General features: G+C 41.4%; 1 long non-coding RNA gene and 1 pseudogene across 3 annotated transcripts; both read right to left on the minus strand.

Moving 5' to 3' along the window:
- Window positions 1-41,100: 41,100 nt before the first annotated feature.
- Window positions 41,101-99,464, minus strand: LOC311589821. 2 transcript variants are annotated; one of them, XR_014776651.1, is made up of 6 exons: window positions 99,199-99,464; window positions 98,793-98,923; window positions 96,923-97,018; window positions 96,668-96,751; window positions 73,769-73,863; window positions 41,101-41,293 (listed from the first exon to the last, which is right to left on the minus strand). It is a non-coding gene; the product is annotated as an uncharacterized lncRNA (long non-coding RNA). The 2 variants fall into 2 exon arrangements; XR_014776652.1 differs by having other exon boundaries at window positions 99,081-99,464.
- Window positions 99,465-105,691: 6,227 nt separating this feature from the next.
- LOC311590221 (macrophage migration inhibitory factor-like) lies at window positions 105,692-106,804 on the minus strand (annotated as a pseudogene). The gene has a single exon. The product of its transcript is annotated as a macrophage migration inhibitory factor-like (transcript).
- Between the last annotated feature and the right edge of the window lie 4,735 nt (window positions 106,805-111,539).

Below are 111,539 nucleotides of genomic sequence, written 5' to 3' on the forward strand. Positions count from 1 at the left end.
TGTGTGTGTGTGTGTGTGTGTGTGTGTGTTATTAAACATAGAAGAAGCAGGAAGGGGGACAGTAACCAACTGCCTCTGTGGCTGGGTCCAGGTCCACCCCACAGTTGAGAGATTAAGACTTTCACCTACACTTCTCTATTGGTTCCAAGAAAAGTTAAAACATGGAAGCATGTGTATGACAGAAATCAATACCTTTTTATTTCTTCTTTGTTATCTATTTATTTTTCTGAGACAGGGTCTCACTAGCTTTGGTTTACCTGGAGCTCACTAAGTAGAGCCAATCTGGCCTCGAACTCCCAGAGATCTGCCTGCCTCAAGGATGCTGGGATTAAGGCATGAGCTACCACACTTAGCCCCATATTTTTCATTGAGGAAAAAAATCCAAATTACATTAATATACCTTTAAGTTCTAAAGAACTCAGTCAGGACACTTTGTACTAAAGTAGCAAACTTAGTCTCATGGGTATGTATACTTGACATACATTAACAAAGGAGTCTAGGATGGCATAGGCCATGAAAAGTGGGTTGAATCCACCAGACTCAACTTCAGCTACTGCCTCATTGGTTCACAAATCTTCCATGGTCTTGGGGTTTGGGAGAGCTGACTCTAAGAAAGAGTTCCAAATCACCAATATAAGGTAAGGACTAGGGCCATCTCAAACAAAGAACTCTCATCGTAGGTTGTTCAGTGGAACACAAACCCCAAGCACTAGGTACTTTAAAAGCAGGACTGAAAGAAATGAATGTTACCCTGTGATGGGATTCCATTTACACAAAGCTGTAGTCAACGCAGTTAAGACACACTGTGAGGCACAGGGTGCTTACATACTAGAGTACAATGACTGTTTTGGCTACTGTGGTGCTACCTGAGGTATAACGTCTGATACAGGGAGGAGTTTTGTCATTTTTGGACTGGGCCATGGTAAGCAACAAAAAGCCCAGCAATGTGTGGTCCTGGGGAGTGCTGCATCATGGAGCTACTGAAGAGGCAAGGTTTTCCTGTGTGGGGTGGGGGGTGGGGGGTGGGGTTGGGAGAGGAAACCCTTCACTTTCTCCTCAGCCTGTAAAGCCAGGGTGGAGTTTAGTGGTTATCCTTTCATTTCCACTGTTTGGTCTTGAATTCAATAACTTGGGTGGTCCTGAGACTATTTTGCTAAAATTTTTGTTTATGCTTGCATCTCTAATAGATTTTGGAAGTTTCTTGTTTTCTTTCTCCCTCTCCCCCCCTCCTTTCTTATTTTTGGTTAGGAAAGAATAGGGCATTCACAGAAAGACGGATAGAAGGTATTCATGCAACCCCCCCTTTTTTTAAGAAGAAATGCTTACCTCCATAAATTGTCTAGATTTATAAATTATGTGATTCTGTTTTTACAAAACCAATTTCAAAATTCCTTATGCCATGTGGGTATCTGACACTGTTGTCTTCCAAGGCCAATTTAGAGCCTTGGTCTATAAGAACTTGCTAAGACTATATAACATCTGTAAAGGACTCTCACACCAACAGCCTCCCTGCTACATACTTGGTGATAACACTTCAATCCAGAAAAGGTCAAGAAATCTTCTCACGGTCAGGACAGCCAGTCAGGGAGCTAAGAGTGGGTCTCAGGTTTTGTAAGTTAGCCCCATGCTGTCCTTCATGTTTTTGATAAAATCTCCAAAGCTTCATTGTACAAATTACCCACAGCTGCTGTCTCCTGTTGGGTTCTGGAGGCTACAGCAGTACTATCTTCTACTGAGAACCAATGACATCTGTGCTTAAGTGGAAACTGAGTGGCTGGGTGATGGGAAGGGCGGAAGTGGGACTAGATATGCTGACTCTCCCAGAACATGAGTGTTGTGGAGGAATAGAAAATGCTTCCCATTGGCTCATGCATTTGAACATTTGATCCCCAGTTAGTCATGCTGTCCTTTTAAAAGAGAATCATACCGGAGGAAGTATGTCACTAGTGAATTTAGAGGCTGTTTTAAACCACCCCACTTGCTGTTCCCTGTCTCCTCCCTGAGTGGGGAGGTAATGTGACAAGCCAGCATCTGTTCCTGCTGCCTTCCCTGCCTATGGCTGCATCTTCCTGGCCATGATGGACTCTACCCCTGGAACTGTAAGCCAAAACAAGCCCTTTCCCCCTTAAGCTGTTTCTGTCAGATATTTTATCATAGCACAGGGAGAGAAATGGACAAAACACAGAACTGTCTGTCTGCTTCTGCTATTGGATGTGTTCACACATGTGTTTTCCTTCTTTCCTCCCTGCCCTCATCGTCTGTCTTGCTTGCGGGCCTGCCCTTCATCTGTGCTGAGTGTGGGAGTTCCTCCAGGCTTGGCTTTGCCTTCTTTCCTATAACTTTCTGGAAACAGCCTCCTCCAAACACCACCAACTCACAAATCATTACCTCCAGACCGTCTCTGACCCTTCACTCTTCCTGGGCACATGGCATCTCAAATTCCCATTAGCCTACAGAACAAGCAATCTTCCCTCCTCCCCTAAACTCATCTTCCTCCAGGACTTCCAAGTCGGAATCTGTAAATCACCCCAGAGCCTGCCTTCCCACTGCCATCCCCCGAGTCCCTCATCCCTCCTATCCCCCACCTTCCCACACCCCCCCTTGCTCCCATACTCTACAGCCTGCACACCTCTGAGTACTCATCCGGTGATTTGGTCAGCTTCTGACCCTTCGTCCCAGCCCACAATCCACACTACTATCACTTCTCATCCAGAGGGATAGCAGCTTCTAGCCTGCTCCTGGATCTGCTTCATGCCCCCCCATTTCTCTCTCTCTCTCTCTCTCTCTCTCTCTCTCTCTCTCTCTCTCTCTCTCTCTCTCTCTCTCTTTCTCATTTTACCCCAGTATCTCTCAATACACTCATCTGACTATAGTTAGAATCACAGAAAAAAAAACACTTGCTTCTCTGGGCTGCAGTTGCTCTGCCTACTCTTGGGTCCCTGAAACAAGCCATGTTCCCAGGCCTGTGCACCCACCCAAGCTATCACAGAGTCTTCTTTCCTGGTCTTTTTGTGCCTGCAGACCTCCTGCCAAGTACACAAGTGTACACGAGCTCGTTACCATCCACTTATCCTGCATAGCTTGTCTCAAATATCTCCCCCTCAAGCCCATTTGCTGTCCCTGGGCTAAGCTCTCACTTAGATCATATTCTGGATATATGTAGCTCAAGTTTAGAATCATAGACAACCTTCTGCATCCACAGGGTTACCTGATCCGCAGAATGAACCACCCACAGGTCAAAACATTTTGGAATTTGTTCCAGATATACTGAACATGTGTGGATTTTTATCTTTTCATTGCTACTTACAGTACAGATGCTTCCATAAATCATTAGGTGTGAACAGTAGTCTGGAGATGGTTGAAAGTACACAGTATAGTCTATGCCAGCTACATGCAAATGTGCATCTATAGATTGTGGACTCTTTAGGAAGTCATGAAACATCAATCCCCTATGTTCCCAGGGGCACCTGTGTGCACTATCTTTTAGTTAGTGGACTTAGTAAGTTACCTGCTTTTTGCCAGGCCTTGTTCTGCACACTTGAGAATTACTCAACCAGTAGAAAAGTAAACTTAAGTATGTTTTTACCTCATTGTTTGGATTTACTTGTTTTTGTTTTATGCGTGTGAGTGTTTTGCCTGCACTTGTGAATATGCACCATGTGCATGCCTGGTAGGAGAGGGTGTCAGATACCCTGGAATACAGTGGTTGTAAGCCGCTGTGTAGTGAGTGCCAGGTCCTCTAGAAAAGCAGCCAGTGTTCTTAACCACTGAGCAATCTCTCCAGACTGGATTGTAAGTAGTCTATAAACAGAATAAAAAATTAAATTATATATAGTAATTATATCCCATTAATTACTGTAAGTTACTTTTGATGTGTTCCATTTCAAGTTCATCCCCTCACTGGGCTCTATGCTTAATGTGAGCTAGGACTGTGTCTGTCAGCCCTCAGCTCTAGGGTCTATCAGGGACTCAACACCTGGGAAATTAATGAACATTCAAACCTGTAAGCCAGCAAATGAATGAATGATTTTAATACTTGGACCAATTTACATGGAATTATGGCATTTTTTCTTTTATTTTTTTATTAATTTATTCAGATTACAACTCAATTGTTCTCCCATCACTCGTATCCTTACGTTCCTCTCACCCTCCCACCTCCAACCCTATTACCCTCCCTTAGGGCCATGTCCAAGGGGGATCTCCTCTCCCACTTTCTGTCCACAGGCTAACAAGTCTCATCTTGGTAGTGTGCCTATTCTTTCTTTTTAAAAATATTTTATTAATTTAGTCATATTACATCTCAATTGTTAGCCCTTCCCTTGTATCCTCCCATTCCTCCCTCCCTCCCTCTTTCCCCCTACTCCCCTCCCCTATGTCTGTGACTGAGGGGGATTTCCTCCCCCTGTATATGCTCATAGGGTATCAAGTCTCTTCTTGGTAGCCTGCTCTCCTTCCTCTGAGTGCCACCAGGCCTCTCCATCAAGGAGACGTGGTCAAAAATGGGACACCAGAGTTCGTGTGAAAGTCAGTCCCCACTCTCCACTCAACGGTCGAGAATGTCCTGTCCATCGGCTAGATCTGAGTAAGGGTTCGAAAGTTACTGCATGTATTGTCCTTGGCTGGTGTGTTAGTTTGAGCAGGACCCCTGGGCCCAGATCTGCCTATAATGTTCTTCTTGTAGGTTTCTAGGACCATCTGGATACTTCTATTTTCCCCCATTTTCCCATGCTTCTCTTACCTAAGGTCCCAATACGATGTCCTCCCCTCTGACCTACTTTCATGGTAAGTGAAGATTTTCATGGGACATGCCCCTTGGGCTAGTGTCTAGATATAAGTGAGTATATACCATTTGACTCTTTCTGCTTCTGGTTGAACTCACGCATGATGATCATTTCTAGTTCACTCCATTTGTCCACAAATTTTGGGAATTCCTTGTTTTTAATAGCTGAATAGTATAGTACCACCAGGGCTCCCCTCCAAGGGGAGGTCATCAAATATGGAGCACCAGAACTCATGTCAGAGTTAGAGCCCACTCTCCATATAACTGTGGAGGGAATTGTGGCACTTTCAATACACCCAGTATGTATCAGCACGGACAGCGTATGTGTAATCCACGAGGTTGCTCTTCCCCTTCTCCACTAACCTTATATGTCAGCAGCTCTTCCTGCTGCCCTGGATAAAAGGAGATCTGAAGACGCTCTTGAACAATGCTGCCATCTTGTGACCAAAGACAGAACCACAGCTGGACTAGCAAGTTCTCATCACTGCCTCTGAGTATCTATGAAAATCTTGCCACTGAGGTTGATCTTTGCCTAGAAACCCAAGAACATGCTGCCAGCTAGGAGGAAAAACAATGTCCATGCTAGTGTCTGTCTCTGCTGTGTCTACTTGTTGGCCCCCTGGACCATAGTCCTTGCCCTCTGCCTCTGCATCCTAGCACCATGGTACAAAGCCTTCAATGTTTGAACAACTGTTTTCTATCAGAATTGCTGGGGTTCAGTCACTCAGTGGACACTGGATGCCTTTACAGCTCCCTTCTCCAAAAAGCGTGGGTGCTAAAGACTAGGCCTGCTCAGTTGGCAGTTTAGGGAATCCATGCTACACTCAGTGCAAGATGTGCACCCCTGCCCTCCCCCTACTCACACCCTCCCCTCTTTCTCTTGTCCAGCTTCCTCCTTGGCCTCCTTTCTTATTCACAGCCCCATTCTCTTCCTTCTTTCCTCCTTCTCTCCCCTTCCCAGGAAAGTCTATCTAAAATACTTGGATCAATAACAATTATAAATCTCTGGTTACAAAAGAATCATAATCAAAACTTAAGATCTCCCACCACACTCAATAAATGTGTGTGGGTTGTAGTAAAGGCCCTTCTAAAATAAAAGAATAAAACATTAGGAGAAACACTTTCTTTATAGCCTATGTGACCCTGTAAGGAAAATTATGGCAGGTTCTCTGAGGGCTAGAAAAGTTCTTAAAAACATTAATCTGGGGTGAGATGGCTGAGTGGGTAAAGACACTGTTGCCAAGTGGGAAGACCCAGATTAAATCTTGGGACCTACATGGTAGGAGTTGAGAACTGAATTCCTGCAAGTTGTCCTCTTATCTCTATACACACGGCATGTGTGTACATTTGCATTCGCTACCACACAGACACAGAGATGCATATACATAATAAATGTTGGAAATGCTTATTTTTAAATAAATATGTAAAAATTGTGTTCCTTTAGAAAACCTGCAAATTTGAAAATCTGGCTGTGATGCCAGGGAGCCTTTGTATAGTTCAGGTTGCACAAGTGTAGCATCTTAGCATCCCAGCATCATCCCACCATCCCAGCATCCCAGCATCCTAGTATCCCAGCATCATCCCAGCATCATCCCGGCATCCCCCTAGAAAATCTTCCAACAAATCCAGAGAGATGAGACACCTTGAAATGGTCTCATAAGAATAGTCCATGTCTGGGAGATTGCATGGGCAGGTGAGTGACATACAGACCCATTAAAACATAGTTAATCCTCAGCTTCTTCTGGGGAAGTTTCTAGCAGAGTCTTAATTCAGAGAAGTGAAAGTGTTGAATAAGAAAACAAAACTGTAGGGCTAAGAGGTTTGTCATTCTTTGAGGATTAACCCTCTGGTCAAGACAGGAAACCCACGGTAGCCAGATGACCATCTTTTCCTCTGTGTGGGCCTTGCGTGTTGACAAGGATCTCCTCACTTGAAGGAGGATTTTTGGTTACCCAAGTTCTCACTTCTCTTTACTATTCACTACAGTTCCTGACACAGATTGAATGATTCTAACTCTCCAGATTTAAAGTTCACCTTTGAACTCCTGCTTCTGAATAGTCATGTCAAAAAAAAAAAAGGAAAAAATAATGCTTTAAGTAGCAAACTTCCAGTTACAATTGAGAAAACTAAACAAAGCAGCAATTTTTCTGATTTTATGTCTAGAAGCTATGCCAATGTACTTCCCTGGCCAGCATGGAAGCTTTCAGAGAACCTGGCCTTTGCACCCACATGTGGGTGGCCTAGTTCACCAGAGATGGGCAACTTTGTGCAAAGGTTTCAGTCCCAGCCAAACAGTGTTGCAAGCACTGAGCAGTACAGCCTCTGTATGACTCCTGCCCCTTTCATGAAGTAAGATACCTGCCAGCAATTTCCTGTACTGACAGTCTGGGGACAAAGGCCCTGAACAGAGGAGGAATGGAAACCTGGCTGGCTTAGGCTGGTCATTTGGGAAGACTAATGCTGGGTGTGAAGAACTTGCCTGACATCCATCACCTGGCTATTTCAAATTGTCCTGGGAGTCTGTGGAGAAGACACTGAGCCATTCTTTCCTCTCAAGCCCAGCTTTCCAGAAGTAGCATTAAAACAGGAGGCCTTTCTCTCTGGAGAGCACTAAGCCCTCATGGTGACTTGGGTGAGAGAGACGAGAAACCACTGATAAAGACATGTATGTCTCAGATGGAGAGGAGTGATTCTTGGACAGGAGTGCCAGGGGAACTGCTCATGTCCCTTTACTCTGAATGAACACCTGTCATACAAGTTCCACCTGCTGATGAAATCAAACTCCCTAAAGCCCACTGAAGGAGAAGCTGATGAAGTCTAGGTCCCACAGCCAGAGATGCTGATGTAATTTCTTGGATTTGGCTTCTAAGTCACGATTGTTAAACCTTCTTGGGTAATTTTCACTATGCAACCAAGATGAAGAACCCACTGTGTCCCCATAAGGAGCCATTAATGGATTGAGGAATGTGATTTATTGATGCAAAATATTAAAATACGTTGAAGAGCTATGGATGGTCTATTGAATTTTTCTATCAGATGCTTGAACCACTTGAAACAACTTTACATTTTACAAATTGTTCACTTTTTATTGAATTACTGATGGAAGCAGAGAGACCCACTACTGAAGAGGGAGAAGAAGGATTGCAGAAGCAAGCATAGTCAAGGACAGCGCAAGAAAATCCACAGAATCAACTAACCTGAGCTAATAGGAACCCACAGAGACTGAATTGGCAACCAGGGAGTGTGCATGAGTCTGACATACACCCTCTGCATACAGTTGTGTACCTTGGTCTTCTTGTAGGATTCCTAAAAGTGGGAGTAGGAGCTGTTTCTGACTCTTCTGCCTGCTTTGGGGACCCTTTTCCTCCTACTGGGTTGACTCATCCAGCCTTAATACAAGCAGGGTGCCTACCTAGTTTTACTACAATTTGGTATGCTATGCTTGGTTGATATACGTGAGAGGCCTGCCCTTTTCTGAAGAGAAAGAGGAGGAGTGGATGGGGGTACAGAAGGGAGGTATGGGGAAGGACTGGATGGAGAGGTGTGAGGGGAAACTGTGGTGAGGATATAAAAAAATATATGAAAAAATTTTAAACAAATAAAAAATGGAGAGATGCTTCAGTAGTTAAGAGCACTGGCTGCCCTTCTAAGGACCTGGATTTGATTTTCAGCACCCACTGGCAGCTTACAACCATCTGTAACTCCAATTCCATGAGTTCTACTCTAATACCCTCTTCTGACTTCTGTGAGACCAAACATTTATGTGATACACATGCATACATTCAGGCAAATCACTCATATACATAAAATAAAACCAAAAAACACTTAAGAAAATCAGGTGTGAACATTTGGTGTTTCGTTATTTTTCCTATGACTTTTCTTACTTTGCGGCAAGTTCATATTGTTGAATTTTCTCATGTTCACTACTGAGTACACCTGACTGGATAGATAAGTGTGGTCCCTCAGATGAGAATGGCCACCATAGGCTCATATGTTTCAATATTTGGTCCTCGGTTGGTGGAACTGTTTGGGAAGGATTTGGAGGTGTGGCCTTGTTGGAGGAAGTGTGTGAATGGAGTTGGGATTTAAGGTTTCCAAAGCCCATGCAAATCCTAGTTAGTTCTCTCTGTGTGCTACTCTTGGTTAAAGACAAGCCACTGGGCAAAATGTCCTCATTTCTACCACAGACAGAATTCTGCCTTAAAAAAGGACAAGCTTGGATGCAGGCAGAGTGGACAACTGAACTCTGTCAAGACAGGGTAAGCAAGTCCTCAATAGTTCCTGCCTCACAAATATGTCTGTCAGATATATAGGCCCAAAAGCTGAGAAAGATGCTCCAACATTATAGAGAGTTTTGGGTGACTATTCAGGTAGCAAACTGTCTCTGTCATGTTCTCATTTGGAAAGTTACTAACTTGCACTGCTGGCATACTCGGGTAGTCAAGTTTATTCCTTCTCAACTCTCTGATGGAGTCAAAGACCAGGTAGCTTAGTTTTACAATGAAGCTTAGTTGTTTAGGGGTTAAGATGTTTTTAGGTCTAGATAGATGTTTTAAGTTGATAATGACAAGATGTGATGGAGCTTGATTTACATTCAGAATTTTAGATGCACCAAGATAAGAAAGATGTTTTCTTCAAAGGTGTCAAATACAAATAGCTAAAACACTAAAAATGTAACATATAATTCCTGATTCTGTCATGGTTCTTCTTGCTATAGGTAGTTTATTATATATGTGTGTGATAATATAAGTGTATATGTAAAAAATATGAAAAAATAAAATTAAAATAAACTAGCTTTAAAAAGATATAAGATATTAGCCACTACTCCAGCTCCATGCCTGTCTGCTTCCATGCTCCACAATATAATGGTCATAGGCTCTAATGCTCTAGAACTGTAAGCCCCAGTAAACGTTCTACAAGTTGCTTTGGTCGTGGTATCTCTTTATAGCAATAATAAAATAATTTAGACACTGGCAGAGAATCTTAGGCTAGAAAGAAGCAAGTTCACTTACAATTGCAGAAATAAGATTCCAAAAAGAATATTGTCTTTGTCCACTTGAGTTACTATAATAAAATAACTTAAACTGGTAATGTATAAAGAATAGAAATTCAAGCCGGGCGTGGTGGCGCACGCCTTTAATCCCAGCACTCGGGAGGCAGAGGCAGGCGGATCGCTGTGAGTTCGAGGCCAGCCTGGTCTACAAAGCGAGTCCAGGACAGTCAAGGCTACACAGAGAAACCCTGTCTCAAAAAAAAAAAAAACAAAAAATAAAAATAAAAAAATAAATAAATAAAAAAAGAAATTCATTACTCACAGTTCTGGGGACAAAGGCATCTGCGATTGAGGTTTCAGAAAGTCCAGCTTTTTCTGAACACTCAAGCTTTACTTTCAAGGTAGTACCTGGTTGCTATGTCTTCACACAGTGGAAGGGATTGATGGGGAAACACTCACTCTCTCAAGCCCTTCACAAGGGTGCTGATCCTACCCATGAGGGTATCACCCACATGGCTGAAACATCACTCAAAGCCATCACCAATTTAGAAAATTATATTTTGTTAATTCTTTAAGATTTTCAAACACCCTAATTTGATAATATTCACCCACCCCTTCTCTCCTCTTCACTCTGAACCTACGCCCATTTTGTCTGACAGTAGATGTTCTCTTCCTCTGGCTCTTGAACTCTTTCCATTTCTTCTTCTGAGATGCTTCTTGAGTTTAGGTCTAGGGCTTGTGCTGTAGATGTAATCTTTAGGGCTGTCCACCCCACAGAGCTGTTCTCTGTGTTCTGACCAGTGAGTTTCTGTAACGGTCTCTGTCTGCTGCAAAGAGAAGCTTCTTTGATGAGGAGTGAGATACACTATCTGTGGGTATAAGGATAAGTATTTAGATTGCAGTTCAACCGTGGCAGTAGTGGGTTCTCTTCCGGGTTCTATGGCCTTACCAGCTGTAGGTAGTTGGCTGGGTTTACAGTACCAGTATGATTTCTCTCATATTGAGCCTTACGTCTAAATAGCTATTGGTTACCTCCAGGGTATAAGCATCACTACTGTGCCTTCAAAAAATGCCTTGTCACAGTGGTGCACACCTCTAATCCCAGCACTCAGAAAGGCAGAGGCAGGAAGATCTCTGTGAGTTTGAGTCCAGCCTGGTCTACCAAGTGAGTCCAAGATAGCCAAGGCTACACAAAGAAACTTAAAATATATATTTTTTCATTCTGATCATTGTTGAATAAGACTATTGATTGCTGAAGTCATCATATTTTTAAACCATTACTTTGAGGAGTATATTCTAGCATAATTTTTGGGGGCTACCAACATTGAGAACTGACCAGTTATCATGACCAGATTCCTTTTGAATTACTGTCATAAATATGTTTTAATAGCTCTGGGATAGTATAGTAAAGCTGTACTGCATTCTGGTGGCCCACTATTTTAGGAATAGCAAAGGAATTATAGTCAAGGCAGTATCAAGTTCAATAACCACTTTCCATTCTTCTCCTGCTGGTTGAGCTTTCTTTACCATAATTATGGAACTCAGCCCAAGGCCCATTAAAAGGCGACAGCTAACATTTTCATGGCTGCACTGAGCTAATGCACACAAAGTGATAACAGTTAATACACGCATGTTTGCTGGCTCTTTAATTGTGAGAGCCCCATTCTACTGCTTCCTGAGAAGCTACTATTGTAAATTTAGCATGCCTTTCAGCACTGGTAAATGCGATAATTGTGTGAGTCCAAAGATTCCCATTTAGCGTAGTCAAGTGAAAACAGAGGAAAGGGTAGGTCCCACCCCTAGTCACCTGAATGAATGCTATGGGACACACATGTTCCCTCATTCATAATAGCTACCTTAATAAAAATATTTAGACTCTAATGTAATAGCCACAAGACAACAGAGCTTTCTTTTGTCTTTAGACAAAAAGGGGCTCACTAAGATGCCCAGGATAACCTTGGATTTGATCCCGAGCCCAAGTTAACCTCAAACTTGGCAATCCTTCTGCCTCAGCCTGCAGAGTGACTAGGATTGCTGTCACTGTGCCACTAGGCCTGTCAGACTTCTTAGTTGACAGTTACCCTAAGACCTTCCCATCTTTCCTAACGTATCTCCAAAGTCGCTGGGCTAATCTTTAAACTTCTGCAAGTACTTCTTTGCTGGCTGTGTATCCAGAATTCCCATTTGTGCTACTTTAGTGCCCTCTATTGGCTCAGCTATTTTCACCAGCACAGTAACAGTAAATAAAGGCAGACAGATTGTTTGGGCAGTCCTTAAAAAAACAACACATTATTTTAAGTGAGTTGTTATGACCTCTGGAAAGTTCTTCACAACCATTCCTTCCTAGTGTACAGATAGCTCTTCTTACTATAAACCACAGATGGTCACTCCAATGCCATGACATTGTTCTCGACCTGTAGTACTAATTGTACTTCTGCCTCCCGCATGCAAGAGTCTATATGGGCAAATGTCAATGGCCAATTTGGACTGATTCAAAAATACTGCCCAAACATCATCTAGACAAACAAAAGTGATGGAACTATCTAGGGAAGAGTTAAATTTAATCCCTCAGCTCGCATCTCCTCACGAAAGGGAATTATAGTTGGACTAAAAATTCCCTTGTCTGTGATCATGCCGGGGCAGTGGGAACCTGCTCCATTTGCAGGGTTTGAAGAGTTCTGCATAGCCACTAGTCTGCATAGACACTAGTGACACATATTGATGTACCGCTAACAGGCTCTGGGCTTAGGCAATAAACAGTAAGACTGCAGGGTGCACACAGCACCGCATGGCATACCCAGGCATGAACTTAGTTCTTGGTCTCACAAGGCTAACAGTATGTAATTTCACTTGCAAACTACAGACTACATCCAGTCAGCCTGAGTCCCTCTGAGCCATTATCAGACCCTGATGTTAGCCACAGGACCTGTTTCAAAATCTTGCAATTTATGCTTTCCATAGATCTCTTTTCATAAAAATGCCTAAACTTCACTGGCTTCCTGGGCCCATTTTTGATAACCTAAAATGAGTTTATTTGGCTCTCCAGTGTCACCTGAGAGCCCTTGCCATGGCTGAGGTTTCCACTGTCTCCTAGAGGAAGGTCTTCCCAATGCAGCAGTACCCTCAGACTTTCCCATTTCATGGAGACCCTCTGCTGGCTCCCATTTCCCTGTCCTTTTTTCTTCTGCTTTGTCTTAGTATCATGGCAGATTAGATACAGTTTTACATGTACACGTTGCTCATGTACATATAAATGTATATATAGCAAGAGCACATGTTGTGTCACTGTTAAATGTCTTACACCAGCAAGTGTGACATGACTGCATGGGATGCTCTTTGAGGAGCACTGCATGAGGAGCACTGCATTATGAGTACTGAGTGTCTTGCATAATTTCTATGAACCCTTTCTAAAGGGTTCATAGCCCCAGCTATAGTGTAACGGTGTATGACATTTAGCAGTGATACAACATTTGCTCCAGCTATGGTCCTGGTTCCTGTACCCTCAGCGCTGCAAATGCAGTGGAGTACAGGCTGTGCACTAGTAGCCTAGAGAGTGAAACCAAAGAAAGGTGGACTTTACAGAAAGACCGAAAGGCCTGTGCCCACATCTTTGCTGTCACTAAATGGCCTTGGGCAAATCACTTGCCCTATTAGTTCCCTAAAATGGGGCCAGTAGCAGAACACAAGGTTGCCTGTAAGCATGGAGTAAGAAGCTTTGAGATGTTCTTTGCACCCACATGTCTACATAGGATGAAGACATTTTCTTTAAAAGAAGTTGCCCAAATCATCTTCATTGTCCTCTTCATACTTTCCAAATGTCAGCATAATTTACACGGATTCCAGAGCTTTGCATTCTGGCTTTGCCAGGGCCCAATTGTAGGACCTTTGGTTCCTTAGAACTTTAGGAATTTGGGGGTCTGGGGACTGAAAAATAGAAATTTACATGTTCTTCACAAAAGGGCTCATAGAAACGATGCAAGTAATGTAGTGTTCCTCATGCAGTGCTCTTCATGCAATGCTCCTCAGGCAACATTCCTCATGCATTGCTCCTCATGCAGTACTCCTCATATAGTGCTCCTAAAGCAGTGCTCCTACAGCAATGCTCCTCATGCAGTGTTCCTCATGCAACACTCCTTATGCAGCCTTCTTAATGCAGCACTCCTCATGCAGGGCTCCTCATGCAGTGTTCCTCATGCAGTGTTCCTCATGCAGCGCTCCTCATACAGTGTTCCTCATACAGTGCTCCTCATGCAGCACTCCTCATGCAGCGCTCCTTATGCAGCACTCCTCATGCAGTGCTCCTCATACAGCCCTCCTCATGTAGTGTTCCTCATACAGTTCTACTTGTGCAATGCTCCTCATGCAACATTCCTCATGCAGTGCTCCTCATGCACTGCTCTTCATGCAGTGTTCCTCATGCAGTGCTCCTCATACATCCCTCCTCATGCAGTCTTCCTTATGCAATGCTCCTCATGCAGCCTTCCTCATGCACCGATCCTCATGCAGTGCTCCTCATGCAGTGTTCTTCATGCAGCACTTCTCATGCAGTGCTCCTTCTACAGTCCTTCTCATGCAGCACTCCTCATGTGACGCTCCTCATACAGTGTTCCTCATGCAGCTCTCCTCATGCAGCACTCCTCATGCAGCCCTCCTCATGCAACACTCCTCATGCATTGCTCTTCATGTAGCGCTCCCTATGCAGCGCTCCTCATGCAGTGCTCTTCATTTAGCCCTCCTCACACAGTGCTCCTCATGTAGTGCCCTTCATACAGCCCTCCTCACGCAGTGCATTTCATACAGCACTCTTCTTGCAGTGCTCCTCATACATCCCTCCTCGTGCAGTGTTCCTCATGCAATGCTCCTCACGCAGCCTTCCTCATGCAGCGCTCCTCATGCAGTGCTCCTCATGCAGTGTTCTTTATGCAGCATTCTCATGCAGTGCTCCTCCTACAGTCCTTCTCATGCAACACTCCTCATGTGATGCTCCTCATACAGTGCTCCTCATGTGATGCTCCTCATACAGTGCTCCTCATGTGATGCTCCTCATACAGTGCTCCTCATGTGATGCTCCACATACAGTGCTCCTCATGCAGCCCTCCTCAAAGAGCATCCCATGCAGTAGTGTCACATCTGCTAGTGTAGCTCTGCTTTCTGCAGTCTGAGGCTTCCCCCAGTTTGCTCATGAAAGAAAGGGGTTAAGCCATTTTTTTTTCTCCAAGGACTTTAACACTAATGTCCTATGACACTTTGTAATATATTATGCCAGTCCCCACAAGACAGAATTGGAAGAAGAGCAATTTAAAGGTGGGTCCAAAGCCCTGGCTTCATAGAAACTAACTTCTTGTTCCTGGCTGGCCTTCTCATGTGGACCTGGACCCTCTTCTTCCTAATTTCCTGTGGTGAGTTTTATGACTGCCTTTTCTCTCTCAGAACAAGAATATTTCTCTTTATTATATCATTGTCACTGTATAACATATTCTTTTAAAAGTTGTTCTGTATTTTGTGACCTGACCTGCTTCCCAAACCCACTTGCCATCCACCTCAGCCAGTCTTCTCCATTTCCTTCCTTTCAGTTACTCAATTAAAATTTTTTATTAAGGGCTAGAGAGATGGCTTCTATCTTCTGTGCTTCCCAGCACCCACCTGGTGGCTCATAACCACCTGTAACCCTGGTTCCAGAAGATCTGATGCCCTCTTCTAGCCTCCTTGAGCACCAGACATACACATGTAGTATGCATATATACATGCATACACTCACACACACACACAAATAAATATAAATAAGTCTTTTGAATCTTGGGCATTATTCTTGAGTCCTTCTTTCAGCACATCTAAGCATTCAACAAATCTTTTCATTCTGCCTCCAAAATTCAGCCACATGCATCAACTTTCTCCATTTCCACCAGTGCTGCACTTAATCAACCTGCCACCATCTTCAGCAGAGAATTGCTATAATATATCAACCTCCCATCCTTTCTCTTATGGTAACCAGACTGAGCTTTCAAAGAATGTCGATCAGTCTGTGTGTTTTCCTTGCCTGAATTTGTCCAAACCATTGTCCTTTGATTTTCTGAGGCTCCATATAAAAGCACCATTCCCTGCCTCCCCACCCTCACTGTAGAGCCCCAGCCTCTCTGAACTTCATGCTAATCATATACCCACAACTCATGTCTGTTGGACATTCCTGCTCAGGCTCCTTCCTTTCCCTGATACGTTAGCTTTCAGTCCTCAGGATCAATGTCACCTGCTCAGGGACACCAGTCCACACAGCACAACACGGAGTGTCATCTCCCTCCTCTACCACAGTGTTCTACATCGACAGCTGCTCTCTGAGATCTTTCTTATGTGATTTTCAGGTCATTCTACTGACATCAGGACCCTACCTTATCTTCTTTGCTGGTGCCATTTCAGAGCCTAGAACTACATATGGATAAGCTGTTCAGTAAATAATTGTAGGAACACAATCAAATCAACCCATGTTGGCCTTGCAGCACTATTATCATTTCACACCACTAGAGGGCAGTCATTTAATTAGAATGAAGAAATCGGTGTCCTTGCATACATCCTAATTTGTCCATAATTGACTTTAATCATTAATGGCACAGTTATATTTAAGAAAAAAATATTTTTCTATCAAAAAAAAAAAAAGAAAGGCCCTAGATTTTTAAAACAGCCACCGGGCTTAAGTCCAGGCAACAGTTTATTCCAGAATAACAAATGGTGATATTTTAAGCAGGTTTTCTGCTTAATGCTGTTATTCAAATTTGTTTGTTTGGAAATTTTCATTATATAGAGTGATATGTTTAATTTGGTGATGTGAATTGTCTAGGAACTCAGATGCAAGCCTATGCACACAGACTGAGAAAGGCTGTGGATGAATGAGTTCTGGAGATGAGGCGGAAGCTGCTGATCTGCATCTGGTGGAAGTGTTCTGTGCCATAAAGCAATGCTTGCAGGACAGCTTCAAATGAGGATCACTTTGTTGTATGATGGGTGGATTTTGTGTCTATGACAAATGTTCTGTGGTGCCCCAAGGGCACAGGCCATTTCTATCTTTTCTGTCCCTTGTTCTTAGCAGAATGGCTTTTAGTGTTTCACTTTTTGTTTTATGGTATGTCTTCAGGAATCATGTTCAAGGTCAAGAGGCAGGAGAAAACCTTTCTGTTAAAGACTAGTGGCCAGCACAACCTTTAAGGGAATCTGGGAGAGTCAGGATCTGTTTAGCAGCAAGAGAATCATCTCGATGGGTAGGTCAGCCATGATTTACTGCCAATTACAGGCTATGTGCTACCATAAGTGGAACCAGTTTCCCTTAGCATCAAAGGAAGGGCCTCTTACACACTCAACAGTATCTGCGTCAACCCTCTGCTGTCGCTCAGGTGTCCCTGAACATGTGATTTTTCAGATGGCTTAAAAAGGAAATGACACAAGCTCCAGAAATCTGCAGATGTGACCTCTGCTTCGGATGCCTGCTTCTAGCTTCCTTCCTCTTCTGAGCCAACTTCTCCTACACATTCATGGTGGTTGGGAGGAGGTCCCAGTAGATTCCTGCTTATCCTTAAACTTTGCCTAAAATGATCTTCACTAGTCCTTTCTTGGCCCTAGCTCAAAGCTTTAGGCATGTTGGGTCATCCTTGCTCTCACAGACAAGTCCACTCTGGCACACAGCACACTGATCGGTAGCTATTTGGGTTTTCTCTTTGTTCACCACAAGAGTGAGCATGGAGCCTGGTACATAATGTAGCTTAATAGCTATGAACTAAACAGATGAGAATTGCAGAGCTGTGCTGTGCAGTGTACATGGAGCTGGGTAAAACTCACAGAGAGACTTGCATCATTATCATAAAAGAGTATAGCTTTCAGAGGAGACGTCCTTGTTTTGTAATCACCTTTTTATATAGAGTGGACAATACATCTTTATTAGATAGATAACTTGAAAATATGCTCTCCTATTGTCTCAGGGAAGTGCTTTTTGTATGAACCACAAGGATCTATTCTCTCTTCTGTGGCTGGTACTTTCAGCATCCTATGAAAGGAACCACTGCTTAACCCAAGGCGACAGACATCTACCCTTTTGTTTTCCTTTAAGACTGTCTAGTTATATAGCCTTTACATTTATGTCTTCAACCCATTTGAGAGCTAATTTCTCTACATTGGTATGAGGTAGAGGTACAGTTCCATTCTTAGGCACGTTTATGTCATGTTGAAAACATTCTTTCTGCATATAGTTGTCCTCATGCATTTGTCAGAAATCAACTGGAATCACACATGTAAAAATATGAAGATTTGCTCATGAGCCCTATTCTCAGCCATATTTTGTTAGTCCTTACTAAGTCAGGGAAACAGACACAAGAGAAAATCACATGCACACACAGCGAGAGAGGGAGAGAGGGAAGGAGAGGGAGGGGAGGAGGAAGGGTCAGAGAGAGGAGGGAGAGAGAGAGAGAGAGAAAGTGTGTGTGTAAACATATAAAAGTGACTGATTTGCACAATTGCAACAAGGTCAGCACTGTCAGGAAGACCAGACCACAACCCTGACACAGGTATAAAGCTTCAGTTGACAGGAAGAATTTCTTCCTCAAGGGAGCTTTGATCCCCCTTCATGTGGTTCAAGCTCTAGATGGCCTACGATGCTCTTCTTTACTTGAACTTAACTGATTATACACTTTAGTGACATCTACAAAATAAATCCATAACAACATTTAGATTAGCATCTGACTGAATAATATAATAAAGTCTCACCAGGCTGACTCATAAAACTGACCGTCACAATCCGTAAGTCTTTGCTCATTCCAGTACCACAGTCTTCTTTACTATAGCTTGGTGGTAAATTTGCAGCTGGGAAGTACACATTCTCTGTGTTCTTATTTTTTTATTTTTATTTGTAGTGGGGGGAGTCACTTGCAGAGACCACAAGAGGACACTGCATCCCCTGGATCTGGAATTACAGGTCATTGTGAGCTACCCAGTGTGGACACTGGGAAATCATTTTAGGTCCGCTGCAAGAGCACTTGAGTTCTTAACCCCTGAGCCATATCTCCAGGCCACAGTCTTCTTTTTAAAGTGTTTGTTTTTGGGGGGGGTTGGGGTTTTTGTTTGTTTGTTTTTGTTCTGTTTTGGGGATTGTTTTGTTTTTGTTTTGTTTTGTTTTGTTTTGGCTATTCTAGGTGTCTGTGTCTGTAAGCCAGATGTCTGTGAGGCAGGGTAGAAAAGAAGCAGGACATATTTATCTGATGTAAGCTTTGTGCAACATGATGACTTCATAACTGAAAACCCAAAGAAACAAAGAAAAGGGTGTTTTTAAAGGCAGCCATGCAATGGTGTGACCAGAAGGCCACAAGACATGAACTAGGGAGAAGTTAGCACAATTCACTTGGCAGGATGCTGTGTCTCTGTCTCTACCCATGGACCTGAGGTCCAGAGCAAGCCCCTCTCTAACAGGACCTGTTTGAGGCAACACAGACAAGAGGAGGTGAGGATGACACTGATGTGTCTGCTGCTTTGTCCTGTGCTTAAGACTCACACCGGGGACAACATGTCCTGAACCCTGTTGTCCCTCAAGACCACTCGCTACATTTCCTACCTGCCTGTGTGAGGGGCTGAGACCAGACGGCATCATGAGAATAAGTCAATTGCTGTGGCACCCAATAAGCTGTTTTAAGTGTCAAACACTATAGCCAATAGTACCTTCCTCTCTGCTCATGAAAAAGTGGCAAGTTACATATGTGTGACCTAGTGTGGCTCTCCTGATACTATGGATGATAGTTCAGCCTTCTTGTGTGAGGAAATCCTGTTTGAGACTTTAAGAAGTCACCTGCCTTGGGGAGTGGCTTGTGATGAATGCGGTGCCAAGAATGAAGGGACGTGCTTGCTTTCTGTGGAAAGTTTGCGTGCCTGTGAGAACAAATGCCATTGACATGTGTCATTAATGTGATGACACATTAATTTTTGATTTTTTTGTATAGTGTATACATGTGCACACATGTGAGTATGGTTACATGTACATGTGTACATATGGACGGGTGTCAGCATCTGTCACTTTCCACATTTTTTTTGAGACACAGTCTCTCAGTGAACTGAAACTTCCCAGTTGGCTAGACTGGCTGATTGATAGCTTCAGTCAATCATCTACCACCACCACCACTACCACCACCACCATCACCATTACCACTATCATCACCACCACCACCATCACCATCTCCACCACCACCACCACCACCATAGCCATCACCACCACCATAACCATCACCACCACCACCACCACCATCACCATAACCATCACCACCACCACTACCACCACCACCACCATCACCATCACCACCACCACCACCACCACTACACTACCACCACCACCACCACCACCATCACCACTATCACCACCACCACCACCATCACCATCACCACCACCACCACCATCACCATAACCATCACCACCACCACCACTACCACCACTACCATCACCACCACCAACAACAACAATACCCTTGGTAGGGTGTCAGATGCACACTACCATGCCCTGTTTCTTATGTGGATCCTGGGAGTATGGATGGATCCTTATGCTTTCTCAGCAAGCACTTTACCAATGGATGATGCCCTTTTAAGAAATTCAAGTTGCAGATATCAGCACCTCCACTGTCACATGGTTGTTGTCTCTGTTTCATTAGGACAAGAGGGTGACTGCTTGCAGGGATGTGCTTCAGCCTATTCCTTCCTGCTTGGCCTTGTTTTCTGGGAAGTCTGCTCAGCAGTCCACCGAACTGAAAAGATTTGAGAAACAATGGGTATTGTTAAAAATCAGTAAACAGATACCAGTCTGCAAAGATGCCTAGTGAGCAGGTAGAGGGGGGAGCTGTAAGCTCTGTGCTGGAGGACAGCATTGCAAAGCCCTGGGTTCAGGACTTAGGGAATGGCTGGGGCTTGTTTTAACAGAGCCCTGTGCACTCTAGTAAGGAATAGAGTCAAGCGCTCTCTCCCAGATTGAAGAAGTGGATTATATTTTATGAACAGACTTTCTTTGATTTTCTTGTTCAGGAAGACAAGTGCTGGTGAAGTAGAAGGCACTGAGATCAAGAGTGAGAAGCTAAGTGTCTCTACTGCTGGAAAAGTGTGTACTTATCCCTGAAACAGGAAGTGGTCCTTGATGTGCCTGGGGTGGGGGAAGTATATGTGCTTATGTGCTGCTGTTTCCCGGTTTGTGTGTGCCTGCAGGGGGGTGGAGGTGAGGGACAATGTGTTTACATGATGGTGTATCCAAGTGTGTGCCTGATCTTGTGGAGGTCAGAGATTGACTGTGGTTGTCCATGTAGTAAATCTTAAGAATAATCTACATCTTTATTGACCACTTTTACTCTGGGAAGCAAGCTGTCCACTTCACTTCACTGTGTAGTCAGAACTAGTCCAATTGTATTGGACTCTCAATGAGTCCAGGCTGTCTGGCAGGTAAGATGGAGGGGCTACCTCCATCTCCCCAGCACTGAGATTGCCAAGTGGGCAGCACCACACCGGATGTTTTCCACAGGTGATGGAAGGAACCCAAACCCAGGGCTTTACACTTACAACTGTCTCCTCAGCCTGACCCTTGACTGTTAGTTGAAGACTTTGTGAACTATTGATGAGCATCGGCCCCTCACTCCACCATGAGTATGTGAGTAAGGGTTGGTTATAGAAGATCATTCAAAATATAATTTCAATGACATTCACCAAAATCCGGGTAACAATGCTAACAATGATGACACAGGGAGGCAAAGCGGCCAGTTTGCTTCTCAGAGAAAAGGAAGTCAACAGAGATGTTGATTATTCTAAAGGTTTGCTGCCCAGTATTTAGAACTTGACCTGCTCCCTGCCCCCAGACCAGTTTAAAATCAGCATGAATGTTGTGTAATCTAATGAGTTTGATCCAGGTCAGTTATTAAGGGCTAAAATGGATTAAACAAAAGACATTCCCTCATAACTAGAAAGAATACTTCAAAGGTGGGATTTGCTCTTGTTATGACAAAGGAAGTGGATTTGCAGACTGCCTCTGGGGCACACCCCTCAGTGACTTTTGGTTTCTCAGTAAGGAGAGTCTTTTTTTCTCTGTCTTTCTGATTCTTCCCTCCCCACAACCCAGGCTCTGGTCCAGAGTCTCCCTCAGGTTAGAGATGCAAGTTAAGAGGATCTGACTGTCAACATCTTTTCTTGTTTTTTAAAGACCAGGCAGCAGGCATCACCACCATCAAATGAGCAAATGACATGCCTGGGCTCCTAGCAAGGAGTAATGTAGCAGGGGACCTGCAGCAGGTAAAACAGGCCACACTGTACAGACTCAGGGCTTGAGATGCTGACATCAGGACACATGGAACACTCTATCCTGGTACCTCCATTCTGTGTGGAAATCCTAAAGAGAGAATCCAAACAGGAGCCAGGAGATCTAATAGATTTTTTTTAAATCACTCCATCAACATTTCCCACTGCATAAACTTACAGGGTCAGGACTGGGCTCTGGGGTTCATCTTCAATACACTGACCTTTTATAGTACCGATGTAACCCAACAAAATGGGTTGGTGGTGAGTTGGTGAGTGCAAAGGCCAAACACAAGGTTACAGCATGAATGAGTGGAGAAAAGTAGATTGCCTGTGGCAGGTAAGAGGCCTCTCAGAAGTTCCCTGGGGAGGTGGTGGTGGGGATTGAGGATTTTATTTGGGAAGCATACACATATTTGTACTAAGAGAACTTCGAGGGTGAGCACATTACTATGCATGCTCAGTTTAAGGTAGGAATTTAAGAAGGAAAAGGCTGGGGCTATAATACAGTGAAGAGTGCTTGCTTTGTTTATTTGAAGCCCTAGGTTCTAGGCCAGTCCTGGGAGTCGATAGGAGAAGGGGTTCCATTGTGCTGCTTGTCCTAGGGCCTTGGCAGAGGCACAACAGTCAAGCCACCAGTTGTAAGATCCCTTTGGCTACATCACACATAGCCACTCCACCTGCACTGGCACCTTCCCCAAGCGGCCATGCACATACACACATGGCTGCCTTTGGCCCCACCCTGCCTCCCTGCCTGCCACAGCACTTTGCCCAAGCAAAATGTTGCTGGCGGTAAGACCCCTTTGCCATGCCACACCACGCCATTCCATGTCATGCCATTTGGTGCTTCCAGGACAGGAATAACTGATTTATTGGCTCCATGAAAAGACAAATCACATAAAGGCTTTACTCGCTCTCTGAAAACAAAAAAACAAAAATTAAGAGCTGGATGGAGAGGTGGATCAGAGGTTAAGAGCACTGACTGCGCCTCCAGAGGTCCTGAGTTGCGTCCCAGTGAGCACACGGCACCTCACGGCCATCTATAATTTGATCTAACGTCCTCCTCTGGCGTGCAGGCATACACGCAGGCAGATGGAGCACTGTACACATAATAATGAATAAATATTTTTAATTGAAAATAAACTTTTAAATTAACCATAATGACAGTGGGGGAAAACTAGTTCAGAATCTTCCAGTAGCAAGGCGGTGGTGGCACATGCCTTTCTTTAATCCCAGCACTTGGGAGGCAGAGACAGGTAGATTGTTGTGGTATTGAGGCCAGCCTCATCTACACAGCCGGTCCAGGACAGCCAAGGTTCCATAAAGAAACGCAGTCTTCAGAAACCAAAACCAAAACCAAACCAAAGGAAACAAAAAAATTTAGACCGGGGAGCTATACCAGACCTCTGAGACAGTTCCTTTCATTTTATTTGCCTTTATTTCATTTTATTTTTTTTCTATATCTTTTTTGGGGGGGTGGCAAGGGATTCGTTTTTCACGTTAGGGTTTCTCTGTGTAGCCTTGACTGTCCTGGACTTACTTGCTTTTGTAGCCCAGGCTGTCCTAAAATTTACGGCAATCCGATTGCCTCTGCCTCCCGAGTGCTGGGATTATTGGCGTGCGCCACCACCGCCTGGCCTTATTTTAATTTTTTTCTGTGCATCAGTCGGTATGAATGTATCAGATCCCTTGCTAGTGCCGTTACAGACAGTTGTGAGCTGCCGTGTGGGTGTTGGGAATCCAACCCAGGTCCTTTGGAAGAGCCGACAGTGCTCCTCACCACCGATCCATCTCTCTAGTCCCATGTGCTTTGTCTTCATGCTCTCTTTCGTTTGAATTCTGAGGCACCGCCACACAGGGGGAAAAAAATCTTTCGAAGTGATCTTCTCTGTTCTCTGTGTTTACCATCCCTCTAGATGGCAGGGACTTAAATCCAATTCACACGGGGTGGGGGCCAGGGGGGCGGAGCGGAGGGGCGGGGGCGGGGGGCGGAGGGGGGGCGCTTTCAGGCGCGCGGGGGGCGGGAGGGGGATTATGAGGAGCCTCTCACCCCAGACCTTGTAAGTACTCTTTAAATTAAAAGTGTAAAAAAACAACATTACTACTAACACACATTTGTTTTGGAATATAATTTATGGTAGAAAGAAATGTGTGGGTTCGCATACAAGCCCAAACATACACAAGAGACTGGAGAGACCAAAAGGCAGAGCTGCCGATGCCTATTCTTTTCGTTCAGGGTACTATTTATGTGAAATGGGTTGGAGTCCTTCCTAGTCCCCTCTACCATGACCTAGAAGTGTGACTGTCTTAAGCTGAAATGAGGAAGCAGTCCATTTCTGGAAGAGGAAAGAAAGGGGTGCTATGAGTTCAAGGGCCAGCCTGGTCTACAAAGTGAGTCCAGGATGGCCAAGGCTACACAGAGAAACCCTGTCTCGAAAAACAAAAAAATACAAACGAACAAACAAAAAAAATCTTAAAAGAATCCCAGACACATCTGCCAGGTATGGTATGGTGGTGCACGCGTTTAATCCCAGCACTCGGGAGGCAGAGGCACGTGGATCGCTGTAAAATTTCAGGGCCAGCCAGACTGGTCTACAAAGCGAGTCCAGGACATCCAAGGCTAACACAGAGAGACCCTGTTTTGAAAAGCCAAAAAAAAAAAAAAAGAAAGAAAAAAAAAAAAAGAAAAAAAGAAAAAAAAAAGAATCTGACATCTAAACTTTAACCAACCATTACCTAGTTTACATCCTACAGATGCCCATCTACCCACTGAACACACCACATTTCCACTGAGTCCTATCTCGCTGTCGTAAAAATGAGACCACAGGAGCAACACCAGAACTCCCCCTCAGCTGGGTCGTTTCATTTTGTTTTTCTCTCTTTTTGTTCTCTTTGAGTTCTGCATTAAGTGTGCAGTGTTCTGCCTGCATCTCCACCTGCGGGCCAGGAGAGGGCGCCAGGTCTCCTCATAAATGGTTGTGAGCCACCACGTGGCTGCTGGGAACTGAAGGCTATACCTTCCCAAGAGCAGCCAGTGCTCTTCAACCCTGACGCATTTTTATTTTTGTTATTTTTATTTTTTATGTTTGTGGTTTTTCGAGACAGGGTTTCTCTGTGCAACAGCTCTGGCTGTCCTGGAACTCACGGAGATCCACCGGCCTCTGCCTCCCAAGCGCCGGGGGTAAAGGCGTGAGCCGCCATTTTATGTTTCTTAATGCTCTCTTTGGTTTAAATGCTGAGGTGCTGTCACACAGAAAGGAGTATAACTTATCAGAAAAATGCACCATCATCCAGACGCTGTGCTACTCGCTTTTAGATAAAAATAATGACATGGATGGGAAAAAACAGGAAAAATAAAACAACAACCCAAAAATGCACATAAAATTTACTGAATCATTAGTAAAGAATAAGCAATGAAACGTGGACTTACAAACAGGCAAAAAGATAAAGAAAGAGACATATGGTTAGAGAGACCCTAAGGCAGAGTAGCCATGAATTGAGAAACTGATCATTTTATTTTCAGTAATTACAACAGAAAACACAGATAGAATTGACTGGTCTGGAACTTTTCCTGTGTCTCAGGCAGACTTATTTAGTGAGTTTTGGCTTCTTTGAGAGCTAGTTTCTTTGTGTAGCCTTCACACACACACACACACACACACACACACACACACACACACACACGGGTGGGGGAGCATGAAGGGGTAAGGAGAGAGAGAGAGAGAGAAAAAAACCCTGTGTAAAATAACGTGTGTCTGTCTGGAGTTCAGGGTGTAAAAAAGGTGAGATATCCATAGGGCCTTATGAATGTCCATTGGGAGTCAGAGGGAGACAGATAGACTGTGAATTCAGGTTGCTAGTCTGGCCTAAATAGTGAATTCAGAGAAAATAAAGGCTACATAAAGAGACTGACCCTGTCTGTGAAAAACCAAACAAACAGCAAACAAATGAGAGTTTTCCTGTGAAACCTGAAAATGCCCAACTTTCACATAGCAAGCCATGAAGGCTGCTCGACCTCCACCTCCAAGAAGAAGTAGGGTGTAACTGGAAGATAATTAAGAGATAAGCAGTCAAGCAGCAGCCTCACCCACCCTTTCTGACACAAGGTCAAAAGGTAACCTTCAACCTTTGGTTTTTTTTCTTTGAAAGGAATAGGCATTGTTCTGGCCTGTAAGTATGTGTGTGTGTGTGTGTGTGTTTGTGTGTGTGTGTGTATGTGTGTGTGTGTGTGTGTGTGTGTGTGTGTGTGTCTTTTTTTTTCCCAAAACAGGGTTTCTCTGTGTAGCCTTGGCTGTCCTGTCCTGGAATCACTCTGTAGACTGGGCCCACCTCAAACTTATAAAGATCCGCCTGCCTGCCTCTGCTTCCTGAATCCTGGGATTAAAGACCTGCACCACCACGCCCAGCTTTGTTTCTGTTTTTTTGGTTTTTTGTTTTTTGTTTTTTTTCCCTCCAGTGTTCACATACACTTCCATCCATATGAGTCTGATGTCTGAGAGTGGTCAGTGAGTGGCCACTCTTGAACACATAACAAAACCAAAACAAAACCAAATTATCAAACGGGAAAGGCAAAAGCAGGCCAATCTCTGTTTCCAGGCCAGACTGGCCTACGGGGAAAGTTCAAAGACAGCCATGCCCATCACAAAAAAGCCTGTCTGGTTTGGTTGGTTGGTTGGGTTTTTTTGTTTTTGTTTTTGAGGCAGGTTTTCTCTGTGTAGCCTTGGCTGTCTTGGACTGACTTTGTAAACCAGGCTGGGCTCGAAGTAACAGAGATCTACCTGCATCTGCTTCCAGAGTGCTGGGATTGAAAGCCTGTGTGTTTTTAATTCCCTGTTACTTTATTGTCCATTCAATTTGATTTTATAAGGTAGCTGTCTCTCTCTCTCTCTCTCTCTCTCTCTCTCTCTCTCTCCTCTCTCTCTCTCTCTCTCTCTCTCTCTCTCTGTGTGTGTGTGTGTGTGTGTAAATGACCATGTGTGGTCTGATACCCTCATCCTTTATGATTGCTCATACAAACTATGATTGAACCTTAGTCTCTGATGAGTAGCTAACCCAAACCCTAACCGGGCCAACCCCTCAGGCCATACAAAGTGAAAGTAGAATAAACAGAGAGCTGTGAAAACAGGGGAAACCTTCTTTCTCTAACAGGCAGGCCCAAGAGAAAGAGAGCGAAAGAGACCTGCCTGACAAATCAGTTAGTAGCAAATCAGTTAGGGAAGGCAGCGTTGGGGAGGGAGGCTCCTTTTGAAAACACTTCACCTCTTGCGGTCCCTCCTTTGTTGTGTCTGCTGTTGCCGCCAACGCTGTTCCTGCCCTGCCCCAACTTCTGGTCTCAGACTAAATATAGAGTTAGAGCAAATTAAAGCACCAGTCCAATGGTGCTAGAGATGATCTTCTCTTTCCAGCTGCTGGGTGCTGACATGACAGGCATGCATGGATTAAGTGCATGCAGTACTAAGAGGATGGAGCCCACGGCTTTGGAAGCATGCTAGTCCGTGGCTTCACCTTCCCCTTCCCCTTCCCCCCTCCCCTGCCAACATAGTTAAAGGCAGTGGAACAACCATCCATGAGGCTTGCCCCCACAGGGCAGTTCCAGAGAAATCAGACAGCCTCACGCAGACATACTGGCATGCAAAATCAAAAGAGAAAGGACAGAAAAACAAACCAAAAACAACAACAACAACAACAACAACAACAACAACAAACCGATGCGCATAAAAACAATAAGAAGAAAATAAGGAGAAATGAAATATGGATTTACAGAGAAAGAAAAAAGAAAAAAAAAGCAAAAGTAAAAATACAAAAACCATATGGTTAGGGATCAGAGCAGCAATGAATTGATCATTTTAATTTTCATGTTATTAGTTGTAATTAACCCCAGCACTCAGGAGGCAGAGGCAAAAGAGGCAAGCAGATCTTTGTCTACAACAGAGACGCCCTGTCTCAAACAAAAGGAAACAAAAAACACTAAACAACAACAACAATAGACACACAGATAAAGAAATCATTTAAAAGGGAAGACATGAAATATGGATTTACAGAGAGAGAGAGAGAGAGAGAGAGAGAGAGAGAGAGAGGTAAAAGTAAAAAAACAAAACAGCAACAATAACAACAACAACAACAACAACAACAAAAGCCAAAACCTTCGGGTCAGGGAGACCCTAAGGCAGAGCAGCAAGGAACTGATCACTTTATTTTTCATTACATTAGTTGTAATTAAAACCTGAAATAAGACTACCACACCTCTAATCCCAGCACTTGGGAGGCAAAGCCAAGAGGATCTCTGTGAGTTGGAGGCCAGCCTGGTCTCCAAAGCAAGTCCAGGACAGCCAAGGCTACATGAGAAACCCTGTCAGGAAACAAACAAGCATACAAAAAAACTACAATTTCTTTAACCCCAAGAAAAGGTCTAGCTCCAACCTAGGTCAGTATGCACAACGATTTCCAAGACAGACAAGAATACATAGAGAGACACTGTCTCCAAAATAACTTAGTAGATAAGTAAGTAAGCAAGCAAGCATGCAAGCAAATACATAGGTGATATATAGATAGATGATTACAGACACACAGACAGACAAATGGAGACCAATCCTCATAGTTCCCTCATTTGATCACGGCAGAGTCAGGCAGCCTGTTCTACGTAGTGTTGGCTCGAATGTTTATTAACAATTAGTACGACTTCTATGTATTAGTAATGCAGCAGTGACTCTTTAACCAGTCCACAAAATCAGTGTGATTCTATACCCAGCACGAGAGAGAGAGAGAGAGAGAGAGAGAGAGAGAGAGACAGAGACAGAGACAGAGACAGAGAGAGAGAGAGATCTTGACTTGAAGAATTTACTGAAAGCCAGCGTTGGTGGCCCATGCCTTTCTTTAATTCCAGCACTCAGGAAGCAGAGGCAGGTGGACTGCTGTGAATTCAAGGCCAGGCTGGTCTACAAAGTGATTCCAGGACAGCCAAGGCTACACAGAGAAACCCTGTCTCCAAAAACCAAAACCAAAAAAGAAAAAAAAAAGAAAAAAGAAAAAAGAAACAACCGAAGAGACATTAAATAAAAAAATAAAAATAAATAAATAAATAAATAAAACTACAAACATTATTCGTGTGTGATAAAACAGGGGCCACACAAGCCCAGAAGAAAGAAAGAAGAAAAAGAAAAAGAAAAAAGGAAGGAAGGAAGGAAGGAAGGAAGGAGGGAAGGAAGGGTGAATAAAAGGATTAAATATCTCAGACTGTGGACACAAAAATACATGGGGTGCGTAGTAGGGGGGGCGGTGTTGAGTGGGTGGGCTGGGGGGAGGAAGCAGCTCATTAGACAGGCCCTCATTGTCCTGCCTCTGTGTTCCATGAACACTGAAATCTCTTACAACTCAGTGAATCGCAAAAAGAAAAAGAAAAAAGAAAGAGGAAAGGAAAGGAAAAAAATTCCCGACTATACATAGATGCAACCAGTCACTACCTTCTGTTTGTCTGATTCTTCAAGATTCTTCTGTGGTGCACTGATGGTAGATCACTCACCTGTATGTTTATGTGTACCATGGTCTGACTTAGAAGTCAGAGATCTGCCTTCACAGTGCATGGATTAAAGCAATGAACTACCAGGGCCAATTTGACTACTTTTTTGTTTTGTTTTGTTTTGTTTTGTTTTGTTTTGTTTTCTGGTTTTTTGAGACAGGGTTTCTCTGTGTAGCCTTGGCTGTCCTGGACTCGCTTTGTAGACCAGGCTGGCCTGGAGCTCACAGCGATCCGCCTGCCTCTGCCTCCCGAGTGCTGGGATTAAAGGCGTGTGCAACTGATGCTCAGCCAAACAAATATCTTTTTAAAAAATATACAAATTAAATACATATAAGCATGAACATAATTCACGCGTGATAAAACAGAGGCCACACAAGCTAAATATTTAATTCGTTACTCAGCTATTTATAAAGGATAAACTAGTCCTTTATTAAGTGTAGCCTCCATATTACACTAATACATAAATACAAAGATGATAGATAGATAGATAGATAGATAGATAGATAGATAGATAGATAGGGGAGGCACAGACAGACAAATGGAGACCAATGTTTATTAGTCATCAGTACTGATTCTATTTATTAGTAATGCAGCAGTGACTCTAACCAGTCCACAAAAACAGTATGATTCTACTATATTCAGCACTAAAAGCATACAGTGGGGTAGGAGTGCCGGGGGAAGGGAGAGAGGGGGGGGGGAGAGGGAGAGGGAGATGGAGAGACCTTGACTCAAAGAAATAACTGAAAGCCAGGGGGTGGCGGTGCAGGGCTTTCTTTTATCCCAGGAGAGTCAGGCAGATTGCTGTGAGTTTAAGGCCAGCCTAGTCTACAAAGTGAGTCCAGGACAGCCAAGCCTACGCAGAATCCCTGTCTCAAAAAACAGAAACAACAGCAACAACAAATAAATAAATAAATAACCGTAGAGATGAGTACAAAATAAATGAAAGAATGAATGAATGAATAAAAGTATGAACATAATTCATGTGTGATAAAACAGGGGCCACACAAGATGAAAGAAAGAAGGAAAGAAAGAATTAAGTATCTCAGCAACAGCTATCAATAGGACTTTATGGATGTCAGATGGGAGACAGGGAGAGGCAGATATGCTGTGAATAGTGAACGCTGGGGCTGGAGAGATGGCTCAGAGGTTAAGGACACGGTTCTGCCTAGCAACAACATGCATGGTGGCTCACAACCATCTATAATGTGATCTGATGCCTTCTTCTGGCCTGCCGGTGTATGTACATGCAGGCAGAGCACTGTATACATAATAGTCAAGAAATCTTCAAAAAGGAAAAACCAAAACAAAACAAAAAACCCAGTGAATTCTGAGACAATAAAGGCTACATAAAGAGACTGGCACCATCTCTTAAAACGAAAGGAAACAAAACAAAAACCATCTGGGCGTGGTGGTGGCACACACCTTTAATCCCAGCACTCACTGCTGAGGCAGGGAGGGGCAGGCAGATCACTGTGAGTTTGAGGCCAGACTGGTCTACAACGTGATTCCAGGACAGCCAAGGCTACTACTCAGAGAAACCCTGTCGGGGAAGGGGAAGGGAAAGGGGGAGGGGGGACCAAAAACCAAATGAGCGTTTCCCTGTGACACTTGAAAACGGCAGACTTTCCACATCGGCCACGGAGGCCTCTCCACCTCCAAGGAGAAACTAAGGTGTCACTGGAAGGTAATCAAGAGATAAGAAGTTCAGTCACCCACCCTTTCTGGCATAAGGTCAAAGGCTGAGGGAGGAGTGATGATGACCTTGAACTGACTTCAGATCCTTCTTCACTCAACCCAAGCAGATATTGATAGAATTCGAGCCCGTCTGGGGCGGCCCACAGCTCCCATCCCGGCACTTGGGGGCCAGAGGCTGGTGGGTCGCTCCGAATCGGAGGCGAGCCTGGCAATACAGAGAGGGTTCTGAGAAAGCCACGGCATATTAGGTATGCCCCTGCGTGCCTGCACCAAATCTGACTCTAAACGTGAAGCCCTTCACTGCACAGAAAAGACAAAGCAAAGCAAAATGGCAGACTGGTCTGCAGAGCAAGCTGCACGACAGCCAGGGCTGTTGCATCGAAACGCTACCCCTGAAAACAAGCAAACACCTACACACAAAATTGCAGCCCTTGGGAGGTGAGGGCAAGTGAACCTCTGAGTCAGTGTCCAGTTTGGTCTACCGAGTGACTTCCAGGACAGCCACGACTACACAGAGGGACCCTTGACTTCACAGAAAACAGAAAACATAACAGAAATCCAACACGTAGCTGGGCTTGGTGGCGCCCACCGTGCCCGCCCTCCATTCATCCCAGTGCTCGGGAGGCAGAGGCGGGCAGGCAGGCTGGCTAAGCGCTGTGACTTCCAGGCAGGCCAGCCTGGTCTACAGAGCGAGTCTGGGGCAGCCAAGGCCACACAGAGAGACCCTGTCTCGAACCCCTCCCACCCAAGAAGCAAAACAGTTCCAACATTTGGCAGGCAGAAGACAGTGAATCGCTCGCTCAGTGTGAGTTCGGCCTGCTCTACAGAGTGAGTTCCAAGATGGCCAGGACTACTAGACAGAGAAACCCTTGACTGCTACACAGAAACGAAACAAAACAAAACGAAATTCCAACACTGCAAATCCAGATACGGGACAACCTCTGTTTCCAGCCCATACTGGTCTACAGAGAAAGTTGCATGACAGTCATGGCTATTACAAGCAAACCCTGCCTGAAAAACAAAATTAACTAACTAGCTAACTAACTAGCTAGCTAGCTAGAAAAATGAAGAAATAACAACCTATGTGGAACCAAAACCCAAAGCTTGTTTGTTTTGCTTTCTGTGAGACAGGGTTTCTCTGTGTAGCCATATGTATATATATATTTTTGTTGTTGTTGTTTTTCGAGATAGGGTTTCTCTGTGTAGCCTTGGCCATCCTGGACTCACTTTGTAGACCAGGCTGGCCTCGAACTCACAGCGATTCGCCTGCCTCTGCCTCCCAAGTGCTGGGATTAAAGGCATGCGCCACCACGCCCGGCTCATTTATTTATCTTATAAGGTAAATATTTAATTCTTTTGAACAAGTATTTAATTCTTTACTCAACTACTTAGAAACGATAAACTATTCTCCATACCCTATGTAACCTTGGAAATCCCTAACTAGATGAGGCCTGCCTCCAGCTCACAGAGTTTCACCTGCCTCTACCTTCAGAGCTATGGGATTAAAGACATACAGGACCACACAGCTGGCTTCTTTAAGTTCTGGTTTCAGAACTTTAACCCAATTTGCATGTGCCAAATTATAGGGTAGCCTCTGCTGATCTGCACAGTCCCCCTTGCTCCATGAACAGACAAACCACATAAAGGTTGTAACTCACCGTCTTAAAACAAAACAAACAACAGCAACAACATAAATAAATAAATAAATAAATAAATAAATAAATAAGAGCTGGAGAGGTGGCTCAGAGGTTAAGAGCACTGACTGCTCCTCCAGAGGTCCTGAGTTGCATTCCCAGCGAACACACAGTGGCTCACAACCATTTATAATGTGATCTAATGTCCTCCTCTGACAGGCAGGCGTACAAGCAGGTAGAGAGAGCACTGTATACAAAATAATAAATAAAGACATATTTTTTAACTGAAAATAAACTTTTAAAATAATAATAATGACAAGAAAAAAAAACTAGTTCAAACTAGTTCAGAATCTCTCAGTAGCCAGGCTTTGGTGGCACACACTTTTTTTAAATCCCAGCAACCGGGAGGCAGAGACAGATGTATCTTTGTGAGTTTGAGGCCAGCTTGGTCTACACAGTGAGTCCAGGACAGCCAAGGCTACATAGAGAAACCCTGTCTCCAAAAACCAAAACCAAAACCAAAACAAAACAAAATTAGACTAAGGAACAACCGCAGACCTCTGAGATGGTTCCTTTTGTTTGAATTCTAAGGCCCAGCCACACAGAAAAGAAATTCTTCAAAAGTGATCTCTGTGTTTACCATCCCTCTAGATGGCAGGGACATAAATCCAATTCACATGTGTGTGTGTGTGTGTGTGTGTGTGTGTGTGTGTGTATGTGTGTGTGTGTGTGTGTGTGTGTGAGAGAGAGAGAGAGAGAGAGAGAGAGAGAGAGAGAGAGAGAGAGAGAGAGAGAGAATTGTGTGAGGAGGCTCTCTCTCCTGGTCTAGAAAGTATACCCTTTCAATAAAAAGGAGAAGAAACAAATAAAATAAATAACCAACCAACCAATAAACAAACAAACAAATAACAACAACAACAAAAACAAAAACAAAAGCAAAAACCACTACAAGCAGTCATTTGTTTTGGAATATAATTTACAGGGGAAAGAAATGTGTGGGTTCACATACAGGCTCAAACATAAACAAGAGACCAACGAGACCAAAAGACAGAGCAGCCGATGCCTGTTCTTATCGTTCAGGGCACTATTTATGTGAAATGGTTTGGGGTCCTTCCTAGTCCCCTCTAGCATGACCTAGAAGTGAATGAATTAAGGTGACATCAGGAAGCAGTCCATTTCTGGAAGAATAAAGAAATGGGTGCTGGGAGTGAGATAGGTAGGAAGGAAAGAAGGAAGAAGGGGGTCAAAAACCAATCTCAGCATGTCAGTGGTGGTGATCATAGCTAGAGACTGTGACTGATCACTCAGCTGAGGATTTTTTTTTGGTTTTTTTTTTGTTTGTTTGTTTGTTTTTTGAGACAGGCTTTCTCTGTGTAGCCTTGGCTGTCCTGGACTCACTTTGTAGACCAGGCTGGCCTCGAACTCACAGCGATCCGCCTACCTCTGCCTCCCAAGTGCTGGGATTAAAGGTGTGCGCCACCACCGCCCGGCTGAGGATTAATTTTTAACACCTGTGCACACACACACACACACACACACACACACACACACACACACACACACGATGAAACAAGAAAAGCTCCAATGAGTACAGTTACAAAGACAGAATCGGTTGTTTTGTTATTTATCTTTAAAGATGTGTGTGTGTTCGCATGCACGCTGGTGTGTATATAAATCTTAGAAGAATCACATATGTACACTTTAACAAACCATTTCTAGTTAGATCCTCGAGGTCCCCATCTACCCATGGAACACGCTAGATTTCCATTGAGCCCTATCTAGCTCTCTTAAAAATGAGACCACAGGAGCAACACCAGACCTCCCTCTCAGCTGGAGCCTTTCATTTTGTTTTTCTCTCTTTCTGTTTTAGATTGATTTCTGGATTAAGTGTGGAGTGTTCTGCTTGCCTCTCAGGACCTTTGGAAGAGCAGCCAGTGCTTTTAACCCCTACTGAGGCATTTTTTACTTTTATTTCGTTTCATTTTATTTCTTTTTGTGGTTTTTCGAGACAGGGTTTCTCTGTGTAACAGCTCTGACTGCCCTGTAGCTCACCCTGCCTCTGCCTCCCAAGTTCTGAGACAACAGGCATGCATGTGCCACCACCGTCCGGCTCCATTTCATTTTGCGTAATGCTCTCTTTGGTTTAAATGCTGAGGCGCTGTCACACAGAAAAGAGTGTAATTTATGAGAACAACACACCATCATCCGGGCGCTGTGGTGCTTGCTGGATGATACCATCGCAAGGGCAATATTGGCCCTGCCCCTCCAGTACTGGCACCGGCCATGGAGGAGGTGGGCGGTGCTCTCCCTCTCCACCTGGCGGGTGTGACAGCCAAGTTTTGGTGTTTTGTTTTGTTTTGTTTCTGTCTTCCACTACCACCACCCCCTCACCCTCCGCCCCGAGACAGGGTTTCTCTGTGTAGCATTGGCTGTCCAGTCCTGGGCTGCCTTTGTAGACCAGGCTGGCCTTAAACTCACAGCGATCTGCCTGCCTCTGCCTCCTGAGGGCTGGGATTAAAGGCTTGCACCACCACGCCATGCCTGGCTTTGTTTTTGGTTTTGTTTTCCTTTGCCTTTAATCCCAGCACTTGGGAGACAGAGGCGAGAGAATCACTTGCACTTGCAAGTCCAGGACAGGCAAGGCTACATGAGAAACCTTGTCTGGAAACAAAGCAAGCAAGCAAGCAAGCAAGCAATCAAGCAAACAAAAACTACAATTTCTTTAACCCAAGAAAAGTTCTAGTTCCAAACTAGGTCAGTATACACAGCGGTTTTCAAGACAGACAGGAATACATAGAGAGACTCTGTCTCCAAAAATAATTTAAACACTGTGTAAGTAGATAAGTAAGTATGTAAGTAAGTAAATACATCGATGATAGATTAGATAGATAGATAGATAGATAGATAGATAGATAGATAGATAGATAGATAGGATTAAAGGCGTGTGCCACCATGCCTGGCTAAATATTTAATTCTTTACTCAACTATTTAAAAAGGATAAACTAGTCCTTTATTTAGGGTATTCTCCATACTATACTAATACATAAATACATAGATGTTAGATACATACATACATACACACACAGATAGATAGATAGATAGATAGATAGATAGATAGATAGATAATAGACACACAGACAGACAAATGGAGACCAATCCTCATAGTTCCCTCATTTGATCACAGCAGAGTCAGGCAGCCTGGTCTAGGTATTGCCAGCTACCTTCTAATGTTTATTAGTCATCAGTCAGTACTGAGTCTATTTATTAGCAGTGCAGCAGTGACTCTATAGCCAGCCCAGAAAATCAATGTGATTCTATACCCAGCACGAGGGGGGGAGGGGGGAGGAGAGAGAGAGAGAGAGAGAGAGAGAGAGAGAGAGAGAGAGAGAGAGAGAAATCTTGACTAAAAGAAATAACTGGCCAGGCATGGTGGCGCACGCCTTTAATCCTAGCACTCGGGAGGCAGAGGCAGGCGGATTGCTGTGAGTTCGAGGCCAGCCTGGTCTACAAAGTGAGTCCAGGACGGCCAAGACTACACAGAGAGACCCTGTCTCAAAAAACAAAAATAAGTAAATAAATAAATAAAAAATAACTGAAAGCCAGGCTGTGGTGGCACATGGTTTTCTTTAATCCCAGCACTTGAGAGGCAGAGGCAGGCGTATCACTGTGAGTTGGAGGCCAGCATGGTCTACAAAGTGAGTCCAGGACAGCCAACTCTACACATAAACCCTGTCTAAAAAAAAAAAAAAAAAAAAAAAAAAAACTAACAAAAGAAAACAAAAAAAGAAATAACTGAAGAGATGAATACAAAATAAATGAATGAATGAATGAATGAATGAATGAACGAACAAACAAACAAATAAATAAATAAATGCATGAGCATAACTCATGTGTGATAAAACAGGGGCTACTCAAGCATGAAAGGAAGAAAGAAAGAAAGAAAGAAAGAAAGAGAGAAAGAATTAAGTATCTCAGCAACAGATATCAATAGGGCTTTATAGATGTCAGATGGGAGATAGAGAGAGAGGCAGATATGCTGTGAATAGTGAACTCTGGGCCTGGAGAGATGGCTCAGAGGTTAAGGACACTGACTGCTCCTCCTGAGTTCAATGCCCAGCAACAATATGAATGGTGGCTCACAACCATCTCTAATATCTATAATGTGATCTGATGCCTTCTTCTGGCCTGCCGGTGTATGTACATGCAGGCAGAGCACTGTATACATAATAGTCAAGAAATCTTCAAAAAGAAAAAAAAAACCAAAAAACAAAAACAGACACAATACAGGCTACATAAAGAGAATAACACCATCTGTTAAAATAAAACACAGCAAAACCCAGCTGGGCATGGTGGTGGCACACACCTTTAATCCCAGCACTCACTGCTGAGGCAGGGGCAGGCAGATCACTGTGTGTTTGAGGCCAAACTGATCAACAAAGTGATTCCAGTACTACTACTACTCAGAGAAATCCTGTCTGAGGAGGGGAAGGTGGAGGGGGAACCAAAAACCAAATGAGCGTTTCCCTGTGACACCTGAAAACGGCTGACTTTCCACACCAGCCATGGAGGCCTCTTCACCTCCAAGGAGAAACTAAGGTTTCACTGGAAAGTAATTAAGAGATAAGGAGTTCAGTCAAAGGCTGAGGGAGGGGTGATGATCTTGATCCAACTTCAGGTTCTTTTTCACTCAACCCAACCAGACAGCAAGAGAAAACATTGAATTCAACCAACCCGTCTGTGGCGGCACTTGGGGGCCAGAGGCTGGTGGGTCGCTCCGAATCGGAGGCGAGCCTGGCATACACAGAGAGAGTTCTGAGAAAGCCACGGCATATTAGGTATGCCCCTGCGTGCCTGCACCAAATCTGACTGTAAACGTGAAGCCCTTCACTGCACAGAAAAGACAAACCAAAGCAAAATGACAGACTGGTCTGCAGAGCAAGCTGCACGACAGCCAGGGCTGTTGCATCGAAACGCTACCCCTGAAAACAAGCAAACACCTAAACACAAACACAAATTTGCAGCCCTTGGGAGGTGAGGGCAAGTGAGCCTCTGAGTCTGTGTCCAGTTTGGTCTCCCGAGTGTCTTCCAGGACAGCCACGACTACACAGAGGGACCCTTGACTTTACAGAAAACAAAACAGAAATCCAACACTTAGCCAGGCTTGGTGGCGCCCGCCCGCCCTTCATCCCAGTGCTCGGGAGGCAGAGGCGGGCAGATCAGTGTGAGTTCGAGGCTAGCCTGGCCTACAAAGTAAGTCCAGGACAGCCAAGGCTACACAGAGAAACCCTGTCTTAACTTCCGTCGGAAGAAGAAGAAGAGGAGGAGGAGGAGGAGGAGGAGGAGGAGGAGAAGAAGAAGAAAAAGAAGAAGAAGAAAAAGAAGAAGAAGAAGAAGAAGAAGAAGAAGAAGAAGAAGAAGAAGAAGAAGAAGAAGAAGAAGAAGAAGAAGAAGAAGAAGAAGCACCTTGTTGGGGAGCTTGGTTGTTACCAACCAGCTGAAAAACCTCCTTGAAAAAATTCCAAGAGGAGATATAAATGTGAGCCAAAATCAGGAGGGTCGTGTGTGTGGGGGCATCTTTGGAGACGTGGGGTCCTTTGGCTGTTCATTGCTCCTCCTGGAAACGTTCCTAGAGAGAACCGCTCAAGGGCTCCAGGTGCCAGCAGAAGAAATCCTGCTGACAGCACTGGGATAGTCGTTCCTGGGAACTAATAAACAGAATGTTTCATTCATTCATTCAATCTCTGTTTCATCTCGTCTGGGTTAGTCTGGTGGTTCATAATAAAAATATAATTGTTAATAAAATTTAGCTGAGCCAGGCATGGTGGCTCACACCAGTTTCAAAAACCAAAAAAAGAAAAAGAAAAAAGAAATAAAAATGAAAATTGAGCCTTCTCTCTCTCTCTCTCTCTCTCTCTCTCTCTCTCTCTCTCTCTCTCTCTCTCTCTCTCTCCCCCTTCCCCCCACTCCGTACACACACACACACACACACACACACACACACACATACACACACAGACACACACACACACACACACACACACACACACTTGGATGAAACATGAAAAGCTCCAATGAATGCAGTTACAAAGACAGAATGAATTGTTTTGTGTTAATTATTTTTAAAGGTGTGTGTGTGTAATCCTAAAAGAATCACGCATTTAACCAACCATTTCTAGTTTAAATCCCCAAAGTGCCCATCTACTCATTAACAATTTTTATCAAATCACGTCAAGGAAGCTGAGGGAAAAAATAGCAGCAAGAAATCAATCCCCAGCTGGGCGTGGTGGCGCACGCCTTTCATCCCAGCGCTCGGGAGGCAGAGGCAGGCGGATCGCTATGAGTTCGAGGCCAGCCTGGTCTACAAAGTGAGTCCAGGATGGCCAAGGCTACATAGAGAGACCCTGTCTCTAAAAAGCCAAAAATAAAAAAATAAAAAGAAATCAATCCCCTAGAAGTCCAGCTTCCATGACAGAGTCATGTCAGCTAGTGGTAGTCAAGGCACCTGTCTGTACGTAAGCAATTCTAAGTTGTTATACCATTCCTTCTGCGTACTTTGGGTTTAACTTTGTGTTCCTAAGGAAAGTGTCCGTATTCAAAGAATAGCCAAATGGCTCTTATGTGTGGTGCCTGATTTTCAAACTTTTCAAATAGCAGGGCCTGCCTTGAATTCCCAGCACTCTGGAGGTAGAGGCAGACAGATCACTGTGAGTTCGAGGCTGGCCAGCCAGCCAGCCAGCCAGCCTGTCTGCCTGTCTGCCTGCCTGCCTCAAACCAAACCAAAGGAAACCAAGTAGCAGGGCCTGCCATGCATCTGGGCCATAGGAGGACAATGAAGTCTCACTGGGTTGTATATAGACCATAATGAGTTTGAGGATAGGCAACTATGATTGGAAGGCATGGTAAGAAATAAAAATTCAATTAAATTGAGAGCCCTGTCCCTCCGCAAACCTAATCGAACAAACCTAATCGAACAAACAGTCAGTCAGGTAGCGAGTGTCTAGGCCAACTGTACGCTTTCATCCATCGGGAGTGTGCTTGGTTAAAAGAAACTGAAAAAAGAAAAAGAAAAACAAAGATGGGCGGGGGCTGGAGATAGACGGCTCAGAGGTTAAGAGCACTGTCTGCTCAATTCCCAGCTCCCACATGGCAGCTCCCACCTGTCTGTCTTTAACTCCAGGTCTAAGGTTATCTGACACTTTCATGCCTGCCTTGTTCTCAGAAGTCGGAAGCAATTCTGAAGGTGCATCACAGTACAGGATCACCTCCAAGAAAGCCCACATGCCTAATGAGCGCCTTGAACAGGATGGCTCTCGGCATGCCTGGCTGTTGCAAGCAGCTGAGCCAAAGAGTTTCTCATTCATGAAATAAAAAAAAAAAGTACAAAAACCAAACCCTAGCCCTGAGACGATGATGTGGCTGGTGTGCCTGAAACAAAAATATAGTTATGCGACCCAACAGGAACAGGAACAGGAGCAGGTCTCTCTCAACACCAGGAGGACTTAACCTATCTTGGTCTCCACTGGTAAAGATCCCCCGACCCCCCCACCCCAGCCCCCCCCACACACACTCAAAATGTGAGCTACAAAGGGGCAGCTCTCTCCACACATCTTGTGCCTTAAGACAGTGGAAAGTCTAGCCAGCACTCAGTCTGGAGGCAGAGGCAGGTAGATCTCCGTGAGCCTGGTCTACAGAGTGAATTCCAGGAGCTGTCACACAGAGGAAACCTCTGTCTTGAACCCGCCCACCCCCTACCCCTCCTAAAAGGGTGGAAAAATCACTTTTCTTCGGGAAGAAGTGTGTGTGGGGGTTCCTCTTTACTTCCGAAGGAAACAATGAGTCAAGCAAAGCCTTCCTTTGATTTTTATCCTCACATTGTGGGATTACATTGCAAGAGGAAGACTAGAGGAGTCACAGGTGGTTCTTTCTAAGTAAACCTTAAAGACCAGATCTTCAACTGGAGCGAGCGAGGGTTTTTTGTTTTTTGTTTTTTGGTTTTTTTTTGGTTGTTGTTGTTTTCCTTTTCTTGGAGTTCTAAAACATTCCCTCTGAAAGCAAACTGAACTCATGCACCAGGAGAATCATGTCTCAGCAGTTAAGAGTACCGGGTGTTCTGACACACTCCTCGTGCGTACCAGTAGTCCACAGACAGATGCACGCACAGCCAGACAAGCCGAGAAACAAATAAATACATGGAAACTAATTCTTTATCGATTTATTCACTTTATTTTATTTTGTCAGGGTTAGTGAAAGAGGGCTGGGAGGTAGGGGGAGTACCACCTGTGGGTCAGGAGGGGAGGGTCGTCTTCTTATGCTGTGAGGATGAAGCTTCATCTGTTGGTCCAGATGGGCTGGCTTTTTTCTCCAAGAAGAATCTTCCTTCTGGCCTCTCCCTCCTACATGGAGGCAAGAAAGCAAGCAGAGAAAATGGCTGTCAAGATGGGACCCATAACGCAAGTGTCCATTCCACAATGGATGGACCATAGTTCCTCAGGGTGTTGAGTTTTCTTCAAAAGCACTGTATTTGCAAGCAGAAACATGCGTTACTGTGCAGTTTCTCTGTTCAGAGAACTCCGTTCAGAGTTTGTTTGGTGAAATCAGCACTTCTCTTGCTTCCCTGTGAGCACGGAACCTTATTTTTAGTCCCAGAAACTCCCACATGTGATTTCTCATTGTGTTCAATTTTCCTTAGAAACAGAGTATGTGCTTGCAGAAACATGAGCTACTGTGCCATTTCCCCCTTCAGCAAACATGTTTAGAAGTATAGTGCTGGCAACACCAACAGTTTTTTGACGTTTTCTAACTCAGGAAACAAGTTGTAAACTTCTGAGATGTATTTGTTCAACTTTGTCAGAAACAAGTTTTAGCCTAATTAGACATTCATTAGAGTGCACTACTTTTATCTATCTGTACAGTTGTACAGATTCTGAGTGTGTAACTTTTTTGGTGAAATCAGCATTTCTCTTGCTTCCCTGTGACCAGGGAAGCATAAATTTAGTCACAGTAATTCCACAAATGTTTACTCAGTGTGTTCAGTTTTCCTTAGAAGCAGTGTATGTGCTTGCTAAAACATGCAGTACTGTGCCATTTCACCCTAGGCAAACACATGTGTACTAGTACATGGCTTGCAAAAACGACAATTTTTTGATGTTTTCAACACAGGAAACAAGTTGCACACTTCAGAGATGCATTTCTTGAACTCCATCAGAAACTGATATTTTGCCAAAATATACCTGCATTTTTTTTGCATTGCATTTGTGTATCTGCGCAGTTATACAGGTTCTGAATATGTAATTGTGTCTGGTGATATCAGCATTTCTCTTGCTTCTTTGTGAGCAGGGAAGCTTAGTTATAGGCACAGTAGCTCCCACAAGTGTTGCCTCAGTGGTTTCACTTTTAGTTAGAAACAGTGTATTTGGTAGCAAAAACATGCATTACTGTGCCATTTCACCCTTCAGCAAAAACATGTGTACAAGTACAGTGCTTGCAAAATCGACAGTTTTTCAACATTTTCTAACTCCGGAAACATGTTGCACACTTCTGAGATACATTTGTTCAACTTTGTCAGAAACGGGTTTTTTGCCTAAACAGACATGCGTTAGAGTGCACTGCTTGTGCCTATCTGCTCAGTTATACAGGTTCTGAGTGTGTAACTGTGTTTGGTGAAATCAGCATTTCTCTTGCTTCCCTGAGACCAGGGAAGCTTTGATTTAGTCACAGTGGCTCCCAAAAGTGTTTCCTCAGTGTGTTCACATTTCCTTAAAAACAGTGTATGTGCTTGCAGAACCATACATTACTTTGCCATTTCACCTTTAAGAAAAACATTGGTACAAGTACAGTGCTTGCAAAAACTACAGTTTTTCAATATTTTCTAATCAGGAAACAACTTCTGGGATGCATTTGTTCAACTTTGTCAGAAACAGATTTTTTGCCTAAAGAGACATTCTTAGAGTGCACTACTTTTGCCTGTCTGCACTGTTGTACAGGTTCTGAGTATATAAATGTGTTTGGTGTAATCAGCATTTCTCTTGCTTCCCTGTGATCAGGGAAGGTTAGATTTATTCACAGTAGCTCGCCCAATTCTTTCCTCAGTGTGTTCAGTTCTCTTTAGAAAGAGTATATGTGGAGATTCAAGAATTCTGACTTTGCCTTGAAAAAATATTTGTTACTGTGTATTTCTTCTTGAACATATTGTCACCTAGAAATATTGTACCTTAAGAGTCTGGCTATTTTTACACATTTTCTGACCAAAGAAACAACTTCTTTATGTGAAGGGAGAATTTATTCAATTTCATTAGAAACAGAATTTTTGCTGACTGGGGGATGCTTTAAAATAAACTATTTCTGACTCTGCAGCACATTTTAGGGACTTAGTGAAGTCACTCTTTTTCTATCTTTTTCATAAACAGGGATCTTAGTTTTAATAAGTGAAGCTCTCATGGGAGTGTTTTGAGCGTTTTTATTTTTTGACAAAAATAGTGACTTTGCCTTGAAAAATATGTGTGACTGTGTGGTTCTTCTTGAACATACTGTCACATAGAAGTACTGTGTCTTGAAAAACTGACTTTTTTTTACACATTTTCTCTCCAAAGAAACAACTTTTTAACCTGAAGGAAGAATTTATTCATTTTGTTAGAAACAGGATTTTTTCCAACTGGGGGACAGTTTAAAATATGCTATTTTTTTCTCTTCCCCCTGTTTTAGTAATTTATTCAATTCCATTAGGTTCGGGATATTTGCCGACTGGGAGATGCTTTAAAATACACTATTTTTCTCTGTCCCCTGTTTTAGGGACTTACTGAAATCACAGGGTTTTTTTTTTTTTTTTCACTTTTTCATGAACAGGGATCTTAGTTTTAATGAGAGAAGCTCTCACGGGTTTGTTTGAGCATTTTCATTTTTTTCAGAAAAATAGTGACGTTGCCTTGAAAACTATGCATGACTGTGTATTTCTTCTAGAATATACTGTCATGAAGAAGTACTGTGCCTTGAAAAACGGACTGTTTTTACACAGTTTCTGACCAAAGAAATGGGATTTTTCCCATGCTGGGATGCTTTACAGTACACTCTTTTTGGTCTATGCCCCTCGTTTTTGGGTACTTAGTGAAATCACTGTTTTTCTCACATTTTTATGATCAGGGAGCTTAGTTTTAATGAGAGAAGCTCTCACGAGTGTCTTTTGAGTGTTTTCATTTTTCACAAAATTAGTGACTTTGCCTTGAAATATATGCATTCTTGTGTGTTTCTTTTCAAACACACTGTCACCTAGAAATACTGTGCCTTCAAAAATTAACTGATTTTACATATTTTCTGACCAAAGAAACAATTTCTTAATGTGAAGGAAGAATTTGTTCAATTTCATTAGAAACAGCTTTTTTGCTGTCTGGGGGATGCTTTGCAATAAACTATTTTTCCTCTGCCCCCCGTTTTTAGGGATTTAGTGAAATCACAGTTTTTCTCACTTTTTTATGATCAGGGAGCTTAGTTTTAAAGAAAGAAGCTCTCACAGGTGTGTTTTGAGCATTTTCCATTTTTCACAACAATAGTGACTTTGCCTTTAAGAATATGTGTTCCTGTGTGTTTCTTTTCGAACACGCTGTCACCTAGAAGTACCATGCCTTCAAAAACTGATGTTTTTACACATTTTCTACCAAAGAATCAGCTTCTTAACATGAAGGAAGAATTTGTAGAATTTCATAAGGACCCGATTTTTGCCAACTGGGGCATGCTGTACAATACACTATTTTTGGTCTATTCTGCCTATTTTCAGGGACTTAATGAAATCACTGTTTTTCTCACTTTTTCATGATCAGAGATCTCAATTTTAATGAGAGAAGCTCTCACAGGTGTGTTTTGACCATTTTTATTTTTTCACAAAAATAGTGACTTTGCCTTGAAAAATATGCATTAATGTGTGTTTCTCTTTAACATACTGTCACGTAGAAGTACTGTACATTGAAAACTGACTGTTTTTACAAATTTTCTCACCAAAGAAACAACTTCTTAACCTGAAGGAAGAAATTATTCAATTTCATTTGAAACACGATTTTTGCTGACTGGGGGATGCTTTAAAATACACTATTTTTGGTCTATGCCCCTGTTTTTAGGGACGTGGTGATATCACTTTTTTCTCACTTTTTCATGATCGGGGAGCTTAGTTTTAATGCAAGAAGCACTCACAGGTGTGTTTTGAGCATTTTAATTTTTTCAGAAAAATAGTGACTTTACCTTGAGAAATATGCCTTACTGTGTGTTTCTTTTCAAACACGCTGTCACCTAGAAGTACTGTCCCTTCGATCACTGACAGTTTTTACACATTTTCTGACCAAAAATACAACTTCTTAATGTGAGGGAAGAATTTATTCCATTACGTTAAAAATAAGATTTTTCCCTAGGTAGAATGCTTACAATACACTATTTTTGGTCTATGACACACGTTTTAAGGAACTTAGTGAAGTCACTGATTCCTCACTTTTTCATGATCAGGGAGCTTTAATGGGAGAAGCTCTCATGGGTGTGTTTTGATTGTTTTCATTTTTTTTCAGAAAAATAGTGACATTGCCTTGAAAATATGCATTACTTTGTGTTTCTTCCAAAACATACTGTCACGAAGAAGTCCTATGCCTTAAAAACTGACAGTTTTTACAATTTCTAACCAAAGATACAACTTCTTATCATGAGGGTTGAAGAAATGTGCTTTACAGTACACACTTTTTGGTCTATGCCACTCTTTTGTGGTACTTAGCAAAATCACAGCTTGTGTCACTTTTTTATGATCAGGGATCTTAGTTTTAGTGAGAGAAGCTCTCATGGGTGTGTTTTGAGTATTTTCATTTTTCACAAAAATAATGACCTGCCTTGAAATATATGTAATACTGTGTGTTTCTTCTCGAACATTCTGTCACTTAGAAGTACTTTGCCATGAAAATCTGACTGTTTTTATACAATTTCTGACCAAAAAATCAACTTCTTAATGTATATGAAGAATTTATTCAATTTGCTTAGAAACGGGGATTATGCTTTACAATACACTATTTTGGTCTCTGCACCCCCGTCTTTTGGTATCTGGTGAAATTACTGTTGTTCTCATTTTTTATGATCAGGGAGATTGGTTTTAAAGAGATAAGCTCTCACGAGTGTGTTTTGAGCATTTTCATTTTTTCACAAAATTAGTGATTTTGCCTTAAAAATAGGCTTTACTGTGTGTTTTTTCTCAAACATACTGCCATGAAGAAGTACTGTGCCTTGAAAATTTGATTGTTTTTCACATTTTCTCATCAAAGAAACAACTTCTTAATGTGAAGGAAGAATTTATTCAATTACGTTAGAAATGAGTTTTTTTCCTTAGGTAGAATGCTTACAGTACACTATTTTTGGTCTATATCCCCCATTTTTGGTTACTTAGTGAAATTATTGTTTTTCTCACTTTTCATGATCAGGGAGCTTAGTTTTAATGAGAGAAGCTCTCATGGGTGGGTATCTTTTGAGTGTTTTCATTTTTCACAAAAATAGTGACTTTGCCTTGAAATATATGTGATACTGTGTATTTCTTCTCGAACATTCTGTCACTTAGAAGTACTGTGCCATGAAAATCTGACTGTTTTTACACATTTTCTGACAAAAGAAACAACTTCTTAATGTAAATAAAGAATTTATTCAATTTTGTTAGAAACAGGATTTTTCCTGCCTAGGGGATGCTTTACAATACATTATTTTTGTCTCTGCACACCCCATCTTTGGGTACTTAGTGAAATCACTGTTTTTCTCACATTTTTATGATCAGGGAGCTTAGTTTTAAAGAGAGAAGCTCTCACAGGTGCGTTTTAAGAATTTTCATTTTTTCACAAAATTAGTGATTTGCCTTGAACTCCCGAACATACTGTCCGGTAGAAGTACTGTGCCTGAAAACTGACTGTTTTTACACATTTTCTCATAAAAGAAACAACTTATTAATCTGAAGGAAATAATTATTCAATTTTGTTAGAAACGGGATTTTTCCTGATTTGGGGGGGGGGGTGCTTTACAGTACACTATTTTTGGTCTATGCCACCGTTTTAAGGAACTTAGTGAAATCACTGCTTTCTCACTTTTTCATGATCAGAGAGCTTACTTTTAGTGAGAGAAGCTCTCACGGGTGTGTTTTGAGTGTTTTCATTTTTTCACAAAAATAGTGACTTTGCTGTCACCTAGAAGTACTGTGCCTTCAAAACCTGACTGTTTTTACACATTTTCCGACCCAAAAAACCACAACTTTTAATCGTGAAGGGATAATTTATTCAATTTCGTTAAAAACAGAATTTTTGCCGACGGGTGATGTTTTAAAATAAACTATTTGTGTCTATGCTGCCCGTTTTTAGGGACTTAGTGAAATCACTGTTGTTCTATCTTTTTCATGAATGGGGATCTTAGTTTTAATGAGAGAAGCTCTCACAGGTGTGTTTTGAGCATTTTCATTTTTCACAAAAATAATGACATTGCTTTGAAAAATATGTGTGACTGTCTGTTTCTTCTTGAACATACACTCATGTAGAAGTACTATGCCTTGAAAAACTGACTGTTTTTACATATTTTCTGACCAAAGAAACACCTTTTTAGTGTGAAGGAAGGATTTATTTAATTTCATTAGAAACAGGATTTTTGTTGACTGGGGGATGCTTTACAATACACTATTTTTTCTTGTCGGGGATGATAGGGCATATGGCCAATGTTCAGCCATCTTGTCTAAGTCTGCACCTTTAAGTCTCTGTCTTTCCCAGAGCTTACCTTTCACTAGAAACTAGCTGACCCTGTTGTGAATCAGCAGCTTAAGACAATAGGGATGGAGTGACCCTGTTGTGAGTCAACAGTTAGACTAAAGCTAGATGAAGACAAAGCAGGATACCCTGTGTGGCAGGACATTATGACCCTGCCTGGAATTCCCTATGTTTTGAGAAAAGCCTGCAGCTGGGTTGCTATAGCAATATGCTTCCCTGCCTTCTGAACTATATAAGCTGCTGTCTGACTAATAAAGATTGAGAATTTGATCAATCAGACTTGCTCTCCTTTCTTGTGTCTTGCATTCTCAATAGGTGACCTCCCTCCTGAGTTTTAGTCGAACCCTGCAGGACGGGGCAACTGGCACCTAATGACAGGCTCGAGGAAAGGTGCACTCACCAGTCCATCACCCTTCAAGGACACCCTGGATCACCACGGACTTCGTGCCTATGAGATAGATCAGCTTGGATCACCCCAGACTTCATGCCCATGGGACAGATCGACTTGGATCTCCACAGAATACCCGCCCATGATACAGATCAGCTTGCATCACCACGACTTCCCAATCGTGAGACAGATCGAACAAGGTAAGCGACAGCAATACATATTGGACAATCTCTTAGCAGACATAAATTATTTATCAAGGGACTTAAAAGCTCCCTCAAAACATGAGGAATGCGGATAAAGAAAAAAGACTTAGTAAATTTTTTTCTCTTTATTAATGATATTTACCCTTAGTTTCCAAAAAGGGCACTGTGGACAAAAAATGCTGGCAATGGGTAGGGGATTGCCTTCATGATTATTATAGGTCTTTTGGGCCCGAAAAATGTCCCTGTCACTGCCTTTTCCTATTGAAATTTGATTAATGATATCTTGTGTGTTATATACTTTTATGAGGATATTAAAAATGTATTAGGTAAAGGTAAAAAATTTTCTTTAAAAAAAAGAAAACTTAGAAAAAGTCTGGGGAAATGTAAAAGTCAGCCTATGCAGTCTTCTCTTAAGGAACCCTATTAAGGCCAAAGGCTGTAAATCTCCTCTGCCTGAAGAGTCAGCTCGCAGACCGGGATTCTAATCAAGGAGTTAGGTAAGGTGGCCACCACTCTTTTTTGTCTGTCCTCTTTGTCTGTCTCTCTTGTCTCTCCGTTTTTAGTTTTGCTTTAAAACTCGAGCATTTGAGTTAGTCACAATGTCAAGGTTGTTCTTTGCCTGTGCCAGGAGATAGTGTATTTCTTGACTCCTGATGGGGAGGCTAGAAGATGTTCCTGACCTCCAGGAGGGGCAGTCAATCCCCCTCCACTTGGGAAGCGCTCTTGGCCCACCTGATCACCGGGACTGATCGCTCATTTGGTTCTGGTTTTGGTGTATTCCAGACTATTGTGGCTTTTTGGCACTGTTTTCTGTTTTTGTTTATTTGTGTCTATTTGTTTGGACCTTCTTGCTATGAGACAGAAAGAATCAGCCCCCTTGACTGTTGGCTTAGACTACTGGATGGACTGAAGGACTAGGGCACATAACTTGTCCCTAATAGTGGAGAAAAAAAAACTTGTCACTTTTTATTCTTGTCTTTGTCTGTTGTTTAAATGTTATTTTATATATTATAATCTGTTGGAGAAAAAAGAACAAATTTTCATCTGCTGGTATTTGGTTCTAACTCATTTCAATGATTTACAAGAAAAAGAAACAACAAAAACTGATAAACTAGCTCTGTCCTTGGAGCTAGGCTGCCTGGATCAAACTGGCAGGAAGCCCAGGGCTGCCTGAACTCTTAATGATGTGCTCTAAACTCCAGCCAGCCTAAATCCCTCAAATATGGCAAAAAATTAGGTGGCTAAAAAATGAGAGGTAATATGATGGGTCTTTCCAGGAACTTCGTGGTAAGCATTGACCAGATAAAGCCACTGGTAAGGTCTTTTTCAGTCCTAGTCATCCTTGGACTCCTTGGTGATGGGTTCTGAACAACTTTCACTATAAAGGCTGTGCATTTTCATCAGTGGCTTCTGCGCAGAAACATCCTGGGCAGGATGCCAACTCAGATACTCCTAGTTTCTCTACTATCTTTCACAGGTTCTGCCTTTAGCATTTAACATTTAGGCATAAGATCATTTTAAATTATGCTATAAAATAAAAGAAAAATTTTGTCTGTTTTACTACATTTGTTTCTTATTGGTTTTAAAGGTATAAAATTATTGTGTTCTGTATATCTTGCTTAAAATCTTTAAAATCTATAAGAAATAGTTATGCTTGTAATTTAAGGCCAGAGCCATTCTAACAGCAAATGAAATGAACCAACTTAAGAAACTGATCTCCAACAGTAATAGACTTATAGAAAATAAGATTTTAAACAATGTTTCCTTAATAAAGATGTTAAAAGTGCATCTCCAGCATATATCTGTAAACTTTTATCTAAAGATTAATAATTTGCTTATTAAATATAATGTTTAAAATTTAAGTTCAGAGAGAGATGCAATATGGCAGCGAGTGGGATGGACCTTGTGTAAAAGCCTGAGTAATCGAGTCAGAGATTTGGACTATTTTCTTAACCAGGAACACTAAGCTTCCAACTCCACCACAGTGAGAGAATTCCACTGTTCAACAGAAATAAACTACAGAAATCCTGCACATCCCAGAATGCGCGGAGAGCACGGACCAACTGGCAAGGAGATCTGTAGCGGCAGCAGCCGCACAAACAGGTAGCTGGGATACAGGCAAGATCCTGCCTTCAGAGGAGTTTGGCGCAGTATCTGGAAGACCTGGACAGTAACAAGTTCAGGGGGATCAGAGAGCGAACTTCTGGAGGTCCACAGTGTGACCCTGAACCAACACAGAGCACAGACACCCTAGATAGCAGCCATCACACCTGCTGACACTCAAAAGTGTAGCGCAGATCACTGGCAAGGCCCTGCCTACTGAGGCGATTACTGGGGATTCCAGAAGAGATGGACAGAAGTAGGTCTAGGGCAACAGAGAGTGTGCTTCTGGGGGCCCACAGTGAGACCCTGAACCCACTCAGAACACAGACCCCCTAGAGAGCAGCTGCTGTGCCTGGAGACACTCAAACGGGTAGCACAGATCGCTGACAAGGCCCCGCCTACTGAGGCGATTGCCGGGGATTCCAGAAGAGCTGGACAGAAACAGGTCTTGGGGGAACAGAGAGCATGCTTCTGGGTGTCCACAGTGAGACTCTCAAATGGGTAGCCTAGAGCAGGCAAGGTTCCGCTGGCTGAGGTGATTGGCGTGCTGCCTGGAAAATCTGGACATTACTAGGCCCAGTGGGAACAGAGCTTATTTCTGGGAACCCAAAGAAAGTTGCAGAGCCAGTGCAGTGAGCACGGACTGCCCTGAGGAGCAGCCACCAGGCTTGCAGCCATCCAAGCGAGTAAACAGAAGCAAAGGCAAATCCCCACCTACTGAGGTGATTAGCATGGTGACCCGCCTGTAGGTGTGGTTGGCACGGTGTCTGGAAGATCTGGACCATACTAAGTACAGGGGAATCAGAGGGCATGTTTCTGGGCTCACCAGTCTTTAAAAAGTCCCAGAGCTCGACAGGAGAACAGGCAGGTGGGGATACACCCACCAGCTGCAGTGCTAAAGCTGTGCTTACAGCTTGTCTGGTCTGTTCTAAGACTTTAGAGTAAGGGTGCACTCTTCCTGGCAGTGGGACAGCTGCCATTGTTAAATGGGAGCTTTGTATCTGAGACTGAACTGTGGGCTGTGTATAAGAGAATGGATGGATCTGATGCCAGACCAACCCACTAGTCATGAGAAAGCCCCAGGGGCCTGTGTCCAGGTGAGCAGGAGTGCAAATCCTAAAACCAGAACCAAGAGTTTTAGCCTCACCTGCACCCCCTGTCTTCCTCTCAGATCATTCATGGACCCGTTGCCCCAGGGGGAACAGGGAACATAGATCTGAGACTACAGTCCACAGAGAAACCCAGGGCCATCACAGGGGACCAAGCAGATGTGGATATCACCCCTAGACACAGATCTAAAGTGGTAAACCCAGATGATCTAATCTAAGAACCTGGAGGAAGTGTGGACACCGCCCAACAGTTGAACAGGCTCCGGCCAGTAGTAACCAGGAACTTAGTATCTTAACCTGAACTGTGGGCAGTGTAACTCCACACTAGGGCTAATAGCCCAGAAAAACAGGTGGTTCTGATCTTGGAAAAAACTGCAAGTCCTGAGAAAGCCTCAGAGTCTGGAAACCACTGCAACATGAGCACAACCCAGAACTCTGAGACAAGGGTGTTTGCAGCAATTGTGTCCCCTGTCTTCCTCCCTGACCAACTGCGGGCACACTGGCCTAGGAGGAACGGAGAGTGTAGATCAAGCACACCAGCCCTCAGAGAGACCTAGGGCTCACACAAGGTCTCAGGCAGCTGCAGTCACACCTCCAGCTACAGCTGTAAGGCTTTCCACTGCTGACCAGGCATGTCTGTGGGCGTGTCATACCTACCCACCCTTTGTCTCGATCTCTGGATGCTCAGTGGGCCTGTTGGCCCAGGCGGAACAGAGAGGGTGGATCAGGGCCCCAACTTCAGAGACAGCAAAATGACTAGAAGTCAACACAAAACCTTTAACAACAAAACCAATATATATATCATCTCCAGACTCCAACTATCCCAATGAAAACAACCCTAAGAACTCAAACACAATTGAAATACAAGAAAATGACCTCCAATCCATAGTAATGAAGACGACAGTGGAGCAAACTAATAATATCCAAAACAAATGCATAAAGATGCAGCCAAACAAATTGAAGACATTAAAAAGGCCTATAGAGAGGAACTGGAAAAAATCCAGGAAAAGACAAATAGCCAGATGATTGAAATCAATAAAACAATTCAAGATCTGAAGGCCCATAGAAAGTCACTCGAAGAAACTCAAGAAAACACAAACAGCCAAATGAAGGAAATCAATAAAACAGTTCAAAAATCTGAAGATGAAAATGGAAACAATGATAAAAACACAGACAGAAGAAAGATAGGAATAAACAAACTCAGAGAAGTATTCAAGTAATAAAGACCTAAGCTTCTCTAACAGAATTCAAGAGATGGAGGAACAAATCTCGGCAGTAGAAGATTCTATGGTAGAACTTGAAACAAACATTAAAGAAAATGCTAAATCTGAAAAGTTCCTGACACAAAACATCCAAGAAATAAAGGACACCATGAAAAGACAAAATCTGAGGATAATGGGAGTTAAGGAAAGAGAAGATGCCCGGCACCAAGGACCTGAAAATATCTTCAACAAAATCATAGAAAAAAAGTCCCCAATCTAAGGAAGGAGGTGCAAATAAACATACAACAGGCCTATAGAACACCACATAGAATAGACCAGAAAAGAAAATCCTCTCGCCACATAATAAAAAAGAAACAAAATATACAGAATAAAGAAAAAATGTTAAAAAGTGGCAAGGGAAAAGAGCCAATTAACATTTAATGTCAAACCTATCAGAATTACACCCAACTTCTCAACAGAGACCATAAAAGACAGAAGGGCCTGGACAGAGGTCCTGCAAACCCTAAGAGACCATATGTTTCAGGCAAGACTACTCTACCCAGAAAAACTCTCAATAAATATTGATAGAGAAAACAAGATTTTCCATGATAAAAACAAATTCAAACAGTTCCTAACCACTAATCTAGCCTTACAGAAGTTAATAGAAGGAAAACTCCCAACCAAAGTGACAAACTACAACCAAAACTATATGCGATTTAGATAACTATACTGTCACAAAAACAACCACGTAATACTCTACTGCAACCAACATCAAAATCATGGGACTTAACAGTCACTGGTCACTAATATCTCTTAAAATTAATGGTCTCAATTCTCCAATAAAAAGACACAGACTAATCGAATGGATGTATAAGCAAGACCCAACATTCTTCTGCATCCAAGAAACACATCTCAGCCACAAAGATAGACATTATCTCAGACTAAAAGGCTGGGAAAAGTATTCCAAGCAAATGGACACAAAAAGCAAGCTGGTGTGGCCATTTTAATATCTAATAAATTGGACTTTATACCAAAATTAATCAAAATAGATGAGGAAGGACACTTTATACTCATCAAAGGTAAAGTCAAAGAAGAAGACATCACACTTCTGAACATCTATGCTCCCAATACAAGGGCACTCACATTTGTAAAAGATCTATTAACAAAGCTCAAACCACACATCGATCCCAACACACTAATAGTGAGAGACTTCAACACACCACTTTCACTGAAGGATAGGTCATTGAAACAAAAATTAAACCAAGAAGTAACAACATTAACCATTGTCATGAATCAAATGGATCAAACAGATATCTACAGAACTTTTCACCTAACCACAAAGGATTATACCTTCTTCTCATCACCGCATGGAACCTTCTCCAAAATTGACTACATAGTAAGTCACAAAGCAAGCCTCAAAAGATTCAAGAAGATTGAAATAATACCTTTTATCCTATCAGATCACCATGGTCTGAGACTACTTCAACAACAACAACAGAAACAATAAAAAAGCCTACACACACATGGAAACTAAACAACTCTCCACTTGATAACACCTGGGTCAGGGAAGAAATAAAGAAAGAAATAGAAGACTTCCTGCAATTCAATGAAAATGAAGAAACAACATATGCAAATTTGTGGGACACATTGAAGGCAATGCTAACAGGAAAATTCATAGCACTAAGTTCCTTTAAGAAGAAAGTGGAAACATCTCACATAAGCAACTTAATGACACAGTTAGATGCCCTAGAAAAAAAGAAGCAGAAACACCCAAGAGGAGTAGACATCTGGAAAAAAATCAAACTCAAGGCTGAAATCAATAAATTAGAAACAAAGAGAACAATTCGAAGAATCAACAAAACCAGGAGCTGGTTTTTTGAGAAAATCAACAAGATAGACAAACCGTTAGCCAAGCTAACTAAAAGGCAGAGAGACACTATCCAAATCAACAAAATCAGAAATGAAAAGGGAGACATAACAGCAGACACTGAAGAAATACAAAGAATCATAAGATCCTATTTTAAAGGCATATATGCCACGAAATTTGAAAATCTAAGGGAAATGGACAATTTTATTGATCGATTCCACTTGCCAAAATTGAATCAAGAACAGATAAACCAATTAAACAGTCCTATTTCTCCCATAGAAATAGAAGAAATTATTGATAGTCTCCCAACCAAAAAAAAAAAGCCCAGGGCCAGATGCTTTCAGCCCAGAATTTTACCACACTTTCAAAGAAGAGCTAATACCAATACTCTTCAAGCTACTCCAAAAGATAGAAATGGATGGAACTCTACCAAATTCATTCTATGAGGCCAAAGTCATGTTGATACCTAAGCCCAACAAAGACCTAACAAAAAAAGAGAACTTCAGACCAATTTCTCTTATGAATATTGACACTAAAATACTCCCAAAATGAATACAAGAACATATCAAAGATATCATTCACCATGTCCAAGTAGGCTTCATTCCTGGCATACAGGGTTGGTTTAATGTATGGAAATCCATCAATGTAATGCACCATATAAACAAATTGAAAGAAAAAACACATGATCATCTCCTTAGATGCAGAAATAGCATTTGACAAAATCCAACACCCTTTCATGTTTAAAGTTTTGGAGAGATCGGGAATACAAGGCACATATCTAAACATAATAAAGGCTATATACAGCAAGCCAATAGCCAACATCAAATTAAATGGAGAGATACTCAAGGAAATTCTTCTAAAATTGGGGACCAGACAAGGCTGCTCAATTTCTCCATATCTCTTCAATATAGATCTTCAAGTTCTAGCCAGAGCAATAAGACAAAAAAAAAAAAAAAAAAAAAAAAAAAAAAAGGAGATCAAGGGGGTCGAAATAGGAAAGGAGAAAGTCAAACTATAACTATTTGCTGATGATATCATAGTGTATATAAGTGACCCCCAAAATTCCACTAGAGAACTCCTACAGCTGGTAAACACCTCAGCAAATTGGCTGTATACAAAATTAACATAAAAAAGTCAGTAGCCTTCCTATATACAAATGACAAACATGCAGAGGAAAAAATTAAGAAAGCTACACCCTTCACGATAGCCACAAGCAACAGAAAATATCTAGGAGTAACTCTAACCAAGCAAGTAAAGGACTTGTTTGAAAAAAAACTTTAAAACTCTGAAGAAAGAGTTTGAAAATGACATCAGAAGATGGAAGGATGTCCCTTGTTCATGGATCAGGATAATTAACATAGTAAAAATACCATGTCACCAAAAGCAATTTACAGATTCAATACAATCCCTATAAAACTACCTATACAATATTTTAAAGACGTTGAAAGATCAATTCTCAACTTTATATGGAAAAACAAAAAACCCAGAATAGCAAAAACAACCCTATACAATAAAAGATCCTCTGGAGGAATCTCCATTCCTAATCTCAAGCTGTACTATAGAGCAACAGTAATTAAAATGGCATGGTACTGGCACAGCAATAGGCTGGTGGATCAATGGAATTGAACTGAAGACCCAGAAATGAATCCACACACATATGGTCACTTGATTTTTGACAAACAAACCAAATCTATTCAATGGAAAAAGGATAGCATCTTCAACAAATGGTGCTGGTCTAACTGGATGTCTACATGTAGAAAAATGCAATTAGACCCTTATTTGTCACCATGCACAAAACTCAAGTCCATGTGGATTAGAGACCTCAACATAACTCCAGAGACATTAAATTTGTTAGAGGAAAAAGTGGGGAGGATCCTGGAACACATTGACACAGGAGACAACTTCCTGAACAGAACACCAACAGCCCAGGCCTTAACGTCAACAATTAATAAATGGGACCTCATGAGGCTGAGAAGCTTCTGTACGGCAAGAGACACTGTCAACAAAACCAAATGACAGCCTACAGACTAGGAAAAGATCTTCACTAACCCTACATCTGACAAAGGTCTAATATCCAAAATATATAAAGAACTCAAGAAATTAAACACCACCAAACCAAATAATCCAATTGAGGAATGGGGCTCAGAACTAAACAGAATTCTCAACAGAGGAATATCAAATGCCTGAGAAACACTTAAAGAAATGCTCAACATCTTTAGTCATCAGAGAAATGCAAATGAAAACAACTCTGAGATACCATCTTACTCCCATCAGAATGGCTAAGATCAAAAATTCAAGCAACACCACATGCTGCCAAGCATGTGGAGAAAGAGGAACACTCCTTCATTGCTGGTGGGAATGCAGTCTAGTGTAGCCACTTTGGAAAGCTCTCTGGTGCTATCTCAGAAAACTTGGAATAGGGCTTCCTCAAGACCCAGCTATTCCACTCCTTGGGATATACCCAGAAGATGCTCTAGCATACAACAGGGGCATGTGCTCAACCATGTTCATAGCACACTTATTCATAATAGCCAGAACATGGAAACAGCCTAAATATCCCTCAATAGAAGAATGGATTTTAAAAACTGTGGTACATTTACACTATGGAATACTATTCATCTATTAAAAACAAGGAATTCCCAAAATTTGTGGACAAGTGGATTGAACTAGAAATGATCATAATGAGTGAGATAACCCAGAAGCAGAGAGACTCAAATAGTATATACTCACTTATATCTGGACACTAGGCCAAGAGGTATGTCTCATGAAAGTCTTCACTTACCAGGAAAATGGTATAGTGGTGAAGACATCCTAAGGTGGGAGAAATATAGGAGATAGGGAAATAGATGGATCCAGAGGGTCCTAGAAACCTACGAGAAGAACACTATGATGGGCAGATCTGGGCCCAGGGGTTCTGCTCGATCTATGGCACCGACCAAGGACAATATGTGCAGTCATCATCAAACCCTTACCTAGACCTAGCCAAGGGACAGAATATTCTCTACAGTTAAGTGGAGACTGGGGACTGACTTTCATATGAACTCTGGTGCCCCTTTTTGGCCATGTCCCCTTGATGGGGAGGCACAATTGCACTCGGAGGAAGGATAGCAGACTACCAAGAAGAAACTTGATACCCTTGCATCATATCCAAGGGGAGGAGGCCCACATCAGTCACAGTCATAGGGAAGGGGAGTGGGGTGTAAATGGGAGGGGAGGGGGGAATGGGAGGACGCATAGGATGGGATATCAATTGAGATATATTATGAATGATTTTATTTTTCAATTTAAAAAATTACAAAAAAAATAAACTTGCAAATTACAGCTTCACTAATTAAAAAAAGAGGTGTGAGCAGGGGATGAATAGGCAGCAAAGTCGGTGAGAGAGTTGTGTCCTGTCCACTGTCCCTGTCTACTCCACAAGCTATCAAGCTATCAAGTCTCATCTTGGTAGCATGCTTATTCTTTCCTCAGTGCCATCAGGCCTCTCCATCAAGGGGAAGTGGTGAAATATGGAGCACAGGAGGTCCCCCTTGGTCTTAGACCTAGAGGAGGGGAATAGTGTGAAAGCGTGAGGGAGGGAGGAATGGGAGAATGCAAGAGATAGGATAATAACTGAGCTGTAATCTGAATAAATTAATAAAATTAAAATTTTTTAAAAATTTTAAGCTCAAACTCTTGCTTAAAATATGAGTGCATATGAGTATGTAACACAGATATTATGTGATTCAATCCTAGTTCAAAGCACTATAAAAATCTGGTTTTAAGCTGGGCGTGGTGGCGCACACCTGTAATCCTAGCACTTGGGAGGCAGAGGCAGGTGGATCGCTGTGAGTTCGAGGCCAGCCTGGTCTACAAAGTGACTCCAGGACAACCAAGGCTAACACAGAGAGGCCTTGTCTCGAAAAACCAAAAAAAAAAAAAAATCTGGTTTTAGGTTCTAAAAATTATGGTTATACTCTGTGACTTCATTCTTAAACAAATGTAACAGGACTCATTTGTATTAATTGCATTACAGCCAATATAAAGTATTAATAACTTTAAATTTGTCTATAAATTATAAATTAAATATATTAGTAACACTGATAAATTTTCTTTAAAAACTGTTGTATTATATAATAATATACCATATGGAAACCAAGAAAGTTTCCAACCTCTATATTTATAGATTTTGGTGCTGAAGTAAAGAAATTCTAATTTAATAGTTATCATTTATGTAACTTCTCAAGGTCTTATTGTACATCAAAATCATGGTGTGTAAAACAGGAGATACAAATTAATGCAGGGGATAAAATTACTCAGCTGTTACTGTTTTGCTACATCAAGGGCAAAGCCATTCCAGTAAAAAAGAATGGGTATATTTAAGAATAAAAAAATATATGTTCTGGCAAACAATGGTATATATTCACTTATAAGTAGATATTAGCCCAATATAGATGCTCTCTAAGAGACTCCACTCAGTGAAGGATTGGGACTAATACTGGAATTCATTGCCAAACTCTGGGCAAAGATCTGTGAGTTATATAAAGAGTGGCCCAGATAAAAAACATTATCAAGTATTTAAGATTATGAATAAAAGGTAACTTAATAAAAATCATTATAAACAGATGACATGAAATGGAGACAAGGATCCCATACTTGCCCCACTATATGAAAATAAAAATAAATAGTCTAATTAATATTGTCTATGTCTTGATTGATTGTTGGTGGGTTAAAAACTACAATAGTAATAATAATTATAGTCATAATAATAAACATTCTTAAGCCATACTGGTATTTTAACTATAACTGGTATGTAAAGTTAAGAGCTACTATCACAAACTGTTTAAAATAATTAAAGCTTATGGTTTTGTTAGGTACTAGATCAGTTAACCACAGGTGTTTTCTAAAAATAACCAGCCAATATATAGCTAGAAACAAGCAACTCAGATATACTAAAATTATACAGATGTGGTCCCCTAGCACTTATCTATAGACTACACATTATAATGTTCTGTTTTATGTTTATAAAATATAAGTTAGAGCAAACAACTGAAGACAGATGAGGAATGAGCACAGATATGCTGGTCCTGAAGTTTATCAGAGATCTGCTAAATATGGCATTAATTATATTTAAACTAATTAAGATAGAGATTCCCACATCCTAGCAGTGGCTTCCTATGTTTAAAGGTCTGAAAAATGTTTAATATTTGAAGGTCTAAGAAAGTGTTTAAATGTTGGTAAGTATAAGTTACAGATTTAAAATAAGAGCAGTGGTTTTAATAAACTGGTAAAATACTGGCTACTTATTAAAAATGAATCTGTCAAATCTGTATATCAAGTCTTCTGGACAAAAAATATGTTTATGCTTTTATTAGGTTTCAAAGACATAAGCCCACTACCAATGCTCCACCTCTCTTTGCCTCCATTCAAAGTTGTATTCACTCTAGACAGTTCCCTTTCTTTATAGGACACATTTGTGCTCACTCTGGTCTGCCTGGTCCCTTAGCAGAGGGTAATGCATTAACAGATAGAGCTACACAGCTTGCTCTTCTTGGGGAAGTCAACCCACTTACTCGAGCTCAAAAGGCCCATGCCTTGTGCCACCTAAATGCACATACCTTCCATCTTCTTTTTGGTATCACCCGGGAACAGGCTTGTCAAATTGTCAAACAACGTGCCAACTGTATCACACTCTTGTCAACTCCTCATTTTGGAGTCAATCCCAGAGGCCTAACCCCTGGTGAAATTTGGCAGATGGATGTTACTCACATCCTTTCCTTTGGTAATCTTAAGTATGTCCATGTTACTATTGATACCTTCAGTGGCTTTATTTTTGCCAGCCTCCGTACGGGAGGCTGTCATTGTTCACGTTCTTGCTTGCCTTAGGAAAGCCTAGGGTAATCAAAACTGACAATGGCCCTGGCTACACTGGAAAAAAGTTTCAAGAATCTTGTCATCAATTACAAATTAAGCATGTCACAGAAATACCCTAAAACCCACAAGGTCAGGGTATTGTGGAAAGAGCCAATCAAAAAATTTTAAATACCCTCTTAAAATTAAAAGAGTGGGAGTTATATCCCATGAAAGGCTCACCCAGGAACATCCTTCACCATGCATTGTTTGTGCTCAATTTCTTGACTTTGGATGCCCATGGCAAGTCTGATGCCGATCACCTTTGGCATCCTGAAACCAATACTAACTATGTCAAAGTCAGGTGGAAAGATCCCTTTACTCACAAATGGAATGGACCAGACCCAGCCTTTATCTGGGGAAAAGGTTCTGTATGCATACATGATATCAAGGAGGGAGCAGCCAGATGGTTGCCTGAAAGGCTGGTCAAACAAATCGATACTCCTCCTCCCAATCATCTTGATGATGTTGACCAACATATAAATGATCAGGAAATCCAGGGTGGGAGACCCCCCCCCCCCGAGATCCTTTTTCTTCTCTTACAGATGAGGCTTCTTTGGATAATATCCTTTGGGATGCTGTTGAAAGGCCAGAAGGTAATCTCCAATCAAGAGGACAACCCTCATCAACCGGTATTACAAACCTGGTCTGTATTGTCAACACTGGAAAATACCATCTGGTCTATCACTGGAGACCATCCCTTATGGACTTGGTGGCCAGACCTAACCCCAGATATTTGTAAACTTGTAGCCAGACTTGCTACTTGGGACATTCCTAATCATGTGGACAATTTAAGCCCTCCAGCTGAAAAAAACTTGTGTCCCAAATGGGGTAGGAGGCTCCTATGGATGCTCTGGACAATTTTATAGAGCCAACTTCCAAGCACCCCAGTTCTATGTCTGTCCAGGACAGGGTCTTACAAGGACCCAAACATAAATATGGGGGAGCATCTGATCATTATTGTAAAGCCTGGGGATGTGAGACCACAGGTGATACTTACTGGAAGTCCACTTCATCCTGGGACCTAATCACTGTAAAACATAACAGCTCTTATGACCCTGCAAACTCACACCCTTGACTCTGGATGTGCTTTGGCCAACAGTCCTTCAGGACCTTGTAAAAACAAATTCTGCAACCCCATGGTTATTAAATTTACTTAAAAAGGCAAACTAAATAGAGATTGGTTCTGAGGAAATACTTGGGGATGATGTATTTATTGGAGAGGAGGTTCCCATCCAGGCTTACTTTTTACAATCAAATTAAAAGTAAGTACATCTTCTATGGCTCTGGGCCCTAATCCAGTGCTGACACCCCAGACCTTTGACTCTAATCATAAGAAGGTCACCGCAGCTCCTTTCTTCACTATCTCCTACACAGAAACTCCACTAGTGGGGTTAGGGTTGATAAACACTCGTGATTTGCTACTGAATATCATTAACTTCACTTACTTGACTTTAAATCATTCTCGTCCTCAGCTCACTGTTTCAGGTTGGTTATGCTATGACTCCAGCCCTCCTTTTTATAAAGGAATTGCAGTACTTGAGAACATCTCTAATTCCTCTGACCATTCTGAATGCTGATGGGCCCAACTAGATAATGCCAAGCTAAGCTTGAGTTCTCTATCAGGCTTTGGGTTATGTATAGGTAAAGTTATTCCCTTCTCCTGTCAACATCTCTGTAATATAACCATCACAGAGATATCTTCCCTTTCTGATTATATCCTTCCCAGTAATTACACTTGGTGGGCCTGTAATGATGGCCTCACTCCCTGCATATACTCCCTCCATTTAAAAAAGAGTAAGACCACCTTTTGCATCCTTATTCAATTAGTCCCCCCACTTAATATATTACACTGAAGAACAATTTTCCCACTACTGGGATCCTGTTACTGAACAAGCCCTACTTAGAACCAAACGCGAGCCTATAATTGCAATTACCCTGGCTGTCCTCCTCAGATTGGGTGCTACAGATACTGGGGTGGGCATAACTTCTCTTGTTCTCTCCAACAAACATTATTCAGATCTTTGCCTGTCAATTGATGAAGACTTGGAGCAGATGGAAACTGCCATATCCTACCTTGAAAAGTCCTTATCCTCCCTCGCTGAGATCGTTCTACAAAATAGGAGAGGTCTAGACTTGCTGCATCTTCAGTAAGGGGTACTTTGTGCTGCCCTCAAAGCAGAGTGTTGTTTTTATATGTACCACTCTGGGGTAGTCAAAGATAGCATGGCCAAGGTTAGAGAAGGCTTAGAAAAAAGAAAAAGACAATGAGGACAGGAACAGAGTTTGTTCCACAATTTATTCTCCACCTCCCCTTAGTTTACTATCTTGTTGTCTTCCATTCTGGGCCCCCTGGTAGGATTTCTCCTCCTTATCTCTTTTGGCCTCTAGGCTTTTAGATGCCTCACTGCCTTTGTAAAACAGAAGCTAGATGCTGGAGATGCTCAAGCAATACGGGTGCATTATCATAAACTTGACTTGGCAGACCAAGGACATGATGAGCCTGAACACTAATGTGCCTCTGTTTCCCCTTCCTTGACACGGTGAGAATGGCATATACTCAGATATTGCCTGCCATAAGGCATGGGCACCTGTAAGGGGTGTGGGACAAGGTACCACAGGGAGAGGACCCGATTGTCCAACTCTGAGTCCCCTGAGAAGTAAACCTGATTGCATAGAGGTTGATGTAGAAAAATATCTTGCTCACTGTATGTTGGGGACACCCACAGACAGTAGATCAGGACCTCCCTCTCTTCCTCAAAAAGACATCTTGACAAGCCAATCTGGCCCTAGGAGGATCACATCAATGCTTCCCCATTCTGGTTAATTCCCACTCCCTCTGGAGACCAATGCTCACCCATATATAGTGGATCCATCTGTCTCCTCTTTTAATTTTAAGAGAGGGAAGAGATGTTCGGGACAAGAGGCCACATGGCCCATGTTCAGCCATCTTGTCTAAGTCTGCATCTATAAGTCTCTGTCTTTCCCAGAGCTTACCTTTCACCAGAAACTAGCTGACCCTGTTGTGAGTCAGCAGCTAAAGACAGATAGAGATGGAGCAACCCTGTTGTGAGTCAGCAGCTAAAGACAGATAGGGATGGAGTGACCCTGTTGTGAGTCAACAGTTAGACTAAAGCTAGATGAAGACAAAGCAAGATACCCTGTGTGACAGGACATTATGACCCTGCCTGGAATTCCTTATGTTTTGAGAAAAGCCTGCAGCTGGGTTGCTATAGCAATATGCTTCCCTGCCTTCTGAACTATAAAGGCTGCTGCCTGACTAATAAAGATTGAGAGTTTGGTCAATCAGACTTGCTCTCCATTCTTGTGTCTTGCATTCTCAACAGGTGACCTCCCTCCTGAATTTTAGTCGAACCCCACAGGACGGGTCATTTTCTCTGCACCCTGTTTTAGGGACTTACTGAAATCACAGTTTTTCTCACTTTTTCATGATCAGGGAGCTTAGTTTTAATGAGAGAAGCTCTCACCGGTGTGCTTTGTGCATTTTGATTATTTCACAAAAATAGTGACTTTGCCTTGAAAAATACACATTACTGTGTGTTTCTTCTGGTACCCACTATCACGTAGAAGTAATGTGACTTCACAAACTGACTCATTTTACACATTTTAAGACCAAAGAAACAACTTTCTAACATGAAGGAAGAATTTATTCAATTTCATTAGAAACAGGATTTTTCTTAGGGGGGATTCTTTACAATACATTATTTTCGGTCCATTTGCCCAGTTGTAAGGCATTTAGTGAAATCACTGTTTTTCTAACTTTTTCATTATCAGTGAGCTTAGTTTTAATGAGAGAAGCTCTCACGGGTGTGTTTTGAGCATTTTCAATTTTCACAAAAATAGTGACATTGCCTTGAAAAATGTGCACTACTGTGTGTTTCTCATGGAACAACCTGTCACATAAAAGTACCGTGCCTTCAAAAACTGAGTGTATTCACACATTTGGTGACCAAAGAAACAATTTCTTAATGTGAAGGAAGAATATATTCAGTTTCGTTAGAAACAGAATATTTTGCATTAAGGGTGATGCTTTATATTACACTATTTTATATCTACCCTCCCAGTTGTAAGAGACTTAGTGAAATCACACTTTTTCTTACTTTTTCATTATCAGGGAGCTTAGTTTTAGAGAGAGAAGTTTTCACAGTTATATTTTAAGTATTTTCATTTTTTTCACAAAAATAATGACTTTGCCTTTAAAAATATGCATTACTTTGTGTTTCTTATTAAACACTGTCACCTAGAAGTACTGTGCCTACAAAATTTTACTGTATTTTCACATTTTCTGACCAAAGAAACAATTTCTTATTGTGAACGAAGAGTTTATTCAATTTCGGTAGAAATGGGATTTTTGCCCTAGGGGATGCTTTATAATACACTATTTTTGATCTACCCTCCCAGTTGTAAGAGACTTAGTGAAATCACAACTTTTCTCCCTTTTTCATGGTCTAGGAGCTTATTTTAGTGAGAGAAGCTCTCACAGTTGTGTTTTGAGCATTTTCATTTTTTCACAAAAATAGTGACTTTCTCTTGAAAAATATGTGTTACTGTGTGTATATTCTGGAATACATTGTCACGTAGTCATACTGTGCCTTCAAAAACTGACTGTTTTTACACATTTTCTGACCAAAGAAACAACTTCCTAATATGAAGGAAGAATTTATTCAATTTCGTTAGAAACTGGATTTTTGTCTTTGGGGGAATGCTTTATAAAACACTATGTTTGTTCTAATCACCCAGTTGTAAGGGACTTAGTGAAATCACCATTTTTCCCACTTATTCATGTTTAACGTGCTTAGTTTTAGTGAGAGAATTTCTCACAAAATAGTGACTTTGCCATTAAAAATATGCGATACAAACTAGTACAGCCACTTTGGAAATCTATCTGGTGCTATCTCAGAAAAATGGGAATAGGGCTTCCTCTAGACCCAGCTATTCCACTCCTTGGAATATATGGAGAAGATGCTCCAGCACACAACAAGAAAATTTGCTCAACCATGTTCATAGCAGCCTTATTCATAATAGCCAGAACATGGAAACAGCCTAAGTGTCCATCAGTAGAAGAATGCATAAAGAAACTGTGGTACATATACACTATGGAATACTATTCAGCTATTAAAAACAAGGAATTCCCGAAATTTGTGGATAAATGGATTGAGCTAGAAATGATCATAATGAGTGAGTTAACCCAGAAGCAGAAAGACTCAAATGGTATATACCCACTTATATCTGCATACTAGCCCAAGGGGCATGTCCCACGAAAGCCTTCACTTACCAGGAAACTGAGACAGAGGGGAGGACATTCTAGTGGGACTCTAGATGAGAGAAGGATGGGAGAATGGCAAAGTAGAAGGATCCAGACAGTCCTAGAAACCTACAAGTAGAACATTATGATAGGCAGATTTGGGCTCAGGGGTCCTGCTCAAACTAAGGCACCAGCCAAGGACAGTACAGGCGGTAAACCTTAAACCCCTACCCAGATCTAGCCAATGGACAGAACCTCTCCACAGTAGAGTAGAGAGTGGGATATTACTTTCTCACATACTCTGGTGCCTCACCTTTGACCATGTCCCCTGGAGGAGGAGACCTGGTGGCACTCAGAGGAAGGACAGCAGGTTACCAAGAAGAGACTTGATACCCTATGAACATATACAGGGGGAGGTAATCTCCCACAGGAACAGTCATAGGGGAGGGGAATAAGGGGAAAATGAGAGGGAGGCAAGAATGGGAGGATACAAGGGATGGGATAACCATTGAAATGTAACAAGAATAAATTAATAAAGGAGAAAATAAATAAATAAATAAAATAAAAATATGCGATACTCTATGTTTCCTCTAGAGCACACAGTCAGTTTTTGAAGGCATGGTCCTTCTACATAAGTGTGTGTTCCAGAAAAAACACACTGTAACACATTTTTAAGGCAAAGACGTTTTTGTGAAAAAATGAATACACTCAAAACACATCCATGAAAGATTTTCTCACTAAAACTAAGCTCCCTGACAGTAAAACAGTGAGAAAAACAATGATTTTACTAAGTCCAGTATAACTGGGTGGATAATTCATTGTTCATGTAAGAAGTTTGGACAAAAAAAAAATGTGTAAAAACAGAATTGAGGGCACAGAGCTTCTCTGTAACAGTGTTTTCCACAAGAAGCACACTGTAAAGCGTATTTTTCAAGGCAAAGTCACTATTTTTGTGAAAAAAACTGAATATACTCAAAACTGGATAGGCCAAAAATAGTGTATAGTAAGGCAACCTCCCTGTGGCAAAAATCCCACTTCTAATGAAATCAAACAAATTCAAAGTTCACATTAGGAAGTTGTTTGGTCAGAAAATGTGTAAAAAACCAGTCAGTTTTTGAAGGCACGGTACTTCTACATAAGAGTGTTTTCCAGAAGAAACACACTGTAACACGTATTTTTTTCCAAAGAATCGTCAACATTTTTGTGAAAAACTGAATACACTCAAAACACACCCGTGAGAGCTTATCTCACTAAAACCAAGCTCACTGACCATAAAAAAGTGAGAAAAACAGTGAATTCACTAAGTCCCTTACAACTGGGTGGATAGACCAAAAATAGTATATAATAAATCATCCCCCCAAGGCAAAAATCCTGTTTCTAATGAAATTGAATAAATTTTTCCTTCAGCTTAAGAAGTTGTTTCTTTGGTCAAAAATGTTTAAAACAGTCAGAGTTTGAAGGCACAGTACTTCTAGGTGACAGTGTGTTTGAGAAAAAACACACAGTAATGCATATTTTTCAAGGCAAAGTCACTATTTTTGTGAAAAATGAAAATGCTCAAAACATACCCATGAGAGCTTCTCTCACTAAAACTAGACTCCCAGACCATAAAAAAGCGAGAAAACAGTGATATCACTAAGTACAGTACAACTGGGTGGATAGGCCAAAAATTGTGTATACTAAGGGAACCCCCCTGAGGCAAAAATCCCCTTTCTAATGAAATTGAAAAAAGTCACCGTTCACATTAGGAAGTTGTTTCTTTCATCAGAAAACATGTAAAAACAGTCAAATTTTGAAGGCATGGTACATCTATGTAAGAGTGTGTTCCAGAAGAAACACACTGTAATGCATATTTTTCAAGGCAAAGTCACTATTTTTGTGAAAAAAAAATACACTCAAAATATACCTGTGAGAGCTTCTCTCACTAAAACTAAGCTCCCTGACCATGAAAAAGTGAGAAAAACAATGATTTCACTAAGCCCAGTACAATGGGTGGATAGGCCGAAAAGAGTGTATACTAACGCAACCCCTCGGAGGCAAAAATCCCATTTCTAATGAAACTGAACAAATTCATCGTTCACGTTAGAAAGTTGTTTCTTTGGTCAGAAAACATATAAAAACAGTTAGTTTTGGAAGGCAGGTACTTCTATGTTAGATTGTGTTCCAGAAGAAACACACTGTAATGCATATTTTTCAAGGCAAAGTGACTATTTTTGTGAAAATCTGAATACAATCAAAACACACATGTGAAAGCTTCTCTCACTAAAACTAAGCTCCATGACCATAAAAAACTGAGAAAAACAGTGATTTCACTTAGTCCAGTACAACTGGGTGGACAGGCCAAAAATAATGTGTAGTAAGGCAACCTCCATGAGGCAAAAAATCCTGTTTCTAATGAAATTATTCAAATTCATGGTTCAAGTTAGAAAGTTGTTTGTTCAGTCAGAAAACATGTAAAAGCAGTCAGTTTTTGAAGGCATGATACTTCAACGTAAGAGTGTGTTCCAGAAGAATCATACTGTAATGCATATTTTTCAAGGTGAAGTCACTATTTTTGTGAAAAACTGAATATACTTAAAACACGCCCATGAGAGCTTCTCTCTCTAAAACTAAGCTCCCTGGTCATGAAAAAGTGAGAAAAACGATGATTTCACTAGTCCAGTACAACTGGGTAGATAGGGCAAAAATAATGTATAGTATACCCCATGAGGTAGAAAATCTCGTTTCTAATGAAATAGAAGAAAAGCAGTGCTCACATTAGAATGTTGTTTCTTTAGTCAGGAAACATATTAAACAATAACTTTTTAAAGGCATAGCACTTCTATGAGTAGGAGTTTTCCAGAAATAACACAATGTAATGCATATTTTTCAAGGCAAAGTCACTATTTTTATGAAAATTTGAATACTCTCAAAACACACCTGTGATAGCTTCTCTCACTAAAACTAAACTCCTTGGCCATAAAAAAATGAGAAAAACAGTGATTTCATTAAATCCAATACAACTCGGTGGATAGCCCAAAAATAGTGTATTGAAAGGCATCCCCCCTCAGCCAAAAATCCAGTTTCTAATGATATTGAATAAATTCATCCTTCACATACAAAAGTTGCCTCTTTGGTCAGAAAGTGTGTAAAAACATTCAGTTTCTGAAGGCACAGTAATTCTACGTGATTGTGTGCTCCAAAAGAAAGACACAGTTACACATATTTTTCTAGTCAAAGTCACTATTTTTTGAAAAACTGAAAACACTCAAAACGTACAAGTGAGAGCTTCTCTCACTAAAACTAAGCTCCCTGATCATGAAAAATTGAGAAAAACAGTGCTTTCACTAAGTACAGTATAACTGCATAAATAGGCCAAAGTAGTGCATTATAAGGCATCCCCCTTGAGGCAATAATCCCGTTTCTAATGAAATTGAACAAATGCATCGCTTACAATAGGAATTTGCTTCTTTGGTCAGAAAACATGTAAATAAGTCCGTTTTTGAAGGCACAGTACTTTTACGAGAGGGTGTGATCCAGAAGAAACCCACTGTAACACATTTTTTTCAAAGGAAATTCACTAGTTTTGTGAAAATCTGAATATACTCAAAAAACACCCTTGAGAGCTTCTATCAATAAACTAAGCTCCCTGACCATGAAAATGTGAGAGAAACTGTGATTTTACTAAGTCCAGGACAGCAAAGTTTATAGGCCAAAGTAGTGTATGTAAGGCATACACCCTGAGGCAAAAAAAAATCCCGTTTCTAGCAAAATTGAACAAATGTACCACTCGGTAAAATCAGTCAACTTTTGAAGTCTCAGCACATCTACGTGAGGGTATTTTTCAGAAATAGCACAGTGTAATGCATAATTTTAAGGCAAAGCCACTATTTTTGTGAAAAAATGAATACACTCAAAACAAACCTGTGACAGCTTCTGTCATTAAAACTAAGCTCCCTGACCATGAAAAAGTAAGAATACAAGTGATTTCACTAAGTCCAGTACTACTGAATGGATAGACCAAAAAATGTGTATTATAAGGCATCCCGCCTGAAGCAAAAATCCCGTTTCCAACAAAATTGAACAAATTCATCATTCACATTAGGAAGTTGCTTCTTTGGTCAGAAAACATGTAAAAAATAGTCAGTTTTGAAGGAACAGTAATTCTACGTGAGAGTGTGTTCCAGAAGAAACACACAGTAACACATATTTTTCAAGGCAAATCACTATATTTGTGAAAAACTGAAAACACTCAAAACACACAAGTGAGAGCTTATCTCACTAAAACTAATCCCCTTGACTATGAAAAAGTGAGAGAAACAATGATTTCACTAATTCCAGTACAGCTGCATCGATGGGCCAAAGTACTGGATTATAAGTCATCCCCTGAGTAAAAAATCCCATTTCTAATGAAATTTGAATAAATTCATCCTTCACATTAGGAGGCTGTTTCTCTGATCAGAAAATGTGTAAAACAGTCAGGTTTGTAGGCACAGTACTTCCATGTGAGTGTGTGCTGCAAAGAAACACACCGTTACACATATTTTTCTAAGAAAAGTCACTACTTTTGTGAAATAATGAAAACACTCAAAACATATCAGTGAGAGCTTCTCTCACTAAAACTAAGCTCCCTGACCATGAAAAAGTGAGAGAAACAGTGATTTCACTAATACAAAACAACTGTGTAGATAGTACAAAGTAGTGTATCATAATGTATCCCCCTGAGGCAAAAATCTCGTTTCTAATGAAATTGAATAAATTCACCTTTCCTGTTTGGAAGTTGTTTCTGTGGACATAAAACTTGTAAAAAACAGTCTATTTTTTAAGGCACGGTACTTCTGCGTGAGAGTGTGTTCCAGAAGAAAGACACTCTAATAAATATTTTTCAAAGCAAAGTCAACATTTTTGTGAAAATCTGAATACACTCAAAAAACTCCCATGAGAGCATCTCACAATAAAACTAAGCTCCCTGACCATGAAAAAGTGAGAAAAACAGTGCTAAGTCCAGTACACAGTGTAGATAGGCAAAAGTAGTGTATAGTAAGGCATCCCGCCTGAGGCAAAAATCCCGTTTCTACCGATATTGAACACATGCATTGTTCATGGTAGGAGGTTGCTTTTTTGGTCAGAAAACATGTTTTTAAAAGTCAGTTTTTAAGGTACAGTACTTCTATATGAGGGTGTTTTCCAGAAGAAACACACAGTAACACACATTTTTTAAGGCAAACACACTATTATTGTGAAAATCTCAAAACACACTGGGTATAGTTTCTCTCGCTAAAACTAAGGTCTGTGTCCATGAAAAAGTGAGAGAAACAGTGATTTCACAAAGTCCAGTACTACTGTGTGGATAGGCTAAAATAGTGTATACTAAGGCATCCCCACTGAGACAAAAATGGTGTTTGTAATGAAATTGAACTAATGCATCGCTCATGTTAGCAAGTTGTTTCTTTGGTCAGAAAACATATAAGAACAGTCATTTTTTGAAGTTACAATACTTCTACATGAGGGTGTGTTCCAGAAAACAAACATTATAATGCCCATTTTTCAAGGCAAACTCGCTGTTTTTATGAAAATCTGAAAACACTCAAAACATACAAGTGAGAGTTTCTATGACTAACACTAAGCTCTCTGACCATGAAAAAGTGAGAAAAACAATGATTTCACTACTTCCAGTACAAATGCACAGAGCATCCCCCCCCCCTTAGGCAAAAATCCCATTTCTAAAGAAATTGAACAAATGCATCCCTGACATTAGGAACTTGCTTCTTTGGTCCAAAAACGTGTAGAAACAGTCAGTTTTTGAAGGAATAGTACTTCTACATGAGGGTGTTTTCCATAAGAAACACACTGTTATGCAAATTTTTCAAAGCAAAGTTACTGTTTTCATGAAAATCTGAATACACACAAAAAACACCCTTGAGAGCTTCTCTCATTAAAACTAATCTCCATGGCCATGAAAAAGTGAGAAAAACAGCGATTTCACTAAGTCCAGTACAACTGAGTTGGATAGACCAAGAATAGTGTACTATAAGACATCCTCCCTGAAGCAACAATCCCTTTTCAAACAAATTGAACAAATGCATTGCTCAGGTTAGGAAGCTTTTTCTTTGGTCAGAAAACATGTAAAAAAGTTAGTTTTTGAAGGCCCAGTACTTCTATGTGACAGTGTGTTCCAGAAACATACTGTAATGCACATTTTTCAAGGCAAAAATCACTGTTTTATGAAAATCTGAATACACTCAAAAAACACATGTGAGAGCTTCTCTCACTAAAACTAAGATCCTTGACCATGAAAAAGTGAGAGAAAGAATGATTTCACTAAGGCCAGCACAACTGCATGGATTGGCAAAATTAGTGTATAGTAAGGCATCCCCCCTGAGGCAAAAATACTGTTTCTAAGGAAGTTGAACAATTGCATTGCTCACATTAGGAAGTTGCTTCTTTCTTCAGAAAATGTGTAAAAACAGTTGTTTTTGAAGGCACAATAATTCTACGTGATGGTGTGTTCCAGAAGAAACACATTGTAATGCATATTTTTCAAGGAAAAGTCACTATTTTCGTGAAAATCTGAATACCCTCAGAAAATATCACTGAGAGCTTCTCTCACTAGAACTAAGCTCCATGACCATGAAAAAGTGAGAAAAATAGTGATTTCACTAAGTTCAGTACAACTGAGTAGATAGGCAAAAGTAGTGTATAGTAAGGCATCCCATCTGAGTAAAAAATTCCGTTTCTAACCTAATTGAACTAATTCATCGCTCATGTATGAAGTTGCTTCTTTGGTCAGAAAACGTGTAAAAACAGTCAGTTTCTGAAGGAACAGGACTTCTTAGTGAAGGTGTTTTCCAGAAGAAAACCACTGTAATGCACATTTTTAAAGACAAAGTCAATAATTTTGTGAACCTCTGAATACACTCAGAAAACACCCATGAGAGCTTCTCTCACTAAAACTAAGCTCCCTGACCATGAAAATGTGAGAGAAACAGTGATTTCACTAAATCCAGTGCAAATACTTGGATAGACAAAAGTGGTCTATAGTAAGGTAATCCCTCTGAGGAAAAAACCACATTTCTAATGAAATTGAACAAATGCATCGCTCATGTTAGGAAGTTGCTAATTTGGTCAGAATTCCTATAAAAACAGTCAGTTTATGAAGGCACAGGATTTCTACATGAGATGTTTTCCAGAAGAAACACACTGTTATGCACAATTTTCAAGGCAAAGTCACTATTTTTATGAAAATCTGAATATACACCAAAACACCTGTTAGAGTTTTTCTCACTAAAACTAAGCTCCCTAACTATGAAAATATGAGAAAAACAGTGACTTCACTAAGTCCAAGACAACTGCATGGATAGACAAAAGTGGTCTATAGGAAGGCATGCTGCCTGAGGCAAAAAAATCCCATTACTAAGTAAATTGAACAAATGCATCACTCATGTTAGAAAGTTGTTTCTTTGGCCAGAAAACACATAAAAACAGTCAGTTTTTGAAGGCACAGAACATCTATGTGAGTATGTTTTCCACAGGAAACACACTGCAATGCATATTTTACAAGGCATAGTCACTATTTTTTTGAAAATACAAATACATTTTAAAAAATCCATGAAAGCTTCTCTCAATAAAACTAAGCTCCCTGACATTGAAAAAGTGAAAGAAATAGTGATTTCATTAAGTCCAGTAAAACTGCATTGGTAGGCCAAATTGGTGCATTGTAAGGCATCAACCCTGAGGCAAAAATACTTTTTCTAACAAAATTGAACAAATGCATCGTCACATAAGGAAGTTGCTTTTTTTATCAGAAAAGGTCTAAGAACAGTCAGTTTTTGAAGGCACAATACTTCTATTTGAGGTTGTATTCCAGAAGAAACAAACTGTAATGTATATTTTTCAAGGGAAAGTCACTATTTTGGTGAAAATCTGAATACACTCAAAAACACCCGTGAGATCTTCTCTCACTAAAACTAAGCTTCCTGACCATGAAAAAGTGAGAGAAACAGTGATTTCACTAAGTTCAGTACAACAGCATGGATAGGCAGAAGTGGTCTATATATCCCCCCTGAGGGAAAAATTCCATTTCTAACAAAATTGAAGAAATGCATTGCTCACCTTAGGAAGTTGCTGGTTTGGTCAGAAAACATGTAAAAACAGTCAGTTTTGGAGTAACAGGACTTCTCATGAGGATGTTTTCCAGGAGAAACACACTGTAATACACAATTTTCAAGGCAAAGTCAGTATTTTGTGAAATCTCAAAACACACAGTTGATAGTTCTCTCACTAAAACTAAGCTCCCTGACCATGAAAAAGTGAGAGAAAAAGTGATTTCACTACATCCAGTATAAATGCTTGGTGTACAGTAAGGCAAATGCCTTTAGGCAAAAATCCTGTTTCTAAAAAAACAGAACAAATGCATTGCTCACTTTAGGAAATAGCTTCTTTAGTCAGAAAACAGTAAAAAATGGTCAGCTGTTAAAGGCACCTCATTTCTATGTGAGGGTGTTTTCCAGAAGAAACACACTGTAATGCATATTATTCAAGACATAGTCACTATTTTTGTGAAAATCTGAATATACTCAATAAACACCCATGAGTGTACCTCTCAATAAAAGTAAGCTTCCTGACATTGAAAAAGTGAGGGAAGCAGAGATTTCACTAAGTCCAGTAGAACTGTGTAGTTAGGCCAACGTAGTATATTATAAGACTTCCCCCCCGGAAGCAAAAATCCTGTTTCTAATGAAATTGAACAAATGTGTCGCTTAAGTTAGGAAGTTGCTTCTTTGGTCAGAAAATGTGTAAAAACAGTCAGTTTTTGAAGGCACAGTACTTCTATGTGACAGTGTGTTCCAGAAGAAACACACTGTAATGCATATTTTTCAAGCAAAGTCACTATTTTTGTGAAAAAATGATAACGCTCAAAATACACCTGTGAGAACTTCTCACACTAAAGCTAAGCTCCCTGACCATGAAAACGTGAGAAAAACAGAGATTTCACTAATTCCAGTACAATTGCCTGGATAGGCAAAAGTAGTGTATAGTAAGTTCTCCCCACTAACACAAAAAAACCGTTTCTAACTAAATTGAACAAATGTTGTGCTCATGTTAGGAAGTTGCTTCTTCAGTAAGAAAATGTGTAAAAACAGTCAGTTTTTGAAGGCACAGTACTTCTACATGAGAGTATGTTCCAGAAAAACCATACTGTAATGCATATTTTTCAAAGCAAAGTCACTATATTTGTGAAATACTGAAAACACTCAAAATACGCCAGTGAGAGCTTCTCACAATAAAACTAAGCTCTCTGACCATGAAAAAGTAAAAACAACAGTGATTTCACTAAGTACAATACAACTGTGTGGATAGGCAAAAAATGTGTATTGTAAGGCATACCCCCCGAGGCAAAAATTCCATTTCTAAAGAAATTGAACTAAGGCATCGCTCATATAAGGAAGTTGCTTCTTTGGTCAGAAAATGAATAAAAACAGTCAGTTTTTGAAGGCACAGCACTTCTACATGAGGGTATTTTCCAGAAGAAAGACACTGTTATGCATATTTTCAAGGCAAACTCACTATTTTTGTGAACATCTGAATACATTCATTAAACACCCATGAGAGTTTCTCTCAGTAAAACTAAGCTCCCTGGTCATGAAAAGGTAAGAAAAATAGTGATTTCACTAAGTCCTGTACAAGTGCGTGGATAGACAAAAGCATTCTATAGAAGGCATCATGCCTGAGGCAAAAATCCCATTTCTAACGAAATTGATCAAATGCATTGCTCTCATTAGGAATTGTTTCTTTGGTTAAAAAAAACATGTAAAAACCGTCAGTTTTTGAAGGCACAGGAATTTTACGTTAGGGTGTGTCCCAGAAGAAACTCACTGTAATGCACATTTTTCAAGGCAAAGTCTCTAATTTTTTAATAGATGAATACACTAAAAAACACCAATGAGAGCTTCTCTAATCAAAACAAAGCTCCCTGACTATGAAAAAGTAAGAAAAATAGTGATTTCACTAAGTCCAATAGGCAAAAATCCCATTTCTAATGAAATTGAACAAATGCATCGCTCACATTAGGAAGTTGCTTCGTTGGACAGAAAACATGTAAAAACAGCCAGTTTTTGAAGGTATAATACTTCTATGTGAAGGCGTGTTACAGAAGTAACACACCGTTACACATATTTTTCAAGCAAAATCACTATTTTTGTGAAAATCTGCATACACTCATAAAACACCCATGAGAGCTTCTCTCACTAAAACTTACTCCTTGACCATGAACAAGTGAAAGAAACAGTGATTTCACTAAGGCCCATCAACTGCATGCGTAGGCCAAAGTAGTGTATTATAAGGCATACCCCCTGAGGCAAAAATCTTGTTTCTAACAAAATTAAACAAATGCATCGCTCATGTGAGGAAGTTGCTTTGTTGGTCAGAAAACATGTAAAAACAGTCAGTTTTAGAAGGAACAGTACTTCTATGTGAAGGTGTTTTCCTGAAGAAACACACTGTAACACACATTTTTTAAGACATACACTCAAAAAATACCTGTGAGAGCTTCACTCATTAAAACTAAATTCCCTGAGTATGATAGAGTGAGAAAAACAGTGATTTCACTATGTCAAGTACAAATGCATGGAAAGGCCACAGTAGTGTATAGTAAGTCATACACCTGAGGCAAAATCACGTTTCTAATGAAATGAACAAATGCATAGCTCACATTAGGAAGTTGCATCTTTGGTCAGAAAATGTTTAAAAACATTCAGTTTTTGAAGGAACCGTACTTCTATGTGAAGTTGTTTTCCAGAAGACACACTGTAATGCACATTTTTCAAAGCCAAGTCACTATTTTTGTGAACATCTGAATACACTCAAAAAGCACCTGTGAGAGCATAACTCACTAAAAGTAACTCCATGACCATGAAAAATTGAGAGAAACAGTGATTTCACTAAATCAAGTTCAACTGCATAGATAGTCCAAAGTAGTGCATTGTAAGGCATCCTCCCTGAAGCAAAAACCACGTTTCTAAAGAAATTGAATTAATGCATCGCTCATGTTGGGAGTTGTTTCATTGGTAGGAAGACTTTCTAAAACAGTCAGTGTTTGATGGCACAGTAATTTTACATGGGGGTGCATTCCAGAAGAAACACACTGTTATGCACGTTTTTCAAGGCAAAGTCACTATTTTGTGAAAATCTGAATACACTCAAAAAACACCCATGAGAGCTTCTCTCACTAATGTAAACACCCTAACCAGCAAAAAGTGAAAGAAACAGTGATTACACTAAGTCCTGTACAACTGCATGAAAAGGCAAAAATGGTCTATAGTAAGGCATCACGTCTGCAGTAAAAATTCCATTTCTAATGAAAAAAAAAACCCAAATTCATCACTCACAAGAGGATGTTGCTTCTTTGATAAGAAAACGTGTAAAAGCTATCAGTTTTTTAAGGCACAATACTTTACGTGAGAGTGTGTTCCAGAAGAAACACACTGTAATGCATCTTTTTCAAGGCAAATTCATTATTTTTGTGAAACTCTGAATACACTCAAAACACACCTAGGAGAGCTTCTCTCACTAAAACTAAGCTCCCTGACCATGAAAAAGTGGAAAAACAGTGATTTCACTATGTCAAGTACAAATGCATGGATAGGTGAAAGTGCTTTATAGTAAGGCATCACGCATGAAGCAAAAATCACATTTCTAATGAAATTGAATAAATTCATCCTTCATGTTAGGTAGTTGTTTCTTTGGTGAGAAAATGTGTAAAAACAGTCAGTTTTTGAAAGCATACTTCTACATGAGGGCATTTTCCAGAAGAAACACACTGAAATGCAAATTTTTAAGGAAAAATCACTATTTTTATGAAAAACTGAAAATACTAAAAGACACCTGAGAGAGCTTGCACAATAAGACTAAGATCCCTGACCATGAAAAAGTAAGAACAACAGTGATTTCATTAAGCCCAGTACAACTCATGCATCGGCAAAAGTGTGTTGTAAGGCATCCTCCCTGAGGCAAAAATCCTGTTGTAAAGAAATTGAACTAATGCATCGCTCACATAAGGAAGTTGCTTCTTTGTTCAGAAAATGTGTAAATATAATTAGTTTTTGAAGTCACAGTACTTCTACATGAGGGTGTTTTCCAGAAGAATCGCACTGTAACACATACTTTTCAAGGCAAAGTCACTATTTTTCTGAAATCTGAATATACTCAAAATACATCTGTGAGAGCTTCTCTCACTAAAACTTAATTCCCTGAAACTGAAAGTATGAGAGAAACAGTTATTTCACTAAGTCCAGTACAACTGCATGGACAGACAAACATGGTCTATGGTAAGGCATCCCCCTGAGGCAAAAATCCTGTTTATAACAAAATTGAATAAATGCATCGCTAACATGAGGAAATTGCTTCTTTGGTCAGAATATCTGTAAAAACAGTCAGTTTTTTTAAGGCACAGCACTTCTACATGAGGGAGTTCTCCAGGAGAAACACACTGCAATGCATATTAGTTAAGCAAAGTCACTATTTTGGTGAAAATCTTAACACGCTAAAAACACACCTGTGTAAGCTTCTCTCACTAAAACTAACCTCCTTGACCAAGAAAAAGTGAGAGAAACAGTGATTTCACTAAGTTCAGTACAACTGCATGAATAGGCAAAAGTCCATTAAAGCTGTGTCAATAGACAAAGTGGTGTATTGCAAGTTATGCCCACTGAGGGGAAAATCCTGTTTCTATCGATATTGAACAAATGCATCACTCACCTAAGGACCTTGCTCCTTTAGTCAGAATACTTGTGAAAACACTGAGTTTTTGAAGGCATAGCACTTCTACATGAGGATATTTTCCAGAAGAAACACACTGTAATGCATATATTACAAGGCAAAGTCACTATTTTTGTGAAAATCTGAAAAAAACAAAGCACATACCTGTAAGCTTCTCTCACTTAAACTTTTAGCTCCCTGACCAAGAAAAAGTGAGAGAAACAGTGATTTCATTAAGTCCAGTAGAACTGCTTGAATAGGCAAAAGTTGTGTATTGTAAGGCATGCTGTCTAAAGCAAAAATCGTTTCTTAAAAATTGAACAAATGCATTGCTCACATTAGGAAGTTACTTCTTTGGTCAGAAAATGTGTAAAAACGGTCAGTTTTTGAAGGCAGAGAACTTCAATGTGAGGGTGTTTTCCAGAAGAATCACACTATAATACATATTTTTCAAGGCAAAATTACTATTCTTGTGAAAATCTGAATACACTCAAAATAATCAATTGTGAGTCTCTCACTAAAACTAAGCTCCCTAAACAAAAAAAGTGCGAGAAACGATGATTTCACTAAGTCCAGTGCAACTGCATGGACAGACAGAAGTGGTTTATTGTAAGGCATGCCCCCTGAGGCAAAAATCCTGTTTCTAACGAAATTGAACAAATGCATCCCTCGCCTTAGGAAGTTGCTTCTTGGTCAGAAACCATGTAAAAACAGTCAGTTTTTGAAGGCGCAGCACTTCTAAGTGAGGGTGTTGTCCATATAAAACACACTGCAATGCATATCTTCAAGGCAAAGTCATTATTTTTGTGAAAATCTGAATAGTCTCAAAACACACTCAGGAGAGCTTCTCTCACTAAAACTAAGTTCCCTGACAAGGAAAAAGTGAGAGGAACAGTGATTTCAATATGTGCAATACAACTGTGTGGATAGGCAAAAGTGGTGTATTATAAGGCATCCCACCTGAGGCAAAAATCCTGTTTCTTTTGAAATTGAAATAGTGCATCAGTCACATTAGGAAGTTACTCCTTTGGTCAGAAAACATGTAAAAACAATTTTTGAAGGCATAGCCCTTCTATGTGATGGTGTTCTCCAGAAGAAACGCTGTAACGCACAGTTTTCAAGGCAAAGTCATTGTTTTTGTGAAAATCTGAATACACTCAAATCACACTCATGTAACTTTCTCTCACTAAAACAAAGCTCCCTGACCAAGAAAGGGTGAGAGAAACACTGATTTCACTAAGTCCTGTACACATACATGAGTAGGCAAAAGTGTGGAACTGTAAGACATTCCCCCAGAAGCAAAAATCCTGTTTCTAAAAAATTGAACAAATGCATTGCTCACGTTAGAAAGTTGATTCTTTGGTCTGAATATCTGAGAAAACAGTCAGTTTTTTAAGACACGGCCCTTCTAAGTGAGGGCGTTTTCCAGAAGAAACACACTGTAATGCATATTTTTCAAGAAAAAATCAGTTTGGGGAAAAATCTGAATAAACTCAAAACACACCCCTGTAGCTTTTCTCACTTAAACTTAGCTCCCTGACCAAGAAAAGGTGAGAGAAACAGCGATTTCATTAAGTCCAGTAGAACTGCTCGAATAGGCAAACATGATATATTGTAAGGCATGCCCGCTGAGACAAAAATCCTATTTCTAAAAAATTGAACAAATGTATTGCTCACATTAGGAAGTTGCTTTTTTGGTCAGAAAACATGTAAAAATAACAGTTTTTGAAGGCACAGCACTTCTACATGAGGGTGTTTTCCAGAAGAAACACTGTAAAACTCATTTTTCAAGGCATGCCTTGTAAGGCATGCACCAGAGGCAAAAATGCCATTTCTAACAAAATTAAAGAAATGCATCACTCATGTTAGGAAGTTCCATCTTTGGTCACTATATTTTTGGAAATCTGAATACACACAAAATACATGCATGAGCCTCACTAAATCTAAGATCCCTGAACAACAACAAAAAAAAATTGCAAGAAACGGTGATTTAATGAAGGCCTGTACAACTGCATGAGTAGGCAAAAGTGGTGAGTTGGTAAGGCATGCCCCCGAGGCAAAAATCCTGTTTCTGATGAAATTGAACAAATGCATCCCTCACCTTAGGAAGTTGCTTCTTTGGTCAGAATATGTTTGAAAACAGTCAGTTTTTGAAGGAACAGCACCTCTACTTGTGGGTGCTTTACAGAAGAAACACACTGTAATGCATATTTTTCAAGACAAAGTTAGTATTTGTGTGAAAATCAGAATATACTCAAAACACATCTGTGAGAGATTCTCTCACTAACACTTAGCTCCCTGACCAAGAAAAAGTGAGAGAAAGAGTGATTTCACTAATACCAGTACAACTTCGTAAATAGGCAAAAATGGTGTATTATAAGGCATGCCCCAGAGGCAAAAATCCTGTTTCTAACAAAATTAAACAAACGTATCACTCATGTTAGGGAGTTCCATCTTTGGTCAGAATACGTGTGAAAACAGTCAGTTTTGAAGGCACAACACTTTGTCATGAGAGTGTTTCCCAGAAGACACACACTGTAACGCATATTTTTCAAGGCAAATTCACTATTTTTGTGAAAATCTGAATATACTCATAACACACTTGTGTGAGCTTCTATCACTAAAACTAAGCTCCCTGACCAAGAAAAAGTGAGAGAAACAGTGGTTTCACTAACTACATTACACCTGCATGAGTAGGCAAAAGTGTTTTTTTCTCAGGCATGCCCCCAAAGGCAAAAATCCCGATTCTTACGAAATTGAACAAACGCATGACTCAAGTTAGGAAGTTGCTTCTTTGGTCAGAAAATGTGTAAAAACAGTCAGTGTTTTAATGCACAGCACATCTATATGAGGGAGTTTTCCAGGAGAAACACACTGTAAAATATATATTTAAGCAAAGTCACTATTTTGGTGAAAATATGAATACACTAAAAACGCACCCATGTGAGCTTCTCTCACCAAAACTAAGCTCCCTGACCAAGAAATAGTGAGAGAAACAGTGATTTCACTAAGTCCAGTACAACTGCGTGGATAGACAAAAGTGGTGTATTGTAAGTTATGCCCACCGAGGAAAAAGTCCTGTTTCTAATGACATTGAACAAATGCATCACTCACCTAATAACATTGCTTCTAAGGCATGCCCCCGAAGCAAAAATCCTATTTCTAAAAAATTGAACATATGCATCGCTCACATTAGGAAGTTGCTTCTTTGGTCAGAAAATGTGTAAAAACGGTAGGTTTTGAAGGCAGAGAATTTCAATATGAGGATGTTTTCTAGAAAAATCACACTGTAATGCATATTTTTCAAGGCAAAATTACTATTCTTGTGAAAATTTGAGTACACTCAAAATACTCAAGTGTAAGTCTCTCACTAAAACTAAGCTCCCTAAACAACAACAACAAAAAAAAGTGAGAAATGATGATTTCACAAAGTCCAGTGCAAATGCATGGACAGACAGAAGTGGTTTATTGTAAGGCATGCCCCCAGAGGCAAAAATCCTGCTTCTAATGAAATTGAACAAATGCATCCCTCATTTTAGGAAGTTGCTTCTTTGGTCAGAAAACATGTAAAAACAGTTTTTGAAGGTGCAGCACTTCTAAGTGAGGGTGTTGTCCGTATGACACACCCTGTAACACATATCTTCAAGGCAAAGTCATTATTTTTGTGAAAATCTAAATAGTCTCAAAACACACTCATGAGAGCTTCTCTCAATAAAACTAAATTCCCAGGCAAAGAAAAAGTGAGAGAAACAGTGATTTTAATAAGCCCAGTACACATACATGAATAGGCAAAAGTGCTGTATTATAAGGCATGCCACCGGAAGCAAATTTCCAGTTTCTAAAAAAATTGAAAAAATGCATCACTCACGTTAGAAAGTTGCTTATTTGGTCAGAAAATGTGTAAAAACAGTCAGTTTTTTAAGGTACTGCACTTCTACATGAGGGTGTTTTCCATAAGAAACACACTATTACACATATTTCTCAAGGCAAATCACTATTTTTATGAAAATCTGTGTATACTCAAAAGACACACATGTGAGCTTCTCTCGCTAAAACTAAGCTCCCATACCAAGGAAGAGTGAGAGAAACAATAATTTCACTAAGTCCAGTTCAATTGTGTGGATGGGCAAAAGTGGTATATTCTATGGCATGATCCCAGATGCAAAAATACCGTTTCTATCGCAATTGAACAAATGCATCACTCACGTTAGGAAGTTACTTCTTTTCTCAGAAAATGTGTAAAAACAAAAGTCTGTTTTGAAGGCACAGCACTTCTACATGAGAGTGTTTTCCATAAGAAAGACACTATAACACATATTTTTCAAGACAAATCACTATTTTTGTGAAAATCTGTGTATACTCAAAAGACACACATGTGAGATTCTCTCACTAAAACTAAGCTCCCATATCAAGGAAAAGTGAGAGAAACAGTAATTTCACTAAGTCCAGTTCAACTGCGTGGATAAGCAAAGGAGGTATGTTGTAAGACATGACCTCTGAGGCAAAAATACCATTTCTAACAACATTAAACAAATGCATCATTCATGTTAGGATGTTGCTTCTTTGGTCAGAATACATGTGAATACAGTCAGTTTTTCAAAGGCACAGCACTTCTACGTGAGGGTGTTTTCATAAGAAACACACTGTAGTGCATATTTTTCAAGGCAAAGTCACTATTTTGTGAAATTCTTTATATACTCAAAACACACACATGTGAGCATCTGTCACTACAACTAAGCTCCCATACAAAGAAAAGTGAGAAAAACAGTGATTTCACTAAGTCCAGTACAACTGAGTGTATAGGCAAAAGTGGTGTGTTGTAAGGCATGCCCCCTTAGACAAAAACACTGTTTCTAACAAAATTGAATAAATGTATCACTCACATTAAGAAGTTGCTTCTTTTTTTAAAAAAGAAGTTGCTTCTTTAGTCAGAAAACCTATAAAAACAGTCAGGTTTGAGGGCACAGAACTTTTATGTGAGGGTGTTTTCCAGAAGAAACGGAGTATAATGCATATTTTTCAAGGCAAAGTCACTATATTTTTGAAAATATGAATACACTCAAAACACACCCATGAGAGCGTCTCTCACTAAAACGAAGCTCCCTGCACAAGAAAAAGTGAGAGAAACAGTGATTTCACTAAGTCCAGTACAACTGAGTGGATCGTCCAAAGTAGTGTATTATAAGGCAACCCCCCTGAGGCAAAAATCCCATTTCTAACAATATTGAACAAATATATTGCTCACCTTAGGAAGTTGCTTCTTTGATTAAAAAAAAAAACATGTAAATACAGTAAGTTGTAGAAGGCACAGTACTTCTACGTGAGGTTGTTTTCCAGAAACACACATTGCAACCCATGGTTTTCAAGGCATAGTCACTATTTTTGTGAAAATCTAAATACACTCAACACACACCCATGTGAGCTTCTCTCACTAAAGCTAAGCTCTTTGACCAAGAAAAGGTGAGATAAAATGTGTTTCTAAAGAAATTGAACAAATGCATCGCTCACCTTAAGAAGTTGCTCCTTTGGTCAGAAAACATGTAAATATAGTCAGATTTTCAAGGCACAGTACTTTTACATAAGGATGTTTTCCAGAAGAAACACACTGTAAAGCATGTTTTCCATGGCAAAGTCACTATATTTGTGAATATCTGAATACACTAAAAACACACCTGTGTGAGCTTGTCTTATTAAAAAGTCAGCTTCCTGACAAAGAAAAAGTGAGAGAAATAGTGATATCAGAAAGTCCAGTACAACGGCATTGATACACAAAATTAGTATATTGTAATGCATACCCCTGAGGCAAAAATCCCCTTAGTAACGAAATTGAACAAATGCATTACTCATGTTAGGAAGTTGCTTTGTTGGTCAGAAAACAAGTAAAGGCAGTTCTTCAGTGTAAAGGTGTTTCCCAGAATAAACACACGGTAACACATGTTTTTCAAGGCCATGTCACTATTTTTGTGAAAATCTGAATACACTCAAGACACACCCTTGTGAAATACTAAGCTCCCTGACCAGGAAAAAGTGAGAGAAACTGTGAGTTCAGAAAGTCCAGTACAATGGAGTGGATACTCAAAAGGAGTGTAACATAAGGCATCACCCCTGAGGCAAAAAAAACAGCTTCTAACAAAATTGAACAAATCCATCTCAGAAGTTTGCAAATTGTTTATTTGGTTAGAAAAGGTCATAAAACTGTCGGTTTTGTAAACACTCTACTTCTACACATGCATTTGTTGCAGGAAGAAACAGCATGGTAACGCATGTTTCTGAATGAAAAGTCACTGTTTCTAAGGAAAACTGACCACACTGAACAAACAATTGTGTGAGGTACTAGGACTAAAACTAAGGTTCCCTGCTCACAGAAAAGCAAGAGAAATGCTGGTTTCACAAAACACAGTAACATATGCAGAAACTGTAGAAATATGTTGAAAGACAAAAGTTGTGCACTGTAAGGCATGACACTTTACACAAAAAAATCAGCTTCTAACGAAATTGAACAAATGCATCTCAGAAGTTTTCAACTTGTTTCCATGGTTAGAAAACCTCATAAAACTGTTGTTTTTAAAAGCACTCTACTTCTACTCATGTGTTTCTTGGAAGAAGATGCTAATGGTAATAAATGTTTTTGAAAGAAAAATCACTGTTTCTAAGGAAAACTGAAACACTGAACAAACACTTGTGTGAGCTACCGTGACTAAAACTAAGGTTCCCTGATTAGAAAAAGTAATGAAAACGCTGCTTTCAAAAACACAGTCACATACTCAGAACCTGAACAACTGCATTGATAGGAAGTAGTAGTGCACTCACTGCAAGGCATGACTCTTTAGGCAAAAAACCTACTTCTAACGAAATTAAACTTATGCATGTCAGAATTTTGCAACTTGCTTCCTTGGTTAGAAGACATCATAAAACTGTCATTTTTGAAAGCATGCTACTTCTACACATCTGTTTGCAGCAGATAGAAACAGAATGGTAATGCATGTTTCTGAAAGAAAAGTCACTATTTCTAAGGAAAAATGAACACACTGAACAAACACTTGTGTCAGTTACTGTGACTAAAATGAAGGTTCCATACTCACAGAAATGTGAGAGAAACACTGATTTCACAAAACACAGTCACATACAACCTGTACAAGTGTGTTGATAGACAAAAGTAGTGCTCTCTAAGGCATGACTCTTTAGTCAAAAACGCGATACTAATGAAATTAAGGAAATGCACCTCAGAAGTTTGTAAGTTTTTTCCTAGGTTAGAAAATGTCATAAAATGGTCATTTTTGAAAGTACTCTACTTCAACACATGTTTGTTGCAGGAAGAAATAGCACGGTAAAGCATGTTCCTGAAAGAAAAGTCACTGTTTCTAAGGAAAACCGAACAAACTGAAGAAACACTTGTGTGAGCTACTGTGACTAAAATTAAGGTTCCCTGCTTAGAAAAAGTGAGAGAAACACTGATTTCAAAAACACAGTCACATACTCAGAATCTGTACAACTGTGTTGATAGAAAAAAGTAGTGCACTGTAAGACATGACTTTTTAGGCAAAAGACCTGCTTCTAACAAAATTAAGAAATGCATCGATGAAGTTTGCAACATATTTCCTTGGTTAGAAAACATCATAAAAGTGTCAGTTTTGAAAGCACACTATATCTGCACATGTGTTTGTTGCAGGAAGAAACAGCACAATAACGCATGATTCTGAAAGAAAAGTCACTGTTTCTAAGGAAAACTGAACACACTGAACAACACTTGTGTGAGCTATGGTGACTAAAACTAAGGTTCCATGATCACAGAAAAGTGAAGGAAAGGCTGATTTCAAAAACACAGTCACATACTCAGAACTTGTACTGACCACACTAAACAAACACTTCTGTGAGCAATGTGACTAAAACTAAGGTCTCCTGGTAACAGAAAAGTGAGAGAAATGCTGATTTCACTAAACACAGTTACATACTCAGGACCTGTACAAATGAGTTCCTAGGTAAAAGTCGTGTACTGTAAGGCTTGACTCTTTTTTTTCCTTTTTTTTTATTAATTTATTCTTGTTACATCTCAATGATTATCCCATCCCTTGTGTCCTCCCATTCTTCCCTCCCTCCCATTTTCCCCTTATTCCCCTCCCCTATGACTGTTCCTGAGGGGGATTACCTCCCCCTGTATATGCTCACAGGGTATCAAGTCTCTTCTTGGTAAGAGATGGCTCAGCCGTTAAAGGCTAGGCTCACAACCATAAATATAAGGCTTGACTCTTTAGGCAAAAAAAGAAAACACAAAACAAAAAAAACGCTTCTAACGACATTTTACAAATGCATCTCAAAAATTTGTAACTTTTTTCCATGGTTAGAAAATGTCATAAGCCATGCATGCTGGCGCATGCCTATACTCCCAGCACTCAGGAAGCAGAGGCAGGTGGATCTCTGTAGGTTCGAGGCCACCCTGGTCTACAAAGTGAGCCTAGGACAGCCAACACTACACAAAGAAACCCTGTCTCAAAAAACCAAAAAGGAAAAAGAAAAAAAGAAAATGTCATAAAACTGTTGTTTTGGAAGGCACTCTACTTCTACACATGTGTTTGTTTCAGGAAGACACAGCATGAAAGAAAAACACCGTTTCTAAGGAAAACTGAACACACTAAACAAACACTTGTGGGAGTTACTATGATTAAAACTAAGGTTCACTGCTCACTGAAAAGCGAAAGAAACGCTGATTTCACTAAACACAGTCACATACTCAGATCCTGCACAACAGCATTGATAGGTAAATGTAGTGCACTCTAAGGCATGACTACTGAGGCAAAAACCCACTTCTAATGAAATTTTTAAAATGTATCTCAGAAGTTGGCAACTTTTTTCCATGGTTAGAAAAAGTGATAAAACTGTTGTTTTTAAAAGCCCTCAACTTCTATACATTTGTTTGTGTCGCGAAGAAACAGCACGGTATTGCATATTTCTGAAAGAAACTCACTGTTTCTTAGGAAAACTGAACACACTAAACAAACACTTGTATGATCTACAGTGATTAAAACTAAGGTTCCATGCACACAGAAAAGTGAGAGAAATGCTGATTTCACTAAACACAGTCACTCAGAACCTGTACAACTGCATTCCTAGGCACAAGTAGTGCACTGTAATGCATGAGTGTTTAGGCAAAAAACCCACTTCTAACAAAATAGAACAAATGCATGTCAGAAGTTTGCAACTTTTTTCCTTGGTTAGAAAACCTCATGACACTGTCGTTTTTTAAAGTACTCTACTTCTACACATGTGTTTGTTGCACAAAGGAACGGCATCGTAAATCTTATTTCTGATAGAAAAGTCATTGTTTCTAAGGAAAATTGAACACACTATACAAACATTTGTTTGAGCTACTATGAATAAACTAAGCTTTGCTGCTCACAGAAAATTGAGAAAATACTGCTTTCATTAAACACAGTCACATACTCAAACCCCATACAACTGGGTTGATAGGCAAAATAGTGCACTCTAAAACGTGACTCTTGAGGCAAAAACCCCACTTCTAACAAATTTGAACAAATGGATCTCAAAAGTTTGCAACTTTTTTCCTTGGTTAGAAAATGTCAAAAAAAATTGTTAGTTTTGAAAGCACTCTACTTTTACACAGGTGTGTGTTGCAAGAAGAAACAGCATGGTAATCAATGTTTCTGAAAGAAAAGTTACTGTGCCTAAGGAAAACTGAACACACTGAACAAACACTTGTGTGAGCTACTGTGATTAAACTAAGGTTCCCTGCTAACAGAAAAGCAAGAGAAATGCTGATTTCACTAAACACAGTCACATACTCAGATCCTGTACAACTGCATTGATAGGTAAACGTAGTGAACTCTAAGGCATGACTATTGAGGCAAAAGCACATTTCTAACGAATTTTTAAAAATTCATCTCAGAAGTTTGCAACTTGATTCCTTGGTTAGAAAACGTCATAAAATTGTTGTTTTTTAAAGCACTTAACTTCTACTCATGTGTTTGTTTCAGGAAGAAACAGCCAGCAAGGCATGTTTCTGAAAGAAAAGTCACTGTTTCTTAGGAAAACTGAACACACTGAACAAACACTTGTGTGAGTTACTGTGACTAAAACTAAGGTTCCTTGCTCACAGAAAAGCTAGAGAAACACTGATTTCACTAAACACGGTCACACATGCCCCCAGTCATCCATCCCTGTAGTCCTCCAGACCTCCAGACCTCCATCTCTCCATTCTTCCAGTCTCCCAATTTTCCAGTCCCCTAGCTCTTCAGTCTCACAGCCCTGCAGTTTGACAATCCTTCTGTCCTCCAGCCTTGCATTCCTCCACCCCTACAGTCCTCTAGTTTTCCAGGCATCCAGCCCTCCATCCTGGCAGTCCTCCACTCCTACAGTCCTACCGTCCTCCTGTTCTCCAGCCCTCCAGCTCTCCAGTCCTCGAGTCCTGCAGTCCTCCAGTACTGCAGTCCCCCATTCCTCCAGTAATCTAACTCTGCAGTCCTCCAGCCCACCAGCCCTCCAGCCCTCCTGTCCTCCAGCCCTGCAGTTCTCAGTCCTCCAGCTCTCCAGCATTCCATTCCTCCAGCCCTCCAATACCAGCTCTGCAGTCCTCCAGTCCTCCAGTCCAGTCCTCCAGTCCTCCCATTACCTAGTCCTCAGCCCTTCAGGTCACCACTCCTCCAGTCCTCCTGTCCTCCAGTCCACCATCCTTGCTGTCCTCCAACCCTGTAGTTCCCCAGCCTTGCACTACTCTAGTCCTCCATTACTCCAGTTGTCCAGCTATCCAGTCCCAACCCCTGCAGTCCTACAGTCCTGTAGTCCTCCACTCCTCCAGTACTCCAGCCCTCCAGTCCTGAAGTCCTCCCAATCCTCTAGCCCTGCAGTACTCCTGTCCTCCAGTCCTCTAATCCTCCAGCCTTCCAGACATCCAGCCCTGCAGTCCTCCCATCCTCCAATCCTCCAGCCCTCCTGTCTTCCCACCTTGCAGTCCTCCAGTCCTCCAGTCCTCCATCCCTCCAGTCCTCTAGCCCTCCTGTCCTCCAGCCCTCCTGTCCTCCAGCCCTCCTGTCCTCCAGTCCTCTAGCCCTCCTGTCCTCCAGCCCTCCTGTCCTCCAGCCCTCCTGTCCTTCAGCCCTCCTGTCCTCCAGTCCTCCTGCCTCCAGCCCTCTAACCCTCCCCTCTCTCTGGCCCTCCTCTCACTTCAGACCTCTGGTTCTCTAACCCTTCCTCCTACCTAATGGGAACCTCAGCTCCAGTAAACAAGGACATGACATTAGGGCTAATGTGCCTGAGTCTCCCATAATGAATATGTATGCATTTGCCATCTGTGGTGGTTTAAATAGGTATGACCCACACAGATTCTATGTTTGAATGCTTGCCCATAGTGAGCGGCACTGTTAGGAGGTGTTGCCTTGCTTGTGTAAGTGTAGCATTGTTGGAGGAAGTGAATTACTGTTGAGGCGGGCTTTGAAGTCTTACATAAGCTCAGGCTATGCCCTGTTTGCCACACAGTCTCCTGCTGCATGTGGATTAAAATGTAGAACTCTCTGCCCCTCCAGCACCATGTCTGTCTGCACCATGTTCCATACCATGATTACAATGGGCTAAACCTCTGAAACTGCTAGCTAGCCCCAACAAAATATTTTCCTTTATAAGAGTTGCTATGGTCATGGTGTCTCTTCACAGCAACAAAAGCCAAGCACCACCTTTGTCCACATAGCCGAGGATCATAGCATGGCTACCAGTGACAGTTGCCCATGGGAAGGGTGAGGAGAGGAGGGCAGTGGTGGGACACATCTCTGGGGAAGATTTATGAGACCCCTTGGTCTAGCCTAAGCTGTGGCAATGAGGCAATACTTGGGAATGCAGTCAAGTTCTAGCAGTAAACATTATCATTTGTGTCAAGTAGGAGAAACCATCTCTGTGGATAATAAAACAGTAAAATACAGCTGGGCATGGTGGCACATGCCTTTACTCTCAACACTCGGGAGGCAGAGGCAGGCAGATCGCTATGAGTTTGAGGCCAGCCTGGTCTACAGAGCAAGTCCAGTACAGCCAGGGCACAGAGAAACCCTGTCTCAAAAAACCAATCCAAACAAACAAACGGAAAACAGTAAAATAGTGTCCTTTTCCACTCAACTTCCTCTACAAAAATAGAGAAGAGGGGTTGGAGAGATGCCTTAGGGGTCAAGAGAGCTTTATGATCTTGTAGAGAACATAAGTTCACTTACCCGCATGCACATCAGACAGTTACAGCCTCCTGTGAAGCCAGGTCCAGGAGATGAAGCCAATACCCTGCCCTGGCTCTGTGGGCGCTCATTCTTGTGCACACTCATTCTTGTGCACAATCCCACACTCACACACACATATGCACATAATTTAAAGTTTGTTAGTTGGAATCTATTTTCAAAATATGTAAAGACAGGAAAAACTTAAAAAGTATTTCATTAGCTGAGTGTAGTGATGCCTGCCTTTAATCCCAGCACTTGGTAGGCAGAGGCAGGAGGATCTCCGTAAGTTCAAAACCAGTCTGTTCTACATAGTTCCAGGCCATCCAGGGCTCCATGTGAGACCTTGTCTCAAAAAAACAAAAAAGCAAACAAATAAAAAATTAGCTCATTAACATAATAAAATGTGTGTATTTAATAGTGACCTTTCTTTAAAATGTCAAACCAAGCAAGCCTGATTCACTACTGCCAACTAATTAGTTGCCAATGTGACTAAAACCAAAAATAATATTTTTAAATGTTTTTAAAAGAATCTAAATGATCATTTCTTGTATAAAGCCAGTCTGAGATACAACATGTGCAGAAAACCAAGAAAATAAACTCAGAAAAATAACAGAATATATAAAGAGCCGGTAAGGCAGCCAGCTAAAAAGTAAATATGCCAAAATCAGTAGTCTTTCTATATATTAGCAATAATCAATTTGGTTTTTTATGTTAACATTCACGATGGCAACATGAATAATACAATACCTGGAATAAGTACAACGAAAGTCCCTGCACATATTTTATGATAGAAACAAAAATATTACTGAAGATATAAAAGACACAAAAGGAGAAAAATTTATCATGTTCATAGGCTGAAAAACTCATTAGTATAAAAATCTATAAATTTATATTTTCATCAGAAACAAAATTAGATTTTGTGTACTCATGTGTTTGTGTGGTGGTGGTGGTTGTGATATGTGTGTATGTGTGTGTGTGTGTGTATGGTGGTAGTGGCAATGTATGTGTGGTGCATGTCTGTATACTGGTGTGTGTGTGTGTGTGTGTGTGTGTGTGTGTGTGTGTGTGTATGGTGGTAGTGGCAGTGTATGTGTGGTGCACGTCTGTATACTGATGTGTGTGTGTGTGTGTGTGTGTGTGTGTGTGTGTGTGTGTGTGTGCTTACATGCACTTGATTATGCCCAGCTTTTTATGTGGTCACTGGAATCTGAACTCAGGTCCTCAAGATTGCACAGCAAGTGTTTTTATTCACGGAGACATTTCCCCAGCCACCCAAAATTAATTTTTTCCATCTTACTTTTCATGTGTGTGGGTGTTTGGAATCCATGTATGCCTGTGCATGGTATGTGCCGTGCCTGTAGAGGCCAGAAGAAGGGGTCAGATCCTACCTGAACCAGCAGTTACAAGAGGTTATGAGCTGCCATATAGGGGCTGGGAGCTAAAACTAGGTCCTCTGAAAGTAATCACTAAGCCATCTCTCCAGCACCAAGATCTGTATTCCCCATATTCCCTCATCACTAGGTACCCATATTCAACAATATATCAGGCAAAATAAGACTAAATATACTTTGAATAAATGAAAACAGTTCATTGAGAATGAATCGCTGATATCCAACAGAACGAGTCTGACTCATACTTAATTATACTACATGCTTTATCCTAGTGTATTTAAGACTCTTAGGCAACCTCATTATAGGAAATGGTATCATTTTTACATAATATTATTACTTAAGATTTTTGACTCTTTGGTTCTTTTTTTTAAATACATTTAGCAACTTCATTTGTTTGTTTTTGTTTTTCAAGATAGGGTTTCTCTGTGCAGCCCTGGCTGTCCTGGAACTCACTCTGTAGACCATGACGATCTTGAATTCAGAGTGATCCACCTGCCTCTGCCTCCCTGAGTGTTGAGATTAAAGGCATGTTCCATTACCTCCCACGCCATTTAGTAAGCTGTTTTCTAAGAACAGTTAGTGTTGTCTTTTTTTAAAGTACAGGTAGTGTTGTCTTAGATATACAAATAACAGAACTCCTGCAGTTTGGTTTAATGGCCAGCAGGTGAAGACAGAGAAAAAAAAATCATTTAGTGTGCGAGCAGGGAGGGGGCTGGGTATCAGGTTGCTCTCATTAGAAACACATTTGACCATGTCCCCTGGAGGGGGAGATCTGGTGGCACTCAGAGGAAGGACAGCAGGTTACCAAGAAGAGACTTGATACCCTGTGAGCATATACAGGGGGAGGTAATCCCCCTCAGGAACAGTCATAGGGGAGGGGAATAAGGGGAAAATGGGAGGGAGGGAAGAATGGGAGGATACAAGGGATGGGATAACCATTGAGATGTAACAAGAATAAATTAATAAAAATTAAAAAATTAAAAAAATAAAAATAAATAAATAAATAAAAGAAACAATGGCTGGGGCCCAGCTTTGCATTGAAATCACCTGAAACAACTTTAAGCAGATTCTAAACTGAGTGGTCTGAGGTATATATGTCATTGCTTTGATATTTTTACCCCTTCAAAACAGGGTTTCTCTGTGTAACAGCCCTGGCTATCCTGAACTCACTACATAGACCAGGCTAGCCTCGAACTCACAGAGATCTATCTGCCTGCCTCTGCCTCCCAGAGTGCTGGGATTAAAGGCGCACACCACCATACCTGGCACTTTGAGAAGTTTAAATTGGTTGTATTATTGTCTCTTCCAGCAACATCTAAGACTTCAGAATATGCTACAAGGGCAGGTTGATGTGTTGCAGAATCTTCTGAAGAATTTATGGAACCCTGGCTGCTGTATACTCTTTGTTCTCGAAAATCAGCATATTCTTTGATGATAACACAGTAAGCCTGAGTTAATAAAATATAATCAGGCTGGGTGTGGGCCATTAACCCTAGCTCTGAATTCAAAGCCAGTCTGTTCTACAAAACAAGTTCCAGGCTAGCCAAGGCTACATAGTGAGACTCCTTGGATGGATGGATAGATAGATAGATAGATAGATAGATAGATAGATATAGATATAGATAGACAGATAGATATGAATTTCATTAACAAAAATAATTAAAGAGAAAAAGCAATATAGTTAGTACCAATCTCATTCTCACCTCATATGAGATTCCTTCTTGCACACAAGCATTTTCCTCCCCAGAGCCAGGAGAGTTCCTCTGCACTGCCAAGGAGTTCACAAACTCTTGTGATAGAGTGTTGGGAGAAAGCCGGACAGCTCAGCCCAGTGTATCCCCAATCTTTGTGGGCTCCCCTCCCCACGGCTTGCCTTCACTTTCTTATGTAAAACTGTGTATGCTATTTTTATATTGCAAGCCGTTATAAACTAATTTTTAAATGACATCTATCTGTTGCCTTCCGCATTTCAAAAGTAGTGAATGTTTGTTGTGGAAAAGACAAAAGCAGAAGGCTGTGGGTAAAAAATGTCACCATGCCAAGGCCATCACTGCCACCATCTGGATTTGTGTCATTACAGGCTTTTTTGAGGACATGTGTATGTGAGTCTACATTATATGCGTGAGCTCATAGTCTAAACCCATGTGTATGTGCATGTGATCCCAGATACACTGTGGGTCATTAAGCTCCAGAACTGGGGTTTCACTAAAGATTATTTACAGTGGGGCATTTGGCTTGGCAGGTGGTGAGCATTGGTGATTTGGCTAAAGTATGACTTTGCTGACTAGGCTGCAGCCCATTGCTCAGACACACGGTAGGTTAAGCAGCTTCCTACTGTGGTATTGTGTTTTCTAACCTCAGGATGACTCACACATGACTCTGGTTTGCTGGGGTTTTATGAGGAGAGCTTTTGGAAGTGTTTGGTTTATTCTTTTTAATCATTTAAAAACATGTATTGGGCCTGAAGAGATGGCTCAGCAGTTAAGAGCACTGACTGCTCTTCGAGAGGACCTGGGGTTCGATTCCCAGCACCCACATGGCAGCTCACAACTGTCTCTAACTCCAAATCTGACACCCTCACACAGACACACATGCAGGCAAAATACCAATGCACATCAAATAAAAATAAATAAAATATTTTTAAAATATTTATTTGCCTGTTTATTTTACTTTTTATGTATATGCCTGCTCATATGTACACCTGTGTACAAGTACCTGAGGAGACCCAAAGAGGGTGTTAGATCCCATAAAACTGAAATTATAGGCATTGGAAGCTATTTGATGAGTGTGCTGGGAACCAAACCCAGGTCCTCTGCAAGAACAGCAAGTGCTCTTTACTACTGAGCCACCTCTCTGGCCCCCTGATTAATTGTTGTTTTGTTTGTTTGTTTGTCTGTCTGTTTGTTTGTTTGTTTGTTTTGAGATGGTCTGTCACCATATCCACAGGCTGGAGTTACATTCACGGCCTTCCTACCTTAGCTTTTCCAGCCAGTTCTGGAATCACGGGCTCCACACCCAGCGACTTTACCCTTCAGTAGGCATTTGGCTTGATCTGAGATAGAAGAGTGACAGGGTTTCTAAGCACATCTCTGCCTGTCCCTGGACCACTGTTCTAGTATTCAACCCATCCTCCAGCCTCTGAATGCCCCTCATTGCCTGGTTCCTTCCTCATTTTCCTGTAGCCTTTTCTGCTTGGGACCCTCTGTTAAGACAGTTGTCACTGAACTTTGAATATCCCAACCGAGGGGGAAATTTACTCTCCTCTCTAGCCCCAGTTCTCAATTTTAAGAGCACACAGAGAAAAGGTGGTGGTGCATGCCTTTAATCTCAGCACTCAGGAGGCAGAGGCAGGTGGATCGCTATGAGTTCGAGGCCAGCCTGGTCTACAAAGTGAGTCCAGGACAGCCAAGGCTACACAGTGAAACCATGTCTCAAAAAAACAAACAAACAAACAAAAACAGAGCATCCTAAGTCACTTGGTGTCTTCTTGGCCCTTCTCACCTGGCCACACTGAACGGGCTGTGACAAGAGTCTGCTGGGTGGATTGGAAAGGTATCAAACATCCCCTTATATAGATGAGCACTGAGGCCTCAGCAGGGACATGGCAGCCCCATGACCAGCCTCACCAAGAAGACAGTGGGAATGGATGTTCAAGTCTGGGAAATTCCTTTATTTCGTACTGTCTCCTACACAACTCTGCTACCATGCATATATGAAACCCAAAGATGGGGGAAATTCAACATATAAAGACTATTATTTCTAAGCCTGGGGTTCTATTTTTGTTTTCACCAAATTTTGACTTTTCAAACATTGCTTTTCCTATCGTTCAGGACCTTAGATACAACTATCATAAAGGGTAATGCTGAGATAAGGCTGGTGAAGCTGACTCAGCCTTCTGAGTCATCCCAGCCCCAGCCCCCACCTTCCTCCAACACCACCCACCCCACCCCACCCCACCTCCCTTTACCACAATGCAAACCTTGAGAAGAGGAATGTCACACACACACCACACAAATCACATATACCACAGATATTTTATTTTATGTGTATGGGCATCTTGCCTACCTGTATGGCTGTACCACTTGCACACACACACACACACACACACACACACACACACACACACACACACACACACAGAGGCTAGTAAAGGGCATTGGATGTCCTAGACCTTGAGTTACAGATGGTTGTAAGCAGTCATGTGGATGCTAGGAATTGAATCCAGGCCCTCTGGGAGTACAGCCAGTGCTCTTAACTGTTGAGCCATCTCTCCTTTGGCAAGAGAAGGGCATCATCTTTCCAACCCTAGAGACTAGAGGTGAAAGAAGGGATGGGGAACCTTCCACTGAACTCTGGCCCTCAGAATGTAGATTTGTGGCCTGTATCTTCTGGTTGAGGCTTTACCTTGAACTTTAAGAACTGTCCTACCCTGCTTCTTTCTCTGTCTGTCTGTCTTCTGTGTCGTCTCTGTCTCTTTCTCTCTGTGTTCATTTGATATCCGCTGTGAAGTCCAGGGGGACAGAGTCTACCTGACCTACCTTCTGGCTCCAGTCACAGTGGATAGAGGATGGGTACTAGCCTGAGATTCTAGGAGTACACTGCCTTATGGGAGTCTCACACAGGTCACCATCTTAGGCTTTCTCTGACACCATGCTCACCCCCACATTATTAGTGTGACTCTCTTCTGGATCTGGTTCTTCCTTCACTCAAACGTTGATGGTGTTGATGGATGGAGACCTCTCCTGTAAAAGAAAATGATCCAAACCTTCAATTCCAGAAAGGAGCAACCCTGCCATCTATCTATTCATCCTGATGTTTCCATTTTCTCCCCTCTTCTACCTATTCTTCTGCCTCCATTGAATATTTCTTTGGACCCAAATCACCCTTCTCACACTCACTGGTCCCCACATCACCTGTCTTGTCTCCACTGTTCAGGCCCCTTCCCCTTCTTCTTGGGGTTGTTGTTGGAGTCGTTGTCCTTGATGATGTCATACTGGCAGCAGAATAGCCTGATTACAGTTGAAACACAACAATACCGTCTGAGCCTTGACTTGAAGCATTGTGGGGTACTGAGATATTGACACAACTTCTAGAAAAGCTTTGAGTTCCTGGTGCCCATGCAACCCTCAACTCTGGGCTTCTCTCTCCCAAACTTGTCCTGACAACCCTCCACCAACCCTCCCCCTACTGCTTTTCTCTCCCTTTTATCCTGATAGATACCTTCACCAGTTCCTACCATTGCAGGCCCGAGTCTCTGGCTCCCCATCCTGTACTCCCCAGCCCACATGAGCAGTACCACCACAATGATGACTGTTTCCCCTGTCTGCAATGGCAGCTCTCAGTCCAGGCCCTCTACTGTAATGTCACCTGAGAAGAAAGCCAACCTCTGGGTTACAAGGGACCCATTGGAGAGCTGTCACATACAGAAGGAGATGCTGGGAGTTAGAGTCAGGCTGGGTTCATCATTGCACCAAGAGTGGAGGTGTCCGATAGCTCCACTCAGGGAGAGCTTTGGTGGGAACCCTTTAGAGATCAAAGGATGATGATAGGAAATTGCTCAGTGAAGGCTTGTGGGAGCCATGATAAATTCTACCATGTCAGAAATCCCATGCTTAGGCTGCATGCTGTGACAATACAGCTGCTGAGCTCTGCCAGAGGAGGTCTTTATGTTCCAGGCCATCCTTGGACTTTTACCTTTGAAAGAAGTAGGGAAGTCCCTACTGAGAAACACCTGGAGGGTTAAGGAATTCCTTTCAGAGGGCTACTCAGTAAAAGGAAGTTCTTACAGAGAGCTATTCAGGCTATTGTGTTCTTGTCTTGGGAGCTAGGGAGAGAGGGATCAGAATAGATCCTATTGACCTTACTATATAAAGTCTTACTCGTCTGCATTAAAGGGAATCTTGATCAGAAATGTCCTGACTTGATTAGTTATTTCTTGCATCTCTGTATCCTACTTTCAATCCCCCCTCTCTCTTTCAGGAGAACCCTGATTCAATTTTTCCAGCGGGCCGGGACCAACACAAGCTGTGGCAGGTTTGGTGCAAATTTGGGTGAACAGAAGCTTATAAGACCTTCCACCAAAGGATTCATTAGCAGTGTCTCTATAGCTGGTCCTCTGCCCACCTGTTTTTCTTCCTTCCCTGGCAGTAGAATGAATTAAATCATCCTTCTATTCACCTGAGCTAGACTGTGGTTAGCCTTAAGCAAGTAAACAAGAGGTTAGAACTCAGGTAGAAAGTGACAACTCAGGCTCTCACTTGGACTGGAGCTGTTGGAAGACAGCCTGTCAGAACCCTCGAGAGGGCACATGGGGCCCTGGGAGGCCAGTGCTCCTGACCTCCACCATGCAGTCACTGTCTTCAGCGAGGCCCCAAAGGGCACAGGCCCTGGTGGTGGTGTTCACCTCCCCGATAACAACACGCTGCCCAGGGCCATTCTGTAGCTGCTGCAAGGAGTCCCTTGCTACCAGGCTTAACTCCGGAGGGAGTCTGTAAGCATTCAAACTATCCAAAGGAGTAGTATGGAGGTAACCAGCCGGAGGTGCAGAGATCCAAGGGCACAGGTTGGAGGAAATGGAGTAGCCAATGACAATGTGGCCTTCTGGGATGTCCCAGGACACAGTGACTGAGTTGTCTCTGAGGTGAGTGACCAACACATTCACAGGAGAGGGAGGTCGGTCACGTGGGGGCTGGAGGAGTGACCAGGTGTTAAAAGGTTAAGAGATTTTACCCTCACACTTGCTCTAACAGACTCTCACTCACTGCTGGCATCCTCTTTACTCACCTGCTCCCACAAAACCCAGGTCACAGCTGACCCGCAGAAGGACCTTGGGACTCAGATATGGGGAAATCAGTGGTTTCCACTGATTTCGCTGGGGACCGCAGAGTCATTCGCTTGACATCCAGGCAGGGATCCTGAAGGAGGCAGGAGTTGAGGGGCTCAGGAACAGCCCAGACCGCAAATGGGATGCAGCAGCTCTCCTAAGCTTCCAGGGGCCCACAGCCCATTTCCCTTTTGTCTTCCCGCCTCTGCATAACCCCTTTCTCCCCCCCCCCAACCCCCCCCACTCACGCGGACTTATCAGCCCACACCCATCGCCAGGGTCCTTTTAGTCCTCATGCCTTGGGGGGGAGGGGGGGCTGCTTGGTGCCCAGAGGGCGGCCCATCCCTGAACTGGCGCTGGCCCTACCCCATCCCGAAACAGGCCTGCCTAGGTGGGCAGGTCCAGGAGAGCTGCAGGCAGAGAGGGCAGAGGTGGAGTTCCCAAGGGCGGCTCCTGGTCTGTCTCTGAGCAGGGGCCATTGCCAGCGAAGCCTAGCAGCTGGCCTGCATCTCCAGTGTAGAGGACAGTGCAGCCACCTAAGCTGGCTCCCTGCAGCAGGATGTGGCCATCAGGGCCAGCCAGCTGCGGCTCTGCGGAGCTGGCCGCGTACTCTCAGCTGCAGCCTGACTGGGACGTTTGGGCTCGCCCCGCGCCCCCGCCCCTCATCCCCGGTGCCTAGTCCGGCCTTGCCCGGCCCCGCCCTGATTCTCCCAGCCGTCATTGCCCCACTCACACAACTTCCCAAGCCCTCTTTTCTGGCGACTCCTCCCATGACCGTCCCAATGGCGGCCTGCTGGGTCTCTATCTGTTCACACTTTCTGCTCTAACAGCTGAACTGATAGGCAACTGGACAGGCACAGGTGCGAGGGTCTCTGGCACTTGAGAGAGCTCCTCCTTCCTGCATGAAATTAGCCAAGTGAGGAGGAGGCACTCTATCTCCGAATTAGGAGAGGACCAAGAGGAGAGGAGACAGAGTGATGGAGATAATTGTTTTAACAATCTCTTGGAGACTGCGGCAGCTTTTAAGTCTCCTTCCCATTCATAATCTGACTTGATTCCATTCGCTTTCTAATTCATTCTTTCATTTATTCAGGAAATATTTCTGATCATCTTCTACGTGCCTGGCATTATACGAACTGGGGAGGACTTAAAAATAGTGCTGGACATGTACGAACAATTAAAAAGCAGATCTATTTCTCTCCCACCCCACCACCGTGTGTGTATGTGCTTGCATGCCTGTGTGTGTGTGTGTGTGTGTGTGTGTGTGTGTGTGTGTGTGTGAACTCCATTAACTTGTGCCTCAGGATTCCTATCTGTAAAGCACAGAAATCAGAAAGAGTTGTTAGAATATCTAATGTGGAAACACTTGGAATATCAATCGTCAAACACTGGACAAGGATCTTTTAAAACCTTCTGCTCCTGTAGTATTATTAATTTGGATCAACTTGTTAGTTGTTGCATTCATTCAGTAAACATGCAAGTCCTTAAATTATTTCATGTGTTAGCTGTGTATGAAATCCATGTGATCCTAAAGAACCAACCACTTGTCTGAGCCTGTTCCCTCATCTAAAAATGAGGCTGTCAACAGTGACTTCTAAGTGTCACTGTGTCCAATAATGCCTGACATTTGGGGGAAAGTGAATGAGTCAGGAGAAATAGATACTTACTGCCTGTATTTAGGGCAGGTTTTTCGGTCCTCGTTGTTCTTGCCCTATTTCTATTTCTGTGAATTTTCCTCTGTGATATTCACTTCAGTGTATGCAAACCCGGGGCCCAGCAGCTTCTGTTGTTTTTCTTTCCGAGAGGATAAAATGGGCCACTGGAACAGGGGAGGACTGCATGGTGACATGTGATCAAGCCATGACCTCTGACTTCTACTGACCTTGGTCACTGGCCTTCAGAGGCATTTGGGCTCCAGAGCTCTCTTGTTAGGGATTCTTTCTGGCCTGGGTGTTGTGCACATCCAGGCTCCCTGCCTTCCAGAAGGCACTGCACCTGAAGGGCAAGAGCAGTGAACTTCTAGTCCTCGTCTCCAAGGGCAAAGCAGAGGCTGGCAAGCAGAGTGTATGCAGACAGGACCCTCAGGAGCTCCATGAGGGCTGAGAAACCAGTGGCAGGAAAGGGTATTGAAGAGAGGGGTGTAGGGGTGATGCTCAGAGAGGCAGGGTTCTTAGATTAATCGTCTCCATGGCTCAGATAAGACCCTCCCAACTGGAAGCAAATTATTGTGATCAGAACAGAGGCAGGCAGGACAAAGTGTCCACAGTGTGGCACCATGCCAGGCAGAAAAAGATACCAGTACGTGATCGAGACCCCTGAGCCTGGAGAATGGGAGATGAGGTCCTTTCTCAATTTTAGCCTTCTGCACTGATTCCTAAGTAGTTGAAATTTGGACTGGCCTCAACTCTGGACTTCTCTTCCATCCCTCTTCCTTCTATTTCTCTTTTTCAGCTTTTGAGACAGGATCGAGCCCATTCTGGCCTCACACTTGCTATGTATCTGAGGATATCCTTGAACTCCTGATCTTCCTGCTGTCATTTTTCAAATTTATAGGCACACCATTCCATGACAGACACCCTCTTCCTTATCTTTCCTTGTGATCTTCCTTTCCTAATAGGCTGAGAACATCACAAGAAAACTAAGTTCTTGGTTGTGAATGGTGTGTGTGTGTGTGTGTGTGTGTGTGTGTGTGTGTGTGTGTGTGTGAAGTTTGTGAATCCAAGCCAAATACCATCCTGCTGCCACTCCCACCTCCATTTCAGCAGGCATAAAACAGACTTTGGCTTCCTGACCCTCCCCTTGTGTCCCCTTCTCTTAGTTGTTCGGGTATGAAGCAGCTGTGCCAGTCACAGAGAAGTCCAACCCACTGGCCCAGAATTTGGACAAAATAAATGCAGAGAAAATTTCTCACTTGCTGGGACAGTGTGATGCTAGACAGTGTGGAGCCATTAGCTCCAGCAATGCACTTTCACACTCAGAATCTTCACAAAAGCCTATAAAGTAGGCATTATTATTCTTTAAAAGTGGTTTCTTTTTCCAGACCAGAAAACAAAGAAAGGATTGTCATAGTTGATTGCTCGAATGTACCCACTAATGATTGATGGCTGCTGCTTCTTTGATTATTTTTTATTTAACTGCCAAAGCTGCTCTCAAGTCTCTTCTGGAATAAGTACAAATTTTAATAACTAGTTTAGTTAGAGAGAAGAGCCAAGAACGTCCTTCTCCAAATCATTGTTCATTTTACTACCTCACATGGCTTATGTTCTGCTCAATTTTATAATGAGAAGAATAAGGAGTTATAAGTCTTCTTCCACTGCTGACAAAGGAAGAAAATAATTCCTCTCTCCTGAGCTGGGCTTCTTTCCTTCCTCAGGATCCACATGGGGACCTGGTAGTGCTGAGTGGAGGGGGTGGCCTCTGGCCAAATGGCATTCCTCATGTCTGTGAGTACCTTAACTCCCTGTTTCGCTCTTCTCCTTCTTGGCATGACCCAAGAAACCATAAAGCTCACCTGAGATAAGTTCTTTCCATAGATATAGTCTCTTCCCACTTGCTCTCTAAAACCTAGAGTCCAGTATGGCATCCAGTTTCTCTGGCCCCATTGAGCCCCACCACTCTCTTGTTAATGTCCTCACATCCCCTGCATCACTCATTAATGATCTCCAAGTTGCTTCTTTTAGTGGCAGGCTCCAACCAAGTTAGAGTTAAGCATTGCCTAAGAAGATCGTTATGTGACCCTAATCCTCCAGGAATTAAGAATCTGTTATATCCTCTTTTTATTCCCTTTTCATACTTGCTTCTGTCGGACATGTCTCTATTAACCCGTTAATGAAAGGTCTAGGACAAAAACCTTTTACACATACCTCATTATAGAAGACAACAGGTAAGTTCCCTAAAAAGCAGGTGGTCTGCTTTTTAGAAACTGAATTTGAATGTGTTTAGTCAAAGACTATATTGAATCTGCCTCAGTTTCCACCATCCTTTATTGCTTTGTGTCTGAACCCTTCACAGATGTTTATTGCCTTTATGGCACTTGCAGGTATTTGAGGTTTTTTGAAAAAATCTGTGGTGAGTACCAATTCAATGACATCGTTCCTCCAGTCCTTTCTCTTAGTGTGCCCTTCCCTAAGCAGCTGAAGTATCTGCTTCTTAGTCAGTGCCTCTGACCTTGATTGATTTTACACTCTTAGGTCTCTCATGGCCTCTCAGGAATGGAGAGAAGATAGCGCACTACACAGGCTTGAGGAGCTGAAGAAGGTCTGTGTTTTCTGTTACCACTCACCTAGAGACACCAGTATGTTCTTTTTCATGGGGTTGGAAAAAATCCAACCTTCTGCCAAGGCTTGGCTCCTCTTTTGGTCCTGATTTTCTCACACATTACATCTGTATTTTCCCTGGAGATCCTAATGCATGCTTCCTCCATTCCTAAGTGGCTGCTGGGAAGAAGAGAGTGACTATCATAAGCATTTCTGTGGGACTCTGTAAGTATGAGGACAGGATGAGTGGAGGGAGGGGGTGGGACTAGAATGGCACAGAAGGTAGATTGATGAGATGGGTGCTGGGAAATAGAAAACATACACATAGGATTTGATTTATTTATTTATCTTTACCAAATTGGATATTTTTATGGTTATGAAAAGAGGGGGGAATTTCAACTCAGAATAACTACATATTGATTCTACATTGGGTGTTAAAAATTTGTACTTTTCTTTCACTACCTGTGTCCACTAGTTCCTCATACTTCTCCTTCCTGGTAAAGGGTTTTTGTTTGTTCATAGAAACAGAAGCCAAGAAGAGTTATTTCCTTATAGCATTTTCACTTCTGCCCTAAGCTTGGGTGTTATAAACCACAAATCAGATTCTGTGCTTACATAACCAGCAACGGTTGAAAGGAATGTTGCCCCAGTAAAGTACAGGCAAATAGGATTTGCCTGATTCTATGCAATATTTATGGTAAGTAATTTATAGAGTTCCTCATTCTGGCATTGATAATTAAAATACAATGTAATTCTATTTAACATTTGTTCTCATTGTAGAGCATTACAAATACAGAGACAAGAAGCATAGCCCAGTAAGCCCACATAATACCATCATCTACCTTCCACGATTTTCCAGACCTTGTTGATGGTGTTTCACTTGTATCCTAATTTATTTTCAACTGTCCCCCACTACTAATCTGAGTATCATTTCTTCATTGGTAGAAGATACTGTCAGTGTTTAAAGAATGAGGTTGTTCCATGAAGTACAACACTGAATCTACAGCCAGGCTTGTTTCCAGCAGTCTTTATAACTAATCGTTTATGAGATTAGTGAGGGATGGCTCAGACGTTTCCTCTTCTCTACAAGCAGATACACTACTAGTGATGCTTTGCTTTCTTTTAGAAGGAAAAGTTGACTCAAGACTGCCTTCTTTTTGGTAAATGAAGTATAGAAATAGTTCTCTGACTAAGCATCACTCTTTAGCAGCTTTAGAGTACATATCATGTAGACCAAGAAAAAAGAGGACCAGCCATATAGCTTAGAGCAGCCAGTGTGCTTCTCTAAAGCAACTCCATGGACAGATGTCTAGAATTCCTTTTGCTTTCTCCCATAAGCAGTAACATAACCATCACCATACTTCATATCTGCAGCTTGTCACCTTCTGAAGATGAGCACAGGAGAGGAATTGCTAGATCCTGGATCTCTGGAGGAACCAACAGGAACTTCTCTAAGAAGGCTTCATCCGGCATCTTTGTTCCTGGTACCTTGGTGTGGAACCTGTGCTCAAGTGCTGAGGAATGCTGAGGATCACACTGATGAGCAACTGCATTCAATTTAGTGCTTGAGGCAATCAGAGAACAATATGCTTGCATCAATTACTTTTCTGTTGCTATGATGAGATACCATGATCAAAGCAACTGTGGTGGTTTGAATGAGAATGTCCCCATAGGCTCATAGATTTGAATGCTTTGTCATGAGGGAGTGGCACTGTTTGAAGGGCTTAGGAGACATGGCTAGCTTTGTAAGAGGAAGTGTCACACTGAGGATGGGCTTTGACGTTTCTGAGGTCCAAGCCAAGCTCAGTGACTCTGTCTTCCTATTGGCTACAGAACTGGATGCAGTACTCTCAGTTACCTCTCCAGCACCATGTGTGCCCATGTGCCACCGTGCTCCCCACCATGATAACAATGTACGAATCCTCTGAAGCTGTAAGCTAGCCCCAATTAAGTGTTGTTCTTTATAAGGGTTCCCAATGGTCATGGTGTTTCTTCACAGCAAAGAACACTGAATAAGACAGCTTCCTATAGAAGAGTTTATTTGGGGCTTAAAGTATCAGGGGCTTAGGGTCTGTGGCCTTCATGGCTCTAGGGAGCATGGCAGCAGGCAGGCAGGCATGGTACTGGAGCAAAGGCTGAGAGCTCATCCCAGAAACACACCTCCTCCAATAGTGCTGCATCTCCTACCCATTCCCAGTTCCTTCAGCTGGGAGCCAAGTCTTCAAACATATGTGCCTATGGGACATTGTCATCCACACCACCACCCCAGTGCTAGTCAGAAAACTGAAAACCCGACTGCCCTGAGGAACATGCTTGCATAGTGGACATCTCTCATTTCTAAAGACATGAGAAAACCACTGAGATGTTGGAGGTGGGCTACACGCTCTATCAGAAGGTAGAAGAGGGGTGGACAGGTGTGGGTGTAGACTGTACTTTATATTTATAGTTTACATAGGGCTTTTACATGCATTTTCTAATTTAAGCCAAATAACTGCCCTGTACAAAAATCTGAGGGAAAAAAATGAAACCATAGAATTTATGTGAGAGGACATTGTAAAGTTTAAAATAACAAAAGAGGGGTGCTACTGTTCGGCTATACTGGTCAAGGTGATTGACTGACCGAACTGTTAAATGAGACCTAGGAAGGTCAGAGCAGGCTGGACACACTCACAGAGTTGCAGCAATCAGGTCTGTATCAGCCATAAGAAGATTAGCGTCTCCCCAGGACAGGGGGATGTGTCACTTAGAGCCACCTAGAGAACCTGTGAGAGTGTGGATCCCTCATCGTATCCCAGAGATTCTGGTTCAGTGGGCTGGAAGTGTAGGTTAGAAGCCCTCCATATATCTGATCAGGCTCTCCTGCTGTGTGAACAAATTTGTAACCATTAATCTGGAACAGTTTCTAAGAACTGCAGCTGTTTCACTTAGGACTAATCAGGTGGCATTATTTGTCACGTGTATCTATGGATCCAGGCTGATAAAAGAAATCCAGCCAACTCAGTTGTTTTGCCACAAAGTAGGAGCATTTTGCAAACGTAATTTCTAAATCCTTTAAAAATCATTTGCAGAATTTCACACCAGGAACTGTTGTGAGATACCGTGCGTTGGTCCTGGAGGAATGTGTTGCTGTGGATAGAGCCCTGGTCTAGATGTGTTGCTATTTTATTTTATTTTTTATTTTTATTTTTTGTCTCTTAAAACCTTTTATTTCTCACAGGCAGAAAGTCGGGCATTGATACTGGTGGACAAACACAGAATATGACATCAGCAAAGACCAGGAACAGCGGTGCAGGTAAGTCAGACAGGCCAGAACTCAAGCGAAGGTGGAACCACTCCAGCCCACATTGGCTGAGTTCATGTCCTAATAGTTGATGTAGATACAGTCCTGGCAGATGCTCAGGAGATTGGCCAGCAGGCCACACAGCAACTTGGTTCTGGACACTGCAGATGTTGCAGATGCCGTGGAGGCTGCATAGGGCACAAGAGTCATTCCTGCAGCTCAAAATCATGAGCTGGTCCAAGACCACGTGCACTGCAGTGTACTGTGCGGGCTTGCCAGTGGCCTGCACCAGCTGCTGCGTGAGTTCGGAGAGAAACCCCTCTGTCACAGAGGCGCTGGGAACATTGGTGGCAGAGGAACTGTGCTCACTGACTGGATGACGAAGCAGATCATGGTGTGGCCCAAGCCAAGGACCTGAGCTATGTCGTGTTGCCATTTTAAAGAGGTTCAAACCTTAAAATCAAAGTCAAGGGTCTCTTGGTTAGGACTCAGCCTAATCATGTGCTAGAGTATAAGTATGACGTCAGCATTGGGCCTCAGCTCTCTACGTTTTACTTTTCTCCTCTGAAAAGCACTTCTGTCCTGTACTAATGGCTGTGAGTCTCCCTGCTCTTGCTCTACCACCCCCATCCATCCTTTTCTTGTAGTTGTCCAAGCTAGAACTTAGTTTGTGAGTGAAATTTCCCTCCTTTCTCAATCTTATGTTCCTAGATAGCTCCTAATAGCTAAGAATGGAAGGTGGTGTGGTGTGAGGTGTGTGTGTGTGTGTGTGTGTGTGTGTGTGTGTGTGCATGTGCACATGTGTGTGTTGGCATGAGTAATTTTTAAAATTATTTTATTCTTGTACATATACACTTATATTATTACACATATATACACATATGGCAAGAAGAACTGTGACACAATCAGGAATTATATAAATTACATTCTTAGTGTTTTGGCTATTTGTATTTGACAGCCTTGAAGAAGACATCTTTCCTATCTTGGTGCATCTAAATTTCTGAATGTAAATCTATCTCCATCACATATTGTCATTATCAACTTAGAACACCTATCTAGACATCTTAACCCCTAAAACATTTTAAACACCTTAACCCCTAAACAATCAAGCTTCATTGTAAAACTAAGCTACCTGTTCTTCAACTCCCTCAGAGACTTGAGGAGTAAACTTGATTATCTGAGTGTGCCAGGAGTGCAGGTTAGTAGCTTTCCAAATGAAAAGATGACAGAGACAGTTTTCTACCTGAATAGTCACCCAAAACTCTCTATAACATTGAAGTATCTTCTTGGCATGAGTAATTTTAATCTATTTTGGAGGCATACATGGGCACACAAAATATATACATATACTTAAGTGCTTTCTTTCTTTTTTTCTTTTTTCATTTGTTGTTGTTATTGTTTTGGTTTTTCAAGAGAGGGTTTCTTTGTATAGCTTTGGCTGTCCCAGGCTCAATTTGTAGACCAGGCTAGCCTCAAACTCAAGCAGTCTGCCTGCCTCTGCCTCCCTGGGTGCTGGGATTGAAGGTTTATACTGCTACACCTCAATTTTCTACTTGCTGTTATTACTAGGAAAATTTCTAATTCTTCACTGTTTCTTTCCTGTCATTTTTTTTCTTCCCTGAAAAATGAATTTGTGAACTAGCCCCACACCTTAAAAAACGTTCACCGTTTCATCCAAATTCATACATGTCCTTACACACCAACTGTTACTTTAATACTCTTGTTGCCTTCTCCTGAACTATATAATCATGTCAATTTGATGCTTGCCCCTGAACCAAACCAAACAAAACAAACCAATCAAACAAACAAAAACAAAAACAAAAACAAAACAAAATAAAACAAAAACCAGAGGAAATGGAGATACTAGGCTGTTGCGAAGACTGAGATCTCAAGCCTTTCTGTGTTTGTGGTTTAATAGATGTGCAATCTGGTGAGTGCAAAAGCGATGGCCTATAGATTTCTTTCAGTGTCTGTGCATACACCTTGTGAAAATGCTATGAAGATGCCATACCAAAACCCATTACTTTACATCTGACCTAAAATAGAATCCAAAAGATTAAATTAATATTTTAAATGATAACTATTGAGCCCCTTGCCGTTCCTTTCCATTGCTTACTTGGACTCTTGGTTTTATACCCTCTCCAGTGTGTTCTGCTGCAATGAAAGCAAGGTAGAGATAACTTGTTTGGTTCTTCTATTAGATAAAACAAAGAGGCAAGAATTATTTATGATGGTTATTGCAGAGAGTATTGACATAACGTACCTTCCAATGATATCTCTTCATTGTACCACTATTGTTCAGAGTAGATACTGAGAAAGCAAACCTTTCTCCATCCTGCTCATGCAAAGGTATTGTTAAAAAAAAAATCTTTTACATCATTTACTACTATAGGGCATGACCTTGGTAACAAAGACGATAAAGGAATTCTGGGCTGTAAAAGACCCATTGGTTGAATTACTCTATTCACTACTCATAAATCCATTACCATCCTGCATTTTCATGATTTCTTTTTACAGCAAACACGGGAATTCCATGGGCTGGCAGAATCTTCTATACGGTGAGCCTCCAGATGCTCTTGTACCAGTTGTTGAAGTGCCTGAAATTTTTCTTTTGTTATGGGCCACTGCTCTTGCCACACAGGTCTGTTTGATATCCATTTTAGGGGCAAGGATGTTGGTATATCAGCAGTGGACCCCTTCTACATTTGGAAACTCAATGCCTGTGAATTTCTGTGTTTGGACAATGGAAACAGCTTGTTATTGTTCTTAGCTACAGATATTAATACCTATTCCAGAAGCATCTACCATTTCACCCCGAATTTCATCATTGTCTGTCTCTGTGATTGCAGGGATATTAATCTGAGTATCTCATTGTTGTAAAAGATCCCTTTCCCATACATTTATGGGTATTGTCAGCCACAGAGGGTCTCAGCTTCCCTGTTTGCCCTTCTGTTCCCACATATTCAATCCACCATACACTTCGTCTTATCTGAGATAATTTACCAATTCCTATAAACTTTCTGAAGTGGCCAATGTAGATCCCAAGACTTTTGAGAAAGAATCATGACATCTGCTACTGTATCCCCCAACACTTCTATTTCAACACCATTTTTGTAGCATTAATTTGGGTCTCTGATCATTAACAATTGTTTGCCAGAACACATGTTTTCCAGTACTCTCAAATGCATCTGTTTTTTCTCCTGGAGCAGCTTTGCCCTTGATATAAGGAAACAGTAACAGCTGACCAACTCTATCCCTGCATTAATTTGCATCTCCTTCTTTACATATACTATGATTTTAATTTCTTTCTTGAAATCACCATTTATAACACCTAGATGCAAATAAAGCCTTGAGAAGTCAATCCACTTCTTCCCAAGATTATTCCTACTGTCCCTAAAGGCAAAGGACCATAAACACCAGTATTTATTTTGTCACATTCGATCTGTGAGGATAGTATAAGGTAACAGGCCCCTCCTTTCATTTTCCAATGACAAGAGATTGCCTTGTATATCTGTCCTGGATTGACACTCCCTAGACCAATGTTTTCCCTTCCGACACAGGCCACAATACCCTGCACGTCTTCCATATCATCAGGGCCAGAACCTCCTTATTCTTTTCTACGAGTACGATTCTCTCCAGAGTTAGTTCACTTGTTATATTGAGGTCTGAAACTTTTAACCTTACAATTGCTTTGTAAATGGCAAAATTTACCACAATTAAAGTACTGGTGTTTTGTTATCTGAGACCACTAGCTATAGCTTGTCTTATGACTCTTGCCCACTCATCTAATGGGGCTCCTCATGATTTTATTGGTCTAATTGCTCTCTTACATTCAGTATTTGTATTCTCATACACCATGATTAGTTTCAATGCATGTTTGGTCTCAGGCTCTGGTATGTCTCTATCTAAGACCTAAACAGAATCTCTGTAAGAATCCTGTGAAAGCTTCTCCAGGACCTTGAAACACCTTAGTAATGAAATGGTTGTTTTACCATGCTTCTCAACCATGTCCCAAGCTCTTAAGGCTACAAGACAACATTGTTCAAGAACTACATCTTCAGATCAGGTTGTCCTCTTAAGTAAGCATAACATCCTTCACCAAACAATTAATCTTTAACATTTATCCCCCTTGTCATATATTGTTATTCTATTTTGTGGCTTCATTTCTCCACCATGATAACAACTGTAACTGTTGAGCAGCTTCTGATATAGCTGAAACCAAACCCTTCCAATCTTGAGGAATACATTTATGTTCTGTATCCCTTACTTAACATTTTTAACAAAAGATGAATACATTCCAAACCTTTACAATAAACTCTTTAAAATGCTTTAAATCTATCCTATCTACCGGATACCATTCCATCTCATCATAAGCCTCACTACCATGATTAGCAGGGATATGTTGCACAAAGACTGGAAAAGCTGATGGTGTCTGTGTAGCTCTAGAGAATTCCTCTTTCAGAGCACTTGTGTCCAAAGCCCTTTTGACCTGTCTGGTTTCCCATTTTTCTCCACCACTTTCCTCAGGCTGGTGCTCTGAACACCTGGCACATGGTTCAGGGCAGGCTGGCAAAAGCAGAGAACTTCTGTTTTTAGTTATTACTAAATCTGCACACTTTTTTTCCTCCATTTATCAGTGATACTATTTGTTTCCCAAGTGCTTCCATCTATACCGATAAACTGTCTTGTCGTACCACCAACTCTGAAATCTTTTCCAGAATTATAGAGTTTAGTAACACTTCTGGTTTTAATATCTCATCAGTCTTTCTTTCAACCTTTTTAAAAAATGTAATACAGTAAAAAGACAAAGCAGAAACAGAAAATTCTCTCTGGGTAAAAAGCAGGAAAAAGCCTTGCAACAGCAGCTGTGATTTTGCTGACACCCTGAAATGGTATCTTTATACTTCAAAACCTGTATTTTCCTTTATAGCATTAAAAGTTGTTACCCATTATGCCCAAGCCACACTGGGAACCACGTGTATGCTTTGAACATTTTAAACCCTACTTTATTTGGGGTTCTTTAATCTTTATACGTCCCTTCCAACCCACCTACCCTAGAACAAGAGAGAAAAGAGGTTAATAGGAACAGAGAACCTTTTAAAGACTCAGTTCCTTGAAGTGACTCCACTGGCATAGTCAGCAGGATTCCAACAGAACAGTTAAATGGCAAA

The sequence above is a fragment of the Acomys minous genome, assembly GCF_964271855.1.
Source record: "Acomys minous genome assembly, chromosome: 19".
In the NCBI taxonomy this organism is placed as follows: domain Eukaryota; kingdom Metazoa; phylum Chordata; class Mammalia; order Rodentia; family Muridae; genus Acomys; species Acomys minous.